This window comes from Prosopis cineraria, unplaced genomic scaffold (assembly GCF_029017545.1).
Source record: "Prosopis cineraria cultivar Desert tree isolate PC_DT_omini unplaced genomic scaffold, ASM2901754v1 PC4, whole genome shotgun sequence".
In the NCBI taxonomy this organism is placed as follows: Eukaryota; Viridiplantae; Streptophyta; class Magnoliopsida; order Fabales; family Fabaceae; genus Prosopis; species Prosopis cineraria.
The window spans coordinates 31,525,856-31,670,034 of NW_026555335.1; the positions used below are offsets into that span (position 1 = coordinate 31,525,856).

The 144,179-nt window shown below is 31.2% G+C and overlaps 4 protein-coding genes and 1 long non-coding RNA gene across 10 annotated transcripts; 2 read left to right on the forward strand and 3 right to left on the reverse strand.

The window, feature by feature from the left end:
* The first annotated feature begins 68,937 nt into the window (after positions 1–68,937).
* On the forward strand, positions 68,938–74,345 carry LOC129309383 (squamosa promoter-binding-like protein 2). The gene is made up of 5 exons (XM_054950947.1): positions 68,938–69,151; positions 71,170–71,868; positions 72,055–72,188; positions 72,900–73,145; positions 73,703–74,345. Exons 2-5 carry the CDS (start codon positions 71,210–71,212, stop codon positions 74,047–74,049), a joined length of 1,386 nt encoding a protein of 461 aa, XP_054806922.1. The 5' UTR covers positions 68,938–69,151; positions 71,170–71,209; the 3' UTR covers positions 74,050–74,345.
* Positions 74,346–79,110: 4,765 nt separating this feature from the next.
* Positions 79,111–82,782, reverse strand: LOC129309065 (ranBP2-type zinc finger protein At1g67325). Its single transcript, XM_054950411.1, has 10 exons — positions 82,628–82,782; positions 82,266–82,311; positions 81,819–81,934; positions 81,261–81,534; positions 80,902–80,972; positions 80,444–80,489; positions 80,251–80,360; positions 80,044–80,068; positions 79,796–79,947; positions 79,111–79,539 (listed from the first exon to the last, which is right to left on the reverse strand). The coding sequence occupies exons 1-10, from the start codon at positions 82,634–82,636 to the stop codon at positions 79,537–79,539; spliced, it is 852 nt and encodes a 283-aa protein (XP_054806386.1). The 5' UTR covers positions 82,637–82,782; the 3' UTR covers positions 79,111–79,536.
* Positions 82,783–103,867: 21,085 nt separating this feature from the next.
* On the reverse strand, positions 103,868–106,324 carry LOC129309658 (non-specific lipid transfer protein GPI-anchored 1). Its single transcript, XM_054951315.1, has 2 exons — positions 105,896–106,324; positions 103,868–104,339 (listed from the first exon to the last, which is right to left on the reverse strand). The coding sequence occupies exons 1-2, from the start codon at positions 106,239–106,241 to the stop codon at positions 104,101–104,103; spliced, it is 585 nt and encodes a 194-aa protein (XP_054807290.1). The 5' UTR covers positions 106,242–106,324; the 3' UTR covers positions 103,868–104,100.
* A 22,659-nt stretch (positions 106,325–128,983) lies between these two features.
* On the forward strand, positions 128,984–131,893 carry LOC129309301 (protein ENDOPLASMIC RETICULUM-ARRESTED PEN3). Of its 3 annotated transcripts, none has more exons than XM_054950820.1 (2): positions 128,984–130,841; positions 131,323–131,893. In XM_054950820.1, the coding sequence occupies exon 1, from the start codon at positions 129,285–129,287 to the stop codon at positions 130,707–130,709; it is 1,425 nt and encodes a 474-aa protein (XP_054806795.1). In that variant the 5' UTR covers positions 128,984–129,284; the 3' UTR covers positions 130,710–130,841; positions 131,323–131,893. The 3 variants fall into 3 exon arrangements, with proteins under 3 accessions (XP_054806795.1, XP_054806794.1, XP_054806793.1); XM_054950819.1 differs by having other exon boundaries at positions 128,985–131,185; XM_054950818.1 differs by lacking the exon at positions 131,323–131,893 and adding an exon at positions 130,983–131,071 and having other exon boundaries at positions 128,985–130,841.
* A 7,795-nt stretch (positions 131,894–139,688) lies between these two features.
* On the reverse strand, positions 139,689–143,363 carry LOC129309342 (uncharacterized). Of its 4 annotated transcripts, XR_008592898.1 has the most exons (6): positions 142,919–143,363; positions 142,427–142,595; positions 142,269–142,356; positions 141,980–142,154; positions 141,786–141,836; positions 139,689–141,366 (listed from the first exon to the last, which is right to left on the reverse strand). It is a non-coding gene; the product is annotated as an uncharacterized LOC129309342 (long non-coding RNA). The 4 variants fall into 4 exon arrangements; XR_008592899.1 differs by having other exon boundaries at positions 141,980–142,091; positions 142,269–142,595; XR_008592900.1 differs by having other exon boundaries at positions 142,269–142,479; positions 142,919–143,362.
* Positions 143,364–144,179: the final 816 nt, after the last annotated feature.

The window sequence follows — 144,179 nt, forward strand, 5'->3', positions numbered from 1 at the left end:
ATTATTTACAGTATCTCATTTGAGATTTTTAGGGATCCATAGCAATTTAGTATCACTCATCGATCCTAAAAACATGCTAAAAATGTTATTTTCTATTATTTTACAATTATACTCAAAAGCTTTTTTTCAATCGCGGCGATTTAGTATCACTCATGATGCATCAAGATATTCACAATGATTTAGTATTACTCATAAACTTTTAAAATTATAAGGAAGATGGGATTGAAATATAAAATATTGAGTATTGATTGTAAAAAGAAAGGGGAAAACATGCTAGATCTAACATCACAACATTACTACATAACCTTGAATTAAAGAAAATAAAATAGGCATTCATCATGTGACATGGCATCCAATACATGAACTGTATGCAAATCAAGTGAAGACAAAATAAACACAAGAAAGATAAAATTGGCAAACGTGCAGTTACTTTGGACAAGAAAGCAAATGCAAAAAGAAAAGTCACATAATGCTAAAAAAGAAGTCAAATTAAGATAAGAGTATTTGGTGGTTAGATGTATAATTATGATAAAATAAAAATCATCTGTGGACTCATAAGCAAATCTAAAATGAGAAAACTAATATGAACATAAGAGCAGTGTTTGAAAGGTCATTCAATTATACACCTAAACTGATATGAACATAAAAGTAGTGTACGAAAAGGTCACTCACATCTAAAGCTTCACTAATATATTCAATCGTCTCTCTTCCAAAAATTCCCTCTCAATTCCCTTCATCCTTTTCTCCTTCATTGCTCTCTCTTTCATCAGTGATAATTAGGGTTTTCTCAATTAATTATAGAATTAAGCAAATAAGGCAATTTTTTATTTTGACTCTTTTTCATTATTTTAGATTTCAAATTTTTTCCTTAATTAAAAAAATTCCAATCAAGACATAATTACCTCAAATCAAATTTCAAATATTGTAAATTTCCTTTTAAAAAAGTTAAATTTAATGGGAACATAATTGAAGAGATTTGGGGTCAAAAGAATATTATTCTTATTATTATCACAAAAGCCCTCCTTTTTATACCTTTATTTTTATTTATTTTATTTATTGTGTTTTTATTAATTTTCAATTTACACTTGAAAGCCTGGACATAATACAATGTTTACAGTTACCTTTCTTTACTTGTTTCATAGGTGAAAGTAATAAATGTATTTTTCTAAATTCTCACCTAAGAAGTAAGTAAAGATAAGAACACGTATTTTATCTGACTGAAAGTAAAAAACCAAGACAAATTACTGTAAGTGAAAATAAGAAACCCCCTCATCCAATCATAAGGATTGAAAGGCATTCAGACAAAATGTTGTGTTCATGCCCCTCTTTACTTGGTTCTTAGGAGGAAAGTGGATGGAAGAATGTGAAAGGGGTACCAGCCATTATAGGGCTTCAAAGGAGTGCCAACCGTTACTGGACTTCAGGGTGCCTGCCATTACAGGGCCTCAAAAGGGGTGCCAATCATTACTAGGTATTGGGGTTCTTGCCATTACAGGGCTTTGAAAGGGGTGCTAATTATTACTGGGTTCGAGGTACCTATTGTGATAGGGCTTCGGTGGGGGTGTCAGTCATTACTAGGCTTTAAGGTGCCTGTCATTATAGGGCTTTAAAAGGGGTGCCAATCGTTATTGGGCTTTGAAAGGGGTGCTTGCCATTACAAGGCTTTAAAAGGGGTGCCAGTTGTTACTAGGATTTGAGGTGCCTACCATTACAGGCTTTATGGTGCCTGCCATTACAAGGCTTTAAAAGAGGTGCTAATTGTTACTGGGCTTCGGGGTACCTATTAGTTACAAGGCTTTAAAAGGGGTGCTAGTTATTATTAGGCTTTGAAAAGGGCGCCAACTATTACTAGGCTTCGGGGTGCCTGTTGTTACAGGGCTTTGAAAGGGGTACTAGCTGTTATTAGGCTTTAAAAGGGGTGCCTACTATTACAGGGCCTTGAAAGGGGTGCCAGCCATTATTAGTCTTCAAGATGCTTTCCGTTACAGGGCTTTATGGTGCCTGCCATTACATGGCTTTAAAAAGGGTGCCATCCATTACTGGGCTTCAGAGTGCAAGCTATTATAGGGCTTTAAAAGGGGTGCCAGTTGTTACTGGGCTTCGAGATGCTTGCTATGATAGGGCTTTGAAAGGGGTACCAAACATTACTAGGCTTTGAAAGGGGTGCCTGTCGTTACAGGGCTTTAAAAGGGTGTTGATAGTAGTGATAATGATGATGATGTTAATGAAGATGATGACAATCATGATGATGATAGTAGTGGTGGTGGTGGTGGTGGTGATAAAGATGATAGTAACAAGCCAATAAAAAATAAAAAATAAAAAAAGAAAAAAAAGAAAGGAAAGAAAGAAAGAAAGAAAGAAAGAAAAGGGAAAACCCGATATGCAACATTGTTCTTTTTGATAAACACCTAACCAGACCCTGGCTACTTACATGATCAAGTAGGACCTCTTTTTGGTTATCCTGATCTTTATAGGTGTTATTACTCATGATCCCTTAATGTATGTTAAATCTGATTAGCCATTTGACTTCAAAGTCTATCTTTAAGTGTGAAATACTACTAATGCCCCTAAAATTGTATTGGTTAATGAAGAGTAGGGTATACTATGTGTAATACCATGAGCATTTATTGAGATAAAAAGTTGCTCCTTTATTAATGATATGCTCTTGTACAAACTTATAATGCCAAATTTATTATGCTATTTAAAGAAAGAGATAACAAATAATCAACAAAGAGAGGGATTCATTTAAAAGAAATGACCCTAATAGATCACAATGCAAACATATGCAAAAATATGGAGAAAAGGTTAGACAATTGTAGGGACAAATTTCAGTTTCATAATAATAAAAGATTTACAATACTGATAGGATATCCTTTACTCATGATCCATATAATCCCTTCAAGTGCCTTGTTATGTTGCCAAAGATATGTACTTTATGAGTGATGACTAAGTTATTCCAAAGGAAACATTTCCTAGATGGTCATACTGAGAGGTAACGATGTTGATCTGATAGTTTTTAGGCCTCTGATCTATTCTAGGTTGCCCTTTTGGGTTTTTGACCTATCTTTTTAATGCTCTAACTTTTTTCTAAGTTGCCTCTTTTAATTTTCAACCTAGTGAGCTCTTTTTTCTGCTCTAATTTTTGCCTAGATTGCCCTTTTGAGTTTTCAACCTAGCGAGCCTCTCTCTCTCTCTCTCTCTATTTTTTTTGCTCTAACTTTTGCCTAGGCTACCCTTTAAATTTTTCAACCTAATGAGATCACTTTATTTATCCTTTAACTTTTGCCCAAGCCACAATTTTGGGTTTTTGACCTAGCAAGCCTTTTCTTTAAGTATAATATATCTTAACAGCATCTACGTTAGTAAGCCTTGGTCATTCTTAGCCTTCTATATTTGTTAAGATTAGTGCATCGCCTAAAAAAGATGCTTAATAACATATAGACTTTCATAGTTTACAGCCATTTACCTCGATAATTTTCTTAATTTGGCAATATTTTTTAAGAACTAGATCTCTTTCTTTAAACATTCGAATTCATAACTTTTTATTAAAAGCTCTTGCCATCCTTAATTGATAAAGCTATCCATGACACATTACAGCAAGTCCTTTTCATCAATCATGTCCAGTTGTTCAAATCGAGTACTTATCCAATCACCTTCGTCCGAGTTTTCTTCAGCCAATACCCATAAAGAATGAATTTCCACCTCAATTGGAGTGACAACTTCTATATCGTAAACTAAAGAATAAGGGGTTGCCCCAGTTGAGGAACGTGTAGTAGTTTGATACCTATATAATGTGTAAGGAAGCATTTCGTGCTAATCTTTATAAGTTACAGTCATCTTGCTAATGATTTTCTTAATATTCTTATTTACTACTTTAATTGCGCCATTCATTTGTGGCCTATATGGTGTTGAATTATGGTGTTTAATCTTAAATTGGTCACACAACTCTTGAACTATTGCCCATTGAGATTAGGTGTGTTATCAGTGATAATCCTTTCAGGTAACCCATATCTACATATGATACTTGTCTTACAAAATTTGATGAAAGTTTTTTGAATAATATTAGTGAAAGAATTGGCTTTCACTTACTTAGTGAAATAATTAATGGCCACAAGAATGAAGCAATGACCATTTGAGGCATTCGAGTTAATTGGGCCGATGACATCAATCCCCTATATAGAGAATGGCCACGGAGATACTAGACTATGCAATTGTGTAGGGGGAGCATTAATCTTATCAAAATTGACTTGGCATTTATGATATTTTCTAACATAATTGATTCAGTCCATCTCTATTTTTGCCCAATAGTAACTGCTTCTTTGAATCTGCTTGATCATTGTGTGGTTGTTTGCATGTGTGCCACATATGCCTTCATGGATTTCCTCCAATACCTTTTGTGCTTCCTTTGAATCCACACAACGTCGCAAGGTCCCTTCAAAGCTCCTCCTATACAATGTATTATTGCTAATAAAGAAACATAAGGCTGACCTCCTGATAGTCTTTTTCTCATTTTGAGTGGCGTCCTCTGGGTAAGTTCCATTTTCCATATATCTCTTAATATCATAATACCAACTTTGGTTATCACTTCCCTTTTCAATATTTAAGCAAAATGCTAGTAATCTTGTAGACTTGATTTGGATAGGTTGGATATGGATTCCATGATCAAGTTGAATCATAGCTGCTAGTATAGCTAAAGTATTAACAAAATAGTTTTTGTCCCTAGTCATATGATGGAAATTAATTTCTTTAAATTGTTTGATCATACTTGTCAATTATTCTTGGTAAGGGATCAACTTTGTATCTTTAGTTCGTCATTCACCAGTTATTTAATAAATTAGAAGAGTAGAGTCACCATAGACTTCTAAGCTTTTTATGCCAAGGTTAATGGCGGCTTGAAGACCATTAATACAGGCCTTATATTTTGCCATTTTATTAGTGCAGTCGAATCCTATCTTAATGGTGATTGGGAATTGCTTCCTTCTTGGGGATACAATTATAGCTCCAACACCATTCCTATGCATATTTACAGCTCCATTGAAATACGTCTCCTATTGGATTGTCCTACTCTCTTCATCTTGGTCTTCTTTTGTGAAACATATGTTCTCATTTGAGAATTGGAAATCCAGTGGTTGGTTTCCATCTAAAGGGTTTTTTGCTAAGTGATATGCTATTGTACTCCCTTTAATAGACTTTTAGGTCTTATATTTTATGTTATACTCAGATAATATTAATTGCTATTTAGAGACTCTGTCAGCTATGTATGGACTCTTAAAAATGCATTTGAGTGGATATATTTTGGAAATCAACCATGTAGTGTAATGCAATATATATTGTCTCAATGTCCTAGTAGCCCATACGAGACCACAACAAGTACGTTCAACCATTTAGTAATGTGATTCACAATCATTGAACTTCTTACTTAAGTAATAGATTGCTTGTTCTTTTCTCTCAGATTCATTATGTTGCCCTAACATAGCTCCTATAGAATTGGGACGTATTGTTAAGTAAAGGATTATTAGTCGTCCCAATGTTGGTGGAACTAAAATTGATGGGCTTAAAAGGTAATCCTTGATTTTATCAAATGCTTGTTAGCAATCATCATCTCATTTTTTATAGAATTCTTTTTTAATAGCTTGAATATTGGCTCATAAGTTGAAGTTAAATTAGTAATGAATCTCACAATGTAGTTTAACCTCTTTAAGAAGCCCCGAACCTCTTTTTATATTAGGGGAGGAGGCATATCTTGTATTGCTTTTATTTTATCAGGGTCTACCATAATTCCTTTCTGACTAACAATGAATCCCAACAACTTTTCTAATAAAGCTCTAAAGACATACTTGTTGGGATTTAATCAAAGTTTGTAAATTTGCAGCCTTTCAAATAAGTTCCTAATTACTAAAACATAACTTTTCCCTTTAGCAGACTTAGCAACCATATTATTGACATATACTTCGACCTCTTTATGCATCATATCATGAAAAAGAACCAACATTTCCTATTGGTAGGTTGCTCCTTCATTCTTTAACCTAAAAGGCATTACTCAATAGCAATATGTACCCTATTGTATGATAAAGGTTGTTTTTTCTTTGTATTCCTCATTCATAAGGATTTGGTTATATCCCAAGTACCCATCCATAAATGAATACTTATGGCTTTGAGCTGTATTATCAACTAAGACATCTATATTGGGCAAAGGAAAATCATCTTTTGGCTTGGCTTTATTTAGATCACGATAGTCAATGCACATCCTTACCCTGCCATCCTTTTTTAAAACAAGGACAACATTTACTACCTTTTAAGGGTACTTGGCTGCTTTTAAGAAACCTACCTCCAACTGCTTCATTATTTCATCTTAAACTATTAAGGACATGTCTACTGTTAACCTTCTCAATTTTTTCTTTTTGGGCTTGATACCTGGGAATAAAGGGATTTTATAAGAGGTAATATTTGGATTAAGGCCTGACATATCTCGATATGTGTTGCTCACCGCAAGTGCATGGGTCGTAGCAAGTAATATAATGAAAGTAAAGTATCGTTCCCTCGAGGATTTGTTCAAAAACAATGATCAAGCAAAAGACTAAATAAATTCGATCAAGTTGAGCTACAAAAAGTTAGGTGAAAATGATTTTTCAAATGAAACTAACACGAGAAAATTAAGAAATGTGAGTGATTCACAAACTTCTAACACAATTTAGGACCTAGGATTATTTATCCCCCTTTGCATTTCATAACACCAAAATTATCTCCTCTCATAAATGCTTTTAATAAAAATAAGTGCTAACCTAGGGTTTTAAAAATACTTGGACAAGCTCTCTCAAGTCATGAACAAGTGTTTAATTAAATTGATTGCACAATCTCTTGTTACAATTAATAAAACTCAATTTTAAACACTAACCCTAATGTGGCTATGTAAGGCTAGCAAGTATATCTCTATCTTACTAGCAAAACCATCCATTCAATATGCAAATATCAAGTTCTTACACAATTTTACCCAAGTTCTACACTCAACCTAGCCCTTTCAAGCATCAATTAAGTGAACCCAACATCTAAATGGTGGCCAATCAAGTAGAAGCATTAAGGAAAAAGTAAAATAAACACATATATATCATTAATCACAAAAAGAGAGGAGAAATATAGTGTTAATCCATACAAGGGTTCCAAATAATCCTAGAACAAAGGGTTTAGCTACTCATAATCATCCACAAGCTATAAATATACAAAATAAGTGGACCCATTTCAGATTACAAGAGAGGAAAGGGAAGAGGAATAGAAAAACCAAAGAAAATGAGCTCCAAATATCTTCAAAGCTTCAATTTCTTGATCCCAACTCTTCCAATGCCCAAACCCTAGCACAACCAAGCTCTAAAAGTGTCTAAAAGTCTGAAGAATGCGTTCTGGGTCGAGCTCTCAGCTTATATGTGTCCTAGCCAACTAATTTCTGATAAATGAAACGCATCGTTTTTCTGACGGCGACGAAAGTCGCGAACGAAAGTCACGACTTTGAGACGACTTTGGCAGTTTTACACTGTTTTTACAGCTAACGAAAATCATTCATTTTGCTCTTGATTTCTTCATCTAAAAGCCTTCCAAAAACATCCACAAAGCTCCAGAAATGCTTCTAATCAAAACTTCAATCAAAATAACATGAAATTAGGCTAAAAATATCAAATTAAAGCCAAGAACACAAGCCGAAAACAAAATGCACATTTTCCTAATTTGGGCAATAAAAACATATACAATTGAACCAAAATGGATTAGAATCTAAGGAAAATGTGATGAAATAACATGAACTTCTAGATGTTAATAATATGACCATGCAAATACATCCATATATTCTTTAAAGAGTTCAACTATTTGTTCTCTTTCTAGATTATCTACTATCTTAAGTTCTTTCTTATCCTCTTCGGTCCCCATGTTTATTACTTCAATCACTTTCTCATATGGACACATCCCTGCATCCTTTGATTTTAGGATCTTAGTACATACTTGAATTATCTCATTGTCATCATACTCATAATTGTGTATATCAGAGACAATTAGCGAATCACCATTCGGGGACTCAGGAACTATTGTGTTGGACAGGAGTTCCAAGGAAATCAATTTCCTGGAGGGTGAAAATAAATAATAGATGAATAGAAAGAAAGAATGAAGAAGTGGATGAAAATGAAATGAACTTTACTTGCATAATATTCTTTATTCATAGTTCATATGAGAGCATTGGATAAACATAAAAGAAAAACTTAGTCAAAAAAAGTTATTTAAGGTAATAAAGTCAAGGCTATCCTCAAACTCTCAATTTTCCAATTCTTTTTTAGAATCATCAATCGAGATCTATGCACACATCCTTTGGCCTACTAGAGAAATCATTACAATTTTCAGTTTGTTCAAAATTTTAGTAGGTGTTGGAAATGTTTTCCACAAGTGAGGAATTTCTTGCTTTATGACCTTCTTTTTCATCAAATTTGCTTGCTCTAAAGAAGGCTTATACCCTAAACCTTGATGCTTGTAATTCTCAAGAAGATTGATTGGGATTTGATGCCTTGGAGGTGTGCGTCTAATCCGCTTCCTTGCTCAAAACTGTTCTTCTCTATTATCTTGGCTATAACGGAGTTGACATTTTTATGACATTCAAATTCTTCAACTTTAAAACTTTGGAACAATGATCCTTTATCATTCTTAGTTGTTTCAATGTATGGAAGAGAACTTGGTTTACTTACCATAATTTCCTCTTTCCTATAACTGTGACAATTCTTCCATCAATAACAAACTTCACCTTTTAGTGTAAGGTTGAAGGTACGGCCCTACTAGTGTAGGTTCATGGCTTCCTTAATAATAGAGTAGGATGAGTCAATATCCATAAGTTACAAATTTACTAAGAATATCGTGGGTCCTATATTTTTAGAGGTAGTCAAACTATGCCCAGTGCATCCTTTCGAGCCCCATCAAATGCTTTGACTACTATATTGCTACTTTCAATCTCTGATGACTCTAGTGATAGGTGCTCAAATGTGGATAGTAGTAAGGAATTTAATGCTGATCCTCCATCTATCAACATCCTAGCAACAATAAAACCTTTACAATTTAAGGTAATGTACAAAGCCTTGAATTGGTCAATGATAGATCTCATGATTTCCTCTTCTGTAAAAGAAATTATGGATACTACCTTCATAATGTTCATAATGTTTGCTACTTTTTCTGGAGTTATGCTGCATTGCACATATACTTCATCTAAAGCCTTTTATAGTGCACGATGATATGGTTCATAGCATAAAATTAGAGAGAGAATTGTGATCTTCGCTAGGTCTTCTTCAACTAGTCCACTACGTTGTATTCACTCTATTTCATAATCTATAAGAATTCTTCATCACTCTTTACAGCTTCCTGGGGACTAGATTTTGAGGGACCTACAATGCTTGTATCTTTCTTTTTTCTCAACTTTTTAATATCTGTTGGGAGATATGCCTTTTTGCTCTGCGTTATACTAGTTTGTCAAGTTACACTTGTTTGTCGAGTTACTCTCTACTTATCCTAGCCTCCATGACACCATTATATCTCCAGGGTACAGAGTGATTATTTTCATAAGGAAAAGGGGTTAGCATTTGAATTGTTACTAAGGGAGGATGCGCCAGTGTTGTTATAGTAAAAGTAATAGGATTAGTAGTTTCTTTCAAACTAGGTTCATTGATTAAAATTCAATATGTTCCTTGTTCACCATGTCAATCTCCTTATTAGTTCTCCTAATAACAATAATTCCTAGCATCATCATTCTTTTCAATATTTTCTTGAATTGAGAATAGCTTTTGATGTCATGTCCCTTCATCTCTTGATGATATTTGTAAAACATGTGATTTTATTATTCTGTTGGGTTATCACTGATTCTTAAAATTTGGGGCATATATCTTGCAACTATTAATTGAGCATTGATCTGTCCCATAGCCATCTTGATGTTTGTAGGATCTTTGGGGAATCCAATTTCCTTCTCAATAGCGTTTACTTGCCTCTCATAATTTAGTAGTAGATTGGTGTTGATAGTAGATCCATCATTCTTCTTAAGCTAGATGTGATTAGAATCAACTAAATCTAGCACATTCCTCTTAAAGGTAGTGCAATCATCTATTGAATGTCCTGGGGAACCCATATGATTCTTGCAAAGAGTATTAGGATTATACCAAGCAAGATAAGGAGGTTGAGGTTTCTTGTAAAGATGTGGTCCCAATAAACGAGCTTCTAAGAGTTGACGATATAGTTTTGCATTGGTCATGCCAAATTTCGACCATAGGTGATTATCTCTTTATTGCATATTCCTTTGCTCGTCCGCCTGCCCTTGTCTATTTGCCCCTAGCCTATTATGTGCTTGCCAAAAAGCTTTACTACTAATTTGATGGGAGATTGGCTGGGATTGTCTTAAAGTTTGCACAAAACTCACATCACTTTCTTTCTTCTTGTTATTCTACCCTCTTCTCATATTGCTCTCAATTTGAGTGACATCAATCCTCCCCTCACGAATATCAACATCAATCCTTTCTCCAATTTCAATTAAATTGGAAAAGTTAGTTACATGTGTTCCTACCATATATTTATAATAAGGATCCTATAGGGTACGAATAAAATAGGAACATAGCTCTGACTGTATAAGGAGAGGTTGAACTTATGATGTAGTCATCCTCCACCTTTGGGCATTTTCTTTAAATGACTCTGTGACCTTCTTATTCATTGCCTTTAGTTTTTCTCTAGTAGAAGTTGTGTCTATGTTGAACTTATACTGCCTTATGAATGCATCAACCAAGTCTCTCCACTTTTTAAGTTTTATAGGGTCTAATTGCATTTACCTTTGAATGCATGCCCAGTCAAGCTTTCATGAAAGAACATTGGTAGGAAATTCTCATATGAGGATCACACATACATCTTCATACAATAAGTCTTCAGGTGATAAATCAAATTTCTAGTACCATTATACTTATCGAATTCAGGCATTTTAAACTTTTTGGGGATTGTAATAGATGGAGCCAAGCACAACCCTTTTAGATTTAATGAGCCCTATGCATTTGACCCTTGTAAGGCCTTCAATTGGTCTTTCATTTCACCCAATTCTTCTTTCCATTCCTCCTTCTTGTTCTTTGATTGAGGGATTTGGAAGGTGTATAATGGGTCATCACCTGGTTCTTCTAGGTTGTCTTTTCCTTTAGTGTTAGAGTTTTGGGAAATTTAAGGCTTCTTCGAAGCTTTCTCTATTACTTGCTTTTCTTTTCCATTACTTTTTGATGTACTTATCTCACCATCTTCTGAGGTATTGTGAGTTTCAACATCTTTAGATTTTAGTGTTATAGTCAGGCTTTTTATCATTTCCTTCATTTCCAACATCTAGATTTCTATGAGTGATATTTGATAATTCAGGATAGATTCTCCCTTGTTCGAACTAGCAACCATTTGACAACTCTGAGAAGGCGTATTACATGAATGAGCAGGGGGTATCTGGTTAGGTTTCTTAGGAGGAGTAATGTTGAATCACCTTTAAGGAAAGCACACAATAAAAGAAAAAAAAAGTTTGTATTTGTTACCTTATTTATTACCTTTAAAGATTGATGTGTTGTTAAGTTAGATATGGTTAGTGTATAGGTCTTTGTTGTGAAAGGTCATCTAATTATTTATAGAAACTTATTGTTCCTCATATTAATTAGAGTTGATAATCAAACAATTAAAATTTCACATTCCTCATTGCTTGACATCTTTTGGAGGGATGCAAAGTTAGAGTCTTCATTTATAATCTTGCCTATAGACTTTAGAGTAGGTGTAAACTCAAAATTTTATTGAAAAGAACTTGTAATTGCATTATAAAAATTAAGCTAGGCTCCTTAACTTCATTGTAGTATGTTTACATAAAGAAAGAAAATTTGCAATTTCAATAGAGGTATTGAAAGGAAGTACAATGCCTTGAACTTGCATATAAACTTTTGAGAATTGTGGGATGACTTTGTTTGCCAGCAAAATTAACCTTTTAGCATGTTCTTTCCATTCTATAACTTTTGAGGCTTCCTTTGAGTTAAGCATTCTCAATTCTTGAATTGCTTTAGCTTGTTGGTTTGACTCCTTTAATAGCTTGTGGATTGTGGTTGATGAACTTTCTTTAATAGAGTTAAGCTCATTTGCTTTTTCTTCCAATTGCTTGACAAGCCTATCCATCTCATGTTCTAGGCTCCTTAAAGGGTAAAGATCTTGAACTTCCTTCTCGATAGCATCCCTTTCCTTAACGACTGTCACTAGCTTGACACGATTGTTCTTCATTCTTCGTTCATTTTCTACCTTCTGTTGATTCACTTCACTGATAGAATGCTTGAGTCTTTTTTTTTTGCTTTTATTTTGTTGATTTTGATATTTTCTTTATGGAGAATTTGATTTTTTATTTCCTCCATTTCTTTTTGCAAATTTGCATACTTTTGCTACAATTAGTTCACCTGTTCTTTGTTCTCTTAGTTAGCTTGTATCATTCTTTTAAGCTCTTCTTATTTCTTTTCTAATTATTTGGCCAATTCTTTATCTATCTCTATTGTATTACTATTAAGCAATGGATCAAGTGGCACAAAGTCTGAATTAGCTCTTTTGATTCTTTCAGTTAACTAGACTTGATAATCGTTACTTGCCCATATCATTTGATTTTCCAATTCAACTTTTCCTTTGCAGATGACTTTATCCCAAGGCTTTCCTACCTTATGACTTAAAGCTTTTATTTGATTCATTGTGTAGGAAGTGAATCTTTCGAGTCGTCTCTTTTAGGGGAATCTCTTGTGAGAAAGCAAACTATCTTAATAATAAGGTGGGGTTACAATTTATACATTCACTTGGCCCTAAGTGTAGTACATTCAAGAAATCACCACATTAAAAAATTATTTCTTAACCCCACCACCATGATAATCTCCAAAGAATATCTTTTGCTTCGAGTTGGTTAAAAACTCAAACCCATCCTTGACATTCTAACTTGACTTTACCCTTTTTATCTTTGAAATCAACCAAAGGATTATAGGAATCATGCTGGTCAACTTGTAGTCGTTTCCCGTACAAGTGGTTCATAATCCATACATGCAACAGATGAAGACAACATCTCATCCTTCCTCCTTTATTCACACGACAATGGCTCAATGTCATATATGTTTTTGTAATTATAGTAGGTACAGAATTAACTTGATGACATTCAACCATTTGGAATATGTTGATAGCATGACAGTCGATCACTCCTGGTATAAACAGAAATAAAACAAGACCATAAATGGTTAGTGTAAGGATTCTATTAAAAGTAGACCATTTCTCCTTCCTTGCCAACGTTTCCAAGAAGGTCTCAATATATGCTTACCAAATTCCCTCTTTACTCCCTGGACAAACCATTTGCACCTCACATTCATTGACTTCTAATAGTTTTGCTATTATTTTTATTGAAGGTAGATGTCCTGGGTATTTATAAATAGCATCCCCTTTTGCCAATGGTATTCTCAGTAGCTCTCCATATTCTTCTATCATTGGAGCAATTTGGAAATCTGACAACATAAAGCATCATAAAGAGTCATCCCAATATTTTTCCAAGATTGTAAGTGCATCCCCTTGCACAAGTATGTGGAGTAAATCTAATATTTCTCCGTACTTCTTCCTAAAGTTCCCCTTAATATCCCCTTCAATGTGTCAGGCAAATATTTTCAAACTTTTGATTGGCTCAATGCTCAATACTAACTTGATCCCCCTTCCCTTGTACACAAGCCTAGTTGGGCTTGACTCCATTCTTTCACTTGACATGATGCTAACCATACTTAACAATCCACCAATTCACCTAAAAAAATGAAGACATAAAAGAAAACTTGGTTAGCATGCCATGCTTTTTGAAACAAATTTCCTAACCATTGAATTCTTATTGATCCTTAAAGGCATGGAAACAACCCTAATTTATGAGTGACTAGGCCACTCCACAATTAGGGGTAAAACATTTTTAATATGCTGAAGATTAATTAGAAAAATGCTTCAAATGTTTTGAATTAGTTTAAAATGATTTTATCAATACATTACATGCATGCCCTTGGTCTAATACAGTTGAAAACCCAAAGACGTATGGTGGGGAACTAATGCAAATGCCTTTGAATGCATAATGAGTAGTGAAACAAAAAAGGACCATTCAGGCATAGAGTAACAATTTATTACTCTTTTTCTTAGGAATTTTCAATGACAGATTAGATGATGTATGAAGGAAAAGGGAAGTATACTCTCTTTATGTCATATACCAAGTATGTATGTAGGGTAAGATATTATAAGTTGGCTCTTACCTATTAGGTGGTTACTAGATTCCATTTATTGTGAAAAGTTTTTGAGGTGTGTCTATCATCCTAAACAAGGCTCCCAAGTCATTTCCTCTAAAGATATGGAAAACCTAATTATCAAATATGATCCTCTGAGAGTTTAATAGCTCCTTAGTGATTAAATGTAGTAAATAGATATCAATTTGGGTGAAGTATTCATAATGACCTCTAGAGACTTAAAAGTCCCTCAAGAAAACCATTACTAACTTCTACTAACTTAAGGTACTCTTAGACTGGTATATAAGGCCTAATATGTGTATGAGGTTGAATGTGAAAGTTCACTGTGTGTGAAGAGAGCATACATACCTGTTAACTTAAAAACTACCCCAATTCCTACCTGTAGAGAAAGGCAACCAATATAAAGCAGATAAAAGTCATCTACCTTAAGGCTACATGTTATCTTTCCTAGGACAAATTATTCTAAAAAAATAGAGAAAAAATGTGTTGTATATCCTAAACAAATAGAGAAAATAACATATAAAAGGGTATTCAAAATAAACAAAGGGCAAAAAAAAAAATCAACTTGAGTGGGCTTGACTCTCACAAAAGTAGATCCTTAGTGGAGTCGCCATATTGTCGTGCCCAGATTGTGATCTCCCCGATGAGGGAAGTTGATGAATGTAGAAAAATATGAGTCGCTACCAAAATTTTTAGGAAACCTTGGAAAACCATATAATAGAAAAGGATGGTCTGCAAAAGAGGTTTGGGAGTCAATTGTATGTGAGAAAAGTATTAAGCACCCTACAACACTCGTTTATAAGAATGGTTACCTTAAGTTGATCATGTAAAATCAATTGGCCTTTTAATAATATTTTAATTACCCTTGTAATCACATAAAAAAGGAAACAAAATAAAAATGGAAACAAATGATTTATTTGGAAGGGAGGACTTGATTTATGATCAAAGCTTAAGGCCTATGTACCTTGTGATATGGATTAAAATCCACGTACTTCGAAAGTATTATTAGTTAAATGTTTTTTCTTTAATTTTTTATGAAAAGAATATTTTTGGGTTAACCTTTATTATCATCATTATACAAAAAAATAACCATTATCAAAATTTTTAGTGATTTAGTATCACTTATAGTCCACTAGCTGATGCTTTAAGTATACACAGTGATTTAGTATCACTCATAATAAACTCTAAAGGAATTTTCAAAATATTAAGTGAGCATTGATTGTAAAAAGAAGGGGGAAAACACGCTAGATCCAACAACACAATATTGCTACATAATTCAAACAAGCATTCATCATGTGACATAGTATCCAATACATGAATTGTATGCCAAATCAAGTGAAGACAAAATAAGCATGAGAAAGATAAAATTGCAAACGTGCAGTTACTTTGGACAAAAAAGCAAATGAAAAAAGAAAAGCCACATAATGCCAAAAAAGAAGTCAAATTGAGATAAGAGCATTTGGCGATTAGATGTACGATTATGACAAAATAAAAATTGTCTGTGGACTCAAAAGCAAATCTAAAGTAAGAAAACTGATATGAACATAAGAATAGCATTCAAAATGTCACTCAACTTTGCACCTAAACTGATATGAACATAAAAGTAGTGTATGAAAAAGTAACTCACTTCTAAAGCTTCACCAATATATTCAGTTGTCTCTCTTCAAAAAATTCCCTCTCAATTTCCTTCGTCCTTTTCTCCTTCATTGCTATCTTTTTTTATAGGTACTAATTATGGTTTTCTCCCTTAATGATAGAATCAAGCAAAATAAGATATTTTTTTATTTTGACTCTTTTTCATTATTTCAGATTTGAAATTTTTTCATAATTAAAAAAAATTTAGTCAAGACGTAATTACCTCAAATCAAATTTTAAATATTCTAAAATTTCTTTAAAAAAAGTCAAATTTAATGGGAACATAATTGACGGGATTTGGGGTCACAAAAAATTATTATTATTATTATCACAAAAGCCCCCTTTTTTATTCCTTTATTTTTATTTATTTTATTTATTGTGTTTTTATTAATTTTCAATTTACATTTGAAAGCCCAAATAAAATATAATGGTTACAACCTTCAAGTGAAATGGAGTTATAATGAATAAAGTTATAAATGTTTATATGATTTCACAATGTTATTTGAGTGGATGATAATTAGAAAAATCTTGTGTGTATAAAATGTTGAACAATTTAATTGTTAAACATTACAGAGAGATTGTCGTTACTTGAATATGCATCGAGGGGTGGGTAGAAAAAGTAGCAGTTGACGCACTTATGGTGATTGGAGAAAGTGCACTAAGTTCAAAGTACTCAAGATTTCAACACGGACAATAAAATCCAATAGAAAAAAGAAAATAAAACCCTAGAATATACCATTTGAAGCGTCGAAAGTGTGGGACAAAAATGGCCTCCAGCACATCATCGAGTATGGGTCCTCTGAATCGGTTTGGAAACAAATGTCATTGCGGAGCTGAGATGAAAATTCTCATTGCCTGGACAGATAAAAATTATGGTCGTAGATTTCGGAGATGCCCTAACTACATGATAATTTTTTAAGCACTATTGACGGTTTCTTCGATCCATAATTTGCAAATAAACAGAAAAATATGATATTTTTGCCAATCTTTTGAAAATTTTGATGTAAGAAATTTCGACCTGTAATTATTTTAATTGGTTCGATGGTCCTGTTCCACAAGCTACGTTGGAGCAAGTATGAAAGATGAGGCAGTTGGAAGAAGAAAGAAATTAATTTTTCGACCACTATGAGAGGTTGAAAATTCAGTATATATTGTTGACACAACAAAAGTTGAAGCTAGAAGAGGAAAAAAACTATTATGTTCAAGAACGCAGTCAACTTGAAAGGGAAATAGGTTCGTGGAAGATGAAATGTGTTTATGTATTATTTACTTTCATTGGAGTGATTACCACGTTGATTATTTTTTTTTCCGTTTAGCATAGGGAGAAAACGTTATTATTTATCAATGATCATGTATGGTTGAAGTAGTGCTTCTGTTGTTTATTCGTGTTTTTAGTTCCATCATTTTGTTGAGATGGATGTATAGACAAGTGAAAATTAAGAAAAAATGATCTGATTCTGTAAGTGTAAGAATGATCTGTGGATACATCATTATAGAGAATATGCAATTTAAGTTATATTAGTATGTGCATAATCTATTAATATTTTATTTTATGTTTTTTGTGAAGAATGTAGAGAAGAATATAACTTTTTGAGTACATTTTAGGCACATTTTAATTTAATTTTGAACACTGAAATAAAAGTTTATTGTAAATATTTTTTTAAAAAGGTAATATCAATGATAGAATGTTGAAAATTTAATTTCAATCAATCTAATACTCGAAAAGGAATGTGGTCCATAACTTGTTTAACTAATCAATTGTACATTAGATCCTAACTAGTGACCAGGAAATGCAGAGAAGTTCCAGACCAAATTGAATTGGAGGGGGAGAGGGTTTTTCCTTTTTTTTTTCCCTTCATTTTCCTTCACTTCTCCCATCTTCACCATTCAAATTATTTTATTAAATAATTTTTTTAAATAATAAAATTAATCAATGGTGGGGATGGAGGAAGTGGAGAAAAATAAAGGGAAAAAAAAATGGAGAGACTCTCTTTCTGAATTGGAGAAACCCTCACCTTGAAAAAAAAAAAAAAAAGACAAATATGTGTGTGAAAGGCAATGAACAGCATGGAAATAATCTCAACACTACGAATTGGGGATAAGAATGCAGATTGGTATGTTTGCACCGATGGAAATTGATAACTGGAAGTGCCTGTACAAATTGTACCAGAAGTGTAATATAAAAGAAACAAATTTCTTTAGCTAACTTCTTCTTTTGATACCTAAGACAGAAATGAGTCAAATCACAATTCATGTTGGAAAATGTGTACAATTAATTGAAATGAAAGGAGAGATGAAGGGGGAAAATTGTACTTATTATTTTATATATGTTATCGGAAAAATCATTTTATTGATGCAATTAAAAATGTGTACTGTGTTATACTAGAATGAAAAATAAAAAAGTTATGTTTTTAAAATTTTGACAGGTTATGTTATTTATGTGCATGTTTATGAGAGATCTTAATGTATACCATCACACAATCGGGCAGGAAAAGTTATTATTTTCTATTTTTATACTTGTAGTTAACGAAATATTCGTAGATAAATATAGTGTACATATTCTTGCTATCAAAGAGTAAATATTGAGGTCATTATAACGCGATGAATGGGAAAATATTTTCCATCGTAACCCAGATAAACTGACTTTTATGACTTAACCTAAACTAACATGATATATTATAAGGTAAAGATTAATGTAACATAAAAAAATTATTTAGTTCAATATAATCATGACAAGTATTAACGAACGAATATTTTGTTATGGGTAACCAAAATACACATAAAAATATATATGTTAATCATAGGTATTCCACGTGTTGTGGGTTCAGATAAGATTTGGATCTTATCAATACAATACCTCGCTTGATTGTTATGGTCAACGATACCGTTACATTCTACCCAAACAGTTGACCTATAAGAAGACGAAACATATCTTGTATATAATTCTGAAAGTAAGAAGGATATATTTGTTTTAAATGTCAAAAAATATACAAAGTAACCATAATTTTGTTAAGTTTCTTTGTAACACTATTGATATGGATGGATGCACACGGCATCATTTAATGATATATTTGGAAGGTGATGTATTATAACATTGGAGACCTTTTTTAAAAAGTTACTGACAGTATAGTTTAGTGTTTATATGTGATGACATATTGTGGAATACATGTAAAAATGGACTGTTGTACTTTATCACTTATGCCGGTATGCTAGTTATGCTAATAACATAACTTACTAGTAGTATTAAAATTATACAGTTGTTGAATGGTATGCATTATTTTATTAAATTTAAGACGTCTTTCTCCTAAATTTAAAGACAAGATCTGAAGTTAAAATATGATGAAGCTGTTCAATAAATAATATTATTTTTTCAATTGTAAGTTGTTCATGAAATGTGATTGTTGTATAAAATTGTTTATGAATCATTTAAAAAAACTGTACAGATGAATTGAGCCTTTTTTTGTTTTGTTTTCATAGACGTGTAATATGCAATGCTTATGCAAGACTACCCATACAAAAAATTATGTTAGAAATACATTGGTGAATTTATCTATGATATTAATTTAATCTATTCATTACTGCTTTATGGAATAACGTTTAATGAATTTATCTATCCACAAAGGCATCTGCATTCGGTATCCCTATTCCAAACAAAAAGAATTATCTTCGCTATAAACAAATGGAAAAATAATGAAAAATATAAATCAATGTAAAAAAATAGTGCTTTCCCTAAGATTTTCAGTGTGTAGTGCCAGTAGAATTCTAATTACATTGTTAGCATAACTATGATATAACATATTTGAAATGTGGCATGAAAAGACCAAAAAAAGATTAAACCAAACTAATCATTAGATCTGTTGTGGACATTGATTTTGCGTAAGGAAAAAAAATTAAGGGTATCCAATATATAAGCAAACAGTTAACAATCTATAAAAAAAAGCGTAAAAATGCAAACTTTTCATATCCGTAGATCGAGTAAGTATATCACTGGAAATTTTTTTAGGTATATTGGCAAGGACGAGAGTGGCTGAAGATTACATACCTAAAGACACATGCCGTGAAATATGCTTCATCAATCAATCAGACATCCATATTTGTGTTCATCGTTGAGATAGAAGAAGGGACGAAGACAAAAATGGGCTTGCAAGATGTCGGTGGAAACCCTTAGGAAGAAAGAAGGGAAAATCGACCGATAGAAATCGTGCAGATTGAGAATCGTACAGTCATTTAGTGCGTTCCCCCCCCCCCCCCTTGCCAAACGATTCTCCAAAATCAATATAAATAAATCGCCGAAGGAAGGGGTAAAGTTGAAAAACGAAGCACCTTGTGAGCTTACAAGTTTTGACATCGGAAAAAGCAACACAAGGGTACTTTGAACTTAATATATTTGTCAAAGAAATTCTTTTTTGATAATTAATTAAAGTGAAATTTAAATAATTATTAAAAAGACCCAAAAGAAAACTATTTGCTGTCCTATTTCATTGGGTAGTGGAAGAGTGGCCCGAAAATCATTAATTTGGTTAAGGATGAAACAGTACGCCACAAGTTAATGACCGTAAGAGTTAGTTAATGCAAAACAAAACAAAACAAAAAAAAAAAGCACCCAAAGAAGGAAAAGAATGTTTCGAGAAGATAAAAAAAAATGTTGAATCTCATAAATGACTATAGTTGTAAGTAGCATATGATGATTCCTAGAGAGTGATAATGTACACATATTAATGATTTTGTTAAAGAAACACTCATGTTAGAATAAATGAACATAAACAAACATTGCAAGATATTTTTACAAATGCGTAACGGGAAAATTTAAAAAAAAAAAATCATACTCATTTCGTTAAATAAATCTACATGTCAGATTGAATGAATATGAAAAAACAATATAAATAATTTGTATAAATCCTTGACAATGATATAACTTTATGATTTTAGAAATTACCACTAATGTAATATGTGAGGAAATATAGAATAAAGATATAGATAATAGTAATTTTAATTAAGGTGGAATATATTTATTTATTATGAGAAACTAACATGTAATATATAACCTCACAACTTTCATGCAAATGAGAGCTGAGGGTATTGGAAAAATAAAATAATGAAGATGAGAATAACAATAATTTTGTTAAATAAATATATATAAGCTATATTGAATGAACATGAAAAAACAGTAAACATAACCGGACAAATCTCTAAAGTTGATTTACGTCAATGAACTTATACCAATAATGTAATTTTTGAGTAGTCATTGGAATCGATATAGATGAACATTGTGAAATTCTTGGATGATTACAACAAAAGAGATAAATATTTGTAACAAAGTAAGAAAAACTATATGAGAAAGAGAGAAATTTAACACAAAGAATAGTAGTTTAGAGATTTAAATTCTAACAAACCTATAATCAGAACTAAACAGGAGGTAAAATTGGACGAGGAAATTAAATTGGAAGAGAGACAGGGAGAGAGATAGGAAACCAACCAATGCAATCTAGAAAGTGAACAAATTACACAGTTAACAATTTAGGACCCACACCAAAGAAGGGTAACAAGGAGAAAACACTTATGTGAATAATAATACAATGAAAAGTTGAAGCAGTTGGGAAATTATATCTAAACACTAAACAATAATATGGAGATAAAAAAAATACTAGAAAAGAAATTGAAACATGAGAAAAATTAGAGCATATATAGAATATATGACAATTTATCATAAAACAACATCACAAACCACATAAATGTTAGGAGAACAAAAACACGTTAAATGAATATAACGATACAAATATAGAAGAAAAACACAAATAAGAAAATGAAAATTTATAAAATCCACACTAAAAAGAGTTAATCATACTTTTCATACCGTAATGGATTTTTTGATAACCAGGACCCATAGTAGCTGCATAACAGGAATATTGTCAAACACCTCCTAGAACACAACGTTTTGTGTCATGGTCCTAATTTCATGATCATTAGTATGTATTAATATCTTCAAAACATGCCTAAAAAACACCTTAAACAAAGCAATATATAATCAGTCATGAGGGAAAACAGGAATGAGAAGAAAATAAGACCATATATAGTATATATGATAATTTAGTATAAAACAACATCACAAACCACATAAAATGTTAGGGGAACAAAAACATGTTCAATGGATAGGAAGAAACAAATAAAGAAGAATAAAAAAAATAGGTAAATGAAAAATTATATAATCCACATTAAAAAAAGTTAATCATACGTCTCATACCATAGTGGATCCTTTGCCAACCATAAAGCATGGCAGCTGCATAACAGGAATATTGTCAAACACCTCTTGGTACACAACGTTGTGTCATCTGTCATGGCCCTTGATTCATGATCATAAGTATGTATTACTAACTTCAAGCCATGCCTAAATTTCACCCTAATCAAAGCAACATATAACTGGCCATAAGGGAAAGCAGGATTGGGAAGAAATATTCCCACTTAATTGAAAGACTATCCTTGACTTTTATTCACAATCATGTGAAAGATATGAGTAAGGGAAATTATCTTCTATTCATTTTAAATGGTAACCTTGAGTAAGAAGAAATCATATCCATTCTATGAATTAGTGCCTTCTAGTTGACATGAAAACCATTTAAAATTTGTGCCTCGATTACTTTGCTATCAATCTGCTCAATTGTCAACAAAGTTCCATTACACAAACCCATTGACAAATCAATATTACGAATAAGCATGACAGGCATTCCTATTTTTAGTGACAATTTATGAGGAGGCAATCTAGAACATTCAATGGTATTAAGGAATTTAGGTGTATAAATATCATCAAATGAATCATTTTCATAAGATCTTAAGGCAGTTAAATCAGAGCTAAAAAAGTTCACTTGCTCTCAAGGAAAGTAAAACAAATGTATTGATTGATTTTATTAACATTTATAGTGGGAGATAGAATAGCCCTAGATGTTAAAAAGAGAGAATCTTTTGACCTTTCCCTAACATCCCCAAATATAGCATTAACTATTGCCTTGATTGGATCGTTATAGTTTAGGATCAAAAAGTCATTTAGGATCTGAATATCAGCATAGCCATGATACAGTTGATTGATTTACCCTCACCCACATCAAGCAACCACTTAGAAAATTCTTTTAAGTCATGATGTTGTGGCTGCACAATAATTTGCAACCTTTGATTTTTGGTAAGCACAAAAGCTTTGCAATATTTCCATAAATATGAATGATTAATGGTTGCATTTACTACATCAACCTTGTTACCCTTAGTGATGACTAGTAAGATTTGTCTGAAGTCACCTCCCAAGACCACACGTTTCCCTCTAAATGGTAGAAATTCATTTTCATTAGAATCAATCCTTAAATCTCTAAAGGACCTATCAATAGCTTCCATACAAAATTGATGAATCATAGGTGCTTCATCCCAAATTATAAGTTTGGCCTTACAAATGAACATAGCCAAAGGTGAATTTTGTTTAATGCTACAAGTTGAATCTTCATTAATATCTATGGGAATAGCTAATCTAGAATGAGTCGTTTGGCCATTAGGAAGTAATATAGATACAATCCCACTAGAAGCAATGCTTAAAACTATTTCACCTTGAGATTTCAAATAAATGCTTAGGTAATTCCACAAATATATTTTACAAGTGCCTCAAAACCATAAACAAAAAAAATTTGCATTTTAAGTGGATAAACTATCAATAAGATGTTTGAAAATATAAGTTTGTTCTACTGTCAACGTAGCAATTAATTGATTAGCTTGGACACAAAGAGAATCCCTATCAACATTTAATTCCTCCTAAATTAAAGAGTTCGCATAATAAGAAGTCCATTATCAAAAGGAATTGAAAATTCAAGGTAATCATTTAATGATCTGCCATTATTGTGAAGGAAAATATTAATAACTTTCAATGCCTCATTCTTTTTATTTAAAAATGAGAGTTTAATGTCTGTAATGAAAAATTTAAATACCATATTAAAAACTAAATAGAAATCTAGATGTAGTTTATAATAAGACAAGGAAAGTGTAACAAAGTAATATAAATACATATTAGACAAGTTCTCATTTCCCTTAGGAATGTAGAGCATTTCATTAGACAGTAAAGCCTTTGTTTGGTCCCATAAAAACTTCAACCTGGATAAAGACTGTGCCAAAAGCATTTAGGCAAAAAATATACATAAACACATTGCAGAAACCTAATAAGTAGCTTCTTTAATAGCAATAATAAACATTTGATCATCATTTAACAATCTCATTGCATAACATGCTGACCTATAAGTAGGATGAACAATATTGTTGATTGTTTGAAGGTCTTTAAAGGAGGATGCACCTTTCACTTTGTTAAGCATAACTCGCATGAAATACAATTCCCTAGTACTAGGATGAACATGTCTCAATCTACCAATCTTAATTCCTCTTTCACACGGCTTCCAAAGATGGTACTTTTTCTTGTAAACAAGTTTAGAAGGAAATTCAACATATGTCAAGTCACGCCCATCTATGTTATCAGCACTATACTTTATCCAAGCAATCAACAATGATTCGCTAATAGTTAGGTTGTCTAAGATAGAATGGATTTTGGAAAAGTCAGAATAGAAAATAGGTTGCTTATCAGACAAATGGAATCTTAACCTTTCAATAGAAGGAAACTTGTACTGAATGTCAAACCCAAATATTCACCAAGCTCCTTCACAAGACGAGACATAATGACAATCACAATATTGTTTGATTTCATCTTGAAAACCATTATCAACATTTTGTCGATTCCCTTGGTAAAAAGAAGCAATGATTCTATTATTGCCTTTATTGACATATTTGAAAAGGTACTTAACAGAGTAAGTGTGATTTGTCTTCACTATATTCAAATGACATTGAAATTTGAGTAATAGGTAAGGATTATAAGGGACCATAAATCGATTATCTAAAGGAACTTCTTTCTTCAAAACTGATATATCATTATCCCTTCTTCATTATGTAAGATACCCATCCTCATTAACAATTATGGTGGAATGAAATTTTTTAGGAAAAAATTCACAATACTTACCATCTTTCATGAAAGGAGCCTTAGAGTGAGAATGACCACATGGTCTGTGGAGCATATGAGTTTTCACAAGTTGATGCAAAATAGGGTCCTTTGAAGGATTAGGTATCTCAACATAAATCACTTTGTCAACTATTTCTCCTATGACTTACTTGTCTTTGTTGCCAAGCCACAGTATAATATGAGCATGAGGTAGGCCTCTTTTTCGAAACTCAATAGTGAACACCACTAATAATGAATGAAAGAGCAAAATTGTTAATGATGAAGTGGAAAAAAGAAATTAAGTTTAAAACATGACAATACAACAATCAATTAATTCACACCAAGATGGGCAATGAAGTTAAAGACTTACCAACCTCAACAACCCTAAAAACTTACTCTTCTTTTGCTACTTTGAGCAATGATTTCAATTTCAAATGAAAAATTCTTATGATGTAATATGGTCTGTAATATGGCAATATAATTCACTTACCAATGGACACAACACGATCTTCTCCCCTCAACACAGCATTTGTTAAATGCTTATACTTATCAACATGTAATTTAACTTGATTTGAGCGAATAAAATGAAGTCGATGAGCTTCAATTATGGTATAACCATCGACAACAAATTGCTAAAATAATTTCCCAAAATAGAGTAATGTAGAACATTCATTATCTCTAGTCATCAAGCAATAAGCTAAAAATTCCCTAATAGAAACCATTTTTTTCTTTGAATGTTCAGAGTTAGGTTGATGGGCATGTTCAATATTAGATTCATAACCTCTAAAACCAAATGGAAACAAAATAGGGTATTGAAGAGGCAAGTAAGACTAAAGAAACTCATGAATTCTCCTTAATTCCCTTGATTGTTTCCTCACAATAATCTCCTTAGGGTGATAAGAATGGTCAAATTCCTTAAGGGCAGCCAATCAGAAGACATAAGAAAGTTATAATTCCTTTGACCATGTGAGCGTTCACTTAGTAATAAAATTTTAATGTCATCTTGACATTTATTTATAACAATTTTGGAAGCAGATCTATAAAGTTGGACTAAGATATTAACATTGTCAAACAAATGCATTAATTTATCAATAATTTCTGGATCTATGTGAATCTCTTAGTTTCGCCCCCTACACAATAAAGTAAATAACTAAATTTTAATAATAGAAAATAACATTAAATAAAATTACAAATACATCATCCTGAAATAAAATAATACCTTACTACAGCTATCTGATTATCAATGTCAACCGCATATAGTTGAGAGTAAACAGGAATAGTCCCACTTTCAAGTAAAAGACTTCCAATATGATGATAATTATGACCACTTAATGTGAATGAAAAAGGACCACGTCTATCATGAACCTTTATTTGGCCTCCTATAGAAGTGAAAGAAAACATATTGTTGTAACATGTGACATTCTTCATAAAACTATTAGAATCATTTGCACCAATGTTAAAAAAACAAATGTTTCAAGTACATAGGTGGCTGCAACCATAGTGGCAACTTTATTTTCCCTTGCGAACAACAAAGTGCAAAGCACAATGATTCAACAGATAGTTCATGTTTAATTCTTTCATTGTACTATATAAAGGCATTATAATGAGCACAAGCAAAAGTTGGATCTCCTTCATTGTCATATCCTACACATTAAATCGACTTTCAAAAAAATAGTACAACTAAAGGGAAGACATATATACCAACAATAGCTCGCTAAAGAAAGGCGCACTAATGATGGCATGCAGAGAAGATTTGGATGGTATTATCTTCCATGTAGGGCCTTAATATATGAACATCATCATTGATGATTTGCAATGTTGCAAAAACATACCATGTGCACGTATTGAAGGATAACCAATCTCAAATACTAATAATTCATCTTTGCAAAATCATAAAAAGTAAGGGAAAATATAACCTTTGATAAGTTGACCAACATCCTCATAACATTCCTACATATGTAATGGGAAAAAATTAATGGCATGATAAAAAAATAAGGTAAAAATAAAAAATGTAGACACAAACAAAAAAAATTAACAAACTACCACCTTGAATCCCTAAGGATAGTGTCATTATCCCAAATGACACTGAGATCAATGATTAAATTGTTTTCATTTGTAGGTGAAGTTGATACAAAGCTTGACATCCACTTTTTGTTTTGCCTTTTGGTACCACAATCCACAGACAGAAGATGGTTTTCCTCTTTTAATCAAGAACGATAAGAAATGTTAGTGGAAACCAAAATTTAAAAACCTGCCAACTTATGGCAACTGTCAAAGTGTTCATCGCCACGACTAGCTTTTAGTTTTCCTAAACAAAGAAACTATACAATCAAAAAAATTTACCCAATACATCACACAACACTAACCAATCACTGACACTAAATAGTGAATTAAAAAAAATTCTCAACCTTAACTAAAACAAAGGAATATCATTAAAAGACATATGATGTCTTCCATCAGAATCTTTAATGTATGGGTTGGTCAAGAATCCTAACATGCAAAATGGAAAAAAAATTCCAAAATTAATCTTCATATAAAGTAATATCATCTATTTTTTGCTACACAATTTGACATATATAGAATTAAAATAAGAAAAAGAATAGTCAAATGAACGGACATACAAAACAAATATTTAGAATAAAACTATTAATGACTCATGATGTAACACAAAATACTAAATAACAGGTGAAAACATCACAAATCATCACAAGAAAGACAGTTCTAGTTTTACTTTGGTTGCAACTAAAATCATAAAACAAAAGATTAAGTAACTAGAGACACATGACCTTTGACATTGGTCATAACAATAACAGATAAATGAAAATAAAAATTACAAACCTCCTTGAAAGGATTGGCAATCCTCTGGATGTGAAATTATCGGCACTCCTTAACCTTTAGCTAATTTGAAGCAAGATGAACGAGTGAAGCAACCAATCATGAAAATTGAATTGAAGTTCAAGTAGTGCAAGCATTGTGAAACAAAATGGAATAAAGAAAATTGAAGGTGCTTAAGGGTGGGTTTGTATTTTCTGAAATTATAAAATTTACCGGTTAGAACACATTAGGTTTAGAGATAAAATATCCCCTAAGTTTGTAATTACTCATATTTTTTTTTGTTTAAAGGACATGGAAAACATGATAAAATAAAACATAATTGTTATGTAACATAATTGACTTCACTTCTTATAAATTGCTTATTTGTAAGTCAATTTCATACAATTAATTTCACAGCTAAACAAACCAGCGATCACTAAAAAAATAATTAGGAAACATAAAAAAAAAGGATCTAAGTAAGGGAACCTAAACTAAAAATACGTAATAGGGAAAAAAATATTTCATTCCAATGGTATTAAAATCAATTAAAAGAGCAACAAATAGAAATAAGTAAAATCAGAATTTAAGCCTGCTAAAGCTTATTCCCTTTCTCCTGGTTGTGCATGATTGAATTCATCTAGCCTATCTTGTGACTAAAATACAAAGAGGGTAACAAAAAATTACCAAGACACAGTAAAACATGCTTCATCACGTGAGGACAAGTACTATAAGGGCAACAACACAATCTAACAAAATGTCAAAATTAAATGTACACAAATATTTGGTCCTAAAAGATGTGAAACTAATTACCATTACACACTTTCTCATACTACCTAAGGTCTCTCTATATGATAAAGCACGCATATTATAAGTGGTTACCACTACACAGGGTTTGTTTCAAAAATCATTCCTGTTAATTAAATCTGCCAGACAAAAAGGTCAAAAATAATCTGTAACTCTCCTTATCATCATCACCTGTTAGCAATGAAAGTTAACCTTTTATAATGATAGTAGGAAAATATCCAAATAAGTAGGACATGAAAGGACTCAATCTTTTTTTCCCAAAGAGACTACGATACCTAGTCAACTATCGTGATTATATTGATTGGGCATCACGTGAAGAGGACCTAACACCCAGATCAAATAATAGATTTATTCTACACAAAGACAAACATGTAATCAATTTGAACTAACTTTCTACTGTAAATAACAATGACCATTTAATTACCAATTAGTAATCCAAGGTATTCAAAAGTCTTTTGCTGAACTTGTAACTATCCAATTCGTATTGATGTTTTGTTGGTTAATGTTTAATTTTTGCTTTGGCAAAAAAATATATCAAAAACTGCTATTTGATCAAGTAAATAACCATTAACATTATTGTCAACCCTCATTTAGTAAATAACTTGCCAGCCTAAATAACCATCGTCATAAATTCATTGTTTAAGCTGCTTTGCCATTTTAGTGTTGCATAGCCTAAATAACTATTAACATTACTATCAATCCTAATTCCGTAAATAAATATATACTTACATTGCTAGCATAAATAACATTACTATCAAGTGTAAGTAAGACATATAAAGCAAATCAAACCTCCCTCTCGTGTATTCTTTTCCCTTATATGTTTTATTCTCCTTCATCCAGACTTTTTGCTTTGATTGCACATTTCTCAGCAGAGTTATAGGGCAAGTGAGGAAACAATGATCACCAAATTTAGACTCCTAATCACCTTCTATGTACTTGTCACTCATACAGATTGTATAGCCAAAAAGATGAGGAAAAGAATGAGTTCAATAAAAATTTCAATTAAGTTCTACTATTTCTATGAACAATTTTAGCATGAGCCTTTAAATCACTAATTTTATATCTCTTTCATAGAGAAGGTGGAATAGAAGCTTGAAATTTGTTTACCTTTACATGTGCTCTTAATTTAAGAAGAACTAGAATTACACAGCTAAAGCACAGTTAATGAAGGGTCAGAGAATAAGAGTCGAGATTATAATGAAAGACATAAAGGAAAGAAAAGAATAAAAGAACATCACCAAGATTGGGCAAACCTCACAAATGATGCAGCAAAAGAAAGATGAAGATTCAAGCAAATTGAAAAAAAAAATTGTTTTTTTTTTTTGCACAATATAGATTCAAGCAGAGAAGATGTATGAATAGGCAACATCATATCTACATAATATAAGAAAACATACATAATAAATCAAATTTCAAATGCATATAGCTCCACAAGTTGGCATATTTCCAAAGATCGATGAATACCAGTTGAATGAAAGAAAACACAATAGGAGAGCTTAAATTAAGCTTTGATTGTGCATTGCAAATAATCACAAAGGCTTCTAACAAACCAAACTCTCACCCTCTCCATGTCTTCCTCAACAGCTTCCAGCCTCTTAGGTTTCTTCTAAGATATGTTAGAATTCACCAAATTGACAATAAATGCATTAATCACATCTGCATCCAAGTCGGAAGAAATGAGGAAGGCTACTTGCCACCAAATAAAATTAACCAAAGGTAAAGGGGAAGATGCAAAATCACACATGAAATATATATTATATATTAATCTATAATAACAGGGAGAGCAAAATTAACTAACTAGAAAAAGAAAAAATAGAAGTACTAACTAAACATTCACTAAGGATTGCAAAGCATTTGATTTCATAGAAAGATTTCCTAACTTATATAATAAATCAGTAAATTAGAGAAAGATCACAGAGAAGATAGCATAACTGTAGAGAGAGAGTACAAGTAAACAAAAAATGTATAAGATGCCTCTCTTTGATAGGATTACTTACAAGACTTAAAGATGCATGGGAAGCAAGACACCAAAGAATAATTCTTCAATCAAATTTCCTTGAGTCCATTAGCCATGTGAATGACGATACCTTATAATTGCACGATGAGCGAGGAGTCATTAATGAGATTCAAAATCTGCTAAGTCTTTAAAGTGGACATTTCCCTTTTGTATAAGGGGAAAAATATGCCTCTCTCTAGGGAAAGGAAAATGAAGAAGATGAGGGAGATGAAGCCAAAGATGAGGTTCTTTATAAGTGAAGGACAAAGTTCAATCTGTGGGAATGAAGGTGGAGAGAAGGTACGGCGATGATGAAGTTGAAGCTCAACGGTGGTGGGCACAGCAAGAAAGAGGGTGAGGGGGTGATGACTTCCTCTTAAGGATGTAAGGATTTGGAATGGGAAAGAGAGCAGAGAATACTAGTGCACATTTTTCCCCTAAAAATAAAAAGAGACAAGTGAATAATGGTTGTGAACAATATAATAGTAAAAAAGTTGATGGACTTTAAGATATGTAAGATTATCCCAATTCATGGTACTTTTCAGCCTTTTGCTTATTTGGATAGGATTTGTTTGGCATTCTCCTTTTTAATTTCTCTCTCAAAGTTACAGATATAAATGACCATTCAAATTTATAATAATAGAATAAGCATATGGTAAAAATGAAAACTTCCATTAATCTGATGGGAGGAAAAAGAATTCCGAGAGGGTTTGATTATTGATCTAACTTTTCTTAGTTAAAGGAAATTCTAAGAAATTTTGATCAATAATAAAAGGTTCCAAATTAGTCTGTCCAGATCAATGGTGGTTCAGTTATATACAAGGAACTCAATTTTAAATTTTTAAATATTACAAATAAAAGTATTATGTTGGGAGAGCAGTGATATCCAATATAATTAAATTCAATATTACATTACCAAGTAGGTATGGTCCAGATAATAGCAGTTCGGATTTCTTAAATATCATTTCAGAGTTTGATTTCTAAAGTTGTGTATAAAGAACATAGCTTGAAAGAGGATAAGTTCTTAAATAATGCTAAGATTTTTTAAAGGATTAGTCTTATAATTGCTAGATGCATATAGAAATATAAAACTAAAAAATTCAACATTGCATTGCTCACATGTAAAACTTAATATTATATATCATATATAAATGTGTGTGTGTGTGTGGTGCTTTACCAAAAAATCCTCCAAGATTTTTTTAATAAGTCTAGTCTGAGAATTGTCAATAGTGCTAAAAAGGATTAAGTCATTAGCAAAGAACATATGAGATAAAGGAGGTCCATTTTTTACCTAATTTAATAGATTTTAACATATTTGTTTCCATAGCCTTCTTGATAATTTGAGAAAGTCTTTCCATACAAAGTACAAAAAATATAAAGAAAAAGTGAGTCACCTTAACAAATTCCTCTCGAAGGTGAGAAAATGTATATTTGTTGTCCATTCCACATAACCCTCATCTTACAAGTTGTGATGCAAGTCATATATGTTTTGATAAAGTTGTTCAGTACCTAGCATCATAAAGAGTATATTCTATAAAATTCCACCATAAATGATTATAAGCGTTTTCAAGATCATAGATCTATATTTATTTCTCATGGAATGTATGGCCTTTTGCACAACGATGATATTATCATATAGTTGACGTTTGGCAATAAAACTCACTTGGTTGGGAAGAACTAGCCCCTGCAAGATTTCCTTAAATGGATTTGCTAAGACCTTTGTGATAATCTTTAAAAGAAGAGTGCACAAACTGATAAGCTGAAACTCTTTCAAACGCTGAGAATTATCAACTTTAGAGATCAAAGTAATAAGAGTTTCATTTAATTCAGGCCCTACGATTTTTTAGAGAACAAATAGAAGTACCATTTGTTTCCCAACAATTTTGCAAGAAAGTAACATGGATCCCATCAATACTTGGGACCTTAAGAGGTTTCATATCAAATATGAAATAGAGCACTATGGACTTCATTGAAAGTGATGCAGGATCCCAAAGTTTGCATAGAGTTAGTAGCCACCCTCGGGAAGGGTCCCCTCCCCTTATATGAAGGAACAATATCCGCTTCACGGTAGTAGAGATTCTTGAAAAATTTTGGGCCCAAGTTGTCAAAGTATCCTCATTACAGCACCATTCACCATAGCCTCCTTTAAGCCCGGAGACCCTCTCCTTTCTAGTTAGGCTCTTTTAACTGGTCAATTGTCATATTAAGTGTGGCCCACAAACAAGTTTATGAGTCTTAATTGTTTTTGTTTTGTCTTTTTTGCTTTCACCTTTCTTCATGTTTGTCCTTGTCTTTGTTTCGTTGCTCTTGCCTTTTGCTAGTGTTTGTATTCTTTTAATCTTACTTATAAGTGGTATAACATATTTTAAAAAAAATAAAAAAATTTAAATTTTATTAATATTATCTTAAAATTTAATAAATTTTTACCTCTATCTTATAATAAAAATAAAAATAATTATTTTTAAATTTTTTTTGAACATTTAATAAAGATAAAAAGATAAAAATAAATATAATAAGTAATGAAGTGCTTTATAAATATGAAAATTAATTTTTTCTTTTTATCTTATAAGTAAGACCTGAAGGGTATTTGTTTTGGCTTTTGCTTTTTTTTATTATTTTTTTTTGAATAAAAGGCCATAAAAACACTGTGCTAAATGGCATGTTATGTCATATAAACGTACAAGAAATTTTTACTTCCAAATAGTGGAATACTAAAAATATGAACATTAAGATTATCAATAAAAGGTTAATGAGCCAACCAATGTACATATTTGTTAGCCTCCTTACAGTTGTGATTGAAAGTGATCATTCAGTCGTTGATAATTGCAATTATAAAATAATTTATAGAGAATTTATTGCATATCAATATAAGAGCTTTCATAGAGTTAGAATAAATATTAACTTTATCAACCTTTTCAATCCAATAAATGTTTAACCCCTTTAAAATGAAGTTCAGCTTCCATCCTTGGTGCTAACTAACACGTTCTCATGAGGGGAGGGGGGTTCACACACGCACGATCATTGCACATCCTACATCTCCCTCGCTCACGCGCACAATTATATTCGGAAGAAATTCACCAATAAACAGTAAGCACACAATTTTGGACTTGTTTGCCACGTCATCAAATGGTCATGCGGAAATTTATTAATTCAGTAGATAATTTGACAATGTTATTTTATTTGTATTTTGAATAATAAAAAATCTTAATAAGATAAAAAGAAAAATCAATCAGTTGTCCTTACAATTTTTACCCAATTAAAAGTTAAAACACAGTCTTAAAATTTTTCTTATTACAATTTAATTTTTATAGTTTTAACTCAATGACACTCAATCTTTAAAATGACTAAGATGCATTAAGTTAAAATTTAAAAATTGAGTTTTAATTGAATTACAATTATATAAGAAATAAATAATTATTTTTTCTTAAAAGAATAAAATAAAAGATTTTTTCATTTCATTATATATATAATTATGTGAGTGTTAAATATGTTTTCTCTTTCATCAAAAAAATTATGTTCTCTTTTTATTGTTGCGTGATTACACTTTTGTCCCAGAATTTTCACAAAATTAGACCTTGACCCCAAAATTACCAAATATCTAAATAATGTCCAGGACATCTAAATTGGCTCAAAACTATCCTTAAAACTGTGAATAAATATGAAATAAAATATTGAAAAATTGGCATTGATCTACCATTGAATAAAATATTGAAAAATCGGCATTGATATACAATTCAAAGATATAAAACCTTTCTAGATGAAAATAACACTAATTAATTATAATTCAAGATTGCATGACATGTTGATATCCCAGCCGGTAACATAATAGAACCATTGTAGGAGAATCATTCATCAATCCTATGGATCTATAACATAACAATGCCAACCCAAACGATTAACAACATTAAATTATTACGTCCCATAACATCTTAAAGTTCCATTCAGTCATAACCTAATTAGAAACTTGAACCGTCTTTTTTTTTCAAATAATCAGAGGCAAGTCTGAACCTGATTTTTTAAAAAAAACAAGACTAAATGAAAAAATTTGAAAAATATTTTAACCATTCATGTATATAAAATATGATTAGAGACCATATTGATAGATATAGTTTTCTCATACTTAATTTAGCCAAGATCCATTTATATTTAATAAGTTATAAAATTATAATTTCTCATACTTGATTTAGCCAAGACCCATTTATATTTAACAAGTTATAAAATTATAATTTATAATATTGTGAAATTATGATTATGTTTTGTTATTTTATTAACAATTAAACATGCTATAGATTTAATTTATACATGTGTGTATATATATTTTATATGAGTTTAATATCATTTTTTATTCAAGTATCATATCATCAATTCGATAATTAAACTATAAAAATTGAGGCTTGTTGATTTTTTGATTTAACAATCGGTCGGTCTTTTAAAATATTGGTTGTACCAACATCATTTTATCTCGATGGGTCAATATTTGGTTCTTCTATCCTGCTTCCTGCCTTGAAGAATAAGCCTTAAATAAATCCATTAAATGTAGTTGGTAGAGAGTGTTCCTAAATTAACGGGTCCTCGTCACTGTCAAAAGTCATTGTCGCCATTCGTTTCCTCAACAATCCAATGACGGCAACTTGACTGCAATATTATAAAACAAAAACAAAAAAAATATATATTTTTTCACAAACTATATTTTTAAAATAATTTCTCCATATACCATAAATTTAAAAATGAATTTCATGTAAATCGAATTTAAAAAATTTTTAATATAAAAGTTTATAATTTGATTATGATCAAGTCAAGTTTTATATTACTCTATTTTTATTTATAAGAGAAATTATTACTTTTTAATTATTTTTTATATAAGTAAAATTACATATTTCAATAAATATTTATTACATATTTCCTAAATAGCCTTTCATAATTTATATTAATGAAAAATAAGGCATTTTAATCTAATTTTTTATTTTTAGATATAATTATTATAATTAATTAATTTTTTTAAACTGTATGATATAATTTTTTTCTCTTACATATAAAAATAGAAGAAGTACTTTATTAAAAAAAGTTGATAGGACAAGCTGAAAGCCTTCTCTCTCATTTTTCTTTTGCATGAATAATTATCTATTTCTATTTTATTATATTACTTGATATCTTGAAAACTTTGAAAGTATTATCACCTCCTACTTAAATTAATGCAAACTCTCATAATGCAAGATTGTTATTTATGCAGATTTGAATATAATTTTTACATTTGAAATATCACATTTTAAATTTTACATTTAAAATTTATGTGTTTAAAATTTTTTATTTGAGTAATTTAAAAAGTTTCAAATCAAAGATAGAGATGAGTTCACATTTAAAACAAAAACAAAAAAAATTACAAGTGATGTGTTAACTTATATTTTTAAATTGGTGAGAAATAAGAAATAAAGATAAGAAGATATGAAGACATTAATAATAAAAACACAAGAAATTTCGATTAACAAGTTTATAAGAGTGTGTTTGGATTGATGAGAATTTGAATTGGATTAAATTTATTTTTTTGGTACACAAAAATTTAAGTTCCAAATCTAAATGTATCTATTTCTTATTATATTTCTTTTATAATTTTAAATTTCCTTCATACCATAGTTAATTAAAATTTCAGTTCTTTCAAACATTTTGTTTTGTTTTTATTATTGATGCTTCCATGTCTTCTTATTTCTATTTCTTATTTCTCATCAATTAAAAAATAGAAGTTAACATATCCTTTCAGTTTTTATTTTTTATTTTAAATATCAACTTATCTCTCTATTTCATTCAAAATTTTTTAAATTACTCAAATAAAAAATTTTAAACACATGAATTTTAAATGTTAGATTTAAAATGTGATATTTTAAATATAAAATTTAAATCCAACTCCGCATAGGTAACAATCACACATGGTGGTAGTTTGCATTAGTCTAAGCAGGAGGTGATAATATCTTTAAATTTTTTAAGATACTGAGCAATAGAATAAAAAATAAGAAAAAATGGATAACTATTCACACAAAGGAAGAGAGAAGGTTATCAGCTTGTGACATCAACTTTTGTTTTTAATAAAACATAGAACTTAGCTTGATTGAAACCAAGTTATATATTTTTATATTAAAAAAATTGCAAAACTTGGTATGCATCAAACTGATTTTTAAATTTATAATATATGGAGAAATATTTTTGAAACTGTAGTATATGAGAAAATAATTTTTTTTTTTCTGTAGTATTGTAGTCAAATTGCCATCCAATGCCACCCTATGCATCCTTGCATGTGGCTCTATTAGTCCCAAACATGGTAAGTAGGATCTCAAAAGAATCTTAATCTAGCTTGATCTGAATTAGTTAGAGTTTTGGTTTAAACACCAAATCGTTCGCTATGAAGAAAAAAACATGTAACACCCTCCGCCATGAGATTACAACAAATTTTCATATATTCTTTTAATTCTATTTATAATTACTTTCAAGATATTTTATCATAAGTAAAGAAAATTTAAAAACTCATTACCTCATTTCTTTTAAAAAGTGTTAGCATTTTCATTTCATGTTAAGACAGTGTCAATCACAGGTTGCATTGCTTGTTAATTAGTAGTTTTTTCTTCCCTCAATTTGAGTATTTAATTAAAATAGTATTTTTATCATATTAAACTCTCAATTAAAAAAATTAAGGTCCTATTTGGTATGATAAAAAAATTTTTGACGAAATTGGAATTGAAATCAGAATTGAATTTTAAAAGTGTGTTTAGTATGATGATAAAATCTTGATATAATTTTAAGAAGTGTTTGCACTAAAAATAGGAAATGACCAAAGTACTATTTTTCTCAAAAATTAAAATAGTATTGATGAGGGTAATGGTGAGGAAAAAAAAAAAGAATTCCATGAATAGTGACTCAATTCTATAGAGTTGATAATGGAATCCGATTCTAGGACTGTTGATGAAATCAGGGTTTCAAATAATTATAATTATTTCATACCAAACACATTTTTAAATAAATTCTTCATCTGATTTCATTTTCAACCTTAAAATTCCCAAATACCAAACATGATCTCAACTTGTTACCTATCAATCACACCGTTGACTTAAAATTACTCCATTCATGGAGTCTCTCTCTCTCTCTCTCTCTTCAGTTATTTCTTTCTTCCTTTAGTTACAAAATAGCTTCATTCCACCTTGGCTTTATGTTGACCAGGCACAACGCTTGTCTCCTAAAATAAAAGAATCTAGTTATAACTTGGTATGAAATGAGTGAATTACCAAATTATCCATTGAGCATGTCACTCATGCCCTGTCTAGCAGTTCTGGACGTACGGACTCAGCTAGTCTTCACGGAATCCTTCCCTCCTCTTCCCCCCCTTGGCTGATATTAGGATAAGTTCTAGATGGTTTCAAGTTTATTAAAAAAAAAAAATTATAATAAACTTTTTTTTCTCTATTCTGTGAATAGTACCAGATGAAGTAAAAGTTAATGAAAGTTGTTCTGCAAAAGCACACAGTTAATACATAGCGATGCACGTGCACGTGCACGTGCACAACTTGGTTTACTCATTGTGTTGTCTCGTCCTTACCAATAGCAATCAATTCTTAATTCAATGCAATTTTCGACTATTAATTATTAATTTATTGTTAAATTAATTAATTCTGACTTATTTTCGTTTGTCCGACACCAGTGTTTTCAGAACCGGACCGGACATTGAACCGGAAAAGTCAGCGGTTCACGGTTCGCATGGTTCAACCGGTTGGACCACATTGAACCGGAAAAGTCAGCGGTTCACGGTTCGCATGGTTCAACCGGTTGGACCGGGTGACGTAATAATTAAATTAAAAAAAAATTATATATGTATATAATAATTTAAATATAAGAAATACATATAAAATTGCTATTTAACTTAAAAAACTTAAATATTTTAAGTTTATTATGACTTAACAAGCTATATGATACACTATAATATCAAATGATTAAAAAAATTAGTCATTTTTTTAAAAAAATTTGATAAAAAATAAAAAAAAAGTTTTTTTTGAACAGTCCGGTTTTTTAAAACCGGATCCGGTTCCCGGTCCGACCGTCGGTTCCCGGTCCGACCGCCGGTTCGAAACGGCTCAACCCGGCTCAACTCTAAAAACTGTTTTTTCCTTTGAACCAGACCGGTCGACGGTCCGACCGGTCTGACCGGCCGGTCCGGTCCGGTTTTTAAAACAGTGTCCGACACTGAATTTGCCCAAGTCCATCGCATCAAAAATTGTCTTCCTACCATGATTTTCAGATGGACAGGTACATATCAGAATATCTCCTGTTTTCCTCTTCCCAATGCATTTAAAGTCAAGTACTTTAATTTTCTAAGTATAATTTGATTAATAAAAATTAAAATTTTAATCATAAAAATTACTATTTTTTTAAATTATAAAATACTTTTAAATAAAATTTTATATATTAATAAAATTTATTAAATATATTTAATAATTTTATTTTTTTAAATAAAAATATAAATTTTTAAAAATATTCATAATTTAATATATTAAAAAAGATAAAAATTAATTATAAAAAAATAATATTAAAATTAATGAATTTAATAAAATTTTAATTTATTTAAAGTATTTTATGTTTTAAAATGAGAAAATATTTTTAAAAATATTTTATAATTTAAGATAAAAGAGTATCTTTTCTCACGTAGTCAGACGGGCAACCTATCAGCAAGGGGTGTATAAAAAGACGAGATCAGAATCAGACCATTACTCCTTCCGGTCCCATTTATAAGTCCCATTTTAGAAAGTGTATTTGATCCTATTTATGAGTCATGGTGCGTCTTTTTAGGTAATATTTGAGAGATATTTTTAAAATTATCCTTCATGAGAGAGAAAAAGTAACAGGACATTACTTTTTAGATTTATTATATAGGCACATGTTTGGAATTTTATTTACTTTTATTTCTTGTACTTTTATTGTATTGATATTGATGAAGTTGGTAGAAATAATTTATAAATAGGATTGGAGGGAGTAAAATTTTGGCATCTCGTGCCTCTGCCCCAATCGATGCCTTCTGATGCGTCCGTCTCCACCACACCCTCCTTGAAACGTCTTCCTGAGCCTCGGCCACCAGATGGAATCGAAAACGAAGAGCGATCCTTGGAGGGCAAAAACTAATGCCACTGTCAACCTTTTTTACGGTAGTATGTATGTTGACATTCATCATGTGTATCGTAAAGTTTTTACACGTGCAGATCTCACTGCACAAAATAATCATAGAGCTGGCAAAATGATAACTTTTGGGAAAACATATCTATCAGCCCTTATAATTTGCATTAATTTTGAATCAAGCCCTTATAATTTTGTTTGCTGGAATTGGAACCTTACATTTTCAGACGTTAAGATGGTTGGCCTTTAGACCATTGACACCGTTTAAAAAACTGATGTGGCTAATTGAGACAGTGCTTAATCATCATCCACGTAGATTAGTTTCACCATAACTGTGCTGTTTCGTCTTGTTCGTGCTTTGCTTTTTTTGTGTTGTTTTGTCTTCGGTAATGGTGTTCTTTCATTGCTCGTCTTGTTCCCTTTGCGTCTTTCGTGTCATGTTCTATATGTGTCTTTTGTTCTTCATTGTTCGCGCTGTTAGATGCAAATGTTTATTAGCAAAGGATTATTGATCCAAAAAATGATCATAAGCAGAGGAGGTTGAATCAGATTATATCGTCGGAGCGGCACTATTCTTTCACCGCTGGTGAAAAGACCCCTGACCTGTTCGTGAGGATGACTGCAGATGATGAGGGAAGAGACATTGAAGAGGGAGAAGGAGAAGGAAGAAGAAGCTGCAAAGGCTAGTTTCAGAGAAGAAATAGATGGGACAAGAATCAGTTATGTTTGAAGTCCCAGATGAAGGGGTGGCGAAGAAGGTAGAGACTTTATGGAAGAAGGAAAGAAAGCATAAAATATTCCATGTGCATCAAACGATAAGGTTATTGCAAGTTCCATTCTCATTCTCTGAGGGTGAATCAAGAAAAACAATTCCATGGGGTCAGTTTGCTTAGAAGTCAAGAGAAAAAGCCACTGCAGGTTTGGCTTTTTCTTTTCTCATTCCACATCTGCCTTTTTAAATGGTGTTAATGCTTGAAAGGCCAACGACTTAATATGTGAAAGTGCAAGGATTCAATTTTAACAAATAAAATTATAAGGATCTCATTCAAAGTTCATGCGAACTATAAGGATCTGTAAATGTGTTTTTCCCTAACTTTTATTACCAATATTCCTATAAATTGTTACTTCTTTTCTTAAAAATTATAAAATATTTTTAACTCATTCTTACTTTTCAGTAAAATAATTATCTATTTTTAAATTAATTATATCTTTTTATATTTATTCTTATTAAACACCTAACAATAAATATGAAATCATTTATTAGTAGGGGCACTTTTAAAAAAAAGTCAATAATTACACCTTAAAAGACTAAAAATGTCTTACATTTTTAAAAATTTAACTCCTTAAAAAATGTCTTACATTTTTAAACAGAGGGAATATATATTTTTACATGATAATAGTTTAAGGGTTATCTAGGTAGTCTTATTTGTAAACTCTTCAAGCCCTAGGCTTGCCTTATTTTTTTTTTTAAAAAAAAAGAATTAGACCATTAAACCTGTCCGTACAATCTTTGGGCGCCTAGGTCATCATCTGGTCAACCTGGATTATAAGATTGAAGTTGGTCCAATCTTAAAGAAACTGTTAAAAAATAAATGAATAAATTTTATTTATTACTAATTTAGTTCTTGAACTTTGATATAGTATAACTAAATTCTTGTGCCATCTAGAGCATATTCTTTCAGTCTTGAATAAAACCTTCATCACTCTAATTCCAAAACATAACAGCCATTACTCTGTCAACGACTTAAAAGGCCAATTACTCTTTGCAATGTAGTTTATAAAATCCTTTTGAAGGTCATAAGCAATAGAATCAAGCCTCTTTTGTCTAAACTTGTTTCCCCACCTGATGGCTTGTGTAAAAGTGGGGCCCATTATTGACAGCATATTTTTAGCAGCTGACCTTATGCATCAGATTACATACAAAGGAAAGAAAAGGAAGTTGGTAGTACTGAAGATAGGCTTTGCAAAAGTCTTTGATAAAATATCCAGGACATTCATTGAAGCAATGGTTACCACAATAATTTTTCCAAGAAAGGTGATTAACTTAACCATGAACTGTATAACCACAATTCAACTTTAGCTTATTTTTAATGGTAGAATGACTCCTCCAATATTTCCTTCTAATGAAATTAGGCAAGGAGATCCCCTTTCTCTTTATTTGTATATTTTTGTTACCAATATTCTCTCAAGCTTAATTTTACACAAAGAGGAAATTGGGCTACTCAGGGGTATAAAAGTCTATAGTCATTCTTTTCCTATTACTCATTTGCTGTGTACGGATGACTCAACTCTTTTCTTTGAATGTAACAACTCTAGTTCGTGTGCTATCAAAGAAATCTTGGGTACCTTCAGCAGATGGTCAGGATTAAAGATTAACAAGAACAAATCTATTCTGGTCTTGAGTCCTAATGTTTCTCATGATCTTAGGAATTTCATTTCAAAAAATCTTGGTTTTTCATTATCAGGTAAGCTCGGCAAATATTTGAGGACTTGGGTAGATGCTGGCAAAGATAAGAGCATTATTTATAAACAAGTCCTACAATCAGTTGAAAGAATGATCGCTTCTTGGATAACCAAATTGCTCTCTCAAGCTTCAAGACTCTCCTTGATTAAATCGGTTTTATCATCCTCCAATACTCATCTACTCTCTTGTATTTGATTGCCAAAGAAACTTTGAAGATCACTTGGTGTAAACTTGCTTTTTATGGGAATTTGGAGATGAGAAGAAAAAGAATATGCATGTTACCAAAGGGGACTTATTATTCATTCCCTTAGAAAATGGTGGACTTGGTCTTAGGACAACATCTGAAATGAATATGGCCTTATTTGCTAAGTAAATATGGAGGATTATTAATGCTAAAACAAGTTTCGCATTAGGCAAAAATTTGAAAATCAAATATTTTGATTCCACTAGTAAATCTAAGCTCAAAAAGCCCAACAACTCATCATGGTTTTGGGAGGGGATTTTGGAATCTAAGAATATCATTTTGTACCAGTTATCCTAGTAAGTGGGCACAGGTGCTAACTTTCCTATTGATCATAAATTATGGTGGAAGCTAATGGATGAAGCATTATCATAGCACTCAAACATTAAATATGTTTTTGACTTAATGACTCAACCCTCTTCTTCTCTTTGGTATCAGGTGTTTGGAATAGTAGACTTATTTCTTACCTATATGGATAGAATGTAAGCACAAACTATTGAAAAAATTCAATTGCCTTTGTATCTCAGTTCTAATAAATTGATTTGGAAGAGTGGTTACCTGTATCTTTCTAGCCAAATATCACTTGTAGAAAATGCTCCTTTTTGGAACATTCTTTGGAAAATCAAATTGCCTTAAAAGCAACTTTTGTACATTTGGAAGTTAATTTGCTCAGCAATTCCTCTTGTTAATGTTCTTAAACATCACTATTTAAATGTTCAATCTCAGTGTTCTTTTAGTTGTTTGAGTCTTGGGTCTGCAAATCACCTTCTTGGGGGATGTCATTATGTAAGATCAATTTGGTTTAGAGCCTTATCCATGCACCCTTCACATATTGAAGAAGTTGGTCTCTCTAATTGGATAATATCCACCTTTTTTGAATTACATAACAATGGCTTGCACTAACAACTTAGAGGAATTATCTTTTTCCTTAATCTAATTCGAAGTAAGTGAAATTTGGCTCTTTATAAAGGTGTTATATGTAACATCCCAACAAATTAAATTCATGATTTATAAAATTAATTGAGGAATAATTAAGCAAATTGGTAAATTAATTAAGTTAATTATGTTTTGGAACCACTAATGGACTTATTGGAGCATTAGGTAACCTTGGGATTAAGCTAGGATGGATATTAGGTCAATATGGCCAAAATTGTAGGTCCAAATCATGAGTTGGGTCATTAAATTAATCAAGAGTAATTAAGATTATTAAACAAAGTGAGAATGGAATAGGAGTAATGTACAGCAAGTTTTAACATTTAAGAGTGATTTTGAAGGAGAATTTGAGCTTTTGTTCATAACTGTCCACAGTTGAGCATCTTAGAAGAGAAGTGTGCTCTTTGTTCACAACCATCTATAGTTCAGTCCTTCATTAGAGATAACCATTTGTGATTATGGATAGAGGGAGAAAATTTGAATTAGTGGCTTCGACCATAACCAGACATAAATTACAACATGGACAATCGTCTGCAAACAAAACATCAAAATTGAGATTTAAGTACCCAAAAACACAAAAACAGAGAGAAGTTGAGAGAGGGATGAAGAAGTAACGAGGGGCTATGCTAGGGCACATATTTTTCAGCCATTGGAGGTATTTTAGAGCTTGAAATCACTTGAGGTAAGTTCCTCCATCCTTCCTCTTTCATTCTAGCTATATTATGAAGTTAGGGTTTCTAGTTTCTCCTTGAATCCAAACCTTTAGTTGATTTCTAAGATTTGGGAGTTTTATGATTGAATTAATGGGATTAAATGAAGTTGGCTACTAAGGTGTGATTTTTAGAAGTACTAGTTTTGATGATTATTAGTGATATTGTTTAATGTTATGTGCAGACTAACCTCGTGAAGCACCATAGAGCTTGAGATTAGCTTAAAAGCAAGTGAATTTTTAGGAGTAACCTTTGAATCCTCAAAGATTTGAGGTAATTAGGAGAAATCTATTTTATGTTGTTGCTTGTTAAATAATTAGGTGTTTGTAAACTTGAAATTATGTTTTATATAGTTATAGATATATGAAATTATTTATTGTTTCCATTTGAAAATATGCTGTAGGACTTGTTTATTAATTTGATTATTAAATATTGAAATGATGATTTTTACACTTTGAATCTTGGTATTCAATCATAAATATGATGATGTTGAAATATGCAATCTGAAATGGAATGAAACATTGGCATAACCATATTGATGGTAGGAGTTCGCCTAATAGAGTAGTGATTTGTGTCTGTATTGATCACATCAATACTATAAGGCCTTAAAATCTGACTTTTCACATTCGGGTGTATAAAATTCTCATATGGTATTGGATTTGGATTAAACATGTGCACTTGAATCACTCCAATCAAACATTAGATGAAAAAAATGGTGTGTGACCGAAGTTTATCCCGAAAAGCTATCATGACATTATTTTGCTATTATAACAATGACACGTGCAACACAACATGTTACGCGCAAGCCACGTCACATAATGCAGAGGTCGAATTGACCTTTCTATGCTACATGCCATGGCACATGGACCACGTGCTGTGGAATATGTGCCAGAATGCACTAAAATCACATTTTTAGATATATTTTCAGGTGTTTTGCTTTGTAAACTTTGCCATGCTTCCCATATATGTAAAAATCATTAAGTTTGAGCTCAAACTACTTATTAAGAGTTTTTGTGAGATCCCAAATAATTTTTAAATTAATTTTAAATATTCAATTGATTTAACCCTTTTGTGTTTACAGTAAGCTTAGGAGTGATCTAAAACTCCTAATTACCATTATGATGTAATAGAGTGGTGATTATTGGTAATGTTAAAGCGAACATTATAGTTTGGTATTATTTTCTTGAGTTTTGAGATCTAGTTTATTGTCATATTTCCTTTACATTCATCCTAATTAGTTGGCAACTTTATGTGCATAATTCTTTCCCTTTATCTCATTTTCTTTATTTTTCTACTAATTTCCCTTCTCTCATTAGCTTCTTTCTTAGGAGAGGAGAAAAATGGTTAAAAGAAACTGAAATGCTGATAATCCACCCAGCAATTTACCAAAGAATGATAGGCCTATATTAGAGGTATAACTAGAGATTCAACTGAAACAATAAGAAAGGCCCAAGGTAATGATGCAGTTTTTGAAGAATTGCAAAATATGATAAGAAGGATTTACAGAATTGTTCAAGACCAGAATGCTCTGCTTTGTAATAGAGGTCGTAAGGAGGAGCAAAGGAGACCAAATGAGGCTTATAAGAGCATATTGGAATTGTCTCATAGTTTCAATGGTAGATCTGGATTGTTAAAGACTAGTGCGAATAGAGACACTCAAGGGATTTCTATTAATTAAGCTTGGAGGACTTTTTCTCATTTTAACTCTCTAGCTTTCAATGGCATTATGAAGAAAAGAGAAGTGAAGAAATGGATAAAAAGAGTTGAAATCATCTTTAAGTAGTATTGTGCTCTACTGAAAAGAAGGTGATTTTGGCTATAATATATCTAGTTAAGGATGCTAAGTGTTGGTGCAATTCTGTAAGGCTAGTAGATGGACGTTAGCTAACTTGGGAACAATTTAAGAAAATGTTCTTTGACTACCATTTTCCTCCAGCATTCAGGGGTTAGAAAGAGGTTAAGTTTCATGCGTTTGAGCAGGGAGATCTTGATAAAGAAGTGTTTATTCAAAAGTTTTATTAGCTGTCAAAGTTTTCTACTTATTTGAATAATATAAATGATATTGAGTGGAAGATGAAGAGGCTTTTAAAAAAGATGAGGCCAGAATATAGACAGCAGATTGCTTTGTTAAGGGTAACCACATATGGTGATATGCGTAATCAACTTTGACTTGCGGCGAGAAGGGGCTAGGAAGTAAAAGCAAATAGGAGATGATATAGTTATTGGAAGTTCTTATCCTCCCTAAGCCCTTCTGGAAGAGTCTTTAAGAAGATACTGGCTTGAGTAGTTTTGTAGAATCGAGTAGGAAGAGTTTTGATAGAGGATCATAGACTCAAGAAACGGTTCAGAGGGATGAATTTAGGAGTTTTAGTGTTCCATAACCATCCCGACAGGCTTCTAATATGTCTGCCCCGACCTTAAGTACAACACAATCACCACCATGTGCTAAATGTGAGCAGTCATATCCTGAGAGATGCTGTGTATGTTTTAATTATAGGGAAACCCTGTCATCTGGCGAGATAGTGGCAGAGTATAGACGATAAAATAGAGATCTACTACTCCAGGAAGAGTCTACACACTATCTCAAGAGGAGTCTAAAGCATCCCCAAATTTGATAAAAGATATTATTTCTATCTATGAGCAAAAGATTGAAGCATTGTTTGACTCCGATGCTACATATTCACTTTTTTCACATGAATGTGTAGAAAAATTGAGACTTCCTTTACATGAATTTGCATATGTAATTAAAATGTCTGCTCTGTCTGAGTTATCTGATAAGACTAGTAAAGCATATTTGAATGTAGAAGTGTATTTGAAAACCATTTGACTACTCTCAATTTGATCCAAATTCCTATAAAGGGTTTGGATGTGATTGTCAGCATGGATTGGTTGATGGAAAATACTGTCACCCTAGAATGTGCTAGAAAGATAGCTCTATTACCAATTCATACTACCCCGGCCAATATTCCTAATCAATGCTCCTAGATTATGATGTGAGCAACATGCACCATTTTTCTCCTTAGCATGCCTGCCACTACATTAGCTTTACTTGGATGATACTTCATCTTAAAGTTATAGTCCTTAAGGAATTCCATCCATCTGCATTGCCTCATGTTTAGTTTCGTCTGATCTATCAAGTGCTTTAAACTTTTGTGGTCACTGAATACCTCAAACATAGACCTATAAAGATAGTGTCGCTTTTTCAAGGCAAAAACTATTGCTGCTAACTACATTGGCTTTACCTAAATGATACTTCATCTCAAAGTTATAGTTCTTAAGGAATTCCATCCATTTGTGTTGCCTTATGTTCAGTTGCTTTTGATCCACCAAGTGCTTTAAACTTTTGTGGTCATTGAATACCTCAAACATAGATCCATAGAAATAGTGTCACCAAATTTTCAAGGCAAAAACTATTGCTGCTAACTCTAAATCACAAGTCAGGTAATTCTCCTCATGCAATCGCAATTGTCTTAAGGCATAAGCAACAACCCTTTCATCTTGCATAAGGACACACCCTAAACCCTTCAATAATACATCCATATAAACCACATACGGTAATCGAGGATTACAAATAACCAGTATTGGAGTAGATGTCAATTTCCTCTTCAACTCTTGAAATGCCAAATCATACTTGTCGGTCCACACATACGGCTGATCCTTTCAAGTCAAGTTAGTCAATAGAGATGTAATTTGCAAAAATCCTTGAATGAATCACCGATAGTAGCCTGCTCATCCTAAGAAACTTCTAATCTCTATTACTGAGGTAGGCAGTTCCCATTTCAAAATAGCATCCATCTTATGTAGGTCCATGGCAATCCCTTCTGCCAACACTATGTGACGAAGAAATCTCACTTCCCTTAGCCAAAACTCACATTTGTTAAGTTTGGCATACAACATATTGTCCTTTAAAAGTTACAAAACAGCACGAAGATGCTTCGCATGCTCTTCCTCATCTCTTGAGTAAATTAGAATGTCATTGATGATCACCACCATAAACTTATCCAGATAAGGATGGAAGATTATATTCATGTAATCTATAAACACTGGTAGGGCATTTGTTAATCTAAACAGCATCACTAGAAACTCATAATCGCCATATTTGGTGCAAAAAGCAATCTTTGGTATATCCTCAATCCTGAGTCACAGCTGATGATAACCTGATCATAGGTTGATCTTAGAGAACACCACAGCTCTAACTAGCTGATCTAGTAAATTATCAATTCTGGGCAAAGGATACTTGTTCTTGACTGTCACCTTGTTCAACTGTCTGTAGTCAATGCATAGTCTCATACTGCCATCCTTTTTCTTTATAAATAATACCAGTGATCCCCATGGAGACATACTCAGTCTTATGAAACCTTTTTTTAGCAATTCCTCTAGTTGTTTCTTTAACTCTGCCAACTCAGATGGAGACATCCAATACAAAGCTTTTGATATGGGTTTTGTTCTAGACACTAGATCAATAGAAAACTTTATCTCTCACTCAGATGGTAAGCCATACACTTCTTTTGAGAAAACCTTGGGAAACTTATTCACCACTCTAATTTTCTTGATTCCTCAATCATAAGCAACATGAATGGAAAAGAATACCATATATGTCTGATAACCCTATTGAATGCACTTTTCTGCTTGCACCACAAACAAGAATCTTGACTGAGTCAGTTTCACTATAGGTGCAATGTACACTGGCAAGGATATTATTTTTCTTGCACAATCTAGTGTCATATTGTTTGCCAACAACCAGTCCACACCAATCACTACCTCAATCCCAATCATGGGTAGATAGATCAAATCAATGGTAGTTGATTTATTCTCAAATCTTAAATTAATACTCAAACAAGCACAGTTGGTTCTTACAAAAATTCTCGTTAGTGTAGACACATTAATCACATATGGCAAGATATGTACAGATAATTTCAACCTCAACACACAATTATTAGAAATGCAAGAATGGGTAGCACCTGAATTAAATAAAGCATCTATGTCACAGTTGTGTAGAGAGATTTTACGTCTAATTAAATTTGGAGATGCATCTGCCTCCTCCTAAAATAACGTGAATACCCACCTAGGAACAGTCAATCTCTGCTCTGTTGTACCCAATCTACCCTCATCACAATATCTAGCTATATGCCCCTTCTTTCCATACTTAAAGCAAGCCCAACATTTTCCCATATGTATCTCCCACACTTCAAGCACTGAGGGGTTCTGGCTGTGTTAAGAGTCGGTATAAGCAATATAGAAGCCTGCTGAGATGGCTGCACACCACTAGCAATATTCTTGTGTCCACTACTCCTCTAGAAGGAACCTTGGAATTGAGATCCTCTTAAAAAAGTCTTCTTTTTCTTCCTAAAACTCTCAGAACTATCGGAGCTAAAACTAACTCTCTTACTGACTCCACTACTAGGGCCAAGTGACTGTAAGAATCTACCCTAACTATCCTTTCTCTTCTCAATCTCTGCCTCTCTGCCCCTTCTCACAGCTATTCTCAATTTGTTGCATATTTCATCATAAGATGTGATCTCAAACAAGGCCAACTGCTATTGGTACTTAGGCCTCATCTTCTCAAGTAATCTCTTAGCCTTCTATTTTTAGTCATCATTTTCTATGAGATAGGTAGAGTATTTTAACAATTGATTGAATTTAGCAATGAATACTTCTTTATCAAGATTCTCTTGTTTGAATTCATGAAACTTAGCCTCTTTCTCTACTGTAAAGGCCACTGGGAAGTAAAAGTTGAAAAACCTCACTTTAAACTTATCCCATGTCCACTTAACTCTACCTGTCGATCTCACTAACTTCCACCATTGTTTAGCCTCTTTCACAAACAACATGGAGGTCAAAGTTACCTTCTGCTCCTTTAAGCATAGCATAACCTTAAAGGTTGTTTCCATTCTCTTAATTTATTCTTCAGCTTCACCTTCTTTCATCGTCCCATCAAAATTCGATGGATGAAACTTTAAAAAACTCTTCTATGCTTGATCCATAGAGTTATGTGAACCAACACTACCTATAGCTCTAGATTGTTTAGGTATGCTCTCCTCATACGCTCCTTCATCTTCCTCATACATCTCTTCTTCATTTTATATTGTTCTACTATCTCCTCTTGCCCTATCATTCCTTAATGTACCTTGTCCCTACATCGAATTATGTAATTTGTGCATCACATTTCTCATCTCTAACAACAAGGCCTCATTGCCTTGTGGCTCATTTCTCAATTGTTCCAAGTTCTAACCAACCAAGATGTGATTCTCTGGTAGTAGCTTATTGGTCTCTGGTACCACATCTATATTAGATGGGTTACCCCCTGTAGTAGTTCTGACGGTTCTTCTTTTTTCCATCCTCTCTCCCCTCCTAAGGATGAAAGTAACCACACAAAGAGTGAGTGTTAAATTAGATAACTACGTAAAGGTAAGGTAAGTGTAACGAATATATGTGCTAACTTCTAGACATGAATGCCACAAACAAAATAATCCAATATAACAATCACACATACCAGTCTTGGAACACTTGAAATTGATACCAAATTGTAAAGTCTACCTTGACATTACCAGGACAACACTCATACACACCATTTTGGTAACTAAGATTAGATAAAATCCCAAAAAGAAGTTATCACAACCCTAGGGTTTAAAAGATAATTAGTTTAAAATTATAGGATCCCAAAAAACCCTTTTTAAAAAATGATGTTTGAGCTCAAACCATAGTTCAAAATTAAATAAATATGGTAACAGAAGCATGAAAAATCAAAACAATAATTGAAATAAGCTGAAGCAAATTTAGAAATTCTCTAGGTTCTACAACGTCAACCGTTGCAGATGACATAAAGGGACAAGTCCCTTGAAGGCCACTTGTGCCATGGCACGACTGCCATGCCATTCGACATGCCGTTTGGCCATCCAATGTCTAATATTCGATGTCTAATTTGAGCAATTCAAGGTCCACACGAAGCTCTTCGAGCCTTCTAGCTAATTGCACCGGTCTCACACTCAAATGATCATTCGTTAAAAAGATGGACACTCGAACCCCAAAATAGTTCATTTCCACCCTAAAGTACACACAAAAGTGTCCAATTCACAATGCCTAATGCCATTAGCCCTAAAGACACTTTGACCACATTAAATAGACTACTCATAGCATAACAAAACAATCATATCATACAATAAAGCATTAACACTCAAAATGACCACTAAACCTCCATTTGACAATAACACAAAAGGGTGGATAAAATTTTAGCACATATATCAACTTGGTCATTTTGGCACATAAATTACTTCAAATTCATCACTTGTAACTGAAACTTGGCCAAGCACACACACTTAATCCACAACATCAATCTTGGACCAAGATACACACATTTATCACAAATTCATACAAGCAATAACTAAAATAATGTTATGTTCCTAAATTGGCATCATAACATAGCATATTCATTACAAACTGAAAAAGGAAAAGGAAAGAGCTATACAACTATTGCTCTTACTCTTCAGTCACCTCTTCCTTTTCCTTTCCCCTATCAGAACCCTCACCTGTAAAATATAACCATGGGGTGGGATAAACATTTCAGTAATAAAATAATTTACTACTATTAATTAACATGCACAACTATTAGGGAGTAAAGCTACTAAAATGCCAAAATATACTTTTGCATATTATAACATACTCTTTTTCATCAACACAAATCATTTACCACTAGCATGATCATTCCACTATTCGAGCCTCCATATTACTCTGACTGAAACTATAGGCTCTTGGACTAAGTGTACTCTCACAATGGTTTGAGCTCACCTTCAATGGTAAGATGACCTGGCCAAAGGTTTTGTAATATCCACCTTGACATTAATAAGACAACACTCCCACACCATTGTGATAACTAGGATTAGATAAAATCCCATAAAGAAGTTATCACAACCCAAAGGTTTAAAAGTTAATAAGTTGAAATAATGGAATCCTAAAAAAACTTTTTTTTAAAATAGTTTTTGAGCTCAAACCATGGTTAAAAATTAATTAAGAGCAAACACAAGAGCATGGAAATCAAATCACTTCAAAACAGGCTGAAACAAGCCATTTTACAATTATCTGGTCCATCTACCATGGTGCAAGGCACGCCAACCACGGTGGATGGCACAGAGGAATAAGTCTCTCGAAGGCCTCTTACGCCACGGCATAACAACCATGCACCACGGCATGCACCTACTATCATGACAGCCTTCCGAACTTCCGGAGCACACTGTTTTGCCATCCGACGTTCGATTTGGGCGATTCAAATATCCATATAAAGCTCTTTAAGCCCTCTAACTAATGGCACCATTTCATACTCAATCAGTCATCCGTTTAAAAGATGGATACCCGAATCCAAAATAGTTTATTTTCACCTCAAAACACATATAGGTGGTCTCTTGAGGCCCACCTAGTGAAGTATTCTCAATGTTTGGATAATCAAGACTTCCTAACCTTATACAGAGTAAGACCATAACCCCTACCCTAGTTTAAGGATACTCATGGATCATTATCCTAGGTCTGTCATGGTAGAGTCAAGCTCTACACTTAAGACCTTTAGGATCTTCTAGATCCTTCCTGGTAGAGTCAAGCTCTGTGCTCAAGACCTTCAAGACTTCCTAGCCTTATACAGAGTAGGGCAACAACCCTCTATCCTAGTCTAAGATATACTCGCAGATGCAATGCACATGTCTATGAACATGTCTCTTCACATTCAATTCAAACATCACTCATACATCTACATGCATATTCCTTTCACAATATTGCTACTCTATCAGTTTATAAATCATAATGTATAAGTTATAGAAAATACTTGTAAATAATTTCACAACTGAACAAATAAAAGGATTACTCCAATTATTTTTTACCCTTATTACTAAGGGTTACCAATTGTATTGAATTTTCAAGAGTGTAAATTTCCAAGAGCAATGTCATAGATGCTCAATCTACACAATGTAATGTCCCTCAGTCATTTTTCAATATTTAGCATAGGTATTGATTCGACTAAACTGAATCCCTTAACATATAAAACATTTTAATTAACACCTTTTGAATTCATATAATCCATTCTTCAAAATCACTAGCCTTATAGGCTATTTAAATGACCATAACACCCTTCTAACTTATTATATCAACCAATTTCTCAATTTCAATGTAATTATTTAGGTTAATTTGAGCCTAAATCCTTAAGGTTCAACCATTTAACTTCATACTAGTCATAAAACCTTAGTTTCGTATTCGAAAGCCTTTTTTAAAACTTTTTTTATATTATAACACCTTCAAACTTCTTGATTTGATTCTCAACCAATCAAATTCAAAGAAAATAAGGTAGAAATGAAGCTCAGGGTTGTACGATGCTTACCCGACAAGTCACTAACCGAAGAAAACTCCTAATAGCTGGATAATACAAGCCCTAGCAGATATGAACTTCTTCTCATTTCCAACTGCATTTTCTTTTATTCCCTTTTTTGATTTCACAAGCTGAAGACATAGAATTTAAGTAATTTATGTGCAATGCGCTGCGGCATATGGCACAGTGAGTTCAGTCTCACTTATGCTTATGTGCTTTATCCCGAATTGTCATTCTACCCTTTAATCCTATTGACACAACAACTAATCAACACAAAATATTAATTTGACATCTAAACTATAATCAATTCACTACTCACTAATTTACCCTTAATTAGCAACTATTTTCTTGGATTGAAATTCAAGATATTACAATAGACAATTAAACAAGGTGACAGTAAAGAACAAATATCCTTTATCAAGGATTAATGACTTATTGGATCAATTGATAGAAGGTTTAGTTTTCTCAAAGATCAACCTGAGGTTAGAATACCATCAATTGAGGGTATAATTGGAGGATCTACCTAAGACAGCTTTCCATACTAGATATGGGTATTATGAATTTCTAGTAATACCATTTGGGTTGACAAACACGCCAGTAGTTTTCATAGATTGCATGAATCACATATTTAGGCCTTATCTGCATTAGTTTATTGTGGTATTCATTGATGACATTCTAATATACTCTAAAGATGAGGAGCAACACACGAAGCATTTAAGGGTTATTTTGCAAATTTTAAAGGACAACAAGCTCTATGCCAAACTTAGCAAGTGTGTGTTATGGTTGAGGGAGGTCTAATTTATGGGACATGTTATGTCGACAGAGGGGATTGCAATAGATCCGCATAAAGTGGACGCAGTATTAAAATGGGTAAGGCTTAGTTTTGTGATTGAAATATGGAGTTTTATGGGTTTAGCTAAGTATTATTATAGATTTATCGAGGATTTCTCTCAGATAGCTTCATCATTGACTAGGTTGACCCAAAAAGATCAACCATTTATTTACAATGATAAGTGCAAGACTGCTTATCAAATGCTGAAGGAGAAACTAACTACGGTACTGGTGTTGATTATCTCTAATCCATGATTATCATATGAAGTGTATACAGATGCATCTTTGAAGGGTCTAAGATGTATGTTGATGCAAGATGAGCAGGTAATGGCTTATACTTCTAAACAATTAAGGCCACAAGAAGAGAATTACCTAACCCATGATTTAGAGTTCGCAGCAATTTTATTTGCACTAAAGATTTGGTGACACTATTTGTATGGTGTAGTGTTCAATGTTTTCAACTATTGGCACTTATTTGAATGAATCAGGTACCTTTGGTTATGTCTTGGGAAAGAAAATGATCATTTTATATGAAAGTATCCAACTTTTAAATGATGTATCATTTTGAAATGAGGCCGGTACCATTAGCTAGGTAGCCCAATTAGTTATGTATGGGCACTTAAATTACTCTAACTAGACATCAAATAGTGAAACAATGCATGATAAAAATTCATTTTGAGGTGTTGCCATCACAACAAAACATACTATTATGACAATATTTGTGTGCCGTAGCATATGGTGTCTCACACCTGTTATGGAAAATGGCACAGAGCCAAATTAGCTGCGGCAAAGGGATGCTTAACCATGGCAAATTGTTTAGTCTTGGTCAAAATGACTAACTTGCCCCTATTTCGGTATTTTCCACTTTTATACTTATATGCCATGCTTTTGTAATAATTTTATACATTACTTTTATCACATATTTAAGCTCAAACAACTTAAAAAAAGGATTCTTGGAATCCTAAACTTTATAAATATTTTTATAAATATGATTAATTTAACCATTTACTATATTGATAATCTAACTTAGGGATTTGTCTAATCCTAATTTTCATGATGGACTGTTATATGTGGTGTATTCTAGTAATATCAAGGTGAACATTATATTATGCAACCACCAGGAAAGGTAATCAAAGAATTCTATCACTTGAGTCACAGCCTACCTTTTGTTGCATCATCATCTTCAACACTGATTTTGAATGAAACTCTTACTCAAGATACTCATATCTAATGGAATGTTAGAATGAAGAATTACAACACACATGATTTACATTTCTGCCTTACCGTGATTTTTGTTAATGATGATCATCTATATAGCTATAAATGGAGACATTCAAATAACATGGATCCATTTTGTTTTAATCTTTTATGTATTCAAAATGTGTTAGCTTGGATCAAGGAACTTATAAATGAATTCTATGCAGGATAGGACAACACATTGATTTAATGTTTTCCAAGGTAGTTTCACAACCCATCTTCAAACATCATCGTCATTAACCATTAGTATAAGACATTTATAAGATTGCTAGTTCCTTTAATTCCATTATTTTTAATGTATCTCATGATGATTATCTTTTTTATCCTCCTTTTTCTTTGAATTTTGTGGATACTTTAATGCTATAATGTTTGTTTTTTTAATTTTATTGATTTTTTATTTAAAAAAAAACTAAGTCCTTCTAATCCATTGAGTTAAAAAAATTATGAGATTTAGTTGCATAGTATCAATAAATTGTAAGAATTGAATTGTTCCGAGTTAAAAAATTACATTAACCAATTATCATGAGTCAAAATGTAAAAATTAAATAATATCAATATATATTTTAGAAAAAGTATAAAATTTATATTTTTCTAAAATTTTTCATGTCAATAATAAAATCAATTTATTATATATAATATATCAAGAAGAATAATAACATACAATCAATTAATGTTCCTGTAAATTTAAAATAAGGAAAAATTCTGTATAAATCTCGTGGAGCAAACTTATTTATAAATAAATCTTGTAAAATTCAAAAACTACAGCTAGGTGCCATGAGACTTGAGTATAATTTAAAATTGAGCTGCAAAATAATAATGCCCCAATTAAAAATACATCACTTCAGTAAAGTAATTTGCAACTACTTCATTAATAATTCACAATTATCACTTCAACTTTTTCTAATTGTAACTTTACTTATCAAATAGTTAAATTAATCATGCATTATATGTTTAATACTAATTGTGTACAACTCCTTTATTAGTAATTTACAACTATCACTTCAACATTTTATAACTATAACTTTATATATCTAATAGTTAAATCGATTATGCATTACTAACAAAGTTTAACACTGATTGTTTACAACCACCTTATCAATAATTTATAAATATCACTTAAATATTTTACAACTATAACTTCATATATCTAATAGCTAAATTGATCATGCATTATAAATAAAAGTTTAACACTAATTGTTTACAATTACTTTACCAGTAATTTGCAACTACCATTTCAACCTTTTACAACTATAGTATAACTTCACATATTCAATTGTTATAAATTATTTTATTGTTGTAATGTATTTTTAATTGGAGCATTATTATCTTTGCACTCTAATTTTAAATTACACTTAGGCCCTAAGGGATTTATATGTGATTTCTAAACTTCACATGACTTAATTGTAAATAAGTCTACTCTACTAAATCTATATGTGATTTTCCCTTAAAATAATATAAATATGATCCTCCATTAGTATGGTAGGTAAAACCAAGCTTACCAAGCTGACAAACTGGTTATTTGGTTGAATGTTATATTATAATAATCAATTACGGGATCAAAAATCAAGATTTTGAAAACAAAAATCCATTTTATAATTTTACCCTTCATTTTATAAATATTTATATTATAAAAATGTCCTATTATTGTAATTTAGACATTCAAAACTGATCATGAAAAATCATCCAAACACCTTCTATTTCATTAAAATCAATTTTAAAAAATATAATCTAAATATCATCATGTTTTGTTAATCAATTTTTTCAATTAAATTCCAAACACGCGCCTTTAATCATAGAAAAGGAACAAACTCTTCACACTATGGCAATGCTCCATCAAAACTAAATTGTATTCTAGTTCCAAATTAAGACAACATTTTCTTTTAAGTGTGAAATGCAACATTATTTCTTAAAATTTTTCTCTTACGTAATTATAATTAGAAGTGTTCGTGAAATGGGACAAGAACAAGACAATCACATCTCATGTCTTGTCCTGAAAAAGAAATAAGAATGACTTTTTTTTTTTTTTTTCATGTCTCATCTTAAGAGTTGTTCCATCTCATTTGTGATTGAGAGAGATGAAGAAGTAGGAATTAAGAAACTAATGTCTACAACGATATTTAAATTTTCAAATTTTGAGTGATTAAACACATTTTTGTATGCTAAAACTAATATAAACCCCACAAAATTGGTAATAAAACTAACACAACTAGTAAATCACAAGAGACAAAAAATATATATATAACTTGAGTATAATATCAAATTTATCAAATTATATAATTTCTTAAGTACAAAATAACACAAGTAAATAGCATAAATCACATGCACACAACTTAAATTCAATTATTGAATTATAACAACAAGTCTAAAGTTCTATTCAAAACAAGACTGAACATCCTGACAATAAACTTATGTCCCATCTTATTTTAATTTTTTTTAGAATGAGTTAGACTCATCATGACATAATTGGATTGAGACTTACAAATGGGGACAAGACTCCCTTAAACAGCCCAAGCACAATAAATATTTCACTAATCAGGGACTAAAATATTTGTTAATTTGGCTCTGTGCTGCTTAGCTATTTTGGTGGCTCTTTACTACATTATTATTATTTTTCAGTTCACAATTAAAAAAACAAACATTAGAATTATTTAATTATAAAAAGGATGTTCTCATAAAAACTCACTCCTTAAACTTGGTATTATTTTTTGGCCAAAAAATTTATATTATTTATTTCTATTTTTTTACTATGAATATATTCTGCTAAGACTAAGAACGATTCATTATCTTTGCATAATTGATCAATTCAAAGTTAAATTATATGAATTTGAATTAAAACCAAGATTGTATTTTCTTATGTCCATTGCTCCCAAAAAATATCTATGATGGAAATACATTTATATCAAGATTGTTTTGCTATGCCCACAAAATACATGACAAGTAAAAAATGTGTTCATATTTAAAAAATATGTATGAAAAAGATATTTCAAAATATTATATGAAGGCAATGATTCATATATAGTCTAGTCATAAGAGAATATCAACTTGCAAATGCAAAGGTGTCTAGAACAATAATATTTGAGAACTGATACACGAGTTCATGGCACAATGACTCAAGAACAGTTAGTGATATTATCATTAGGGAAAGTAAAAGTTATATTGTACTTTTTTTCCTTATCCAAGATTTTTTTCCATTGAGTTTTCCTAATAAAGTTTTTAATGAGATAACTTTTATAAATATGAAGATATTGTGTACTCTTTTTCTTTTACTAAGTTTTTTTTTCATTGGATTTTTCTTAGTAAGGTTTTAATGAGACACAATTTTTGGACATTCAAGAGGGAGTGTTATAAATATTAGAATATTATGTATATGTCTATTTTCACATCATATCTTTTAAATTCTCTAATATCTTTCAGTTACTATAATATTTTTTAGTTATTATTATTTTGTATATTTTATTTAACTTAATTAATATATTTGTGCCTAAAAATATAAGGAACCTCAATTGTATTCTACACGCTAAAATGAAAATTATCTCTTCTCTCACTCTCTAAATATTCTCTCCTTCTAGTATTTTCTCTTCTCTTCTTTTAAATTTTTATTTATTTCATAATACATTACCAACACGACTACTTTACTCTTAGCATCACTAGGTGGATGCCCTTATAAGTATTGGATTAGAGATTAATGCTCATGCTTATGAACATCTCTAATAGAGATGAAGGCACGCTAAATTGAATATCAAGCAAATCTCTATCATCCATGCACTCTTGTTATTTTATATTTTATTTATTTATTGAATTTTTGTTCAATTATTTTTTCTTCCTCCCTCAATTAATCACATGATTATATATTGTGTGCCAAATCCAGAAGTATGAGACACAATTAGAAATGTAGATCCTAAAGTTATTTACACATAATATAGAGTGGATTCTAAAATTATTTACATGTAATTTAGAGTGAATTCTAAGATACCCACAGGACTTAAAGTTGATCTTGAAGTTATATATCCATACAATCTAGTGTAGATCCTAAAAATATCTACACTCAATTATTTATTTATTTATCTTCCATTCAATTCCTTATTTTTTTTAATTCATTGTTCATATAGATAATTTGTTCAACTATCTACATATATAATTTTTAGAAAAGTGAATCTTCTTGTTATCTACACATAACATAAAATAAATTTTGAAATCATCCATATAAAATATAAAGTGCATCTCAACGTTATCCGCATATAATACAAAGTAGATTTTAAAGTTATATGCAATTAAAATGATTTATTTATCTAAAATTTTTTGCATCTTGAATCTATCAATATGAAAGATAAAGTAGGTTCTAAAATTACTTATATTTAAAATAATTTATTACTTTATTCAAATTATTTTATATCATAACTACAAGCATCTCTATTTATTTACTTTATTTGTTATAATCATATCTCAATTTCATCATATTTCTAATGATATAATTTGAGGTTACCAACATATATATATATATATATATATATCACACACATATCGGGTTGTTTTATATATATATATATATATATAATATGAAGCAAGGCTATTTACTCTCTTTTTTATACATACATACATTCATATAATTTGTTGATTCTTACTTATAATGAAGTAAATGAGCAAATTATCTCTTACATTTTAGATCTGACGATATCTTAAACTTTAAACTCATTTATTATGCAAATTGTTCCTTTTAACTTTTGAAAATAGTGACCAAAGTTAACTTTAATCATTAGTTGACTAAAAAATGACAGAAAGAACATAAAAAATTATAAAAAAAGACTAAACAATTAAAATAAAGGACCAAAAAATTACAGACAAGGACACAAAAAAATAGAAAAGGACCAAAAAAAAATTTGGTCCCTTTTTTATAATTTTTGAGGTCCTTTTATGTCATTTTCTAACTAATTAATTGTTAAAGTTAATTTTTATTAATAGCGGGGGCTATTTTGCATCATTTTTAAAAGTTAAGAAAATAATTTACAAAATAAACAAGTTTAGGATCTATGATGTTATTGAAACTAAAGTTCAAGAAATAATTTACTCATTTATTCTATATATATAGTCTATTGTTTATATATGTGCATGTGGGTGTGCGTGTATTTTATTTTCTTTTATTTGGTTGTCTTCAACATTTTTGCAATAAGAATGATTAGTAGACGTATTATTTTAATTACATGATCAGATGGCCTAAAGCCCATCACTTTAAATTTTTCTTATTTTATAAATGATCGATTTAAGGTCAAAAAAATTATATGGCTAAAAATCATATTTAATTTTGTTACTATATGATCAAAAGGCATATTTGATTCTTCAATTACTGGGATAGAATTCATATTTGATTTTATGATTACATTGCCAGAAAACATAATTGATTTTGTTATTATATGGCTAGAAGACATCTCAAATTTTGATAATGACTATTCTTTAGAAGGATAATTTTATGGCCATGTGGTTACTATAAATTACGTAGAATTTCCATGACTATCTTGATCTTTGATTCAATTATTTTAACTATCATAACCCTGAAGGCTAATTATTCATAAAGCATTATCAAGTTTAAAAGATTATTTTTCTATAATCTTAAAGATTATAGTTAATAGAATTTATGTTACAGATATTGATAGAATTTTTTAAAAAAAAATAATATACTTACAAGCAATTGTTATAATATGGCCTGTAACTGCATGAACAAAATGTCTATTATCTATTGAACGTGAAGAATGCCAATGCCCTTTATTATAAAGGACCATGAAGTGTTGAAAAATGTCCATGAATAGCTATGAAAAGACATTATAATAATAAATTTATGAAATTATTTACACATAGATAATTCTAATTATTTTATTGAGAAATTTTATTTCAAGAAAAATTCTGCGGGTCATATAAGAATGTTTGGAAATTAATTTTAAAACAGATTATACATGATTGATCTTATCTCAAAAAAAATTTCTAGAAGGAGGTGAGCAACTAAACATATGTTTGTTTTCTTTAAATTGTTTAATTATATGTCCATATAATTGACTTGTTGAATTTTTCTTATAATGTTTATGACATTCGCGTAATTTACTTAATGAATAATATAATAAGTATGTTTTGATATTTAAATTTGACTATCATTACTGTAAAAGCTAGAAAGGAATAGCAACAGTTTTAAGATTATATATGATTTAGTTCTAGAAAAACTTTTGAAAATTTGTACCATTTTATTATTGAATTAAAGCTATATAATGAAAAAAAATTCTTTTTAAATAATATTTGACGGTAAGAGTTAAGCAATGACTCATTAGAAAATAAATAGTGGTGGTGTTGTATTGGGAAGGACAAAATTGATAGAGGTCTTCAAAGAATTTTCATACTCACAAAGCAAAATTTATTTGTGATGTTATTTTCTTGAGTTTCAAATATTTTGTTTTATTCATTGTTGAATATCATATTAAGATTGTAATTGTAGCTAAAAGTCTACAATAATAAATAAATTTGTCATGTTAAACAAAAAGGTTACTATTGACTTAGTATATAATATACTGGAAGTATGCTTATATTATTTAGCATGATTGGTTAGATCATCTTAGATTAGTATTGAAGCAAAGTATTATTAAGAATTTACAATTACATTCATTAAAGAACCAAAAGATTCTTCCTAACTTGCTAACATGTTATATATAGAATTTCTCAAATATTGCTTAAAGAAAATTATGATATTATTACTAGCTATTGTTGGGATTGAGTTCCAGATATGTATGAAATATATGAAGTTGATATAAGCTTATTTAAGCACCATGTGAACCAGACGAAGATATAATGAAATTAAGAGATGCATCTATAAGGTGGTCGCATGGGTGTATATTAATTAATTCACAACCTGAAGCTTGTGAGGGAAAAAAATTATATTATGTGCACATTTTTGAATCTAGTGATCGATATAATTCACTTGAAAATGTTAGTGATTTTATATCTCAAGTTCAAAACATTTTAATATGAAAAAAAAGTGTATTTGTCACAATGGCCTATTAAAATTATTTATGCCTTTAATAAGATGATTAGACCAACATTTGAAAAATAAAATTTTTCATAAAATATACAAATATGCATGTTGCAGCACTTATATGTATCAAGCTAATAAAGTATTGCTTAATTTATTCTTACCAAATGAAATTGCCATGATATTTGTTATTCTGAATATAAAAGATATTGATTAGAGTGTTAAAATGTTGAAGAGCTATAATTGTTTCTTATTCTTTGTTGCTTCCACATTTCTTTTCTTGAAATTTGAGATTTAAGTTTTGTCCAGAAGTGTAAAAGTCTAAATGTGGGAGAATTGATAAATGATAATTTTATATATTTTTATCCTTTTAATTTAGATTTTTAAATATTTATTTAAGGCTAATTAAATTTAATTAGATATTATTTGATTTTGTTAGCTAATATTTAGTTTTGAAATTTTAACTATCTAAATTTATGATTTTAAGATATAAATGATATCTTTAATATTTGTGCACAGGTGCTATTTAAATTTATTTTACTTGTGTAGATTTTTTTAGATTTAATTTGAAAGATATTGATAGAGAATATTTTGGATAAGAAGAATATGGACATACTTGGATATTAATTCAAGAATCAGATTTTTAAAATTTTGTTTGAATTTATGTTGGGTTATTTAGTGTAGTTTTTAATAAGGGTTATTTAAGATAGTTTAATATTTTTAATAAATTATTAAGTTTTATTAAAAAATGAAAAGAAAAAGAGATGCAGCACAGTATACATATATAAAGCAAGCCGCACGCACAGGAACGATGATCCATTATATATATAAAGGAAAAGCATGATTTTTGACGGAAAAGGACGAGAAAAAAAAACGACGTGCATAGGAGGAAGAAGAAAGGACAACAGTGATTGCAGTTCATTTTTTTTTCTTCAATACAGGTGATGGCCTCTCTTATTTTCATCTCATATTATTTGATTTTTAATTCTATAAATAGCTAATTTTTTTTGTGTGATCAATCACAAACTATGATTCTAAATTTTAATCAGAGTCTTTAATATTCAGGAAAGATTTTATTCTAACTTTATTTCAATTTGCTCTTCTTCTCTCTACCTCTAAATTTTATTTTTTAATTACTATTACTGATTAGAATAGCTTTACTACATAATTTTTGGGTTATAAATTTTATCTGAGATTTTACTTACTATAATCGATTGATATAGTAACTTAAGAGTAATTCGGCTTAGCTTGAGTGATTACTCATATTTTGTTTTTGATGTGGCTAACATAAAACAATTGTTAAGTTGTAGGTTAAGGGAGATTTCAATTAATTTATAACTTAATTTCTTGTTTAATTCTTAAATGATAATTTGAGAAATATATAATGAAACCAGAATAATAAAATTAAATAAAATTAATTTATTTTGTGGACTAGGAAGATTAAATTTATGTGATTGGGTCGTGATTGATTACGCTGCTTATGCTTGATAATTTTCATAGTTGAATTTTTTCTATTTATTTAATTCTAATTTAGTTTTAATTTCATAAAAAAAACCCTCCACTTTTTTAGCTTTTCATAACCATAATTCAAATAGTTACTCCATTGACTCTTAGAGAGACAATCTAGGTTACGCTTTACTGTAAAATTTAGTTTTTATTAATTTTGGTGCTATTCGATAATAGTGTTAATAGCATTGTGTGAATGTTACATGAAATAAATTTTGATAAAATAAAAGCATTAAAATGGGTGATTTCAAATGGTATGATAATATATATATATGTTATGCATAAGAAAACATGTAAATTAGTAACGAGAAATCTTGAATGGTTTGGAAAGCATGATTATAGAAGTAGGAGTTCACCCGAGTAGAGAGGCAGTGAGAAGACCATATGGTATATTCTTCTTAGTGCTTGACGGGATGCGGTGTTGGAGAAATACCTCTTTAATGCCTTTTAAGGTACGGTGTTGAAGATTTGAGACTCCTTAGTATCTATTTGATACGGTGTTGGAGTCAACAACACTCCATTGTGTGTATTGGGAAAAATCATAGTTTGGAAGTGAGATAGAACACCTTTTCTCAAGTGATTTTACCACCAAGATGAGCTCAGGACCAATGAGAGTGTATATGGGTCTAAAGCGAGCCTATGATTTCGAGTTGGGATGATTTGCAAGTTTGATTGATAAGGATCATGCTATGACATGCTATGTGATGTTTGTGGTAGTAAAGTGGTGTAAAGAGGTTAAATGTGAAACATTGATGTGATTTAAATGAACTTGTGTTATATGCTATGTTATTGAGGTTTAAATGGTGTATTATGCTTTATTTTCATATAGTTGTATGTGATAGTCATTAAAAGTGAGTTATTTTGTTACTGAAATTTTTCTCACCCTGGTAGTTACATGTTTGCAGGGCAAGGCAGTGATCAGGGCAAGGGAAGAGAGTCTAAACTGGCTTAAGTTGTTAAAGCTGTGTATACTCTAAGATTTTGTAATGAATTAAGAAACTTATGTATATATAGAGGTAAATGAATTGCCATAGGATTGCATACATGTTAAAGTAGTGATTTTATGGAATCTTAGCCCAATTGTATATATACATGATGAAATGATTCGAGGGTTATGATTTAAGTATGTTTGCGTTGAAATTGTTGTTGATATTGGTAAATCTTAAGTCTAAGTGAAAAATTATGATAAAATGAGTAATTTGAGACTAAGATTGAGTAATACAAATGATATGAATGTGAATGTATATGTTTATGTTGAGAAAAAGATCAAGTAGACTATGTTATACCAAGTGTTAGCAATGTGTGCAATTTTGAGAAATGTGAAAATTAGCTTTAGAAGGGTCAAACTTTAATATATGAGTATGATTGTGGTAAATCATGGTCAATTAGGTATATAGGTCCTTTTGGACTTGATTGAAGGCCTTATGTGGTTTAATGAGAGATTGAGAGTTTAGGTGCACAAATCTTTTATAAAATGTGACTTTTTGCACCTGGGTGTCTAAATCTTGATCAAATCGTTAGATCATGTCTACACTTATCTCATTAGTTAGCTTATGAGATAAGCTTTATGTAGGCTCTTAAATCACTCCAATCGAACATTGTATGTGAAAACGGTGCATGCTAGAAGTTCATTATTTTACTGTCAAAATGACAACAGAAATTTAGACAGGCGCATTGCGGTGCATGGTGCTACATGCCGCAGTGCACGTCACAAAAGATTGAGCGTGTGGCTTTATGCCACATGCCACGGCGCATGTATTGCACGCTAAGGCGTACAAACCAATTCCTAACCTAAGTTTGTGATTTTTAAGGCATGCAATTGAGATAGGAATGCTAGTGGTTATATCCATTACGCTTGATACAAATGTGTGATTTGCTTCCGCTGTGTATTCTATGATATGGTATGATTTTGGATGATTTTATAAACAAGTCTTTAACTGAAGCTTTTCAAATAAAATATTTGATTACTGTTCTAATTAGTGATGTGGCGATTCTATTAATCTTCTCCTATATTGAGTGAATATAGGAGGAGGTTACAAAATTCATGTTTTAGCTGACAATGCTTCAGGATACAAAGAAAAAAAATTGAACCACTCTTGAAGCATGAAAGGCAAATCAGTTCCAAAGAAATAAAACCTTATAAAAAGAGAAAAGAGGAGGCTATAATCAAGATGCTCATATTAAAGAGGCTGGCATTTTAGAAGAGGCGAAGACATAACTGACTTTAAGTTTTTAAAAGAGGATTAGGTGCCTGATAAGAATAAAAAGTTCTTAAGAAGTTATGTCAATATGAGAAATAACGGAACTGAAAAGAATAAAATTGTTAACAACACTTTTAATGAGAATGAAATATTACAATCAAATGATGATCTTGATAGAATGCAGATAGAAAGCTTATCAAATTAGAAAAAAGGATGACAAGTAGAATTGCATTCACTTGTTCATGTTATGAAAGTTATGAACATATAATTCAAGCACCTAAAGTGGGATACTATACACGAGTGTATATGAGAAAGAGAAATGTCACATGTAAAGCTTGACTTTTAATTTAAGAATGTCTTACAAATGTTCAAAATATGTATTAATATATTATTTTATAGTGGATAAAATGATCTTTTGGCATGTTATTAGTCTGACAATATAGAAATCTAATATATGTCTAATAAATGCTAGCTTATTTATATGGCTCATTATATAGTGATGTTTATTTGAAAATCCTAGATGGATTAAAGATGACAAAAGCTTATAAAGATCCTCAAGAAATTTTCTCTGTCATTATATTTGTTCATATGAAGATATACATATTGATTTGCATCAACATTGATTTATTTAGTTTTATCGAATATTTTGAAAAGTTTATATAAGCACTTAATTATTAAAGAAAGATATTAAGATATTAGGTGATTAGATGTGAATTGAGATCATTTTTCTTCAAGAGAATAATAAAATGTGGTCCTGAAACATCATATATGAATGCTTTTATATCACCATTTATAATATTACATTGATTTGCAATGAAGTTATATATATTTGATATGATATGTTTGAGGAATTGATTATCATGTAATGTTACTTTACTAAACTTATTTAGGAGCAAAATTAATTGATTTGGCATGTGTTTTATATGTCTAGTTGAAACCATACGAGTTGACCTCTAAGAGGTTATTTATTTGTGAAAATACATGTATATCAAGATTGTTTTGCTACTCTCATGAAATATATGACAAGTGAAAAATATATTCATATTTAGAATATATGTGAAGAGTGATGTTTGAAAATATCATATGAAGGCAATGATTCATATATAGTCTAGCCATGAGAGAATATCAAAACACAAAGGCATCTTTAACAACAATATTCAAGAATTGATGCACAAGTTCATTGGACAATGACTTAAGAATAGTTAGTGACATCATCATTAAGGAAAGTAAAAATTATATTGTACTCTTTTTTCTTAAATAAGGTTTTGTCCCATTGAGTTTTTCTGGTAAAGTTTTTAATAAGGTAACTTCTGTAAATCTGAAGATATCCAAGAGATTTATTTTAATGAGGCACATTGTCTAGACATCCAAGAGGAAGTGTTATGAATATTAAAATATTATGTGGATGTTCATCATCTCATCATACTTTTTAGATTCTCCAATAATTTTCGGTTACCATAATATTTTTTTAGTTATTATCATGTTGCGTATTTTATTATATATGTACCTATAAATAGAAAATACTTCAAATATATTCTACACACTAAAATGAGAACTATCTCTCCTCTTTCTCTCTGGATATTCTCTCCTCCTAATATTTTCTCTTCTCTTCTTCTAGATCTTTATTTATTTCACAACAAATTTTTTGATTTGTGACTTTAATTTTAATATTTTTAAATGAAGAAAGAATTAAAGTAAAACTAAAAAAATTAAATTACTGCTCATTTGTTCATATACACACTTCACAGTGCTCCTTCTGGTGCATAAACTTCTAATTATCTAAGTAAAACTAAGAAAATATGATTAAATTATTGATATCGTTTAAAGAAAGAAAGAAATTTTTAAATTTACTCCTTAATAATATTATCTTTAAAAATATTTCCTCTTTCATATAATTTTTTAGAGAGAATAATAAATAAATCCCTTTGAAATAATAGGAAAATAACAATTTGGTTCTCCAAAATGTGATAACACCTTCTAAGCCCTAAAAGAATTAATAGTCATTAAAGTCTTTGATGAAATGACAAAAAACCCCCTTTAATTTTAAAAAATAAAATGATAAGAAAAAGTTGTAAACGTTTAAACTACTTTAGTCATTTATTGAACCAAAATTGTGAATTTTAGAACCAAAATTATGAATGAAAAAAAAAAACTTTGTTGCACTTTATTGATTAAAAAAATGGTGAAAAAAATTTACAAATGTCTAAACCACTTTAGATATATATTAAATTAGAGTTATAAATTTTAAAATCAAGGTTGTGAATAAAGAACTTTGTTGTATTTTGTTGATTGAAGAAAAAAGGTAAGAGAAAATTATAAATGCCTAAAACACTTTGATTATTTACAAAATTAGAATTGTGAATTTTAAAATTAAAGTTATGATGAAAAAAATTATTACACTTTTTTAAATAAAGGAGTATTTTTATTATTTTATAAAAAACTTTAATGATAATTAAATCTCTTAAAATTTAGAAAGCATTGTGAGATTTTACAAGACCAAATTTTCATTTTTCTAATTTTAAAAAAATATTTGTCATTTTCCCAATTCTTTACTCCATATTAATAAAAAATTGTAAAAGCATAAAATGGTGAACTTCTTCCTTAAAGTGAAAAGGCCCCCCAAAAAAAAAAAACTCGGGCAGTCCGCCCATATTGGATGGACCCGACCCGACCCGATCATGAGTATTCGCTGGATTATTCATGTCCGATAATAATTGAGAGGATCATAAAAGAGACGAAAAAGAAAAGAGAGTGAAAAATGGAAAAGAGACACTGGAGTTATAAGGCTGCTTGCTAGCAGGCTGCACCCAAAAGCAGAAATGCACCTTAAGTGTGTGAGGAGCGACTCAGAGCTCTGCTGGTACGTCCACGTCCGCCTCTGCTGGTGAGCACCAATGGAATGCATCGAATCCAAATGCACAGCGATATCTCCTATTTAATCCTCGGTCCTCTTTCGGAATCTGTAAGCCCTGCGATTTATCCTCTGGAATTTATGCTTTTGATGATTTAGCTTGCACGACCTCGAGCACCGTGTTGATCGGTTTCTTAAACTTCATTTCTTCTATCTTCCTTTGGAATCTGATGTTTTCGCGAACTTTTTGGTTTCTGATATTGATGAAAACCACAAATAGAGATCGTTTACTGTTTCAAGAGATTGAGTTTATTTGACTAGCCTATTTAGGTATTTCTTTCTATTTCCGTTTTATGCTGGCCGCGATGGAAGATGAGAAGTAGAGTTTTTGCGGCGGTTATGTTTGATTTCTTTTTGTTAATTATTATTCTTATTTTGATGATTATTATTACTACTTTAGTTACGATTTCCTTTTGTGCCGGAGTCAGATTGAAATATCCTTTTCTCTGAAGCCTTGTGTAAAGGAGCGCTTTTAGCCAATGAAAAAGATGCTTTTTCTGCGCCGTCTTTACCGTTTTGCGACGCTTGGGTTTATTATTTACTCTATGAAGTGATGCCACTGAGAGTGCGAGAACGAGACGATGCCGGTAGTTTCTCGAAATGTTTCTCCTCTCTTAGTGAAACCTTAGGTGATCTTTGAAAGGGGTTTCATAATTCCATTGCATTACATGTTAAAAGTAACAGCTATATCCGAATTTATTTGAAAAAGGAAAGTTGAAAATCAACCGACTTAACATGTTGGGTTACAATAAGTCCCCCCGCCCTCCTTAGAGTCAGAGCTCAGTGATTGGTTTGGACCGTTAGGTAGCTTCCTTGCAGGTTTGTTGATTTGTTGCTGATATTTATGATTACGAAGTTAGGTTGGAGGTGTTTATTTTCAATCGAAAAATAAAGGTTAAACTGAGGTCTGTGGTTGCCGTTGCTAAATAATTGTGGGTTCTGGTTATCTGGTTTATCCAGATAATCATTTTGGGTGCTTGGGTTGTTTTGGGTCCTATTCAATGGTTGACTACTTGAAATTTCTGTGGCAAAAGCGAATTATTGAAAGGACGATTACATAAAGGAGGTCGCTCTCACAATTCAGGATGCGTGTAAAATAATCTTTTAGTATCTTACATTTAAATTTCATTTACGTAAATTTTCTGGTGACTTAGTGATCAAGATCTTCAAAGCAAAATCTTTATTAGAACTGAAGCTTCCCAGATGTATAATAAGTATACAATAGTAGGAAGAGTTAAATCACCTCAAGAGGTAAACCCTATAGGCAAAGGTTTGGTACTTGCTGCCAATGCTATAAATGTCCCTGTAAAGGCTGTTGAAGGCTAGAAGATAGGGAAATAATGGTGCTAACGTTCTGCGGGAGCTGAACTAACAAATTATGACAGATTGACTAGTTCCAGTTGGTGCCTGCATAAACTTTACCGGTGCTAGAGTTAAATGGCCATCTATTGTAAACTTAAGGGTAGGGATGGCTTTATTTCAACTTGAAGCTCTAATCACAATCTAAAACCACTCACAGCCTCATAACTTGTGGACGGAGATTTGCAGAACACTAGAGAGAGAGCGTGCATGGATTTATGCAATTAACTTCTTTATTTTAATAATCATTAAAAACATAAAAGTTCTTCCAGGGGCATCTCAGGTTGGGAATTTTCTTCTGTGGTGAAGAATGTTGTCACACTTCATTAGTATGTAGTGGCAATGGAGTTACGAGTTGCTTCTCCCATCAGGATGTTGGCATTGCCTGTTTCAATTTCTGTTTAACTTTGTACTTAGTTTTATGTCATTGTTAACACAACATGCATTGATGATGCAGAAACAAATGAATCTATGTTGTCTTGTAAAGACTAATTATTATTTGACTTTGAAAATTATGCAGATATAGATTATTTGAAATCTGTGTATTTTGGCAATTGCTCACCTGTTTTAATATCGGTTTTGTTGGTGCTTTTGGGATTTGGTTTATTATTCTTCCAGTTTATCTGGCTTTTTACTAGACTTGAGCTTGTATTACTTTTTGCTTCTATATAAACTTAAGACCAACAATTTCATTTTAAATATATTTGTAGATTGCCTGGACCACTTGATTTGAATCTCTCAAGTCTTCAGATGGACTGGAGTGCAAAATCTTTTTCACAGTGGGACTGGGAACACCTACTTTTTAACACAAAAGCAACTGAGAATCCTAGGTTAAAACCGGTAGACTGGAGTGGCAAAGAAGATAGAGAAATCAATGTTGGCGTGTTCAATCCATCATGTGGTATTGATAGTTCTGGGTCTGTGCTGCGATATACTTCTTCATCAAGGGGCTCAAAATCAGCTTCCATCAATTCTTCATCAAATGGGTATAGCAGAACATCAGTGCTCACTTTTGAAGGATCCCAAGAAGATGCTAATGGTAAGAAAGAGAGGTCAAAAGAAGAGCCTCTTGGAAATTCTCCCGCACTTGAGCATTCTTCTGTCTCTGGTGAACCATTGCACAGTCTAAAGCTTGGCAAACGGCTGTACTTTGAAGATGCCTATGTTGGAAGTGATACAAAGAATGCATCTCACTCTGGGATTCCCATGCCATCTTTGAGTGCTGGGAAAAAATGTAAGTCAAATAGTCAGAGCTCACAACCTCCACTCTGCCAGGTTGAAGGCTGTAACCTTGACCTATCATCAGCTAAAGATTACCATCGCAAGCATAGAGTTTGTGAAAATCATTCCAAATGCCCAAATGTCGTTGTAGGTGGTAAGGAGCGTAGATTTTGCCAGCAATGTAGCAGGTAAAGACTCTTGACAAACATCTGATTATTTGGATAGCCACACGATTTTTTCTGGAGATTAATCAAGAGTTAATTAATTGTCATGCACATTTCATTATGATCCATCAATCGGGATTTACTTCCAGTGCTTCTGTCTTATGTTAGGAAATATTGGTTGTGAATGATCATATACTTATAATGTTGAAGGTTCCACGGTCTCTCAGAGTTTGATGGAAAAAAAAGAAGTTGCCGGCGTCGTCTTTCTGATCATAATGCGAGGCGTCGGAAGCCTCATCCTGAAGTCCAGTTGAATTCATCATTTTTGTCCTCATCACCATATGGTATAACTCGATATCTGGAATATCATCCCCCGTGGTCAAACTTTTTTAAAAAAAGAAAAGAGAGAATAAAATTGTGCCCTCAAATATATATTCTCGGTCCATCCCTGGGCTAGCTACAGCTTTGCTTGACATATTCAAGATTATGGCAAATTAGAGTCATGAAGTTTAGATATTCTGCTACTGTTATTTGCACATCTTAGTGTGTGTTTGGAACTACATGAAGACGGGTTTCAGAACCATGTTTTGGTAGAAGTAATGCTGTTGTTGCTTCTACCAAAACCATGCTTTGACACACCTTGAAATTGTGATTCCAAACATGCTAAATTTGCTTTAGTTTGCTCAAGATTCTGTAACTGCCTTAATCTGGAGGAAACTGGGTTAGGATAAACCTGAGCAAAGAAAGGCACTGTGTCATCATGTCATGGGAACTTATGTCACCTGCAGAAAGCAGAAAGCAGAAAGATGTATTTAATTAAAGATATGTTTTTAACCTTTGCTATTGAAAGACCACGAGTTTGTATGAAACTCCTACACAAACAAATTTAGCAAATGGCAATTGAGACTTTTCTAAAGTCAAAATTCAAACCAAACAACCGCAAACCCTAGTTTTTCATAAGAAAAACTGACCAGAGTGTCCGTGATAGTGCAAGCAATTAAATTCGTGACAGTGCCATTAAAACTATACTGATCTGATGTATGCATACCCTGCAGATGGGAGGCAACAGATGGGCCCTTTTACTAATTCAACGGCCGCTATCAACTTTGCTTGGCAAGATGCATACAGCAGCCGCATCTCCCAAACGAAAGAATTTCTCATGAAAGCTGCAAAAGCAGGAGGTACCATTGGGCAGGTGCATCAGCCCTTCAATGAGATCCCAAGTACCTTTTCTAAGCTTTCTGAAGGTCCCGGTGGCCTTTGCACTTCCAAAGGCATAACAGCAAAGACTATCAATCCAGGTCGTTTCACCTCTTTCTTGAGAACTCAGCTTCATGAATCCACCCACAGATTTAATTCGGAACGTTTTTCATTAAAGCATATAATAGACACATTTCTATATACATTACATGTCTTGTTCATAACTTATGAATGGGCTTTCTATATATTTTGATATTCTGATTGGTTGATTACTTTCCGCCAGCTATTGCCAGCTCCTTCACAGATCTCTTAGCCTGCCTATTGTGAAAAACAAAATTTCCCATACAGCTACTGAACAAACTAGTTTAAGTGATCAGAGGAAGACATTCACATTGGTAAACTATAATTTAACCAAAAGTACAAAAAAGAAAATAGTGGTGGTTAGATTATCTTTATAGAAGCTGAAGGCGATTCCTGTCAAGTCGCCAGAGATTATAATGCTCGGTTTGTAGGATTAGCATTGGTTATCATTATACATATAGGCATGCAACATTGAACAGAATAATTGGGGTTCTTAGCTAAGTCCTGAAGTGAGGTTGTTTCCAAAATTTGTTTGTTTCCAGCCATATTATTATTCACATTGCACAAACACTTGCAGGGATAGAAGATTTCGTGACCTCATCAGATGATAATGCTACACAAGATTTTCACCGTGCTCTCTCTCTTCTGTCAACCACCACCTCTTGGGCTCCATGCGAGACGAAGTTTGCTTCTCAAGAGCACTCCAATCGCACAACTCCTACCGGTACGACTCCACCTGTAACGCACTCAATGATTCAGTGCTTGCCTTGTGCTTCGTCAGACTACTGGCAGACTTGTCAACATCCAGTCGATGCCCGTATCGGCATCTCGTCATACTCAGACTGTAAAGATGACTCTCACTTTGAAGATTTCCAGCTGTTCAGAGCACCCTATGAGTCTGGCTTTTGCAATCAGTTGGATTAACGAGTATCCTAACAAGCTTAATCCAGTTATTAGGCCCAGGAGAGGTCAAGTCTCGCCTCATAATATTCGTAATGACTTTTGTGCTTAACTTCCCGTATGCAACATTTAAGTCTTTATTTTGCCCGGTCTGTTTTGCGTCTTCACTGTGGGGATCATATCTAAACCGGTTTGCATGTTATATTTGGTACATTTTATTAGAGCTTTTGTTTGGTCAACTCAACAAAAAGGACCCAGCGAGACCTCTTTCCTCGTCGTCTCTTTTGTTAATTACATGAAGCGTCCTCTGTTATTATTCATTTGTACAGATTTTTTTTTTTTTTTTGGGGAGGTGTTTCTACTTGAACTACGTATGCATTTTGCTTCGAGTTGTGTTCAACCATCGAGTTTTGATAACTTAAAAGATACATATTGTTTGCTTGTAAGTTTTATGTTAAGGAAAATTAATCATTTAATTTTTGTAATTTTAATCTAAATATAATTCAATTATTGAATTTTGATTCGTTATAATTTAATCTTTAAAGTTTTAACTTAATTGTAAATTAATTTTAAACTTTACTTTTTGCGATATAATTCATGAAGTTTCAACGTTTTAAATATTAATTCTTTTATTTTAAAAAATAAAATTATAAAGATTAAAAATATTTTAAAGTTTATTTCTAATATCTTAAATTACTAAACTTTTTTAATATTTAAAGTTTAAAATATTTTTAATTTTTATAATTTTATTTTTTAAAATATAGGGATTAATATTTAAGAAGTTAAAATTTCAGGAATTAAATTATAAAAGATAAATTTGAGAGATTAATTTACAACTGAATCAAAATTTTAAAAATTGAGTTACAATTAAATCAAAATTAAAAGGATTAAATAATTAATTTTTTTTTATATTAAAATGGACAATTCGGAAATTGGGAAGCACAGAAATGAGATCTTGTATTGAACTTATTATTTTTTAGTTATTTAAACTTGCATGCTCAGTTGACTGTCTCCAATGACATTAAAAGAAGTGAATTTTAAAATTAAAAATAAGTTAAAAATTTAAATAACAAAAATTGCTGTATGAGTAGTAGAAATCACAAATCATTACTTCATTTAAAAATATATTTTTTGAAAAATTGAATTTAAAAAAATATAAATTTTTTAAAATTTTTTAATATGCAATCGTTATCTTTTTTTTTAATGTTCCTATTAATGAATGATTTTATATTTATTACAAAGTGTTTAATAAAAATAAATATAAAAAGATAGAATTAATATAAAATTAATAATTATTTTATTAAAAATAAAATTTAATTAAAAATATCTTATTTAACGGAGAGAATATATAACAAGTCAAATCAATGCATATACACTTCTTTTTTTTGACGGTACATGCGCATCCACACGCATTCGTACAGATATGTGTATAGGTGACTTCCTAGGTGGCACAAATGATGGAATAAGAAATATTCCTTTATTTATTCTCTATCAAGTGTTCTGTCTACTGATGATAGCTTGTGGCGGTTGCAAGATGCAACAGGGAACTGGTCCTTGCGGCCAAAATTAAAAAAAAAAAAGGAAAAGAAAAAAGGGAACTGATTCATATTCGTTACAAGTAGTAAGTTGTTTCGTCTCTTTTCTTTTTTGATGTAATAGCTAATATAAATAAAGTTTTAATAATAAAGATAACCCTATCATCCCCGCCAAAAAGGGAATCTTAGAAAATGTTTAAGAATCTTGATTTTGTTAGAAACCGTACTCGAATTTTTAACTTGAATTCTTTTTTTTTCTTTAATAAAGATTAGATCAAATTCAATCATTATCAAGTCTACTTAAAAGTAATTTTTCCAAAGACATTTTTTATATTTACACAAACTCAAATTTAAGATCTTGTATTTAAATAATCATAACTTCTTCTCCTAGAAATTAATGTTTACTATTTTTTTTTTTTTGGTGTTGATAAGCCAAAACTTTGTTGCTGAAACACATCTCGAGAATTTCAGTTTGATAATCTTGGAAAACTTTTTTTTTTAACCAATAATCCCATTATTACAAACAGAAAAAAAAGGAACAGCAACAGAAAGTCACAAGCCAAAAAGGCAAAGACCTTTAAAAGACAACGGACAAAACGAGAAAAAAGACAGCAAGTCAACCAATTCCTCCTGTGTCACGATTCATCACAGGATGCTGAAATGAAGTCTGGGAATGATCAGAATCCTTGAGAATAAGACTGATGAGAGGGGGTGGTGGACAGAAAACCCATCTATTTGCATTCACTTTCTTTAAAGAGGATGCTGCCAACCAGTCAGCAGCAGAATTGTCATCTCCTTTTATAAACGACAAGGAGAGAAAATGCAAGGACTCCGTTATAGCCAAATAAATCTTTTAGCAACCCATCATGACAAGCCCACGGACAATATGAAATGTCTCTATGAACCAGGACTCTAAAGAGATCGAGACAATCCATCTCAATAACAAGAAGGCTAATTGTACTGATGATCTTAGAAAACTTAAATTGAAGTGTTTTATGTTGAAAATTGTCCCCTTTTCTACTTACATTCGGGCGAAACTTCTTTTTTCAAAAAATAATAAAATAAAATAAGAGGCGAAACATTGTTGAAGCCTCTAAATAATGACTCTAGTAATACAGTTTGGTATTAGGATGGTGTCAACGGTGAACATTGAAATCAATACCTGACTCTAACTTTCATTTGATACAGACATCATGTCTATAAATGACCCGTGTAATCCAAATTGATCTCAAATCGGTTGGGTGATCACCAAGACACATGACGATACTATTGTGCTTCAATATTTTCATCTTCTAAATGCAATATGCAAACCACTCTTCCGGGTCAGCCGATCGTTCACTTTCTTCAATTAACTTTTATTACAATATAACTACATCTCTAATTTTAATTTGCAAACTACCACTGGTAATAAATTATATTAAAATAATTGCCCTCAACTGTGTTCCAACAATTCAAAAATTTGACTAAACAACACCCGCTTCAATCCTATATTCCTATTATAAAACCTTTAACTATTGTCCTTGAAAAATTAATCACAATCATAACTCCATAACAAAAGCATTAAACCTCTTATTCTCAGCTTAAATAATAACCTTTCATTAGAGACATTTGAAATTAGCCAAAAAAATTAAATCTCCATAATTTTCAGACTTGTACTAGAAATTCACTGCAAATCACTCTAAACATGGCGTGCATGAATTGTGACCAAGCGCTAAATCTATTCCTAAACTTTCCCCATCAGACCTGGATGAGGACCTTTTTCACGGATGAGAATGAATGAATTAATAATGATTGGCGAAGCCAATTGATGCGATCCAACGTTGATATTCCAGTTCATTCAACACACCCAAAGTGGGCGACAGAGTTCCATCACATGCTCTACAACATGCGCAACCTTTTCATTATTCATCGACAAAAACTAAAAAGGGAGCTTCTTTTCCAACCATACTCTTCTATAGAACGTTCTGAGGCTACTGCTATCATTGAATGATTGCCCCATTTGGTACAGATAAAAATTTTTATAGAAGTGGAAGTGGAATTGGAAGTTAGGGTTAAGGTAAAAATGAATTTAAAAATATGTTTAGTACGCTCATAAAAGTGAGATAATAATTTTATTTAATAAATATATTTATATTTTGGAGACAAAAATATACCCCAATTTAAAAAAAAAAAAAAAGAGAAGTTTCCATCCTCGTCCCCATCTTCCCAACCACCTTTGCATCAGGCATGAACGTCATCGAAAATATTCAACACCCAGTAAACCGAGCAAACATGAACTTCCACTTTCAAGCAAGAACCAGATTTCAGGAAAAAAAGAAAGGGGTCGAGGGGAAGCGGCTTGCAAATCCCCTTCCTCGCTGTAAACCATTGGCCACCGCCAAACCCCTTCCTTGCTGTGAATCACCATCCGGATGAACAACAGACGGAACAAAGTTTAAATAATTTATGAAACCAAATCTAAAAACCAGATTTGAAAATCAAATCTATGGAGAGAGAGATAAGGGACCAGATCTATGGCATGGCTATGGAGAGAGATGAGGAACCAGATCTGAATCCACGGAAGAACCACCATCGTGAACCACTGTAGAAGAAGAAAAATTCATGAAATCAAATCTAAAAACCAAATTTAGTGTCGTCATACATCGCCATCAATCTGGAGTGTGTCGTCGACCATGGTCCTCCATCTTCACCATCATCCTTTGTTTTAGGAGAGAAGGTGCTAGGGCAAAATGGTCAGATAAGAAATTTCAGAGAAGTAGTTCTTTGGGTCTGGGTGTGGAACCCAGTTTCATCAAATTTGATGGAACCCAGTTCTCTGAGAAGCCACTTCAAGTGTACCAGAAACACCAAATTTTGAATTCAACTTCCACTTCTCACCCTCCAATTCCCTACTGCCAAACATACCATATGTGCTGTGCTGCCCACTCGTTCCATTGCTCCGCTTCAGTGAAGTGGTTATGGTGATGTATCCTCAAACATGATTTCAACATTTCACATTTCATACAATGAAATTGATGAAGTTATCTATGCTCGTATGAACAAGTCAGATTTTTGGATGAAACTTGTCATGGACTCAACGGACATGCAAGGATCCAAAGAGTGGACGGACATCTCCTGGCATGTTTGACATGCAAAAATTGTATTCGAGACGTGATATGAAAAAACTGTTTTAAACTTCAATTGATGATTGACCACCGTGAATGAAAGCAAAGTCAACTGAAACAGGATGAACATGAACACCCCACAAAATTCCCAGATGGCAGAACTAGATGTCTTCATTTTGTGCAGCAGACTACCATGTTAAATATGCAAGGTTAAGGTATAGGGCTTAGGGTTTAGGGTTGTGATCCTAATCAAGAATGAACTCGAACAGGACCAAAAGAATAGTCCTAGAGTCAATCAAATTTAGCACCGGTCATTCAGAGTGGCACAGAATAGCACCAGTAAAAGGAGGCTTGTACAACTCATTGAAACCCTCAAAGGGTTTGGCAGAGCATTTCTAATTACCCAAAGCCTCATGCTACACAACCTAAGCATCTGAATCATCATAAGCTTCTAAAGACATCTATTAAATTGAGAAAACTCAAATGTAGACAATCAAGAACCAAAAGAAAAAAGAACTAGAAAACTGGAACTGTCATTAGCCTTTCTGCCTCTGGGTACCTTACCTTACCTAAACGTATAGGGTAACATACCCACTAGAATAATAGCTGATTCCGAAAATACAGAAAACCTATCTCTGAGATACCAAACCAAACTGTCAAATAATGCCAGACAAACTAGCTGACACATGCATAATAATGATCCACAAAGACCAATACCATCAGTTAATACACAATTTGACACAGGTCATAAGAAGGTGGGAGACTTGACAACTGCTGCAACATAGAGGACGACAAGACTGACAGTCAGACACCATAATTGAGCAATGCTGGATGACAACTCTGGACCTTCTCAACCAAACATGTCCTAGTACTCACTGGAACAGTAAATAATTGCAAATTAAAGAAATGCAGTGGGGACAAAAAAATTAAATAGGAAGTTATAATTTGTAAAGAATCCAAATGAAGAACAGAAAATGTGAAAATTTTCCAATAAATCCACCTAATTAATAATTTTGCATCAGCTTGACATTTTATGAGGTTCAACATGCACACAAAGGTCTGCATGAGCAATAATAATTGCAAACAATGCAGGATAGCTATACAAAGGTAATGTTCTATACTACAACAGACCTGATCATCTTGGTCTGATGCCGGTGAAGGAGATTTCTTAGGCTCAGCTGGTTTATCAGCACCACAATTCTGTCTATTGCACTTGGTTCTGAATGGGTAGTTTATGTTGTTACATTTTTCACATGTCCAACTCCCCTCAGGCATCTTTTGCTCTACATGACAAGAAGGCACAAAAAAAAAAATGCAATCATTAACTGATGATTGGTATCAGATAATAACATACATGGCAACAGACTAGGGATACTTACTAGAATTTTTGTCTGATTTAGAAACCTGCAACACAATATTCTTGTCAAAATGTATAGATTAAAAAGCACTCAATCGCAGATATTTGCAATGTAACATCAATATTGCATTACAAGTCAATATCAACCAATACTTTAGTGACATGTTAGTGACAACCATCGTTATTAGTGGTAATCAATCTGCACAAAAACAAGGAAGAGGAAGCAAACCTGTGATCCAGGCTTTGGTGTGTTGCACTTTCTCATGTTGCATACTGTTCTGAATGAGAAATTGATATTGCCACATTTTGGACACGTCCAGTCATTGTCACGAGTGGCATCTAAACATTGCAGGTTGAAAAATGATAAGCCAAGAAATTTTCATTACAATCAAGCATACAAAGTTAACACAACAAATCCGCACCTTTTTTCTGAGACTTGTCATCAGGGAAAAACCCTGGCCTGGGGCCCTGCTCATAAAAATATTAATTAATTATTAATTTCAATCTTGAAAAAATCCTTTAAAATCTCAAATTTTGATAAGTTCAAGCTCCTGCAGCTAATAAATGGAATATAACGAACTTCTAACACCAGAAAAAGAACTGCTTCATTAGTACCTACAAGTTAAAAGCAACTTCACAAGGCTATTGAAACTTGCAAGAACATGCAAGTTCAACGAAATCAATATATAAATGAAAAATTTGTGATGTGAAATCACCAAGAAACAATAAAATGCAAGGACAATATCAGCAGGTGACAAGTCCCATGGGAAAACTCAGGCCACATCAACCCACTAGTGGGGGCATGCCACCACAAAACAATTTTCAGCAAAAGGGTACTGATATTCAAAGCTATAAATGAATAGGATCTTATAGTTCATACCATAGTTCCAGGTCCCATTGGCAAACCCAGGCCATACCTATCCACCAGGGGAGGCATGCCATACATCCCACCTACAAAATATTCTCAGCAAATAGGTATATTATCATCAAGAAGAACCTCTCAACATTCAACAAGAGACAACAGTATACAAACGTCAAATATAACAGTTAATAACTAATTGAATCAATCACAAATACAAGAGGCAGGCATATCCAATTTCTCCTTGCCACTCATCCCCATTCTCTCCTTTCATAAATCTAACATGTCAGCTGGATATCAAGCATCAGTTATCTCATTTGTTCTTCTTGAAAGAAGGGGGCATTTATTTGAACAAGGTGATTAAGGAAAACAAAACATACCATTTCCCAGCATGGATCCACTCGAGTATGGTACTGGTCCAGATAAATGAAGTGGTCTGTAAGGACTCCCAGCAGAAAGACGACTTCCATAATTGTAGTGATATGCTGATCCTCCAGAAAATGGAACATCATATGGAGGAATAGATGAACCATTAAATAAAGAAGACCCATATGGTGGAACGCCAAGATACATTGAAGAGGGAGCACCAGAACCGACATAAGGAGTGGAGGATGTATAACCCTGGGGAGCTTGTAGAGGCTTGGCAGCAGATTTCTGATAAGGAATTGAAAAACATCTACTATGTTGATGATAGGATAGTTTTAAGAGAAAGAAACGTATTATGAAAATTTATAAATTATGCCAGAGCCCAGCTAAATGGAACTGAGCATAAACATTTAAGCATACATCTAGGACCGTAACACCCAAAGAGCCAAAAAAACAAAAGGTTCCACGACAAGGCCACTAATTATAGTTTTTGGGCAAGTCACTGAAATTCTTCATCATTTCCAAACGCAAACCCTCAAGAGAAAATCAGGACATTACAAATCAGAACTCACCGAATTATGATCTGCTGGCCTGGGTTGAGTGCAATTACGCATATTACATGTTGTTCTGAAAGAGAAATTTACATTGCCACAGCTAGGGCATGTCCAATCATCTTCCCTACGACTACCTGCAAGCACAGTAAGATTACAGAAGAGCATCAAAGTGAGATGTAGGAATCATATGTCATGGCAGGCGATTGCAGTATCCTCAGAGATCTAGATTTGGAGAAGATCCCAACTTTAGAAACCGAGTGTGCATGATGATCGGGAGGCGAATGTGCCATTCTGTGTATGCATGGATTACAGTATGCCTTCTCATATTGCGGGGTAATTTCAGATAATGATATGGGAAGAGAGGAAGAAAAAGTAGAAATAGAAATTTTAAGAATCCATACGCATCAGGAAAAAGAAAAGGAGGTTAACAACAGCAAATAAAAACTAATGCGATACATCACGAACCATCAGTACGGGCACGCTTGGCCGCCGAAGAGTTTCGGTTATCAACCTGCAGACACGAGCGAACGAAAGAGAAAAAAAATATCAGGAAATCGTGGAGTCCACAGAGCCTTACATTCTGACAAATTCTTGGGGCACGATCAAGCCTCAACCAAACTAGTCTACACATCACAACTCAGCTTTCCTCTTAATCAAACTATTAGCAAAAATTGAGAAATAAAACCCTAACAGCCCGCTAATTCAAAAATAGATGGAACGAATCAGGAGGTTTTGATAGGTTCGAAGTAACCCTAGAAACACGAGAAATTGAAATCCGGCACAATAAAACAGGATAAGTGACGGAATGTAAGGGCGATGGCATTCACCTGAGACATGACGACGACCTATGGCGGAGTTAAATCGAAGAGATCTCGGCCGGCGATGGAAAAGCCAATATGTTGCTTTGCCCAGCTGCGCACACAAAAGCAGCTCACGAGACTTGCGGTAAGTTCCAGGGCTTTTGTTCGATCTCCCCAGTCTATGTTCGAACGTGTGTACTGCGACGCACGCCGTTTACTTACTGTAGATGAATTGTACTTGTCGTTGAGGATCTATTCGACGACCCATGGCCTTTTCTTTTTTTCAAAATACATTTTTAAAAATAGTTCGGATTTTAATTATTATTATTACTTAATATTAATATTTATAAAGGGCTGCTTGTTTCCGCCTATTTTATTAAAAAATAATTATTTATTTAAAAAATTATTTTTAAAATTTTTATCATATTTATTTAAACTTTTAAAAATATTAAAATAAAAAACATATTTTTAACTATTTTAAAGTAAAGTAATTTTTAAAAATAATTTGATGTGGTAGTTAAGTAATAATATTTTAAAAATGTGAGATATAGTACAAAAAAATTTAAAATGAATAAATAATAAGTTATTTTAATAAAAAATAAATAAAAAATATAATAAAATTTAAAAATAACTAACTAATAATTATTTTTTTATCAACTAAAATAATGTCTATCATGTCTAATTTATCTGCGAGCTCTTTAAAATTAGATAGGATAATTTCTTGATTAAAATGCATGTTGTTTGATCTTGAGTAAGTTATTGATAATAAAGGCTTTTTTTACCAATATGAGATAAATAAGAAACAAAATTACCTAGATGCCACACCATAAGAAATATTTATTCAAATACTATATCAAAAATTGTTGGAACAAAAAGAGCGTTTAGATTTGTGAACAACTCATTCATGCAAAGAATAATTTTATAGTCAGAAAATCTGACATTTATTACTTTATAAAAAGTGAAATAGTTCACTTAATGAATGAGTGAAATATAAGTAAAATATTTACTATGAAGATGTGACTCATCCCTATAAGAATCTCCTTACATGCTTTTCCTTCCCTATTTTCATTATATGGTGGCTACTTATTTATTCAATCACTAATTAAAAATAAAAATGTAGGAAAATAAAAATCTTAAAATTTTAGTCAATTTCATTACATGCTACTCTTATCATCATCCCTTTTTAATTCACTCACTCTCACTCAATTTGGATCATTCACATTTTTATTTGATAATCCTACACTATTTTCAACTAGATACAACACTTATATTTTTTAACTTGGTAGACCATCAAATAAAGCATATTCTACTTGTCAACAATCAATTTTCTTAATTGAATCATCTTAGTTTAATTTAAATACGTTGACTATACAAATAAATAAAACATTTGAATCTCAAAAAGAGGAGAACATTTAACAACAACATGAAATATATGCTTCAATTAAGTAAGAGTGGGTGAGTTAAAAATAAATAATGATGTGAGTGGCATGTAATGAGATTGGGTAAAATTTTGAGACTTTTATTCTCTTATATTTTCATTTTTAAGTGGTGATTGGAAAAACAAGCCAGCACCATATAATGAAAATAGGGAAAGGAAAGCATTTCAAGAGATTCTGGTAGGAAAAGCCACATCTTCACAGTGAATATTATGTCTTATCACTAAAAAAAGTTGAATTCAATTACTAAGTGAACAATTTCACTTTTCATAAAAAATAAAAAAAATTAAATATCAGATTTTCTAACTACAAAATTGTTTTTTTTTGTAAACAAGTTGTTTACAAATGTAAACTCATCTCCTGTCTAAATAATTTTTAATGTAGTATTTGGGTAAATATTTTTGAATGGTGTAGCATTTAGATAATTTTATTTGCTGCCTTCAACATATTGGTCAAAAAGCCCTTAATACAAATAACGCTTGCCTCAACATTCTTATTTATAAAGCAACTATCCAAACTTGTTTACGCTATTAAATATGTATATACACCTCATTACGAGGAGAGCTGTCAACCATTGCCATGCGGTCACAACAGAGCTTAATTTTAGGACCCCATGAACCATTTATATTTAAATCCATCAACAATCAATGAAACCAGGGGCGGAGCACTCTGCACCCCCACAAAAAAAGAAAAAAGAAAAAAAAAACCTTCTACCCTTACCTTGTAATATGTACCTCACTTCTCTCATCCCATTCTCAAATTTTCTCATGGCTTACAAATATTTTCTAAGTAACTCCTCCCAATCGAAATAAATCTCTATATTATATACTCCTGTCGTTAAAAAATATAAAATATTTTTAATCTTTCGAGATATAATTATTACTTTTTTTAAAAGTGTCCCAATTAATAATAATTTTATATTTATTATAAGGTGTTTAATAAAGTTGAATATGAAAAAATAGGGTTAGTTAAAAAATAGATAATTACTTTATTGGAATAAAATTCGGTTAAAAATACTTTAGATTTTTTAATTGAAGGAGTACATCTTTATAATCATATCATTATTAAATACTCTATATAAGTATCTTAATAATGATAATCAAAATTTTATTACATAATTTTTTTCAAAATAAATAATAAATAAAGTAAGGGTATAATTAAAAAACAATTATTAAAACAATACAATGTCATTTTTTGGCCCAAATAAGGCTTTTAAAAAATATTTTATATTGTGGTTTAAAGGGAGTACAATACTCCCTTCACCCTTTATTAAAGAGGACATCATCATGTCTTGTTCAAGTTAATTATAAAAAGCTATTAAAATTATGGTGGCAAAAATGGATCATCATTTGATATTCAAATTGGGTATCTTAAATTTTTCTAAAAAAATTACTCCTTCTTTTAAAAAATGCAAGACATTTTTTAAGAAGTTGGATATTAAAAAATATAAAATATTTTTAGTCTTTTAAAATGTAATCATTACTTTTTTTCAAAAATGCCCTTATTAATAGTGATTTTATATTTATTATAGAATGTTTAATAGAGATAAATATGAAAAAATAGGGTTAGTTTAAAAATGGATAACTACTTTAGTGGGGGTGATATTCGATTAAAAATGCTTTACATTTTTTAACGAAGGGAGTATGTAATTATACATGATTTGTTATCTAATATTTTTTTAACTCATAAAATTAATTTTTTAAATCTTAAAAAGTTTAAATTAACAATTTTGTTATCTAAAAGTTAGCTCCCTAAATAGTTAGGCTAGTTCCACCACTGAATGAAACCACATCATTCACAAATTACCTTGAGCCATAGTTATGAATTCAGATTTTGCATTGTTTTTGCTCTCTCTATTAAAAAATATAAAATACATTTTGAAAGGCTAAGTGTTTAAAAATATTAATTTTTTAAAGTGCAATCAATATACTTTTTTTCTAAAAATGTGCATAATAAGTGTAAATATGGAAATGTGGTATTAGTTTTAAAATAATTAACTCTTTTATAGGGGTCCAAAATTTGACTAAAAATATCTTTATTTTTTAATGAAGGGGGTATATCTCGTATCTTCCTTTTAACTCATTATTTCTTATATACCCTCATGCAAATTATTGATATTTATCATTTGTTAATCTTGCTCAGTCAGCATTGTTAAATGTCTTTGTCAAGAAGATTTAAGAGAGAAGAATATTGATGAAAACCTTTCATTAAACAATAACAAAGCTTATAAAACATCATAACATTCCTTCACTTAAAGGATTACAAATTAAATCAACCCTTAATTTAGATAATGAACAAACCCTAAACAATGAGACTAATCATAAGTTAAGGACTGCGGTAACCTCCCTACGATATAATCCAGAGCGGCCCCTTTTTATATAATTTAGGTCACCAACCCCCCACTTTGAGTAGAAGAACTCTTCTTAATGACCCTTTTAGATATTTTAAAATAATATAGACAACTTCTAATTGTCTCCTTTAATGAGTACATGTGTCATCTAACCACACTAATTGAAAACGTAGTGTATGATCTTGTTTGGATAAAATCAGTATTTTGATATTTTTCTCTGTTAATTGATATTTTTTTGCACTATTAATATTTCCCAACTTCTATGAGAGCATCACTAGGTTTGGAACTCATTATTCAAGTCTTGTTGGCAGATCTAAAGGATATTTTCTATGTGACACAGATTTTTTCTATTATGACAATTTAAGATTGAACATCACATTTATTGAATCTTTATTGACACACATATGCTCAACAAAGATTTAAGAAAAAGACCAACCATTTAATCCGCATTAACAACTAGAACATGATATCTCCTACAATATGATCTCAAAGGAATCTCATTGTTTGCATGTGCGTGCGCGCGCGCAATTATACATGCTAAGGTGGTGTTTGGGTACCACTTTGAGTATCCCAAAAGTTCTTTTAGCAAATTAACTTCCACTAAACTGGTGTTTGGAATTTGGATATAGAAAACTTTTTCTTTTGTTTTTTTTTTTTGTTTTGGGAAAGCTCATCAGTCACAATGAAAACGTTAGTATAGAAAACGCAAGTGGAAGTTGTTTTTGCCATTTTGAAATTGACAAATAAACTTTTAGCATGCCGCTAAATGCGGACCAAGTTCCAAAAGATTTTACTTCCAAATTTATTTAGAATACTCTTTTAACTGAATCTATGCATACATGTTTGGGAATCAGCCCTAGAAAATGAATGGCGCTGGGAAAATTGGGTACAAAAATTTCAAATTTGCAAAAACAATCTTCCAAGACTGAGGTTCAAGATTTGAGGAGCGAAACTCAAGTTTAACAAAAATAGCCGAGCGACCATTTAATGAAAACCAGGTTTGGGTCTCCCAAACAAGCATCCAAACATATCATAAAAAATCAAGAAAAGTGCTTAAAATTATATCAAGATACATGGCAATTTTTTTAAACTATGTGTTGTCTCTAGGAATGTCTAGAGCTCTAATGTTCTCCAATATTTGAAAACAACATTTGAAAACAGTGTAAGTAATGTTGCCCCTACCATGCATTGACAAATATTAACTTGACCGTTGGTTAGATTACTAAAGAGAACCAAAAATAAATAAATAAATACTTTATAAAAAATTAATATTAATTAAGTTTCATAAATTACAATAAATATCAATAGATAAATGTTATTTTATTCTTAAAAAGATCAAAATATCATTTTAATCCACCAGTTTAACGGGGTACTAGGTGATTAAAAGATCACCTTACTAGCAACTACACTAATAAATAACTAAAAATATTATGATTTTTAATAATATCTTATTAAAATATTAATTTTTATATATATAATAATTTAAATAATAATATTGTTATTGTTATTTACAAATCTTCACACACAATTTACAAGTTAACTTTTGATATTTACAATTTCACTGTAAATTACAATTTGACTTGTGTATTCGTAATTTAAAAGTGAATGCAATTTCTTGCAAATAATAATAGTTAAGTTGTTAAAAAGTATTAAGTGTTAAATTTTAAAAGAAAAATTATAATTCTTTTTAAAAAATATGTAAAAATAATAATATTCAAACTATTAATAAATACTATCCAACAATCAAGGGCCAAGTAGAACGAGGATAAGCATAAACACGGAACAACCCTAATATTAAAGGAAAATTGCCCAAAAAACCCTCATTAGCAAATTTATTGCTCTAAGGTACCAGGAATCTATGGAAGGGCAAAATCCTTCTGTGTCAATATTTGAGAACGGCAAATGACTTAAATTCTCTTGATGAAATAAAGCAAAACAAAAAGAAATAACCAAGGTCCTTCGGAATCAATATTTAGGAATCTTAAGAGATCAAGGTCCTTCAATATCAGTATTTGGGAACATTAAATTTCTTCATAGAAGAAAATATGCCCGAATGGAAGATATTTGCATATTGTGAAAGATGTATGGGACTCAAGAATCTATGCTATCAAGTGATCGAGTTTTGCGCCTGATAGGAAAATATTGCATATCACATAAAAAAATTGCATTTCGTAGAAGATTTTTTGCACTCAATGAAATATATAACATCACGATAGTATTTTGCATTAACGATAGCTTCCTTGTATATATGAAAGAAATCCACATATGCAGAAGAGTATTATATATGACAGAAGAATGTTTTTCATGAAATGATTGTGCATATATATTTGAATATATCTTCAATTTTCACGATAACTTTTATGAATATTTGAATATTCTTCAAGTCTTTATGAAAATGTAATTAGATATTTTGAAATTTTCTCTTTTTTCACAATAACTAATATGTGTCCCATACAATACATGGATGTAAAATGATAAGTCATGATTTAAATAAATAATAAAATATAAGTTAAATTATAAACTTGCATTATTATTAAATAAAACTAACTTTTAAATTAAAGTAATTGATGTTTTCAATAGTAATAATGCGTTAAATATAATAATGATTTAAAAATTCCCCTATAACTTCCCCACATAATGAATTCAAAAGGAAAAAACAAATTTATAAAATATATTTAAATTAAAATTTTATTATTAAAATCTAAAATTGTGAATAAGAAGTTGAGAAATTATGACAACAGATAGGATTGTGATAGAGAAGATTTAAGAAGAAAAGTAGCTACAAATAGTTTATAAATTATTTTGTTATTATTTTTAGGTATAAGAAGAATATGGTTATGATATAGAGAAGATTGCTGAATTATAAATTTTTTATAATTGTTGAATTATGAAATTTGGAGAGAATATTACTCATCACAATTTTCTATTTTTTACTTCCTCTATTAAAAAATATAAAATATTTTTAATTAAATTTCACTCCCAATAAAGCAGTTACCTACTTTTAAACTAACCTTTTTTTCATATTTACCCTTATTAAATACCATACAATAAATATAAAGTTATTCACTAATATAGATACTTTTGAAAAAGAGGCAATGATTATACTTCAAAAGACTCTAAAAATGTCTTGTATTTTTAGCATCCAACTCCTCACAAAATGCCTTACATTTTTAATGGAGAGAGTATATTGCTAGTTAAATTAAAATTTAAGAAAAGGCTATATGATTAAATATAGATATAAAATTATGTTTAATGAAAATGGTATCACACAAAAATAATTATATTGAAAACAAAACAATTACTGTTACTAATAAATGTAAAAAAATGCATACCTGAGGCAGAAAAATTATAAGTTTATAACACTTCTATGTTACATCACGTTCATAAATTAAACTTCATATATATATACTTAAAAAATTCTAAAAAGTTTTAAATTTTTGTCAAAATACACAAGGTTAAAGCAATTATTCAGGTGGGGTTACCAAAACATGGGCACGTTAATTCATTATTTAGTATTCTTCCTAACACTTTTAGAATTAATAGAATTAATCTAGAAAAGCACATTTTTCACCTTTCTATTGTGTTTCTGAAACAAAACATTAACTATGCTTGCTGCATCATTATTAATATTTTTGAATATTTAAAAGAGAGTATCAAAAATCACTTTATTTGCATTAATCACACATACACACGCATACATATTATAGAATAAATGAGATTTTCATCTGTATATATGGGCTACTTAATAATCACATATAAGATAATCCCATAGTCAATAATACGTCATAATGCATCCATGAGTTTCCAAAGTTTGATATCTATACAAATAGATATCAACATTGTTCTAGGTTGAAACCATGTTTTTCCTACCTTTATTCGTATCTCCTTGGGCTATTCTTGGTAAACACATGGGGAGATAATACCTAGCAATCTAAAAGTAACTCTAAAACCTTCTCAGCATGCATATTCAACATCAACAAATGGAATACAATTATTTTATACATTAAGGATTCACAAAAGAAAGTAGTGGCTTTTAAGATAATTAAGATAACTAATAACAACATGCTCATAAGATAGATTTTAAGTAAAAGACAAAGAAGTATGAGATAATTAAGAAATTATAAATTTATTAAAATGTATATACAGAAATAGAAATATGGAAGGAGAAAACTGCAAGCACGTTTGATTCATTGTAATTTATAACGAGACAAAGTGATACAAAAAATTAGGATAGCAAAGATCATGGGAGAGGAAGTTAAAATCATGGAAGTTATAATTATGAGAATATAGATAAATAAGGAAGATAATGAGAGTAATTTGGGTAATTTTTTTAAAAGAAAATAATGGGAGGTGTTATTTCTAATAGTTTCAAAAATAAGGGATTAGTCATTCTTTTAAAAGTCAATATCAATTTTTGAAATTAACAATAGTATGGATAGCTTAGAATTGCATAATTTTAAAATTTACAAATCTGTAGATAGAAATGCTGCGTGCGGTTGTGTGTGTGTGTATATATATATATATGATAGGAGAAGAAGTTAAGATCATGGAATTTACAATAATGAGGATAGAGATCAAAAAAGAAGATAATGGAAGTGACTTGGGTAGTTCTTTTCTTAAGCAAATAATGGGAGGTGGCTCTTGATTTAAGAATAGACCAAGTGGTAGTCAAACAACTATTGGAAAATTAAATGATTTAATTCTAAAAACGTTTTGGCTTTATGCTTCTAAAGTCCTACCTTGACAATATTATCAAGAACAAAGAGAAGATGAGCAACTTTCCGCTTGTAATGACTTGTGATTTCTATAGTTGCTTTATTGCTTTGAACTTCACAGAGTGGTTGAAATTCTTCTAGTTGATCCCCCTACCAAAATGACATGATCATTTATTGAGATGACTTGTTTAAAAAAGTGGCAACCTTGAATGGAACATGGAGCTAAACTCTATTGTTGACAAATATTTCAACTTATTGAAAGTTACATTCCACCTCCAAAGTCCAAACATATGTTGTAGGTATTAGAAAATAGAAAGGAGTTAATTTTTGAAAAAACATAGAACCGAGGACTGAAGTTAAGATAGAATATTGCATATTGTAAAAAAAAAAAAAAAACAGTAAGGAAGTAAGGAACCAACTAATTGCTCACCTCTTGCACAAAACATTTGAGAAGTTCACATTCTGCAATACCTTCACCGGTTTGTGGCAACGGCAAATCAACTATCCCACCCCGTAGGAAGGTCTGCCACAACTTTAGTGGAAGAGCAGTGTGTCTTCATGTATGAAATATTGAACTATAAAGTGTAAAGATTTACACGTGAGTTTTTTTTTTTTTTTACAATTTTCCCACACAAAAAAAAAGAAGAGGAAGGAAGGAATATTTCACACCAATCATAACAATTTTAAAAAAAAAGGCCATGAACACAATTTGAGATAGTGACTTCATGGAAGAGCAACTTTGAATTAAATATAAGAAAATGGGGAGTAGTTTTTGATAGTTTAAGAAGATAATGGGAGGTGATTTTTGACAATTTTAGAGATAATTATTTTTAAATTAGAAATTAGAAATTAGAAATAAGTAAATGGGATGTTAGGATAATGGAGAGATGTGGTGGTGAGGTAGTTTTATTTATATTTTAAATGATGAATAATAAAATAAAAACATCAAGGACACATGGTGGCATCATTAGAATTAAGCTCACAGTATTTTTTTAATTATAAATTTGAATTGTAAATAAGTTAACAAGATTTTTTAATTATAAATATGAATTATAAATAAGTTAATAGGAAGTTAGGAGATAATAGGGAGATATGGGATTGTAGTTTTATTTATATTCTAAATAATGAATAATGAACATATAAATATGAGTGACACGTGGCATCACCATATTTAAGCTTGTGGTATTCTTGTATTTATAAATTTGAATTGTAAATAAATTAATAGGATTTTTAATTCATACATATGAATTATAAATTATAAATAAATTAATAGAAAGTTGGTAGATAATAAAAAAATGTGGGAGTGAGGTGGTTTTGTTTATATTTTAAGTAATAAATATAAAATATAAAAAACATCAATGACACGTGGCATCACTAGACCTAAGCTTGTGATTATACATATATATACATATATATATATATATAATTATGGATATTTGAATATATCTTCAATTTTTATGAAAATATTTTGAAAAAATATATATATCCCAACAAGATTAAGCGTGAACATTTTTGATAATCTAACTATTTATTTTTCAAAAGAACTTAAATCGATCCTTAAATAAATTCCACATACCTAAAAGCAATAAATTAATTTGTTGGACTTTTGGACAATTTTTCTTAACATCAAACAAGCCAAAATGTGCGACACATTTCCTGTCTTTGTGCAATTCCTCTTTCTGTTGTAGAAGAATAACTAGCTAAAAAAGATCAATGTGATCTTATCCCCAAAAAAACGTGACATAAGCTTGCGTGATGGATGACTTGATTTTTTTATGATAAATATTAAATGGATGACAAACTCATATCAGAATTTATCTTTACTCATGGTTGCCCACATTGAAGTACCAGTTAGTGGTTTGAATAACATTATCTAGAGGATATATACTTTTAATATCTCGAAGGAGATACTCTTTGCTATTGGTAGAACCTACTTCTTATATTATAAAAAAAAATTATGTATTTGTTTAAGCATAAAATGAAACATCGATTAACAAAAGACCAAAGAAACAAAAGGTAACACTACTACAAAATAAACTTACAGAAGTGCTTTTTTTTTTTTATCTTAGGGAGCGCTTTTGAAGCGCTCCCGTATCGAGCGCTCCGAAATGTACAAGAGCGCTTAAAAAAAGCGCTCCTGTATGTACGCCATATAAGAGCACTTTTCTAAAAGCGCTCCCGTAAGAGAGCTCCGGGCACACATTATCTATGGGAGTACTCTCTATAGGAGCGCTCCCGTATGATGCATACGGGACTGCTCTCTATAAGAGCGCTTCCGCATGCTGACACCTTACTGGAGTGCTACTTAAGAGAGCGCTCTTGTATGCGGCTTACGGGAGCGCTCTTACAAAGAGCGCTGCCGTATGCTGACAACTTATCGGAGCGCTCTTGTAAAGAGGGCTCCGGTAAGTTACTTTATAGGAGCGCTCCCGCATATTATATTTAATTTTTTTTAAATCAAATTTTTTAAATTTCTCTTTTTACATATCTTTAACAATGGCAAATCATAATATCAAAAACTAATTTAAAAATAATATCAACATAAAAATTTATATACAAGAAAAGAATTTAAAACTGATACAACAATTTCAATTTTCTAACTAACCTAGTTTAATTTCTAGCAAGCCTAACAAATGAAACTATTGTTATTTTTTTAACATTGAAATCTAACTTCCTATCACAAACAGCCAATAATATATTCTGACCATTTTTCAACTAAATCTTCTATTTGCTCCATAGTAAAATGCAAATATCTTGCTCTAACAAAATACTACACAAGATATGAAAGCAATATATAAGTAATTAACATTATATTAACTTAATTTTAAAACTTTTGACTTACATTTTCAGGAATGATCAACTCTTATTGTGTGATTACTTCTCTCATAAACTTCATAACATAGTATCCACACTCCCAACCTTGTAATTGTGTAGGTATCTATAAAACAATAAAAGATGTTATTATCAAAATATGGTAGAAATAAATTCTAACTCAATTTAAAATACTTCAGTGATGAAGTCATATAAATGATACAAGTATTTGCTGTCGAAAATCCGGTAGAGTCTCCCCTATAACTTGGAAGTTCTAAAATTTTTCAAAACTTTTACATCAATCCAGAACAACATATTCAGAATAAAAAACATAAAATATCAATCAAACAATCATTTAGATATGTACCAACTTGTTTTATTAAGAAAATAATACAAACCTTTATTCTTTTTCATGAATAAAACTCAACAGGATCAGGTCTTTTGGTGTTTGGAGGGAAACCTTCACCTCCTCGATAACGTGCTACAGCCCTATTATATAATGATTAAGCATACCAAGTAAAAATTAATTATTATAATAAACATATATAAAAAATATAGAACTAAAAACTTATTGATTAAATAATATCCTCATAGATTTGTAGTTCTTAAAGTCACTATCTCTTAATGAATCAAGATAATAAATCACAGGGACGAATTGATTGATACAAACAAGCACCCAATGTTGCTTGAAAAAATAAAATATTATCATTAACTAAAATATCAACTAAAGTTAAAAATAAAAAATAATAACAATTTATCCTGGATTGTGAGGAGCTAAAAATAACATGTTTCTTTTGCCTTTAGCTTTGAATGCATCAGTAATTTTTTGAGAATGGTACTTAACACTGTAGGTACTAGTGTTGTGCGGGCTAATAAATGAAAATTTTGTTATCAATGAGCCCGGCACCACAAAAGTATGATATAAGTACCTAAAATAAAAACAAATAGAATCATTCACAATTAAAATTAAATAAATACCACAATAAGTAATAAAATTGAGAAAGTACCTGATGTATAAACTAATTTGTCGATTAGCTGACATCCACTTACGATCCATATCACTAATATGATTATCAAAATTCAATAAACAAAAGACTTAGATTTCTATAAAAAAAAATTCAACAGCATTTTTCTTAAAAGAACAACCTCCCAAATGATCAAACAATCAAATTTCACAACACAATACATTTAAACTAAAAAAAATCAATTCATCCAAATAAAAATTTAGTAGCATAATGCATCTAAATTCTGTCAATCAATTGTAATTTAATTAATAACAATAATCTCTCTTAAAAGTATATTTCATAAATAAAATAAAAATGTTCAAGTAGTTTCCTCAACTTTAATCTAAATTATCAACTACAATATAAATTATCAACTACTCCATAATTTTAATATTAATAACTTCAATTCATATATTATCTATAATATTGATTATTAAAAAAATATTTGAAATTTATTCTCAAATATATATAAGTTAATTATTAAAAAAAATACCTTCAAAGGTCTTTACGGCAGAAAATGGTGATATTCACGGCAGTAGCGACGTCGCTTCCTCCGCTGTACAACAGTGACACAGATTTGGAACAAAGATGTAGATTTGGAACAGTGATTCAGATTTGGAATAGCAAATAGCAGACAGTAGAGCCAGAAGGACGATGGCGGAGACAGAACGGCGGAACAGATGGCGACACAGCACAGCACAGGAACAGCGACGGATGGTGATGCAGCACGGGAGACGGCGACCCAGCATGAGAGACTGCGACGCAGCGCAGGAGACGGCGATGCGACGCAATGCAAGAACGGCGACGTAGCGCGGGAACGGCGACACAGTGCGGGAACGGTGATGCAGCGTGGGATCTGCGACGGACGGTGATGGACGGTGAGCAGCGCAGGAGACAACGATGGAGAAAAGAATGGTTTGAAAGAAAGAGAGAGAGGTTTGAAAGAAATTGAATAAAAGAAACGGATGGGAAAATAAATGAGGCTGGAACACTCTTCTGGGGCGCTCATTAAAGAGCGCTCCAAAAGAGCGCTCTTCTGGAGGGCTCTTTGACGAGCGCTTCAGAATATTAGCTCTTCAGGAGCACTCGTGCACGAGTGCTCCAGCAGAGCGCTCTTCCAGAGCGCTCCTTCACGAGCGCTCCGGAAGAGCCTAAGCTCTCTTCCAGAGCGCTCTTGGAGGAGCACTTCGAAAGAGCTAATTTTCAAGAGCGCTCGTCGAAAAGTGCTCCGAAAGAGCGCTCTGCCAGAGTCCATAAGCGATCTTCCGGAATGCTTATGTACGAGCGCTCCCGAAGGTATTTTTAAATTTTTTATAACATTTTATATATATTAATTAAGAGCATTATCTTATTGATAAGCCTGACATACAGGAGCACTTATATAGAAAAGCACTCCGGTAAATTCCGCATTTACATTTTAGAGCGCTTATTTAAAAAGCGCTCTTAAAGACCCGCTCCTAAAGATATATTCTGTAGTAGTATAAAATGTCAAGCCTAATTAGCCACCATTTAAGACAACGCTCGGTCCACTTTGAGGCTGGCTTCCAAGCTAATCACCTGCTGAGTTGCCGAGAGTAACCCTTGAGACTCAAAACGACGAAGCATGGAAGACCGTTATTTGGATGCGGTGCTGTTATTTAAACTTTGGCAACCCTAAGTTGAGGTTGTTTCCTAACTATCTCACAAGCCTAGCCTTCACATGATACACAATATTGTCTCACAACTCTATCTTTACATGGACGGAAAGGGAACATAAGTTCCATATTCAATTCTATAAAGCCAAGCCCAAAGTAAGTATTGCAGAGCTATGCAAGCCAAATCAATACTTAGCCAGGTTTAAGAAACTAAGAGGCTGATGCAATGTACCTCTTTTAAAGATTGAGTTCGTCAAGCTAGCACAAGCTGTAACACCCTATCCTACCATCTAGACACTTAGCAAACAATTGTCAAAGAATAAAGGCTCTGCCCACTTTATTTAATTCAAAGCATAAATTTTTTTTTATGACATCATAATTTAAAATATAACCAAATTCTAAAAATCTTAATCTAAGCCAGTTTATGGTGGACTACTGTCCAATAATTAAAGGCAAATAGAAAGAAAGAAATATGGTCTAAAAGTGACAAAAAATTCTATAGTCATGGCAAAAAGTAAATATAATCCTGCATGTGTTGCGAGGAGTACAAGAGCTAAAGGCTCATTCCTCTGGCACTTTCCCTTGGTTCCTACTTAGGCCTTCTCTTGAAAAAAGTTAAAGAAGGGGTAAGCACTAAAATCTCAATAACTTAAAGTTTAACCATACATGCACAAACTATAATCACGCAATTATACAACCAATATACAAGTGAGTTCATAAATCATTCAGCTATAACATAAAAATTTCATAGGATATAGCTCATAATATGTCAATATGCAATACCAAAAATCTCCCTTATAGTTCCATCCATCCTTATTCCGCTGATTAGAACCATAGGCTTAAATACAGTTTGGCCCACATGCTAGCCTGACCAAGCTTCTCTAGTGCATAAGATATACATGGTCAAAGGTACAAAGCCCAAGCCCAGACTTTGGCTCCCCTCCCCTTTACAAACCTGGTTAGGTAAGTGTTGAGAAACAGGGCTTTAAAAAAAAACAGGCCAACCACTATGTGCGCAATAAAGGCAAACCATGTGGTTATTGAATCATATATGCATCAACATCATCATCTCCTCATCAACCCATCCCCTGATGGATATTGCACATAGGTAACAATTACATCGTGTACACATGCTTGAAAAGGAATAGACTTCTCTCACTCAATCAAACTCAATGTACAAGCATGCTTGAAAGAAATAAATTACTCTTAAATAATACATACCATTTACATCAAATAAAATTTATTAATCTACATTTACAAGCATGCTTGAAAAGAAACATTTATAATATATAGCCGAGCTACAAGCATGCTTGACAGGATTTAAGTAACATATAAATTTTCTATAATTAAATTTATGATTATACACATTCGTTATCAAGCACATGTCTTGCACACGTATGAAAAAAATCCTAAGTTACCTGTTCTTCTTGAGCTAACAAGTAGTCCCACAACAAAAATTCAAACAAATACAAGCTCTCAGTGAGACTCTACAAAATTCACATGCACATGAAAATATTAATATACAATTTAAATTTACTAAATATTATTCTAAACTATTCTAGGGTCACTCTAAAATTACTCTGGGGCCTTAAAGTTACCCTTTAAGGACCCGAACTGCTCTTTTGATTTCATATTCATTTATAATTTAAATAAATTCAGTGGAGGAAATAAGTTTTCTGCTAAACCTCACTATAATTTTCTAAATTCATAAATTTTAAGTTTTATTATATATTCCCAATATGTGTATGTGCGCGTGAATCAAAATAATAACATTATACTATGTATTGGCAATAATTAAAAAAGAACGGACACAGGACGTGGCATGAAATCATGGCATAGGTTGAAATTAATACTAAGAGACAATTAATTATGTTATAATATAATTATACCTAATGCATAAAAATTTACTAGGAGACACTTAAGGAGGCATTTTTGTAATTTATGTACACTAGAACTGAATTTTGAATACAGAGACATATAGGAAAATAGAATAATCAATGAATCATGAAAGGACAAAAGTTTCAAGGAAGAACAATAAAAATGTCCATGAAAAAGGTACTGTGCGTATCCACATACAATTAATATATAAAAATATAAATAATTAAAAAATGTGATTGCATTTGAATTATTGTTTTTGGATGAGAAAAAGGACGCATTAAAGAAAGCACCTGAGCATGTACTGTGATCATGAAAAGGATATTTTAATATATGAAGTTGAAGGTTGATAGTTGACCAACGAAGAGGAGGCATGTAAAGAAAGAAATCACAAGTGATAGAGGGAAGAAAATGGACGAAAATTGAAGAGTTACCTTTTTAGAGTTTTTAGCAGTACGCAGGAGAAAACTAAATTGAACAGAGATGTAGGGTTTCGTTGGGTTATAAATATAGAGTCATCGGTTTACAAACATTAACTTAATTTTTTTATTAATTACTATTATTTTTTATACTATCTTTAAAGATAATTCTAAAATGATATGATATCTTTTAAAACTTAACAAAATTATTTAACTTTTAATATTATATATATTTATAAGTTAGTTTTAAACATTTATTAAATTTAATTACTTTAGTTATTTTATATATATATATATATATATATTTATTTATTTATTGTCTTATTATTTTAGGCCCAATAAAAATTAGGACATTATACAAGCTAGCCTAGACATTGAACTACGAAAGAAGTTTCAAGGGATAGAGTTCAAGGACTTTTATGAACTCACAACTAAAGTCTGTGGGTGCAAAAAGCTATTGAAAGAAGAGAATCACTATAGGAAACCCAGAACAGGAATATATTTTAGCGAACTTGACATAGATGTAGTTAAGCTAAAAAAATGTAGAGGATTACACATATCCAGCCTTGGTACGTAAGGCCACCTTTGAGGTCCTTTAACACCTTGAAGATTGAGGAGATTTTTGATTACTTGCTGAAGGAGAAATTCATTTCTTTGCCCATGGGCCACAAGATCCTATCCAGGTAGGAGCAAAAAGGCAAAGACTATTACAAGTATCATCACTCCTGGAGTCATGCTACTAAACCACTATTGGGCATTTAAAAATATATTGCAAGACAGAATCAATAAAGGCATGTTAAAGTTCCTAGGAAAGGAAGAGACTATGGTGGTTAACAAAGATTTGTTCTCACCTTTTACCACTATGAATATGGTGGAGCTAGACTCTAATTCTTGAAAGAGTAGGATATGTAGTAGGGGGTGAAAGGATCATGGCAAAATTGCCAAATTCTAGTATGATAAGGTCAGACTGGATCTCAAGTATTCCTAAAACATTTGAAAAAAACTAGGACAATTGAGAGAACTACTAAAAGAAGAGCTAGAGAGACCTACGGTGGTATGGGTTTGCTTTGGGGAGCCCTCTAGAAAATTTGATTTCTTTGTAAAGTATTTATCCCCGCCTAATGTAAGAAAATCATTCTGTGACAAACCCATAGGTTGAGATGTTGAACTCGAAACAAAGTCATATTAAGAGAAGGAGCTCCCTTTAACACTAAAGCCCACCGAATGTAGGGGTTAATTCGTCACCCCACCTAGTGACGTGCTGCCTAAATAGTAGAGGGTGGTCAAACACAGGAAATTTCTTAAAGTCTTGACTTGCACACAAAAGAGACACCTTCAGTGCAAGCAGGCCACCTAAAGGTGTACAGAGGCTTAAAGTTTTAAGTCAAAAAATGAGCTCTAGTTGAAGGGACAATAGTAAGTTTAAAAGACAATCCATAGAGGACTAAAGGGATAGTGGAAAAGAGACAAAGAACTTGAGTTACTAGATGCAAAGGATTTATGTAGATGATGTACCTTGTGTTGGAAATTGTGCCTTAAGGCCAATCATTGTATTGCGAACATTGTTATTTAATGAATTTCTCTTTTGTTATCATATTAATTATATGTTCACTATGATAACTATTTCCTTGGATAAACTATAGTTATTATCTTAAATGTCTCGAGTCGATCATCTTTGAAATATCATAGATAAAATAAGACTAGTATGACTTTTATTAATTATAGCGATATAAATCAATATCGTATACACTTAAAAGGGTTCGAGATGCTAGACCAACCCACTATGAGAAAGCTGCATGGCACAAATCATAAGTTTATCTCATATATATTCCTACATGATGACCATTGTACTTTGACCTAGTCAAAAGTCACCTTTAATTGAGTGATCATAAATGCTACAATTGAATTTAGTGATATTCATACAGAGGTATATGAGTGGTCAAGATGAAAATTATTCCTCACATTAATTAAGAGATATTATCGGGCCCTTCAATGAGTAATACTGAGAAAATATATGGCTATACTATGATAGAAAGGGTTTTTTCATTGTTATAATCAGTCCACTTAAAGATCAAAAAAGTAATGATCAGGTAAAGGAAAATGACAATTCTACATCTCACACTTGATCAAAATATCACGTGATAAAAGGAATATGATATGGTTATATGATAGGTTACATCGAATTATCGATCCCCATATGAATTGGGTAGTTGCAATGTCTTACTAAAGACCATTTGTAACTTGTGGGCTAGTAGCATAATTAGCCTACTGCTAACTTTATATGGGCTTATAGGGTCACATATAAGAATAGCCCAACTTGAGCTAAAATGTCTAAGTTCATTAAATTTGGAATGTGTCTAGATTCAATGAATATAATGCTTTATTTAGAGTGAATGAATTATATATATATATATATATTTAAATAAATATATATATATATATATGAAATATAAAAATTCAAAATATTATTTTATATATATATGTTCATGTGTGTTTGTGTATACATCTGATATATATATATATATATTATATTATATTATATTATATTATATTATATTATATTAGTTTTAAATTTAATTTTATATGATAGATTAAATTTAATAACTAACATGATATGAAAGAATATCATATCAATTCTATAATTTGAATTTATAAGATAAATTTAAATTAAATATGATATTATAGATTTTATTTATGAGATAAATTTAATTTAAATTTTCATTAACTTTTTAAAAGAAAGGCAAAAACCCTAATCTATATATATATATATATATATTATACTATATAGATTAGGGACATGCTTGATAAGGTTTTTGAGAGTCAGAAAAGTCCTGATAGCAAAACACAATGAGAGCCATGAAACCACCTTAGAGAAAAGCGACATTCGACATTTAAAAAAATGGATGGACGTTTCAAGCGCTAGCACGCCATTCAAGTTGGAAATCTATTCATGTGGATATCAATAAAGGGAGCTGATCTACATTATCAACTTCTGAGATCTAACTTCTTGAAGACAACACATAAGAAGTTAGAAATATAAAAGGTAACTCTTTTATACACTTTGACTTAAACAAGTTTGATTGGTCTATAATTATAATTGGGGATTTAATTTTTTTTATTATTTCACTACGCCCCAATCCAACACCCTAAACCTTTGTGGCATTTTTTCATTAATACTTCCTTTACACTTTAGTAGGACTGTGGAATCTAAGACATCTAACAGTCTTGGTATAGAGATACTCTATGGAACACTTTAAACTGAGCAGGTTGAGGTGGTGGACACTAATATAGACACGAAGATAGAAGTAAATGAGCCGTGCCATTATTATCTTATAGAAATTATAAGGGAAAGAACAAAGAGGAGCACTCACTATGGGTATGCCTAGCATAAAGGGCTCAATAGAGGTACGGATGGTAACCAAGTCTTCAAATAGAGAAGCAAAAGGGATGACCTAAGACGATTGTGTGGTGCCATAGTAAAAGGCCATTGTAGTCAGAAAAGAAAACAAATGGAGAAAATGAATGCTGGAATATGTGAGATTGTAAAAGATGCAAAGTGACAGAAACTTGAAAAGCGAGAAAGTAATAAAGAGTACATTGATGACAATGGAAGAAAAAAGGGTTTTATGTTTATGAGGAGACAAAAAGATAAAGCACCAAATTACATAACTAAATAGACATGCCATGTGGCCTACGATCATTAGCCATTCACAAGAAGGGGGCATTGTTTGGGCTTAAAATGAAACATTGATTAATAGAAGTCCAGAGAAAAAAGAGAGGAAACGTTAGGCCTAATAAGCCATTATTTAAGACAAGGCTCGATCTACTTCGAGGCAAGCTTCTAAGCTAAACACATGCTGAGTTGGTGAGAGAAACCCTTGAGAATTGGAACTACCAAGTATGGAAGACCATTATTATTTGGACATGGGACCATTATCTCAACATGCCCTAAATCTTGCAAGATTGTGTCAAACTAGGTAAGCGTTGAGTTGTGAAAGAAACGTGACTCTTAAGACTTGGAGCAAGCGAGCCAGGAAGACCATTATTTAAATGTAGAGTCGTTACTTGGACATGCCTCAAATCTCACGAGACCATTCCATGTGTAGCAAATATTTCAGCATACGGGTTCTAAACGTTATGAGACTAATAGACTTAGACCAACATTATAAATAGAACTCCAAAGAGGAAAGAAAGTAGCAATGAACAATCGATACCTCATAGACATTTCATTACTCAAATTATCTTTTATTTTGTACTTAAAATTCAATTCTTATATCAATTCTTTGTAATTCTGTAACTTAGTTTTTAGCAATCAAACTATATTTTTTCAATTATCCTTGCATCTTCACATCTCAGTAAATTGAAGTAAAGGAGTTGGAGACCTTTTGTTTGCATTTAAAACTCCATGTCTTTGACACACCTAGTAATAGTCCAAAACCACGAACAATATCTAAACAAGTTTTTTTATATTATTTTTAGAAGTAAAAATCAAACAAACCCTAATTAACTAACGAGACTTCAAAGTCATGGTATATGTATATATATATATATATATTTGGTAAATAATTTTTATATATTATTCCATAGTTAAACTTTTTCTAATTATAATGTAATTATTTTAGCTTTTTTTTAAATCAAAGTTGACGTTCATATCTAACTATAAAATAAATAAATAAATTTTAAATAAAGATGAGTATTTGTATTTATATATTGTAATAAAAATTTTCAAAAAGATACCACATAAAGAGCTAACCAAACTCGCCAAGTATTTTTTTTAAGTATAAAGATTAAATATTATTATAAATAATATGAGTATTTTTTTTCTTAAAAATGTTTAGATAAACTAAATCTTAGGAGTTCACCGAGGTGAAGATATAACTTCAAGTTTAAAAAATATTTATAAAAATACTTATAAATCATTGATCAATAATAAACTTACATTGAGATTTAAATTCACTGTAATATAATTACATAAACCAGGCGAGCCTCACCGAACTAGACAATTATAAAATGACACAATCTAAAAGAGAAGATGACGTTAAAATAGAACTAGTAGTTATAGCAACTAGTAATCGTAATAAAACATTGATCAAAGAGGCTTATAAGATTGTCATCAGAAAGTATACCACCGAACAGGCAAATTGCAGAAGGAAATATGCCAACGAACACGCCTCCTTTGTGGATCAACACTTAAAATCAAAGCCCTAGTAAACGACAAAAAGGCCGAAACCTTATAATAGATAATATATAATTGTTTCATGTGAAAACACTGAGAAACCCTGAGGTTGGAAATGCAACGATAAGGACGGCCAAAGCCACAGCTAATATGTCGGCGAAGAGAGGTGGTCGAAGTGTGCTTCCGATCGAACCTGAATCCGCCGAGCTGTTGGACCTTGCGGTGACGGCGTTGGTGGTGGCCGGGGTCGCCGCCGATGAAGAATTAGCAGTCTTGAAGATTGCTGCGTCCGGCGAGTTAGCAGGGAGACCCAGAAGATCTGTTCACGGATACGCGCAATAAATCAGTAAGATTGGAAAATCCGCGAATTTATAAAATAATTTCTTTTCAAAAAATTTAGAAGTTCATTAGATAAAATTCACAATTTTAATTATTAAATAAACTTTTAACAATATTCTTCGGATTATAAAAAAAATCTTTCAATTAATAAGGAAAATAATAAATATATTTAAAAATGAAATAAGAAAGAGTAATATTAAAAGAATTATTATATTTTAAGACATCAAATTACTGCTAAAAATATCTTAAAAATAAATAGGGTGCCCAAACCAGATGACTAAATAGCTTGGTACTACTCTCTAAACTTTTTTCGCTAAAATTAGGATCAACATTCACAAGTGGCGTTAAATAGCACAAAAGATTTTTTAAATTGTAACCAAAAATATTTTTAAATTTGTAATAAATTATATATATAATCATAATTAAAGACTAATTATAACTTATAAATATAGATATTTAAATATCAAGAGACTACCTGTTTCTCAGTTAATATCTTCGATACTTTATTAGGTTGTGCCTAAACCTAACAAAAAGGACTCGGATTATTTCTATACTTTTTTTATCAATAATCTCTCTATATACAATCTTATTCGTCCATAAGATTTAATGACCAAGCGTTTATTATTATAATTTAAATTATTTTAAAAACAAGATCATAATATTTATTTATGTTAGTAAATAAGTGAATGATATATTTAATTTAATCTCACAATTTACATGCCATTAAACTAAATAGACAAACAAAGATTACATATGGAAATTAGTATTTGAAAAAAAAAAATGGAGATGTTCAATCCAACCAAGAGAGTGCAGTACGGTACTTTCCAGGAAAAGCTTCTCTATACTAGACCACACGTAATTAATAGCAATAGATTGTAGTATCTGTTTAAATTTCCTAACATGTTTTTATTAACTGCTCGATGTTTCCACTCATAACTACCATGTTAATTATGAACACGAAAAGAATTACTACCTAAAATATTTTTAAATAAAATTTTAAATATTAATAAATTTTATTAAATATATTTAACAATTTTATCTTTTCAGTAAACTTTTAAAAATATTCATCATTTAATATATTGAAAAAAAGATGAAAATTAATTATAAAAAAAAAGATAAATTTAAAATTGATGTTTTTAATGAAACTTTAATATGTTTAAAATATTTTATATTTTGAAATGGAGAAACTCTTTTAAAAGTGTCTTATAATTTGAAAGTATAAAAAAATCTCAAAATTTTGAAAAAATAAAGGACAACTGATGATGTCAAGATTTTGACTACTAACAATAATATCGAGCAAATAAGGAAAATAGTTTTGAATTCAATAAGATTTTTTGTCCCATTACCCACATATGTCTTCATATTAAAGACAATATAATCATGTTAAAAACACCAACAAAATCAGTAAGTTCTTAATTCTAACATCGGTTGAGTCTGATTCAAACGAAATCAATAAGATCTCAATTAACAATATATATATATATATATATATATATCTCAGAGGATCTTGATATGCATGTAGGAACAATGACTTACTTGGACAATTAGACATGTTAACAGCCAATTTACAAGCAGAAGGAAGCTGAAGCAGCTTAGCTTCCGAAATCCCCAAGCTTTTACTCTGAGAGTTTCCGTTGTGCGTTTGCTGGATTACAAAGCACAAGCACTCCGGGCTGCTTTCCTTGATGCTCGACGTCGCCTCGCAGCACTGCTTTGTCGGCTCTGCCTCCTTTCCCGTCGCGTAGCTCAGGCACGGCATCACCTTCTGAATATTCTGGCTGCACTTGGTGGTCAGATCATTGGCTCCGGCTACCGATCGGCCACCAAGCAAAACAAGGCTCAAGCTCAAGATCAAGCACAAGCACAAGCTTTGGTGCTCCATAGTGGATTGGTCAATGTGAATCAGAAAGAAAAGAGATCAAGAAAAAGTGAGAAAAAAACACAAAGGTATGGGAAGAGGGCGATGGGAGATGCGTGGTATTTAATGTGGAGTTTGTGGTAAGTAACGTTCGGTGTGGGACGTTTGGGTGGCTGAGTTAATGGGTTAGTGAGAGAGATGGACGGTGGAGATGTGTTGTACATGGAGGGTACGTGGAGTGAACGGACGGATGAGAAGAGGGTAGTTTAGGTATATACTTGGATCCATTAATGATACTCGAACTTAAGTTACAATCGACTGTCGACATGTTGATTAAGGAATATTACATTATTTTTCTAGAACACTCGATATTCTGGCCGGGTTGAGCTGAGGGAATTTTAATGAAAATCCAGATTAATTTAAACTGAGTATGGCACTTTTTTAGATAAAAACTATATACCATTAATTTCACTCACATAATGCGAACGTAAGAGCTCTTAAGCCTATAAAGCTCTCTTATCAATTCAACCAAGTGTCTAGTAACTTTGTTTTAGATCTCTCAAAGGAAAGTATATTTCATATCACCTTATTTATAAATTACTTTTAATAAAATTGCACATAAACAGAATCAGGTTAGACTAACTTTATACTCAGTGCTTGGCCCAATGTATAATTCAATTAGGCTAGCTTGATGCCTCAGTATACGGGCCGAGTTTAATGAAATAATTAGTTATAAATAAATTATTTTATTAAATTAGTAAAAATATCAGTTTAACAGTTATTAGTTTAACTTGGCAAGTTAACATATATCTTCATACTATACAAAAAAGTATAGACAAACACAAAAATCATAGCAATACCTTGTAAATAAAATTAAAATAAATATTTTTTTTGGTTATATTTATAAACCACTTTTAATATGTTTCACATGAATTAAGAAAAATCTTAAATCTCATTAAATCTATCTTAAAATTTAATAAGTTTTTATCTTTATCCCGTATTAAAAAGACAAAAATTAAAGAACTATTTTTAATAATTTTTCCTAAAAAATAGTGAAGTTATCTATAAGACACTTTAGATAAAATATTACATATCAGTAAAACTCAATAAATACACTTAACAATTTTATTTTTTTAAAAATAAAATTATAAACTTTTAAAAATATCATTCATTTAATATATTAAAAAAAGGAACGAAAATTAAAGAGAATGAGAGAGAAAATATAATATTAAAATAAGTTTATCAGTAAATTCTTAATATTCTTAAAATGTTTTATATTTTAAGATGTTAAATTTTTTTAAAAAATCTCTTATAATTTCATATGGCGGTAGTAATAAAAGGAAAGGAGGATAAATGATGTTTTGGGAATAAGATTATTTGGAGGATTGTGAGCGGAGGAAGAATAGAGGCGCTTGGGTGAGTAAGTTATAACAAATAAATGAGTTAGTTGGGAGATTAATGAAGCTTGGTGGCTGGTAGCTGTGTGGATGAGAGACGCTATGACCATAATGTAACCGTTGAGCTGTGCTCGACCATACGTGTCGGGATTTAGTGAGCACGTGGCTGTGAGGGTGAGGTTTTTCTGATTAGTACGTGCATGTCATTAATGTCTTACCTCTAAATGTAGGATATAATTTTTCAGTTTTCAGTTTTCACTGCAAAGGAAAATGACACAAAAATCTTCGGAAATAAAATAGGCAAGTTGCAAAAATCGACTGTGAAGTGGGATAATTATTTAAAATTTTTGTTGCCCATTTCAAAAAAAAAAAATCTCACAACAGTAAGCTGCCAACTAGAGATTAGTTGACTTGTCACTCACCAAGCGTTCTTTGACATTCGTTAAAAGAAAATAATCATTGGCTTAACATTACCCTTATTTATATTACTAAAAAAATGTGAATTAGTGAGAAAATTTAATGAAAAATTATTTATTTTTTTTTAAAATGTTAAATTATGAGGGATGTTAATTTTTTAGCTAGACTTAAAATTAATGAGGAAAACAGTGAAGGAGTCTCAATTCCTATTTAAAATAAGATAATTAACGAAGAAAAAAGTGAGAGACTATCATTCCTCTCTAAAATTAGATAATTAACAAGGAATTTTGTCCCTAAACAATTATTGAAAAAAATTGACTTTTAGAAATGAATTTTAATTAATTATATATTTAATCTTTATTTAAAAATAAAAATTAAATTTAAAAATTAACTAAAATATTCATAATAAGATTATTTAATATTTAATATTTTCTTTATTTTAAGGTCACTTTTCTTACAAAAAATAATAATTTATTAAAAAATATAATATAAAGTGTCATATAAATACAAACATAAATATTTTTAACATATTAATAACTAAAAATAAAATATAATATACATGTGTATTTTTATAATATATTATTTGATATATTTGTGTATAGTTAAATAATATATATTTAATTTTTTATATAATAATTGTATGCGTATTTCAATTCAACTAGTAAAGAAAGAGAACATAAGGTTTGGGGAACGTAGAAGGTCAAGGAATTAAGCCTTAGCCTTGTTATAAATATAATAAATATATGAAATGGTAGTGAGCAGGTGATGTGGCACATGTGGTGGATAATGAGGCATGAGATGGTATGTGACATGACATGAACTGACCCACATGTAATCAATGACGAGGCATTGGTGATATGGCATCAAGTTACCATTTTTTAAATGCATGCATATTTAGTGAGAGATTATCAAGGAATTAGAGAGAGAATATATTTTGTCACTAAGTTTAACAAGACTGTTTTTTGCAATGAAATTGGAGAAGGACAACATTCCTCGCTAAATCAATTTTTTCTAATAGTGTCCATTCTAGGGATTAATAAACTTGTAAGCTAATAAAATGAATTTGGACAAAGTAATTAGTTGTCACTCACTAAGCATTTCTTTTATTTGTTAAAACAAATAATCGTTACCTAAACCAATATAATCATTTAGTTAAAAAAGGATTAATATTTTTCTAATCATTGAAGGTCCAGTAGCTAGTGGCCAAAGTTAGTAGTAGTGGGTTTTTTTCTGAATGATAACTGAAACATACTACTACTAGCCAACCCAAGCAATACAAATCAATGTTGTGAAAATCGAATTGGACCAGACAGTCCGACCGTTACCCACTGAGTAAAGCGGTCTGGTTCAACCAATTGAGCCGTTTTAGCTGTTGGACCGGATTGAACCAAACAGAACCGTCCGGTTTTCATTGAACCGGAGTTGACCCGAAACTCAGAGACTGTTCAACATGGGTCAATCTAGGTCAGTTAAAAAATTTTAAAAAAAACTTACTCGTACATGACGTCTCAGTCTCACAGACTCACACTCACACCTCACGGCTCAGTCACGTCCTCAGACTCCTCACGTGTTGTCACCTTCACCTGTTGGTCTAATCCAAGACTCAGCACTCAGGAAAATAAAATTAAAAAAATGAAGAAAGCATTCACAGTTTTGCACTCGCACCACCTCCAGACCAGAGCCACCCACACGGTTACACCACACCACAGAGACCTACTTGTCAGACGTCATAACGGAGCATGGAGTGATCTTGAGCATTCTTTGTCTCTCTTCTCCAAGTCTTGCCTTCCTCGTCTCTCTCTCTCTTCCGGGTTCATTGTAGTAGATAGTCACAGATAACCTGAGCTGAGATTGAGACCTCACTCTCACCATCTCGCGATCGTTGCTCGCTTGAGTCTTGACCTTTCACACTCACAGTCACAGTCTCACTCTCACACCCTTAGATTAGAGCTCAGAGCCTCAAACTTATCTCTCAAAGCCTCACCGTCTATCTAGCCTCTGGTCTTAGCATCTTGCTCTCACCTGATCTGTCTCATACTAACAGTCTCAATCTCACATGGTCACACCCTTAGAGCTCAGACTCATCTCTCGAGTCTCGTCGTCTCGCACAGTCGCACCTTTAGTCTCACTCTCACCTTTCTCTATTTCTCATCTCCAATCAACTAATCAAGCCATCAAGCCTTCAAATTTGAAATCTCACTCAAATCTCATATTGTACTCTATTTTTCATTCGTCCTCCTCTCACATCTCACTCGTCATTCTCAGCCCAGACCCAAATTGCCTCCAACTCCTCCCAGGTCCTAGCTCTAGGTAGTGCCTCTGCCTCTATGTGATTCTTATTTTGCTCCAGCTTGTTTGATTCTTGGTGTGCTCTGCTCTCTTTCCAGGTTTGATTTCTAGCTTTTATGTTCTATCTATGTATTTGAGTTTGTATAATGAGTAGTATGTATATTATTTACATGATTCGTCCAGCCATTTATCTGTGTATGCTTGTTTGCTTTATTTTTTATTGCTCTGTTATTTATTGATATGGAATTCTAGATATGATCTAATTATTCTGAGTATGATCTAATTCCTGGCTCTGCTCTCCTTTTCACGTTTTATCTGTGCTTTCAATTTAGATTTAGAAAATGTCATCTGAACAAATATCTAGTGCTGCATCTATACAATCTATTAGAGCTAAGTTAGATTCTACATGGGAGCATTGTACTGAAATAGCAAATGAAAAGGGTGGCAAACCTTGCTTAAGATGCCTATACTGTTGAAAGGAATTTGGTAGTGGTGGAATAGACAAAATGAAACAACACCTTGTTGGGAAAAAAGGAGATGCAATTAGTTGTAAAAGTGTGCCACATGATGTTCGCTATTGATTGGAGGAAAACTTGAAGGAAATTGATCAAAAGAGACTAACTAAGAAATTGAGAAAACAAGAAAAGGATAATCCATTGGAAGTAGATGATGGAATTGTGCAAGAAGTAATTCCTCTAAGTTCATCTCAATCAGTTAAAAAAAAGGCATCTACAGCTGGAGATAAATTCTTTGCCCCAAGGACAACCTCGGGAGCACAGCCAAGAATTCAAAGTGCATTTGCAGGTAAAGAAGCTTGACATAGAGCAGATTTAGCTATAGTTAGATGGTTGTATGATTGTTGCGTTCCTATGAATGCTGTAAATTCTATTTACTATCAGCCTATGATAGATGCTATTTCAGCTATTAGCCCTGGTTATAAAAGACCAACTTACCATGCTGTGAGAACCAAATTATTGCAAGACATGAAAGAAGAGGTGCAATTTTTGGTTGATGAATGTAGAAACTTTTAAGCTGAGACTGGATGTATAATAATGGCTGATGGTTGGCAAGATCAAAGAAATAGACAATTGATTAATTTGCTTGTTTACTGCCCTAGAGGATTAGTCTTCATTAGAATTGTTGATGTATCGGATATTGTTAAGGATGCTCAAAATCTTTGTAACTTATTCATGGATATGGTTGCTTTTGCTGGTGCAAATAATGTTGTCCACTTGGTCACTGATAATGCAGTTAATTATAAAGCTACTGGAAGGTTGTTAAATGATAAGTTTCCTTATATTTTCTAGTCTCCTTGTGCTGCCCATTGCTTAAATTTGATTTTATCAGATATTGGCAAAATGGAGATTGTTAATAGCTTAGCAACACGTGCATCCATGGTTTTGAAATTCATTTACAACCATGTCTTTTTGCTAGTTTGGTTAAGGAAAAGAGAAGGTTGGATAGAAATCATCCGCCCCAGAGCAACACGGTTTGCCACTACTTTTATTGCCTTGAAAAGTATCTATGAGCACAAGCATGATATTCAAGCTTTGATAAGAAGTAAGACATTTATAGAATCTAGATACTATAAGGATTCAAAGGCAAAGGATGTGATAATGATTGTATTGGACAATCAATTCTGGAATAATTGTAAAATTGTTGTTGAAATTGTAAAACTACTTGTGAAATTGTTAAGAATTATTGATTCTGATGACCGGCCTTCACTTGGCTATGTGTATGATGGCATGTACAGAGCAAAAAGAGCTATAAAGAATACTTTCAAGCACAAAAAATCTTTGTACAAGCCTTACACAAGTATTATTAAGAGAAGGTGGGATTCTTAACTTCAACAAAATCTTCATACAGCAGCATATCTCTTCAATCCTGCTTTCCTTTATGATAAGGAAAATTTTTCTAGAAAGCTAGAGGTTATGCAAGGATATCTTAATGTGATAGATAGAAAAATTTCTTCTAATAAGACCAAGTTTTTGTTAGAGGGCACACAATATCAAGAAAGGTGTGGGAGCTTTAGTCATCCATTAGCTTTAGAATCTGCAAAAACCATGCGACCTGGTAAACTTTATACTTTTATCTTTGATAGTTATTATTTTTATCTTTAAAATATATTCTAATGACTTACTTTTTCTCATGATAGATGAATGGTGGAAACATTTTGGGAGCAGCTGTCCAAATATTAAAGACTTGGCTGTTAAGATATTAAGCCAAACTGCATCTTCCTCGGGCTGTGAAAGGAATTGGAATGTCTTTGAAAGAATACACTTCAAGAAAAGGAATAAGTTGGAGCATGAAAGATTTAATAATCTTGTCTATATTCATTACAATTTTAGATTAAGAAATAGGTAAATTAGTCAAAATTTTACTTTCATTTCTAGCTATAAAAAATAAATTACATGAATCCTTATACTTTGTTACTATCATGTGTTTTTATTAGAGTTGCTAACAAGAAGAAAGCTTTGGACCCTGTTGATTATGAAAGTATTGATAAGATTGAGTATTGGGTAATGGAAGAAGATAATTGTTCTTTACTCAATATTGATGAGATAGAATGAGATCTCATTTATGATGACACAGTGCTACCAAAAGCTATCATTCATCAAGAGGATGAGGAAGGTTTGGTATTCTTTACTCAATGTTTTCAATTTTTTTATCACTTATTATGTGATTCTCATTAATTTGATTATATCCATTAAATGTTTGTTTGTGAAGATAATCAGCAAAGAGGCAACGTGGCAGATGGTGAAGCCATTGGTGGACTTGATTTACAATTATTTTCTCAAGAGGATGTTGATAGCTTTAGTGAAGATGTTGATGCTTTTGAGCCTACCCATACTTGGATTAACCAAGATCCCTCAATATTTGATAAGCCATGAAAATTTAAACTTATGATGCTGTGAACTTTGCAATGATATGTTTGAGACATATTTTAGATTTATGGTATCTTTGTTTGAAACTTTGATCAATTAGAACATGTTTGACACATATATTTTGGATTTATGATCTCATTATTTGAGATTTTGAGCAATTAGAATATGTTATGCAATGTGGATTTGTGGTGTTGCTTGATATATTATTGTCTTTTTAGGTTAAATTAATGTCTTGTTTATAAATATATATAGATATATATATGCATATAAATATTATTTTTTATTTAATTTTTATGTCACCGGTTCGACTGTCGGTCTAACTGGTTGAATCGTGAGAACTGTGACCCGCTGCTCTTTTTGATTCGATATCCGGTTTAGGTTTCAAAACATTGATACAAATCAAAATATTCAAAACAAAATAGACCGTCTTTCATCATCCTCTATCTCTATTCAAAAAAGATGGCTAATGATTAAAGATATAAAAATCAAAGTTTAAATTATGCTACCATTTCGCTAGGCTATTGGCAATGTGGTTAGCCTCCTTATACACTAAATTAAAGGAAATAACCCAATCCAGTTGCAAGAAGGATCTGACTTCATTAATAATATATTAATAGGGGTGTAGAACATCTGAACCTCTTGTAATGAGATTTAAAACTTTAGTACTGTCAAGATAAAGATCAATCATGTTATATCCACCTCTCCAACATAACCTAACCCTATGAATAGGACCAGTTAATTCAGCAATAGTGGGGGGTATAGTATTCAATTTGTAACTAAAACTTCGCACCAATTTAGCCTTAATATTGTGAAGAACACCACCACATCCACTTTAGCCTTTTGAAACAACAAACCCATTGATATCAAGTTGGAAAAAGTCATCTTTTAGAGGAGACCATTTGTAAAGTCTCAATTTTTACCTCGAGCTTTACTTACACATTTACACCTCGTCTTACAATTTTTTTTTTAAATAACAAAGATATAGCCCTTAATTTTTTTTTTCAAAATACAAGATCCCAACTTCGTAGAAAATATGTTCAATAAAAAGGGCTCATAGAAGCGCAAAGATAACCCATTCATAAAAAAAAACAATTAAAACATTTCTAAAAAACGCACCATAAGTCGTGACATATGGTATAGAGAAATGTGCTCTAATTCTGTGTCATGTGTTATGGTTTGCATACCATGTGCTATGACGCGTGTATTATATTCTATTGTCATGATAGATTTTTTATACAAAATTTTGCCATAAGCCATTTTCACATCCAACGTCCAATTAAAGTGATTCAAGTGTCCACATAAAGTTTATAACATAATCTATCTAATGAGAGAAGTTTGAAATGATCTAACGGTCCGATCATAAATTAGACACTCAAGTGTAAAAAGCTATTTTTATTTTAAAAACATGCATCGTAAGTGTTTAATTCTCACATCTTGTCTTATTAAACTACTTTGGGCTTTAAACTAAGTCCAAAAGAACTATGTACACTTGATTGACACATCATATTATAAGTAACATATCACGACCATAATTTGACCTCTCAATATCACATTATACACTTGTGATCTTGTATGAGGTAATATACCTAATCACACGAATACAAATGCACTAGTTCTACTTTCAACCATCTAACTTTCACATATAAGACTAAGTCTTACTATATGGTCAGAAATCACCATTTCACTTGACTTATGCAAATGGGGCTAAGCCTCACCATTCAGATAAGTTTTACATAAATACACATGATCACACCACAATTCATATTCATTACTAGAGGAATAAATTATACAGCATAACATATACTTACTTAAATAGCATCTGGGCCTACTTATGTATTCACCACTATGATACACTTGACAAGATGCAATATCAAATATACAAGTGAGTTATCACAACTCAATCATATACATATACATATACACATGCACATTTACATCCTAATTGACAACCAAAATCCTTTGAATATAAATATACATTATTCACATATAAAGATAGTTATAATACTATCAAGTGAAGCTAATATTTTCTTGCTTCCATTCCCAGCATTTTTTACCCTCTTCACCTATATACAAAGGAAACGGAATGAGATATATGTCCCAGTAACTTGGATAAACCCCAATTACCAATTAGTGAGAAAAATCAAATACAAAAGATAAAGCAGTATCGATTTCAAAAAGAGCAATATAAATATATACACACACAATGACAGACTCATCCATCCAATATGCTCATACACTCTCGATTCCTATTAGTAGAGCAAACTCAACGCTCAGACCATGACCTCTAGCCTTACACAAAAAAAGCCTACCAAACTACTACCTCAGACCATATATCACAAATATAGGTGGTTTTTTGAGTCCCCACTAGCAGAGCATGCTCAACACTTAGACTGTCAGGACTTCCTAGCCTTGCATAGAATAGGGCCACGACTTCCTACCTTAATATAGGGTATACCCATAGATGCATATACTATTGGGTCTCCCTTAGTAAATCATCATCAATACTTAGGACTTTTTAGGACTTTATAGCCTTACACAGAGTAGGGTTGTGACCTCTTACCCTAGTCTAGAGTATACTCATAGATGCAAATGCACATGCCTCTTCACATACATTACAAGCATTACTCACACACATGCATGCATAGTTCTTAATCACTATTGCTACTCTATGAGTTCATAAAACACAATGCATACAATTAATATAAAATACATATAAATCATTTTACAAACTAACGGATAAAAGGGTACTTCAATTACCTTTTACCCTTATTACCAAGGGTTACCATTCTCACATTTAACTTCCAAGGGTGAAAATTCCTATGAGTAACTTCTCATGTACTCAATCTAGACAATTAATTATCTTTAGTCAGCTTCTAAGTTCAACACAAAGCCATAATCTAGCAAAACCACGTAACTTAGTATTTATAACCATTTTAACAGTATCTCTTGAGTTCATGTAACACATTAATCATTTTCCTTTTTTGGCTATCTAATTGACCAAAATACCCTTCTTTCTCATTTAACGAACCTTTTTATCCTTTTCAAGTTTCAACCTAATGGTTAAGGCTAATTAGAGCCTATATCCTTAAGATTCAACTACTAAATCCTAGACCAGTTGCAAAACTTTAGTTTTGTATCCAAGAGTCCTTTTAAAGCCACTCCTTTGTATTTTAACCCCTTAAAACTCTCTGATTCAATTTCTCTATCAACCAAACTTAGAGAAAGTAGGGTAGAAACATAACACAAGGTAATATAAAACTTATCCGGCAAGTCACTAGTCAGAACAAACTCTTGAAACTTCTCGTCCTAGCATAGTTGAGCTCTTCTCATCCCTTTTATGCATTTTTCCTTTCCTTTATCTTTCAATCTGCAAGCTGATTCATGTCAACTTTATCTAAATTTTGTGTCACATGCCACGATGCATGCAGCACATAATGCAACACGTGGCACAATGAGACAGATCTTATTGCTGCTCGAGCATTATGTCCAAAATCACAATTCTATCATTTGATCCTGTAATCACATCAACCAACTAATACCACACATTAACCCACCATCTAAAATCATATTCAATCTACTAATTACTAGTTTATCCTTAATTAGTAACTAGTCTCTTGGATTAAAGTTTAGGATGTTTCACCATTTACCTTGAAGCATTTTAGCGTTATCATGGAGTGTAGGGTTGCTATGTAATTTCCTATCCTTACAAGCTCTATAAAAACTACTCATAGCATTCTCAGCACACACTTCCTCAAGTCATTAAATAGGAGCTTACATTTATATTTCCATGCGTCCCAACATATGTACTCGAATAGCATAGGCCATGGAACTGAATTATAAAAGTTTTACCTTGCTTCATTCTTCATGTTCCATTTCACCCATTTAGTTCCTTGCACATTGAAGACAGTTTCCTGGCAATCAAGTTTTAGCATAAGAATCCAATATTCTTGAGCATATGGACAATCTCGTAGTAGGCACAATGAATCTTCTGGATGACCACATCTAAAAGGACAATATGCTAAACTCAATAAACCTCTTCTCATTCTAAATTGTTATGTGTGGGCTCATCCATGCACTATTAGCCATAGAAAAGACTTGATCTTTTCTAGTACATTCCACCTCTAGAGCATTTTTCAGTTGTTATTTGCTGCACATTTATTACCTATAAAGAGGAAATGATAGGCAGATTTAATAGAGAAAGAGCCATTTGAGGATGGCTTCTACAAAAACATATCCTCACCTCTCTCCTCACGGGGTGGGTGTGCACATGTTATTTGATCCATAACATTAGGTTCAAACCACTCTACTAATCTCTCCTTAACCCATTCTCCCTAAAGTGTCATGTTGTCACAAACTTTCTCATGAGGTTGAATGAATCCCTCCATCCCACGGATGCAATCAATAAGTGAAACTTGCATTTAAGACCAATTATCATACCAAAATTAAGACTTCTCATTCCCAACCTTCTTTCTAAGACTATGCTTGAAATTATTCCATATAGAACATATAGTCCTCCAAGCATAAGAAGAATTCCATCTCTTGTTCACCATAGGAATAGAATTATTGCTATACCCATACTTGCTTTTAAGGAATTTTACCTATAAGGCTTCATCTCATGTTAACAACTTCTAGCAAAGCTTTATAATGTGGCCTTGATTTTGTTTGCAAAGATTTTTTATGCCTAAACCTCCTTTCCTTTTATCTTTAGTTACCACATCCCAAGATAACATATGAATCCATTTCACATCATTGTCACTACCTTAAAGAAAATCTCAATAGTCTTTTTCAAGTTCATGTAGTAGTTTTTTTTCAGAAGTAGCATAATCTGCATATAGTAAGAGGGTAACATAGAAAGTATAGACTTTATCACAGTAGATCTGCTTGTGAGGGTAAGGAATTGACCCTTCCAACTAGAAAGCCTTTTCTTGGACTTATCCATGAAAGGGAAAATGTGGAGATAGTAGCTCATTTATGCAACAATGAAATACCTGAGTACTTTCCCAAATCATATGATTCCAATCCCTATTATATTAGTTAACTCCAAAGATCTTGAGAGGTGAAAATTAGTAAAGCAACACATTTTGGTCTTTGAAAGATTTATCTTTGGTCTAGACACACTACAGAATTTTTCAATACACTCTATGGTAGTCTCAACTTGATTGACTGAAGCTTCTCCAAATAGAACCAAGTTATCGGCAAAGAATAGATGTGAGATTTTTGTCCCACCAACAGTAAGGGTCATTGATTTCCTAGATCCCTCATCAATAGCATCTCTAATAACATGATTTAATCCCTCCATACAAATTGTGAAGATATAAGGAGAAATATGATCTCTTTGTCTTAACCCCCTTGATGGTTTGAATGACTCAGTTGGCTTACCATTCTAAAGTTTTTGCATCACAAAATATTGAATGCAAGCTATGATAACCCTACAAATCTTCCAATCCTCCTAAGGGTTTCATCAATGAATGGCCACTCAAGTCGATCATAAGCTTTCTCAAGGTCAACTTTCACGACCATTATCCCTTTCTTTTTTTTTTCTCTTATCTCTCATGGAGTGAATGACTTCTTGGGCAATGAACACATTATCACCGCTCTGTCTATTAGAAATGAAGTTGCATTGGTGGGTTACAATAATTTTGTCCGCGATGTTTTTTAATCTCCTAGTCAAAACTTTTGTCACAACTTTATGGCTCACGTTGCAAAGGAAAATAGGTCTAAAATGCTTCATAACAATGGGGTTTTCCACTCTCAAGATTAACACCAGATGCGTATGATTCAAGGGGCCAATTCTGGCTGGGTCACTGAAGACATCACACACCATTTGGCATAACGATTCCCCAATGGTGTTCCAATAGTTATGGTAGAAGAAAGCTTGAATCCCGTCAAGTTCAGGGGCTTTAAAAGGCTCCATGTCAAAAACAGCTTTCTTAATTTCACTATCACTAATATCTACATTAAGCACGGCAAGGTCACTATCACTCAACACTAGGAAGGAAGAAGCAATTACCAGAGTTCATCGTTTTCTCTATTGAATAGGTCGCTGTAATAGTCTCTGGTCAAACATTTTAAGCCTTGTTGGTCAAAGATTCATTCTTCAGCCTCATTTTGCAGTCCTTCAATTCCATTACATCTTCTCTTGATCATTATTGTGGCACGAAAAAAATTTACTATTTTCATGTCCTCATTTTAGCCATTCACACCCTAACTTTTGATACCATAGCAATTCTTCTTGAGCAAAAACTCTATTATATTCTTTCCAGATTTTTTTTTCAACGTGGGCAGGGTGAGAGTTGTCTCTTCTTCTTCCAGCATGATCCACTCCCTCAATTCTTTTATTCAGGTTTTTTTTTCCTTATCTATAATGTTACCCACTTTGAGTCTTGTTCCACTCAGTACTCTTCTTTTCAAAATTTCCAACATTAACAAGCCACTCATTTGAGGACCAGGAGTCTTTAATGATGTCAATGAAATCTTCTTCAAGAAGCCAAGCCACTTGGCATAGAAAAAGAGGCTTGAATCGATAGGGTTGATTATTATTACCGCAATTTATCAGAAAAGGGCGATGGTCAGAGCTAAACTTGCTGAGATGATATACTCATGAAGATGCAAACAACGAGGTAAGTTCGGCCTGATTAATACAATCAAAGAAGTGTTCATTGAATCCAGGTTCGGTTCAGACCCTCCCTCTTTATCATAATTCAGGTAGGCAATAAATTCCCAACAATTGATAGCATTCTCCAGCTCAATTAAAAACTTCCAGAGATTTTTTCTCAACAAATAATTAGGTTACACATACACACAAGAGAACTAGAAGCTTTTGTCATTTTCCACCACATTAACGTAAACATTGAGGAGTTGGGTGGCTGAAAAAACAAACCAAATCTTGACAACATTTTCATTCCAAAGTAGCCAAATTTGCCCCCCTATCCTATGGTAGGATTTTTTGATGTTGGCAATACGGTAACTTTGCAAAAAATCATGTCAAAAAAATCTAGGGATTTAAGAGTACCTCAATTTGCGATCTTGATCAGCCATTTTGTCATTGACCTATTTTAGGAGATTTTTGTGACAATTTTTTCAAATTAATAAAATCAACTCCAATTAAATGAGTAATATTTTAGGAAAAATATTATTTCATCCCTTTTAAATTATAAAACATTTCTTTTACCAACGTTCACTGCCAAAATAAAATCTTCGTTAAAAATTGCATACTCTTCCTATCTACTCTTATTTCTTAGTTTTATTTATAAGGTAAGGAAAGAAAGATTTTTGTTTTTTTAATCCTATGGCTATTTATGAGACATACCATACTACCCCTATTTAAATTAATTAATTTTGAGAGAGAATATAACACAAATTTAAAAGTTTTTCATTCAAATATAAATAAAGTTGAAAGTTTATCATTACTTCTGCTTTTATTTATAAGTTATTTCATTAAATTTTTATTGTAAATTTTTTCATTTGACCTTCCTTGAATGTTGAGAGAGAAAATATGTAGCTAAAATATGTATATTTAATGAGAGAAAATTGAAAAATTATTAAATTTTTAAATAAAATTAATAAATTTTAAATTTTTTTAATTTCTGACAAAAAAAAGGTTTCCTTGATTCCCATAAACAATATTTGGAGTGCATTATAAATAGGATTAAAGAAGTAATTTTTAGATAAATTTAATAATAGCTTACTTGCCTCTCTTTGATTTTAATGAAATAGTTGAAAGTATTTTATAATAAAAGTGAAAAGTATTTGTCCAAAAAAAAAGTGAAAAGTAATACTTCCTCCATTAAAAAATATAAATCATTTTTAACCAAATCTTATCCCTCAATAAAATAATTACTTATCTTCAAATTAACTATATATTTTCATGTTTACTCCTATTTAATAGAGTGATTCACTCCAAAATAAATATAAAATAATTTATTTAATAGAAGTATTTTTTAAAAAAAGATAATAATTATATTTTAAAAGACTAAAAATGCGTTATATTTTTTAACTTTCAATCCTTCAAAAAATATTTTGTATTTTTTTAATAGAGAGAGTAAATAATACTCCCTCTATCTCAAATTATAGGATACTTTTAAAAAAAAATTTTATCTTAAAATATAAGATACTTTAGGTATATTAAGATTTCATTAAATACATCAATTTTAATATTATCCTTTCTCTCTTTATAATTAATTTCAATCATTTCTCTTTTTAATGTATTGAATAATAAATATTTTTAAAAGTTTATATTTTAATTTTAAAAAAATAAAGTTATTAAATGTATTTAATAAAATTTATTAATATATAAAATTTTATTTAAAAATATTTTATACAGAGAGAGTATCATTTACGGCGACCTCACATGAAGTTTCTTCAATGAGCAGATTGCGGCCATTGAATAAATATGAGTTCGATCAAGATTTAATTTGTTTCTCCAATTTATCAAAAGCAAGTACGACATCATCATTATATAAATTCCCAATGTATAGAATGCCAGAAATGTACTGGCCAACTTATCTGACAGCTTCTATCTCACGAACATTATTAAAATCAAGGAGTCTTTCTTAATTTTATAAATTTTTGTAAAATGTTATTTGTGAAAGGATATAGTTAAAAAAGAATTAAGAATATATAATTGTAAGATGTTAGAATATTTATTTATATATAAATTAATATTAATTAATAAGTTCAAACAGATTGGTCCTTATAATCTTGTGTGGATCATAATAGGAGGACCACACAAGTGAGCCCAATGGGTAAAAGCCCAACCCACAACCGAGTAGCCGTCGGTTAATTTTTTATTTCTTAATTAACTGAGTCAGAGATAATAAAAATATATAATTATTTATTATCTAATAAGGCGATTACAGATTTGATCTACATAAGACGATTAGTCGATAACCGCACATACGTGACTCATTTTTCTACTTCCATTATCTCTGAACTCTCTCTCTCTGGGGACCATTGGGTTGTGTAACTGCCTATACTCGAGGTAATCAAGATTTCTCTAGCACTCATGGATTTTTTAGGTACATATGAATTACTTTATTTTATTATATTTTATTATACATATGAATTGAAATATTAGATTCAACACAAGATTCAATCTCAAATGTTTAATAAATACAATAGTTTGTATTTCTCGCCAAAAAATACAATTGTTTGTATTGATGTGAAGTCACAAAGAGATATTTCCTCCAATCCCTGTTATAAAATAAATCTAATCACCTTATCAATATTAATGAGAAGTACGTATTTAAGTTATTAATTTTCGTTAACAATAAAATAAATTTATGATTTTCTTCACCTTTAAATGAAAAGCTTTTAAATTTATAATGCATTTTTTTTTAATTAAAATGATTTTAAATAAAAGTAATATTAAAAAATATAGTTAATACTCCATTAAGTGACTTATAGTATATAAAGACCACCTATTTTTTCTAGAAGATGTGTCTTATGAGGACATGAGGGACCAACTTGAATGTTTAATGTGTTTTTTGTGCTAATATATCTAATGTACCGCAGTTTTAATTTAGCACAATGTGTAACAATTAAATAAATTTAGTCAAAAGACGTAGAGATTTGATTTTATTATACATATTTTTTTATGATTGATCTGCTTGCTACAAAGGAAATAAATTGATTAAAAAAATAAAAATTAAAATAAAAAAATTAAAATGTGAAGGGAAGATAGGTCAACCATATTTATGAAAAAAAAAATGATAATTTAATATGAGGTTAGAAGTTATGATTCACAAAATTTATAAAGAATGTGGTGATTCTCATATATATTGGATTTCATTAAGATTATTATATAAAGGGAGGGTAATTTAATTTATTTTTATTCTTATTTCTTTGATCCGTTCAATTCGCATCCTTTCTAGCAACTAAACAATTCCTTACTTCTTAAAATACAACATTTAGATGAGAGTATAATATGAGATTTAATATTCTTTTTTTAAATGTTCCAATAAAATTTCAATTATTCTAAACAATTTTAAACTGTGTAAATAGAAATAGAAGAAGACTAAAGAGAATACTTATAAAAGTTGTTAACCGAGACTTTTTAACTAACAACATTCCTAAAAGTTTGATAAAAGATATAATGCAATAACGTAGTACAATCCATATAACTGACCTTACTTAGTGGGATAATATCTGTTATTGTTATATTATTATGGAAGTTATATAGAATTTTATGACAGTAAAATCAAAAAGATGTTTAAAAAATAAAGCTTTAACAACTTTTTTTAAGATGTAGTTAGCAATAGTAATTAAAATTTTCTCTATTGGACTTAATAAATTTAACAATGACTATATTACGTACATTATAGTAAAACACACACACATACAAAATTGTAGCCTTGATAATAAATTGATTATTCAACAATAACAACAACAACAAACCTTGTCTACTTAATAATTTTGACAACATGGATTATACAGTGTTCTATCAACACCAAAGCCTTTAAATATATTATTTACCAAAAAAATTTTCTTGAATGATTTTAAAATATAAAATGCCATTATAAGGGAGAATGTAATCCAATTCAAAAGATTTGTGAACAAAGAATGATAAGTAAATCTCATCAAAATAGACAAATGACAAATAAGTGCCACAAAATTGAGTAATCACTCCAAAGTTTCAAGAAATTAATTTGACTGAAAAATTTCAGTAAAAGAACAAATTAGTCCTTAAATTATAGGCTTAAGACACTCTTGGACATTAAACTTATTTCAAGTATAATATTTTCTTTCAACTTGTGAAAACAATGCAATTTAACCTCTATTATTAATAAAAGTTAATTTTAACTATTAGTTGACAAGAAAATAACAAAAAAGAACCAAAAAATTATGACAATGATTCAAAAAATTATAGAAAAGGTTAAAAAAATTTATTGATCATTTTATGTAATTTTGAGGTTCTTTTCTATCATTTTCTAATCAATTAAGGGTCAAAACTAACTTTTATTGATGGTAGCAACTATATTATATTGTTTTCAAAATTTAAAAAATAACATTAAATTAAAAATGAGTTTTGAAATTTAAAAGCTCCTAAACCTATAATTTAGAAGCTGCTTTGATCTTTTACACTACATTTTTTGTGAAATTACTTTCTAACCCTCAACAAAATTAAAAACAAAATGCAATTGTTAAAATCTAAACTAAAATTGTTAGATCCGTCATGCAATAACAAATCTATTTTTTTATATTAACAATTTCAGTTTAGTAATTAATAACTTTAATTTAAGTATTAACAGCACATTAGATCACAAATTCAGTTGAGTCATGCAATAACAACTATAATTCCTATATTAACATTTTTACCTTCGTTTATATCAACTATAGTTTATATTTTAATAACTATATTTTCTATTATTTTTTAGAGGATTTAAAATGTAACCGTATAAAAAAATTATGACAGATACACTTTTGGACTTTAGAATAATTATCTCCTTTCGAAATACTATTTTATAATTTTTCTTTTTTCAAATAAATTTATTTATCATTTTCAAAATATTAAAGGATGCTTGGGAGTTGGCGCATGAATTTGTTGAGATGTGAGGTGGTCGGATGTTCAAAGTCCATGGCATTTCAGTCCTAACAACCTTTATTAGCAGGTGGCAAGTAGGCCAGAGCTCATTTACATTCCAAAATTTATGTTACCTTTAATTTAATCTTTTAATTTTATATAATATTTTATTTTAATTTGTTAACTTTATTAAATATTTTTTAATCCTTAATTTTATCATTTTTAGTTTTATCCTAACAAATTTTTATATTAAATTTTAAAATAATGATAAAATATTTTCAAATATTGACATATTAAATTTAATTTTTTTAAACTAACAATGATTGACATAAAAAATTATTTGAAACTAATGATGTGATGGTTAAAGACTCAAAAAATATTTTATAAAATTAAAAAATTAAATTAAAATTTTACATAAAGTTAAAAGATTAAAAATATATTCTAAATTTAAAATTATCCATACAAATAAAAAAATTATGGAAGAATTACTTTAAGGTCTTATTCAAGATATTTAATTATTTAAAGGTTTATTGACAATAAGATAATTAATTATCTTAAGTGAAACTTGTGCGTAATTCTCCCAAAAATTATTATAAAACTTAAATTAAAAAATATAATAATATCATAGTATAAATAGGAAGAATGAGAATAAAATCCTAAAAAAAATTAATAACAGTTAAATCTTGAATAATTTTTTTAAAAATAAATTATAAATAATAATTTATATAATTTCAAACAGTAATGCCAATTATAAACTAAGAGTTACATTTATAATTTACATGCCTTATTTACAATTTTTTTGAAAAACAAAAGCTTAGATAAGTTAGTTTTTAGAGGCTTATTAAAATCAGGATATACCTCTAAACTCAAATAACGCTTACAAAAAAGGTACCTACATATTGACCATCAATAAAATTCTCATATAAAGAATTATTCACAATTTAAACTCTTAAATTTTCAATTATTTAAATTGATACATGTTACTAATTTCTTAAAAAAATTTATCTGAGGCCTAACTATTATTAATTCTATTTCTCAAGACTTTACTATCATTTTCTCCATTTATAAAAAAATGTCATTTTCTCCTAAAAATGTTGTTTTATTTTCGAAGCAATCACTTGTCCCACCATCCATCGCGCCAGTATTTTTTCTGTTTTAAGTTTTAATTAATTTATATATTTAAAGAAATTAGTTAATTCTACTAATTCTGTATAAAATTAAAAATTGTGAATTAAAATGCTCTTATAATTAATTCTTAATTCTTTAAATTTAATGATACTATCATTTGATAAAGAGCAATTTAGAAAAAATATGTCATAAATGTTTCTTAAAAGTTATTGTTTTATTTATAAAAGAAAAAATAAAAATAAAATTCTTTTAAATTATGTAAATGATATTTTAGTCCTTTAAAATGTCATAATATTCTTGAAGTTCTCAGGAACTTTTCTGCCATTAAAAAACTAATATAAATGATTAAATTATCTTTAATTTAAATGTGTGAATTGCTATTAAATTTTTACAATTTTAAGAAGAAAAGTTATGAATCTTAAAACAAAACTTATGAATCGCAATTAATATTTGTAACACTTGAAAAATATCATAATTTCAAATGTGAATTTGAGAATTGCTGTTAAATTCTTGCAATTTTAAGAATAAAACTTTGACAATTGGTATTTGAATTCCAGGCAATTTAATCATTTACATTAATTCCTTAATGATAGAAAAGTTTCTAAGAATTTAAAAAAAATTATAAAATTTTGAGAAATTAAAATATCATTTACATAATTTAAAGAGATTTTATTGTCATTTTTCTTTTAATTTTTATACTAGGCAGGGTTGGAGTTTCCATTAGACTTTTATAGTTTCTTATTTTATCTTCTCCGTAATTCATATTTGTTGGTTTGGGGTCCATGAAGCTGATTTCTTAAAGCACATTTTTCACAAAGGAAAAGGCAGGCATTTGGCATGTTTATTTATGAAAAAAAGAATCCATAAAAGCATATTGTAAGATGTGAATCCTATTATCTAATTGACAATCTCTAAACATGGAAGCAAGCCCAATGACAATCCTGTATCTGGGTCAAAACTAAAGCATAGATCCAATAATTGTCAATGATCTCTTTAATAAATATTTGAACTATGTTAATCTGACTAAACCCAGCCCATGATCTCTTCTTTGCTCCTTTGCTTCTGCCTTGTGGGCATTTTTCTTCCTTCACATTTTTCACATTTGATTTTTCTTCAGCTTTCCTGGATTCAATCTATGTTCAATTGAATGAGTCTCATTATTTTTAAGACTTTTGACCTTTCGTCCTACATTCCATTTCATGTTCAATCAAATGTTTCTTACCACAAATTAAATTTAATCAATTTTTAGAAATTCTCTTTCAATGTAAAATGAGTTGTTGTTAAAATAAAAATATTATTTATTTATTTTTTGAATAGGACTTATTGTTAGTCATTATCTGTGATTAATTTCTTTAAAAGAGGTTGGATATAATTCTCCCTTAAATTTAAATCTAAGAAATGTAACAGGATTAAATATTTGATGACACACTTTTAAATACATACAATTATTCTACCATTACTTTATTTATATCAATGTCTTGTAACCAATACTTATTTATAATTCAAGATCTAGATGGTTTCCTGCAAAAAGAGAAACAAGACTCAGCTCTACATGAAATAAGGATCCTCCTCCAAGCAAATGGTAAGGGTTTAGATGACTTTGTATCTCACTCAAGACGTGTTTCACATCTTTATTTTGATGTTGGCAATCAAATATCTTACAAGAATTTAATAGTGACAGAGATACACTACAAGAAGAAGCTAACAAATTAATCATTTCATTGAACAATGAGTCCAAGATTATCTTTGATTCAATGCTAACTTCAATCTCATAATTAACAAGAGGCTTATCTAATTAAACTCAATTAGACTCAAATAGATATTAAAAAATCTAAATTAAAAAGATAAAAAATCGTAAAAATTGCAATTTCTCACTCCTCCATCATATAAATATGAATCCTTTCAGATAATAGGACCCACATATTTTCTCTTCCAAATTTTCTCCAAATACGCATTGTTTATATAATGATATTAATAATGTTTATAACAATGGTTATTGTTTGAGAAAAAAAAAATTCAAGATATATCAGTTGTACCCATGTGATGCGTTGGTAAAGATATCTTAGACTTACTTGGTGATTAAGTTAACCGAACACACAATTAAACCAGAAAAAAAAAAAACAAAAAACCTCCCCAGTGCCTCTAGTCCTTCCAACATAGCCAAACACTCAACCATGAATGCTGAGTCAGCTTTCACCACTCTCCCCAATCCCCCCACAAATTAGCCCTCCTCATCCCTACCAACCAATCCAACTGCTGCCCTCTTATTGCTATGACAGTAAGATCCATCCATCAATATGAACTTTAACAGCATTGGTTACAGGTCTCAACCATTTCAAATTCCTTCTCAACAAATCAGTAGACTCACCCCCTTCTTTCTCTCCAAACATCTCCAATACTCAGTATGCTCAAAAATAATATCACACCTAGCCTTCCAAATACTCCAACAAATAGAGCTAAACCATAATCCTCAAGCCCATTACAATGGCATATCCACCACTCCCGCCACTTATCCCATCTGCTCATCCCAAATACATCAAACTTCAAAGCCCAAGGGGAGTCAAACCAACATGAGCGAGCCCACTGACATAAGAATAAAGCATGCTCAACAGATTCCACCTCAGTTTTACAAATGACACAAAGAGGAGAATTAGTACACTAACGTTTGAATAACGCCTCCCTTGTAGCTAAAGCTCCATTCACAGCTCTCCATATGAAGTGAACCACCTTGGGAGGCACCTTAATCTTCCAAATTCCACTCCACAATTGCTTTGGAATCACATAAGAACCAGAAAAGTCGACCAGCAGCTTCCAAACCTGCAACTTTGTAGCCCAATTTCACAAAATACCCTCCAATTTTTACTCTACAACCAAATTCCGCACTTAAATTATTTTTTAAGCTTTTATCCAACCTCTAAATGTTACTGACTTATACACTACTTTATTTTATTCCTCTCTCAAGAGCCCGCCGTTGAATCTTGTTTGATTTTTAATCTCAATTTTTGGCTATGCTATTGCTATGCGCATTAGTCATAGTAATATTTACGAACCAGTCATGCATGTAATGCTCAGAAATTCATATTAATTACTTATTGAAAATGAAATTCATTCACTGATCGTGGAATAAAGGGAAACAAGGCTTGAAAAAGGAAAGAAGCTTCTGCCTAGAACCACCAGCAGTGCTCATCATAAACAAAAACCGTGTATGAATAAGCACTAGGACCACTTTTTGTGTCCAATGTAACCTTCGAATTTCTAAGATTACTGCGCTCGTTTTTAGACTCTGAATATTTACACGGTACTCTGTTGCATCGTTTGCGATGTTTCAGGGGGAACCTTTTCCATCCACCAACGCAAGATAAGAGCGAAGCCGATGAGTGGAACGCAACGTTTTGCTGCGATTCGGAGAAGCTAATTCAGACGATGACCAATGGATGCCGGAACTTCTGACTCTAATCGCGGCACCTCTCCGGACAACCGTATCAAGCTCAATGTCGGCGGGAAGATCTTCGAGACGACGATCTACACCATTCGTTCCGGTGGTCCCGATTCCCTTCTCACCGCTCTCTCCTTCCGTGACACTGGGGATACCGAACCCGTCTTCATTGACCGCGACCCTGAAATCTTCTCCGCCCTCCTCTCTCTCCTCCGCACCAACCAGCTCCCCTCTACCGCGCGTCGTTTCTCCAAGCAAGAACTCGCCGATGAAGCCCTTTACTACGGTATTGAAGCCAGGCTCAGGTCGTCCATGGCGCCGCCGCCGCTTGATGGGATCGACGCCTCCATTACCGCAACAATTTGTCCGGCGTCCGAAGGCTTGTCTTCCACGTTCACTGCCGCCGAGGTCGATGGATCCATTTGGGTCGCCCACGGTGGTCAGATGACTTGCTATGACTGGAATCTCAGCTACTCATGTACCGTTCGGACTCATCTAGACAAAATTGATTCGATTTGCCGAGTCTGGCCCGAGATTGCAGCTATAGGGTCGAAATCCAACGCGGGACTGCACTTCTACGATTTCTCCGATGGGCACAAAGTTGGGACGGTTCAGTGGACTGATCCTTCTGATCCTCGTATCTTCAAGGCCCGAGTCAATACAATAGCTGGCTCAGAGAGTTCGATTTTTGCTGCGTTTGATTGCCCGCACAGAGAGAATTGTATCCTTGAAGTAGATAAAACTAAGCTTCAGATCGTGTCTCAGCTCGCTAGGCAATCTGGTAATCAAGCCAAGCATACGGCTCCTGAGAAGCTGACGTGGGTACCGAAGACCGGCGTGCTCGTCGGAAGTGCAGTCACGAGCGGGGCATTTGGGTACTCTGGCTACATCAGATTGTGGGACCCACGGTCCGGCGAGGTTGTGTGGGAGACGAATGAGCCAGGTGCGGGTAGAAGTAGTAGGTTCGGCGACTCGTTTGCGTGCCTGGGCGTCGATGTGGAAGGCTTGGCTTTGTTCAAGCTCTGTTCTCAATCTGGGGATTTGGCAATGGCGGACATGCGACATTTAGGGGAGGATCCGTGGATTTATTTGCAAGAAAAGAACCCAAGCTTGGTGAACACCGGTGGAGTGACCAGCAGTGCGATTCATTGTTACAGGAGGCAAGTGTTTGTCGGGAGAGAGGGTGATTTAGAGGTTTGGTCCAGACTCGAAGGGATGAGAAATGGTGCTCAAATAGCAGGTGGGGATGCTGAGGGTTTGTATAGAAGAAATTTCGTGGATAAAATAGAGAATTCAGAGAGAGGGATTATCAAGCAGATCGAAGGTGGTGGTAATAGGTTGTTTATTAGCAGAGAAGATGTCGAAGGTATTGAAGTGTGGGAGAGTTCTCCATCTTCTGGCGCGATCTCAGCTGTGTAATCATGGACTGGTCATGAGTATGAGAATTTAGTATCAAGCAGGCTTTCTTCATTGTAGCGTGGTCAGCCTAATGTACAACAGATCTTTTTGCATCTGCCAAAAACTTTTCTTCCCTTGAAACTGCAATCTCAGGTAGGCCTCCAAATTCTATCAGCATGTTACCTATGATTTTGTACGTGTAAAATAATTTGTAACAAACAAAACTTTTTTATGAAACCCGAAGTTGAAGTCCTTTATGGTCTTTTAATTGCTTAAAATACTACTGTATTTAAGCATAATGCAGATGACATCGTCTACTACTCTAGTTTTGCACACCGCCATTTGGAAATTGGAGCATTGAATCGATGTGATAAAATTTAAAACTTGAGTATATCATTGGAAGGGAAGGATGACATGGTTTGTCTTCGTGGTGCTACTCACCAACTGCTCTCTGAAGTATCATTGAATGACCAGAATCTGTCTCTATTAGAACTCTGGTAGTTTAGTGCCTCCATTATAAAAGCTAAGCTTTCTTGTTATGTACAATTCTAGTAACTGGACCTTCTTTCCTCTTCTTTTGAAATTATGTGATAGAAAAACATTGTTGGAAGAACTGAAGAAGTATGATTTGCAGGTGAACATATGCTTGGGATCTTGGCTTAACCAGGATTCAGCTCCTCTAAAGTGCAAGCTGCTCTTAGATAGTTTCGAAGTACAAGTAGGTAATTGTTGGTATAAAAATTAAGGGAGCCGGTTTTCACTCATCTGTAGGTTGACATCGAGTTATTCCTTCTCTGAAAACTTCAACAGTTGATTTCATTATCAATGGCAATCTTTCATGCCCCTTTCAATGGATTGTTTCCTAGATAACCGATGGCTGAAACACTGACAGGCCGTGTGCCATATTTTACCTTACTAGCTCAAAAGTAGTGCTGAAACATGGAGAACTATTAGACAAATGCTGAAATACAATTTTGCTTGCTGGAATGAGATAAACTGTAGGTTATTTTGTGTCTTGCTCGACTTATGTTGAATGTGCATAGTGATTTGAGGTTATATGATGGTTATTATGGTGAATGTGTTATGAGATCTGAGGTCATGTCAACGACTTTTTGTTGTAAAATGTGCGTATATGGGGATGGTACAGCATGTTGTAAAGGACAATGGTCATTCTTATGTAGAAGAGTAAAATGTTCTAAGACTAATACTGAAGAATGCTTTTTTTTTTAATTAAAAGGCAAGCACTAATAACCTGAAATTATAAGCAAGATAGAACCCACAACCTCTCATTCATAGGAGAGTTTGTAGGCTAGTAGGCTACAAGGTCATTGGACTTGTCATTCTATGCCATATCCATTGGAAGGCCAGTAAAGCAGTCCTAAGTTCCTTTCATTGCATTGTCAACTTGTATTGTAGTGCACAGGCAAAGGTCACAATTCAGAAGTATCATTCGTCTGCCTCAAAATTTGCCAGGTTTTCTGTGCATCGAAGGAATTGCAAGATTATCGTAAATCACCCCTCCTTTCTGAAGTGACATTTAACGTGCAGTTCACAAGCAAGATTCTTTCTAGATGCTTTTCCTAGAAAATCATCATTCACATAAGCAGCTATTGGGCTGCCTTAGGAGTTAGGAAGTAGGAAGTCAGGATTTTTCAGCTGCCGAAAGTTTGAAATTCAGAAAGTATCAAATGTAGTTGATCTCCAAATGAGATGTTATGGTTCTAGTAATTATTGGATTTCCTTCTTTTTTGTTTGTTTATTGTTAATTGATTATTTATTTATTCAAATCCAATAATTATTTATTTATGTATTCAAATGAGATGTTATAGTTCTAGTATTTATTTATTTATTTCTAGTATCAAATCCAATAATGTTATTTATTCAATAATTTATTTGGTGCAAAGAATGTATTGTATAAATTCATACATTACATTTCATTTATTTTATCCAAAAAGTATTGTATAATTAAATTAGATTATAATTAAATTAGATTTTGATGTTTAAAATCTTATTGATGCATTTCACGTCTAATTCTTTCCATATTGTCTTCCATTTTGTTTGCGTAATTTGGTGAAAATAAAAAAAAGCACAATGAAGGCCCCCCAACAAAAAAGAAGAGATTAAAAGCACATTTGCTCTTTGGATGGCTGGCTACACCCAAATTTTTTAGAACATTTCCCTCATTAATCTACACCCTCTCAACAATTTTTAGATTAATTATAATAACATTTTAAGTCAGCAAATTCTTGATATAAACCCGCTAACTTTGATTTACATAAAAGAATCTACGCCACTTTAATTATTTTTGGTGAATAACAAGAGAACCTATATCAATTTCTCTTGTACTTCAAATCCCTAATCCTCCATTATCCCCCAATGTGCAGATAATTCTGGCTAGTTCGGTCAATCAGTGCATCTTTCTTTTATCCCGATTACTCCCAGCAAATAAAGTTGAAAATAAAGGCCAGGCTTAAAGGACCACCTGTTTAAGCTTATTTTTATAAAGGTTTGGAATTAAAAAAATGACATTTTTATTGGACTTTCAAACCCAGCCCTCATAGGCCCTAAAAAAAAGGGAACTTGGGCTCGGGTGGTTCTTTTAAGCCTATTTTTATTTTTCCATTAGAATATAAAATATTTTTATTTTTAATTAAATTTAAACTTTAGAATATATGTTTATACTTTAAAATCAAATTTTTATTATTTATTTTTAATTTTTAAACATTATAATTTATATTTTTAAAAAATATACGAAATATTATAATTAAAAATTTTAATTTTTAAAATTTTTTAAAAATAAAATAAAAAAATAATAATAAGAGCTTACGAACTTGACCTTGAGCCCTTTATATAAGAGTCGAGTTTTAAAAAATGAAATATTTTAAAAAAATTGGGTTTAAAGGCTTGAGCCCTTAAGGACTAAGCTCATAAGGGCTCATAAGGGCTGAGCTTACCTGTTTCCCAACTCTACCAGCAAAGTATCGGCTTATGTGGACAGTGAATAGTAATGGTGCTGTTCCATGAAAAGGGGTTATAAAACACTTGTGAGGAGGCAAGAATAAAAAGGATATATCGGTCAATTGGAAAATACTACAGAGAAGCAAGATCCCTATGAAGATTATTTTCTTAGTTTGTAAAATTCTGGAGAAGCATCATCTGCAGGCAGAAAGTAATTGTGCTACGCATGAACAAGAGGAGAAAAAGAATAATATATTTTATGAGATTATAAAAATTAGTGATGTGAAGGAGCAGGATTTCAGAACTTGGCTCTGAAAGAAGGATGAATCTGATTAATTTGGAAATGAAAGAGAAACATAGACGTAGTAACAAGAAGCATCACTGTGGAGGCTAGGAATCTGAAGAAGCATCAAGATAAATTGTTGGATCATGAAGATTAGAAATAAGCTCCAAGTTCCAAGAGAAAGGTGGGAGTCACTTGAGCCAAAAAAAGAGAAGATGTCAAATGAAAGTAATAATGAGAAGTACAAGGCTTGCTTAAAATTATTGTTATTTTATTATTCTAAAAATTAGTATTTTGTAAAATATGTTCTGAAAATAAAAAAATAATAAAAATAAGTGTTTTTTTATTTTTTTATTATTCTCTAGAATAATAATTCCAAAACACGTAAAAAATGTTTTCATTTTTTTATTCTCCAAAACAATATTTTATTTTTTTATTTTTCAAAATACTTTTTAAAAATACATTATCAATTTTTTTATTTTTTTATTTTGAAAAACAAAAATCTATTCTCAAAACATGCTGCTAAACATGCCCATATTCTTTTTGTTGCTGAGGAGATTAAAAAGTGATGGGCAATTATAATTAACGTGCACGCGACATGAAAGAAGAGATATGGGCAATTTTCTTGCCCAAGACACGATTGAAGCGAGTAGCTTGATGAATCTAAAACACTTGGTGGACTTGCACAAGTATTCAACTTTTTCATGTCAAGTACAAAGGGATGGATACGTGTAAGAGTATAGGATTGAAACAAAAGATCGAAACACAAGTAAAATACTATTTGATTTAATTTTTATGATATAAAATTAAATGATTTAGTTTAATTCTTTGTTTGTTTCGGTTTAAACTGAATTAACCTGAATCAAACTCTTTCATATTAAACATTATAGATCCAATGTTTTTTTCCAAACCAATTGGTTTGGTTGATTTTGTGCTTTTAATCTCCCAAAAATGAATCAAATCTTTAAACATTCTAAAAATGCTCCACTGCTCTTGATGTCTGGGATGTTTTTTCAACTTTATAAAAATGTAATTAAATTTACTCCTTCTTTTGAAATTAAAATGTAATTTTAAAAAATAATTTTATCATTAATACTTTTATTTTTAATATTTAAAATTACTTATAATTATAAATATAAATTATTTAAAATTCTTACATCCAAAATATTTTTTTTAAAAAAATCATATTTCAGATCTCACATAAATAATTGGAAAAATGACAATAAAATTTTTTTGAATTATATGAATGATATTTTGATCATTCGAAATGCCATAATTTTACTAAAGTCTTCAAAAAATTTTCTGTTATTAAGGAATTGATATAAATAATCAAATTGTCCTTAATTCAAACATGCGAATTGTTGTTAAAATCTTACTATTTGTAAATCTTAGAATAAAACTTGTGAACAACAATTGATATTTGTAACACTTAAGGAATATTAAAATTTTAAATGTAAATTTACAAATTACTGTTGAATTTTTGTAATTTTAAGAATAAAAGTTGTAAATCTTAGATTAAAACTTATGAATGATAATTGATATTTGAATTAAGAACAATTTGTTCATTTACATTAATTCCTTAATGACAAAAAGTCACTAGAGATTTACGAGAATTATAACATTTTGAAGGACCAAAATTTTATTTATATAATTCAAAAGGATTTTAAAATAAGAAATAACAATAAAATTCCTTTCAATTTTGTAATGACAAATTCAGGCACCTGACTCATAAATCATTTCTCTAATATTTTGTAATGAATAAGAATATATATATATATATATATATAGAAAAAATGATAATAAAATATCTTTAAATTATGTAAATGATTGAAGACCTATGGAAAACAACAAAAAATAATTTTTAAAGCCTGTTTAATTTCTCTTTTTAATTTTTTTTTATTTTGAAAAAAATTGTTTGAATGAGGACTTGTTTGGTTTCGTTCTGTTTTTTTAAAAAACTATTTCACAAGCTAATTTTTAAAATTATTTTTCAAAATCAAACATAATTAAAATTTATATGATTATGTTAATTTAAAAATAATTTCAGAGTTAAAAAAAGATGAATAGTAGTGGTCGCCGGTAATTGATGGATGACCCATGATAGTTATTAAACATAATTAAAGATAATTTAAAATAGCTAAATGTAGTGTACTTTAAAAATAAAAAAGAAAATGAAAGTAATTCTAAGTTGTTTTCATTTTTTTAAAAAAGATAAAAAAAATTTAAAAAATATTAAAATCCAAAATATTTACCCAAACAATTTTTTATATTTTTAAAAAGACATAAAATGTTGGTAAAAAAAAAGACATAAAATGATTTTTAAAACAAAAACCAAACATACTCTAAGTGTTGTGAATTTAAACGTTTTTAAATTCTTTTCTTTTTTATTTTTAAAAATAAAAAATTAAAATATATTAGAATTGTTTTCATTTCATTTTTTTATATTTTTAAAACACATAGTATTTCACTATTGTAAATTATTTTCAGTTATGGCCAAATATTTTCATAAGCCATCATAATTAACTATCAACGACTACCGCTACTTGACATTCTTTAACTCTAAAATTATTTTTAAATTAATATAATCAAATAGTTTTTCATTTTTTTAATGACAATTTTCAAAAATTAGTTCAGATAATAAACCAAATAAGTCCTTATTTTCTCATATACATAATCCTGCATTTGGGAGTATATTCACAATATGTAAATCCCAAGACGCACTTCAATTAAGACATTATTAAAGAGCTTATTATTACAAGAGCTAACACACTGAATTAGCTTGGCAGGAAATCATTGGCATCATATCATGATGAAATCCACTAACTAACTTGCAGGAACAAACAATAGCAAGACCCAGAGCATGTTTGAATACCACATTTGTGAGAAGAAGGATTAATGAATTGGTAGCTCTTGTTGAAAATACTTTTAAAATTTAATCGAAACTGTATGTGTTATTTTTGTTTTGTTATTGCATGTGCATTAGAAGTGTTGATCCTCAAACCATGCAATGACCTTGACTTCTCAATCAAACAGTGAGTCTCGGAATCCTTTATTATAATTTTCTCGGATACATGTACTAAAAAGTACAAAATAAGAAAATTGAGATGAAAAAAAATTAATGAATTATATGGTAAAAACAGACATGATATTGATCTTATTATAAATAAAATTATAAAAATATAAGATGGAATAGGATTCTTTGATTGTTGAAACTTAAAACTGTTCAAGAGTTTGAAGGATTGAGGAGAGGTTTTTGTAGATGCCTTGTTTCCTCTTTTATAGACACAAATGACAGTTCTTTAATCATGTACTTGTAGGTTACAACTCTTCCATTTTCATTGTCATTGATTGCAATTTCATCCTAAACTTCCTCTACTTTGTCTTACATCAGAAATCAAGCTTGAGTGGCTTTTACTATCATTAACTCCCACCTTTTGATTTATGTTTAATGTTCAATGATACTTTAAACATGATTGTTTTTAATAAGAAGATATTGATGAATAAACTTAAAAAAACTCTCTTATTTGTGTAAGCTTTTGGGCCTTTCTGTGCTTAGGCCTAAAATAAAATAGAAAATTGCTTAGAATGATCATTAAAGAATATTATTCACTAATAAGAATTAATAAAAAATTAATTATTATTAAAATGACAACAAAAACTTAATTTTATCAAATGGTGACTTAGTTAATGGTTTTTGTTTGCAAATATGATGTAAACACAAACATGCACCTAATTGCTCCACTTTGTCCCAACCCACATGGGCTACTCCATTATTATTATTTTTTATACAAAGAGGTGCAAAGAGAGTGACCAGGAGTGAATGAGACCCAAGTCCTTCGAATCAAATTACTTTAATACACATGTTTGATAAAATTATGAACATCAATAAAATTAATCAAATATAATTTATAATTTTATTTTATTTTCAAGATATTCTATATTGAGCAACATCAAATCACTCCAACAACAACATTTTTTTAAAGGGGAAAATTATAGCAAAGGACTTGGTGGAAATTATATTTATTAGAGAGAGGATCTTAAAAATTATAATTATTTAGCAAAATCAGATACCAAAATATAAATTGCCAAAAATGGTATTAACCAGACATAATTTTCATTAAATCATAAATGGATTTTTTAAAATCATTTTTAATTGCCAACGTTCAGAAACAAGTTGTCAATAATGTTTAAATCGTTCCTAACATTCCTCTCCAAACCGTGGCCTATAAGGCCTGCATGCAGGAGGAACAACACTAGCCCTTGAGTTTTCAGGCTATTTATTCTCCTTTATCATACTGCTGCTTCATGCATAGAGTCAATACTTTGAGCTAAGCTTGATAGATCAATCCGAACCCTCTCAAAAAAGTTAAAATCAAGCTTGGCTATGTGGGTTATTTTAAAAGGATAGAATACTTCAAGCCTAGCTCGAATTGAGCTCGATCACTAGATTTTTCAACTCTACATGTATACAGAATTGGTAATTTTGGACAAGCCCAAACCTGATTGAAAAAATTTAAGGCCAAATTTGATTATATGTACTTTTTAAAAAGGGTAAAATATGTTAAGCTCAATTTGAATGAGCTCGACTTAAATAAGTTTAGCCTATTCAAATTACTAACTCTATTCATATATGTTTCTAGAGTTTTGTTTTGCAAATTTCTATTGTTTTGTGCCTTGTGTTTGTGCGGGAAGGGCTTATTTAGTTTTTCTTAATCAATTTGGTTTGATTTTTAAGTAATTTGGTTAGGTTATTTGGATCAAGTTTGGGTTTTTTTTTTTGAAATAATCAATATATATATATATATATATATGCACACTTTAACTAATAATTTTAACTATTAATTAGTATTTTTCATTGAAAAAAAATATCTTGAAAACAAAAGAATATTTTCAACAATTATGTAGTGCATTTAACTATTAAAAACTAATATGTTATTAAGACCCTTGATTATAAAGTTAAAAAAATAATCATATATAATTATAGACAACATTAATTAACAAATTGCAATATATTTTTAACTACTAATTTACAGACAACTAAATTTGGTAAAAAGGAAAAACCTTTATACAAATTTATAAAAAAAATATGCAAAACATATATAACGAGCCTTGATTTGGGTTGACTCAAGTTTCAAGAGACAAAAATATTAACCAAACCAAATTAAATCAATTGATTTTACTAAAAGAAAAACCAAGCCATTTCTTATTTGTAATCAATTTTAATTGGTTAAAATCAGCTTGATTTGGTATAACTGGTTTGAATTAATTTTAAACAACCTTAGTTGCAAGAGAATAGATTGGGGAGAAAGTATGTAAGCTTCAACTTTCATGCATTATTTTTTTCCAATAATTACATATTGATTTTATAATAAGGATAATAATAATCAATTACACTTACCTTAATCTTTCATTCTAACCTTAAATTTTTATAATCTTTTATAATAAATGTTATCTATTTTAATACGGGTTATTATAATTAACTAAACTCCTTCCTATGCATTGCATGGGTTAGAATTCAAAAATTTGAAACAAATATAATTAATGCCATTGATAAAGACGCATGTGAAATTACTACATTTTCAAGTGTTTTTCTATTCACCATTTCCCTTCTTGGATATTTGATTTGTTAATATCTTGTCTTTGAAAATATCTAATCTTTAATGATTGCATTATACATGATTGAGTTGTAAAAAAAATGAGGTTTTAATAAAAATGAAATACGGAGATTGGTTAGATAAAGAATATATAATACAGATAAATTTATTCAACTCTAATATAAAACATCTTATTTTTTCCCTTATACAACATTTTGAAAAATTTCTTTATAAACTACATTTGTAGTAATTGACAAAGGCCTAAATTTAAATGCCATTTTTTTGGTTTATATGCTATTTTCTCAAGACTCTAACGATAATACACCATATCTCCATGAAATTATTGATGTCTTGAACAAAGTCATGCTAATTGAGTTCCATCTTTGCCGCAGATAATTCAAGTGCACAATCAAATGTGAAAGAATTAAAAGGAAGAATAGTTACGTTTGGAAGGAAAGAATACAAAGTATTAAAATTTGGGCCCTTTTATAAATGGATGCACGCAATAAGTAGCATATTGTAATTTATTAGGTGTTCAGAAAAAGAGGAGAAAAATAATTCTCATTGCATGATTAAATGTAATTTAATTAATTTGATAATTTACACATGAAATATTCTGTCAACCACATGTAAATACACAACTTTTGAGAGAATTAATCTTGAATGTTTTAGTTTCTCAAGAGGCACTATAATGAGAGACTTTTGATTAGAAAATCAATTACGTATTTAATAGTGAAATATTAGAAAAACGATTTTAATCTTGAATGTTTCAATTTCTCAAGGAGACTTCTTGTTGGAAAATCAATTATGAATTTAATAGTGAAATATTAGAAAAATAATTTTTCAAGTTTCAAAGAGATAATCAATAATTTAAATCTTCAAAATTTAATCCTTCTCAATATTCGAAGTAACAGATTTATTTTTTTGTATCAAATTTTCAAACTGATATTAGGAAAATGGTTTTGCGGAAGATAATTGAATATTTGAATATTTAGTATTTAATTTTTCCCAACATTCAAAGTGCCTGAGATTTAATTCTTACTATTAAACATTAAATATTTTACATAATTTACACACTTGATAATAAATGTTCATTAATGAAGTAATTGAAGAACATGTGGATGGAATATGAAATAATTAACATTAATGATGAGTTAATAAAAATATGTATTTCTTTTTATTTGAATGCAATAAAAATCAATAAAATACTAACCTGAAGGCAGGATGCATGTTAATAATTGTTAATAAAAAAGAACCTAAATTTGTAGACGCAGAAGCTAAAGCAAAATGGTGCACTAAACTACCAGCCCCAGCAACACTTCCAGCACCTCTAAATCATTCTAGAACTAATGCGGTTTCACTTCTTTACATAACAAACATTGAACATTATCAGAATTATCTCAAAAAGCTTGCGCACTATCTTCCTACCCAGGCTCTTGTATAGAATTATTGTGATTCTATACTAAACTAAGGTTCCTTGAACTCTTAAATGCAAGTTGAACCAAGAAAAAAAAAAAACATAAAAACTCTAAAAGAGAGAGAAACGGCAATATGCCATGGAGAAGGTTTTACTGAGAAAAACGTCAAAACCTACCTGAGATCTCATCATCAAGGTATGAGCATTAGGCTTTATAAATGAAGGAAGGATGATATGATCAAATTGTTTTGGAAGTGAAAATTAAAATTAATATAAAATTAAACTCACAGAATATGTGGAATAGGTAGTGTCATCATCATCTTCTTATTCAGCTTGCCATCTCCATCAATATTGAACTGTTAGACACAGTAGGTTGTGTTGATCCCTCCAGTTTTCCCCTAGATTTCACTTTCGGCACTTCCTCATCTTCATACCAGGATGATAAAATTAGATACACCAGCACAACAAATAAAAAAGAGAAGATGGGATTGAAAAATGAAATATTAAAATAAATTAATCAATGAGAAAACAGAATTCACCTTAGATTAAAGTAATCAGACCAATGTGCAGTTGGGATCAAAGTAAAAAGAAATAAAGCTTTATTTTCAACTGAATGTTACCCTCAGGACTTCAGACAAAAAAGGGAGAAAGTATATCTAAATCACAAGCTTGCACAAAAAGTAACACAATCAAATATACCCTTGATGCATCAAACCCACGGGAAGCATCAAATGGACCTAAAAGACTTTGGAATAGGTACTGTCTTCCCGTGGACTTAAATCAAATAGAGCTGATATTTGAATCACTATCAATGAAAGAGAAAATCAAAATTAAACAAATAATACCATGATATTTAGAAATCATCCCTTCAAGATAGTCTCACGATCTATGTGATCCTGAATTAAAATATCATGAACAACAATTAGCAATGGCCAATAATAATAGTATGGTTCTTTCAATTCTTATGTTATTTGCCAGTGATTTCAGTAAGTTAATATTCAAATTCTCCAAAAAAACAAAAAAAAAACAAATCACCCACCATTGTCATCTCTGGTCAAGACAGGCTGCCATATTTATCAAATTAGCAAGTCAAGATTCAAGCTCCATTCCCAGTGTTAAAGCACAGCAACCCCAGGGATGCATAACCTAGGCTTTTAAAGACAACGAAGTACCTCAAAGTTCAAGATGCATCTCACTAAAGCATCTTAACGGTACTCTTACATACAAAATTTGAATTTCAAAATTCCAATGTCTTTTGATAATATAAGGAAAAGCAAATGGCTGATAAAAAATCAGAAAAATCTGCAAGTAAAGAGATTCCAACTAACCTTTCTCTTCCTCCTTCTTATTCTCTGCATTGGCTTTATTCAATTTCCCTCTCCCAGACCTCGGTGCCATTTTCTTCAATATAACAGACTGCAGGAGACCAAAAGGTGACAGTGCTTCAAGTTGCATGAATTTTAGAATGTCATGTGAAGTTTCTAACCTTTTCATCCTCAGGAAGGTTTTCAAGATAATCAGCCAGAGGTTTTGAATACTCTGCCAATGTAGTAATCTTGTTAATATATCTGATATCAATTCCAGAACCCTTGATATCAAGTGCTACTGGAAACAATCTTGTTTCTTCAAGAAGGGCTCTCAAGAGTACCCAATAACTAAGCTCCAAGAAGTCAAAGAACGAATTAAAGAGCAGTCGAGGTAAAAGATATAAAAGTTCTGTTAAGTGACTTGGAAATGAATCTATGAGTTCAAATAACTTACACGCATTGTTTTATGTGGCAGTACTATTGATAATTTGATTGCTTGTAAAAATTAAAAAATATACCATTAAGATTATTCTAATCAATGTATCAAGACTCTCGAATCTCCATATTTTCAAAAAGGGTTTACTTGACCAGTTAGTGAACCAAAAAACATAAACATCTGAATCCCAAAATTCAACATACACAACAGATTAGTCAAAGTACAAGTATCTTACTTCCACGATTGAGTAAAAGAATGGTCGGAAGAGCTCCAGGTTTTGATTTGAAGGAATCCCCTAACTCTGTACACCCTTTATGGTTCTCTTTCAGGCACAAGATGTTCCCATCCATGCTGCCCCCATATTGAGGGATTCCAAAGTTTTCAATTGCGCTATCTTGTGTGCCTTTAATCTTCTCTGGCGACGTCACCGTGAAGCTGTTCTTCTCTCAAGCCGAACAGAAACCTTAGGAGAAAACAAAACGATGACCTCCGAAGTTTCATTTTTTACACTGTAAGGATGACGAGAAGGAGATACGGAGATTTCCAGACTTTTCAAAGAGTTGTCCAGCGAGAGCTGAGGAATCAGATTGGGAGAATCGATGTCTTCGGAAGAGAGGACTCGTTGCTCGGAAGAGGAAAAGACTTGCTGCCTTAGAAAAGTTAAAACCTCCCGTAATGATAAGTTAACAATGAGAGAGAAGAATAAAAAATTTAAAATGTATTAAGATTGACTAAATCAATTTTATGATAATAATTCTAACCAATCAGCAGCACTCTACAGGATTTGTTAATATATATTGATTGATGATTACACTTCCGTCTCCCTAATTTTCCCTTTATAAAATGAGATGAGAAAGTGCCCGTTTAACCATATCAACAATCACAATTCTGCCATCGCTCGCTCTCTACCACAGGCACTTCTTAATCACGTGTGGTGAACACTACATTCCGTTTTGTCTCTTTTTGTTATTTATTCTATTTTCAGGTTACTGAAATTTTATTTCTTTGCAAACAGTTTCCATTTTTTACCGTATATTCACACTCTCTTCTACAAACCTTAATCTTTTAAATAAAGTAAGGTTACAGTTAAAAAAAACTTAATATTTTATACTATCTTATTTTATTTATAAATCACTTCTAATATTTTTTCATCTACATTAAAAAATTTAAATTTTATTAACTCTGTCTGAAAAATTTTAAAAATTTCTAACTTTACCTTTATATATACTTTAATGATAATATAGCATTTAATAACATCTTCAACATTTAAAAGAAACAAAATGATAAACATAAACATAAAAAATATAAATACTTTATAAATAGAATTAAGATATATATAATCGATCCATATAAATAAAAATAAGAGAGTATATTTTAGATAAAGAGGAGAGAGTTTTTGGCCAAAAAGGAAAAGGATGAAGGGGAGACAGTAGTCACTAAGCTTTCAACGCTAAAAAAGAACGCATTAAAGTGTATGAGAGAAAAGGCAAAAGGGA

Coding starts and splice junctions, on each gene's coding strand:
- LOC129309383 (XM_054950947.1), top strand. CDS start 71,210: ATGGACTGGAGTGCAAAATCTTTTTCACAGTGGGACTGGGAACACCTA. Junction 71,869..72,054: donor TTTTGCCAGCAATGTAGCAG/GTAAAGACTCTT, acceptor ATAATGTTGAAG/GTTCCACGGTCTCTCAGAGT. Junction 72,189..72,899: donor TTTGTCCTCATCACCATATG/GTATAACTCGAT, acceptor CATACCCTGCAG/ATGGGAGGCAACAGATGGGC.
- LOC129309301 (XM_054950820.1), top strand. CDS start 129,285: ATGGATGCCGGAACTTCTGACTCTAATCGCGGCACCTCTCCGGACAAC.
- LOC129309658 (XM_054951315.1), bottom strand. CDS start 106,241: ATGGAGCACCAAAGCTTGTGCTTGTGCTTGATCTTGAGCTTGAGCCTT. Junction 104,340..105,895: donor TAACATGTCTAATTGTCCAA/GTAAGTCATTGT, acceptor ATCCGTGAACAG/ATCTTCTGGGTCTCCCTGCT.
- LOC129309065 (XM_054950411.1), bottom strand. Junction 81,535..81,818: donor GGCCAGCAGATCATAATTCG/GTGAGTTCTGAT, acceptor ATTCCTTATCAG/AAATCTGCTGCCAAGCCTCT. Junction 80,069..80,250: donor CACCAAAGCCTGGATCACAG/GTTTGCTTCCTC, acceptor ATTGTGTTGCAG/GTTTCTAAATCAGACAAAAA.